The sequence below is a fragment of the Globicephala melas genome, chromosome 15 (assembly GCF_963455315.2).
Source record: "Globicephala melas chromosome 15, mGloMel1.2, whole genome shotgun sequence".
NCBI lineage: Eukaryota > Metazoa > Chordata > Mammalia > Artiodactyla > Delphinidae > Globicephala > Globicephala melas.
Genome location: NC_083328.1, coordinates 35,579,335 through 35,684,962, shown reverse-complemented (window position 1 = coordinate 35,684,962; position 105,628 = coordinate 35,579,335). Strand labels below are relative to the sequence as shown.

Genomic DNA, 105,628 nt, shown 5'->3' with positions numbered 1-105,628 from the left:
TCAGACACAGACATTCACACAGGGAGAATGCCATGCGGAGGTAAAGGCAGAGACTGGGGTGATTAGTGGCTTCTAGGAGCCAGGGAATGCCAGTGACGGCCAACAAGGCACCAGAAGCTAAATGAGAGGCATGGAACATTCTCCCTCCCAGCTCTCAGAGGAACCAGCCTTGGAGACAAGAACTGTATGAGGGTGGGGGGAATGTATTAGTCCAGGTAAGTTGTGCCAGCTGCTGTAACAAGCAAGCCCCTGATCTCAGTGGCTTAACACATAGATATTTATTTCTCCACTCATGCAGAATCCCACGCTGATACTTCTAGTTGGTGGGCTCCTTCTACAAGGTCGCTAGGGAATCTGGCTCCTTCCACCCTCCCCTAGGCCCTAGGTATCCCCTCCATCTAGTTGGTGAATGAAGGAGATAGAAACTGAGGCTATTGTAGACCAGACCTGGCTGGGGTCTACATCAGTGCTTTTCAAACTTTAACACCTGGGGATCTTGTTAATGCAGGCTCTGATGAAGGAGGCATGGAGTGGGGTATGAGAATCTGCATTTCTAACAAGCTCCCTGGTGATGTCAATGCTGTTGATCTGGGCCCTTGCTTTGAGAATTGAGGAGTGAGAGGCATCACTCCTGCCCATGCCTCATAGCCAGAGCTCACTCCTGTGGCTATACCTAATGCAAGGGAAGCAGGGAAATGAAGTTCAGCTGTTTGTGCAGGAGCTGGAGGAGCCAGGGTCAGTAAACAGGCAGGGGGCAGGTAGGGGCCAGGCAGTAGGGACCCAGCCCTCCCATGACAGTGGTACCATTGCTGCGGGGAGACCAGGGGGAGGTCCTGCCTGAGACCATGGGTCCCTCGGCAGGCAGCCTTTCTGAACTCCCTGGAAGTGGTGGGGGCGAGAGCCCAGGCCTTCCTTAGTTCAAGGTTCTGTGAGCCACCTGGGACTGGAGCTTGCAGTGGGGATACTGCCTCTCATCTTGGTGCCTGAGTCCTGGAACTGAGCACCCCCTTCTTTTCATCCAATACCCCTTTTGCAGGAGATCAGCCTGGCAGTGGGGGCCCAAAGTACAGTGGACCAGATGGACAGCCCTTTTTAATCAACCCTCCTGCCAGAAAAGGGGTCAGTTCTTCCTCCACTCCACCACTGACCTTCCTTCTGCACGAGGGGTCCTGGTCGTCTTTGTCCTCCACCCCGCCCTTTTCTCAGGTGACTCTTGGGAGCAAGGCTCCCCATGCACCCCCATCACCCAGGCCTGCTGCACCAGGATGCTGTCCCTGGGCCAGAGCCTAGGACAATGCCACGGAGCCACAGCAGCCCCCAAGCTCACAAGCAGAAGGGAGAAGGGGGCCAGGTCCATGGGTTTTACTACTCCCTCCTTAGATGGGTTCCCTGCGCTGGGCTAGCCTGCGCTGGTGAGACTCCCAGTCCATTGCTCAGCAGGGCCAGGAAACTGGGAGGTGATCCCGGGCCAGCGTGGCAGCTGAGAGGGTCCCCCCAGGAGGCAACCTGGGCACTGGCCTCCAGCCTCAGCCAGCCAACTGCGTTGGGATAACGCCCCCCCCACACACACACACCTCCCCCCAGCCTGTGTATGAGGCACAGGCTCATTCGAAGCGAGGTCTTCGCGGGTCCAGTCACCACCACCAGCACTGTGGCTTTCCTAGAATCTTCTCTGCGCCCCCGATCTGGGGCGGGGGAGGAGTACGGCGGGTACTGACAGAGCGGAGACAGGTCCTTGCAGGCTGGACAGCCTGGTGGGGGACTGGTGAGGGGTGGGCAGGCCGGACTGGGAGGCAAGATATCGGGGCCGGGCGGGCCGCTCTGGGCCCCAGGCCACCACCCATCTCCTTCCCGGTCCCCGCCCCCGCCCTCCCACGCACCTGCGCTGGCCTCTCCCCAAGCCCTGGGGGCAGCCGGCGGGCGCTGCTGGGAGATCAGAGGACTCGGAGGAGTCGGGCCCAGGGGGAGGGGGCGGGGAATTTCCCCCCACGCCTGCCTGGGCCTGCTCCCCCTCCCCCTTCCCCGCCAGGTGGGGGGGGGCACCGCTAGGGGAATTCCACCGCGCTGCGAGGGCTCCGGCGAGCCTGGGCTGGGGGTCCTAGGGAGAGGAGGAGGAGAGGAGGGAACAGGCTGGGACCAGGGGCGCAGCTGCCTTCCTCCCCAGACACCAGCTGCCCCTGCCTGTCCCAGACTGAGCAGCCACCATTCCAGCCCGTGGGGCGGGTGCGGGGGCAGGGAGTGGCGCTTCCTCAGGCCAGAGGCGTCGGGACCTGGGAAGGGAGAGGCGTGAAGATCCGAAAGAGGGTGTGCGTGTGAGCGTCTCACAGTGAATGGGTGACTGAGTGGGAGAGCGTGCCTGCACTTCATTCAAGGGTGTCTGTGAGCTGGGGACTCCGGGTGCCCCGGGGACGTGTGGCCTCAGGAGAGGGTCCTGTGTCTCCCCCATTAGGGTCGTTCTGTCTACCAGCCTGGCCGGGCCTCCTCCACACGCTCCCGCAGGAACCTTCACCGACCCTGAGAGGAGGAAGGGAGGGGAGGCGCGCTCCGGGACACAGAGGGTCCCGGAGATGGGGGGCGGGCGTGGGAGGCGTCTGGACCTGCTGCCTCCGCTCCAGTCTCGGGCGGGGCTTCCCTGCCTCGGTGGGGGGGGGGGGACCCGTGGGGAGGGACGCCAGGGGGGCAGGAGACAGCGCGTCGGAGACCTGGGCGAGGGAGACTCAGAGAGCAAGAGGCAGAGGGAGGGGGCGGGTGTGGAAGCCGAGGCAGGACCCCGAGCCCGGAGAGGCAGAGACGGAGAACATCCCTGGCCAGAGATCGTCCCCCCGGGGAGACTCCCAGTAGGGGCCGGGGCAGAGAGACGCCTTCAGGGCCAGAAACCCTAGGAGGCAAATACCCCTGGGAGATATTACCGCCACCCCCTGCCCCAGATAGAGAGCGCCTCGCAGAGCGGGGACGAGGACAGACTGTCAGAGGACAACGCCCCCCAGGCCTCCTGGGAGACCCCGGAGCAACCCCAGGGGCGACAAGGGCCTTGTGAGGGCCAGGGCGACCTCTTCTTGGTTGGGGGCGATGGGGACACGGGCGCCGCAGGGCCTCCTCCTCCTTCTCTTGCTCCGGCTGCTGCTGCCACGCGGGACCTCAGCTGGGAGCCTGCATAACCCAGGTGAGTCGCGGCCCGGCGACTGGGCCGAGGTCACCATTCCCTCCTCGGCCTCCGCGCCTAGAACCCGAGTCCCACTGGCGAGGGGGCAGAGCAGGTGGTGGCAGCAGCTGAGCAGCCCGAGGGCCCCGTGGGCGCCGGGGGCGCTGGCTGGGGAGCTGGGTGGGAGTTGGCATCGGAGTGTGGGGTGAGGATGCCCGGCAAGGGTCAGGACCTCCCAGGCCCCGCCGTCGCCGTGCAGGCCTGTCCGAGTGCTTCCAGGTGAATGGCGCAGACTACCGCGGCCACCAGAACCGCACGGGCCCGCGCGGGGCTGGCCGCCCGTGCCTCTACTGGGACCAGACGCAGCAGCACAGCTACAGCAGCGCCAGCGACCCCCACGGCCGCTGGGGGCTGGGCGCGCACAACTTCTGCCGGTGAGGGGCGGGGCCTTCGCTGGGGCGGAGCTCGGTGCACTATTACAGGCGTTGGCCCGGAGCTGGGCCTCGGCATGGGCGGAGCGGAGGTCTCTGCTGTGCCGGCACAGGGGCCATCTCGAGGGCCTGGGGGCGGGGCTTAAGCGTGGGGTAGAACCTTTTCTGACCTGGGTCGGGCCGTAGGCGCATAACTTCTGCAGAGCCTCAGGTCAGGCCTGGGCACTCAAGGCGCCCATAAGGGCGTGGCGTAGTCAGAGGGCAAACCCTGGAGTGAGGGGCCGGGCCCTTGGCTCACATCTTCTTTTGAGACACATCTACTGGTGGTGACGGAGGGATTGGGGGTTCAGAGCCACAGTTTCGGTCTGAAGCGGCAGGGACCGAGCTGCGCGGGAGGACACTTCCCTGCTGAACCGCAAAGCTTAGGGCTCATCACTTCTGCTTTAAAGCAGGATTCCAAGACAAGGGACTTGGCTGAGGCCCATGGCTGGGTGGAGGACTAATACTACAAATGGCCTCAAAGTCTTCATAGCCTATCAACAGCTGAAGACCTAAAATCAGCCCCCAGGGCCCTTTAATGACTTCCCAGCGTACACTCGGAAGTCGACATCCATTCTGGTGGGCAAACCAGAATTTGCTCGAACACACACGGTGGCCATTTTGAGAATAAGCCGTGGGTCAGGGCTGGAATTTGCCATTCTTGGGACAGGAGGATCCCAACTATTTCTCTTGTACCAACAGTAACCCAGATGGTGATGTGCAGCCATGGTGCTACGTGGCCGAGACAGAGGAGGGCATCTACTGGCGCTACTGCGATATCCCCACGTGTCATAGTGAGTGGGCCGGGATGGACAAGGGTGGAAGCCGGGCTGCCTGGGCAGAGTTCGCTTTTGGAGGCGCCTCACTGAGCCTGACTCTGCTGCCCCCTCAGTGCCTGGGTACCTGGGCTGCTTCGTGGACTCCGGGGCACCCCCGGCCCTCAGCGGCCCCAGCGGCACCTCAACAAAGCTCACTGTCCAGGTGTGCCTTCGCTTCTGCCGCATGAAGGGCCACCAGGTATTGCCCACCTGCCCAGACCGGTGGTGACCCCTGACCTTGACCTCAGGACCAAATCAACTTCGAACTCTGAGGCCAAACCTTGACACTAATTTCTGAACCCCCAGCCCGATTCCCACTTTCGACCCCAACCCCTGGCTCCCACTACCCCACCCCCACCCCAGCCCCTGTCTCGGTGGTCACCCAGTCTGTGCTCCCAGTTGGCGGGCGTGGAGGCTGGCTACGCCTGTTTCTGTGGCTCTGAAAGCGACCTGGCCCGGGGACGCCCGGCTCCGGCCACCGACTGTGACCAGATATGCTTTGGCCACCCGGGCCAGCTGTGCGGCGGTGATGGGCGCCTGGGCATCTACCAAGGCGAGGAGTGGGCAGGGATGAGGGGCCCGGGTGAGGGGAAGAGTCTGAGTGAGACTCAGCGATGCCGTGACAGGGGGCGGGATCTGGGAAGGGAAGGCGGTAGGTTGGGGGCGGGGCTTAATAAAGGGATTGGGTTGAGGACTGGGCCCGAAAACGGGACTGGGCTGAACCTGGGGCCAGGGGTCTGGGTCTGAGGACGGGACCTGAGAAAGAAATTGTTTGAGGGCGAGACTTGAGGAGGGAATTAATAGTTTGACAGCGGGGCCTATGGAAAGGGTTGGACGGGGTCGGAGGAGGGAGTTGGGCTGAACCTGGGGTGGAGGCGGGGTCCGAAGATGAGGCTGGTCTGTCTGGGGCGGGGCCTAGCTGGGAAGGGGCGGGGCTCTATGTAGAAGGAGGAGCCCGCCGGTCTCCGGGTTCTGACCGCCGGCCCCGCCCACAGTGTCCGTGGGCTCCTGCCAGGGGAACTGGACTGCACCTCAAGGTGTCATCTACTCCCCGGACTTCCCGGACGAGTACGGGCCGGACCGGAACTGTAGCTGGGCGCTGGGCCCCCCGGGCGCCGCGCTGGAGCTCACCTTCCGCCTCTTCGAGCTGGCGGACCAGCGCGACCAGCTGGAGCTGCGCGACGCCGCCTCGGGCAGCCTGCTCCGCGCCTTCGACGGCGCCCGCCCGCCGCCGCCGGGGCCGTTGCGCCTGCGCTCCGTCGCACTGCTGCTCACCTTCCGCAGCGACGCTCGCGGCCATGCGCAGGGCTTCGCACTCACCTACCGCGGTGAGGCCCCGCCGCGTCCCCCCTCAGCCCGCTCCCCCGCCAGCCTGCCTCACACCCCTCTCCGCAGGGCTGCAGGACGCCGACGACCCTGCGCCCCCCAAGGGCTCGGCCCAGACCCCTGCAGGGCCCCCCGACGGGGCCAACGTGAGCTGCAGCCCCCGGCCTGGAACTCCAGAGGCCGCGATTGGGGGTGAGACGGGCGTGGGAGGCGGGAGAGAGTTTGGGGAACAGACCCTTCCAGCCCTGTCCTCACCGCACTCGTGTGCCCGCAGCCCAGGTCTTCTTGACGGTGACGGCCGTCTCAGTGCTGCTGCTGCTGCTGCTGTCCCTGCTGCGCCTGCTGCGCGGACGGTGCGCGCTCTGGGACAGGACCTGAGGGCGGACCTTGCCGGGAGCCTGACGCCCCACCCCGGTGCCCCGGGGCGTGGGGGGCCCTGGTGGGAAGCTAGGGCCCACGACGGGAACAGGGCTGGAAGGAACTCCTGGGTTCGAGGGACGAGGATCACGCGTTCGAGGGACGCATGGGATCACAAGCGAAGCAAGGTGCTGGAGGTGAGGTTGGTTGGGGGTTCGGCTGACGTCTGCTCCCTCTCTAGGAGCTGCCTGCTGGCTCCGGGTAAAGGGCCCCCAGCGTTGGGGCCTTCCCGGGACCCCGCAAGAAGCTGGGCCGTTTGGTACCGCCGGCCTCGAGGGGTCGCCCTGCCCTGTCCTCCCGGGGACCCCCAGGTTGAGAGTCTAACCGCGAGTTACCGGCCATTGAGCGCCTCCAGCCAGAGTTCCCTGCGCTCACTCTTCTCTGCTCTCTGACTCGGGACCCCCAGGGTCCACTGGACCCTCCTGCAGCGGGATAGACTCCTGAGACCCTTTGCCACACACTGCCTACCTTGGCCTTCTGCCCCTTTGAAGTTTGGCAGCTCGGCCTCTAGTCATCTCAAGGAGGCCAGACGTTGGACAGGAAGCATCTGGTGCTATTATTGGGAACTTCACGTGACCCTCGGGGTCCAGATGGTCAAGGCAAAAGGGCAAGAGGAATTCGACTTCCCTCATAAACCTGGATACCTGGGTCTTTGAGCCCCTTCTGGGGTGGTTCTGGACTGCTGCCCAAAGTGAAATGTGAGAGGTCAACAAAAGTGGTCAAAAGACTAATCATAGGTTTTGAATAAAAGACCTATTTTGGTACAGGGCTCCGGAATTTCTTATGTGTGGGAAGAGCTATGAGGGTACAGTGCCAAGAGTGGTTGTGTACATGCAAGTTAAAGGCGTTCATCGCAAAGAGTTTCATGTAGCAGCCTGGAATGCAGAGGAACCGCGGAGGCGGAAGGATGAGTGGGCGGGGTCCTGGAGAAGGGGAGGAGGTGGAGGCCGGTTGTCAGCAGGGTTAAGCAGAAGAAGGGATGCCTTCGTAGACCTGATTTAGGATGAACCCTGGTGGGGACCGAACTTTCTTCCCTGGCCTCCTGCCCTCTCTCCCTCTCCGTTTCCTGCCCGTCCTGGGCGGGGCCGAAGATGCGCCTTTGGCTTGAACAGTGAGCGACTTTGGCCCAGACCAAGCTCGAAGAAGCCTGGCCCGAAGGGCAGGGCCTCACTGGAGGGCTCCGGGCACGTCAGGCACACCCCTAGAGGCCCGGGCATCTCGGCACGCCTTGCTGCGCTCCGGGGAAGTCGGGCGAGTGGAGATATCACCCGTGGAGTAGGGGCGCGCCGGCTCTAGACCTGGCCCGTCCGAAAATCCCGGGTCGGCAGCACCTTGGACAGAGACCGGGCTGTGGGGTGCTGCAGGGTGGAGGGGCTGTGCCCGGGAGGGTGAAGGCCCAAGGGTGAGTCAACCTGGCGGTAGCGCGAAAAGCCCGGGCGCAAACTGCAAGGGAACGCGAGCCACCGGGACCCAGAAAGTCGGGTCCCAATCCAACAGGAACCCCATGCAAATAAGACTGGGACCGCATATATTATGCTAAGACGCTGAAGTTCTGGGCGGCTGCCGGGAGGAACCTCCCAGTCGGCCGCGCCCATTGGCCCTCGCAGCCGCGACGTCAGGAGCCCAGAGCGCGAAACCCTGGCGGGATGGCGGGGGCGAGCAGCTGGGGCGGAGCCTGGCGTCCCCTCCCGCGTCCGGCCGCGCCCGTCCTCCCGGCAGCCCAGAGACTACTGGCCGCTGCCGCCGCCACAGCAGCCGCCGCGAGCTGTCCCTGCACAGCGCCTGCCAGCCGCACTGCGCTCCGGATTCCTGTGCGTCCCCGGCCTCCGCCCAGGCGTGGGGTCGCGGGGCCCGCGCGTGCGCAGCGGGGCACGGGCCGGGACCCCCGGACCAGCGCGTGCGCGGACCGAGCACTGGGAGGTGGGCGGGCGCAGGGATGAGGCTCCGGGTGCTGTTGGCCCGCTGAGGAGACCCGGGGGCAAGAGGAGCGCGGACCGACTTCGCCCGGCCGGGCCATGGCGTTCCTGGCCGGGCCGCGCCTGCTGGACTGGGCCAGCTCGCCGCCGCACCTGCAGTTCAACAAGTTCGTGCTCACCGGCTACCGGCCGGCCAGCAGCGGCTCGGGCTGCCTGCGTAGCCTCTTCTACATGCACAACGAGCTGGGCAACATCTACACGCACGGTGAGCCGCGCCCCTCATCCCCCATCCGCGGCAGCCCTGCCCGCGCCGGACCGGGGGCCCGAAGGCCGAGGAGAGCCCCAGCGCCCAGGTCCTGGGCTGCCCCGGCCCTGGCACGGCCAGGAGCCGTGGTGACAAAGCTGCCATTGTGCCGATCGTCGCTGCCCGCGTCTGCTCCCCCGGCGGGGCCCCCGGGGCAGGCGAGGGAAGCAGAGTCGGAGACCGAATCCGCTTAATCCCTCTGAGCCCTGGGAATAAGGAATCTGGTTTCCGGCTGCTTCGTAATCCCTGCGCCCTGGCACCCTCTACCGCCAACACCCGTCCCGGAGATGGGTGTTGACTTTGGCGAGGAGGGGCCCAGGAGGAGAAGCTAGGCCCCGGCCGCCCTGCAGCCCCCGCCCGCCCATAGCAGCCCAGCTGCCGGGCTCCGCCTGGTGGCGGCTCCTCCCCCCCTCCGACCCCGCCCCGGGCCCCTCCTCCGCGGCCCCGCGGAACTGTGCTGACACAGCCCTGCCCGTCCTTGGCCTACCCGGGTGGATAGAGGTGCCCTGAGTGCGCTGGGACCAGCCTTGGTACCTGCCCCCAGGGGGACTGTGGCCTGGCTAGACCCTGCCAAGAGTGGGCAGTCAGCGGCCACAGCCTGCCAGTGCCGACCTTTGACCCATGTGAGGGCAATGCCAAAGTGCCTGCAGGAAGTGGTAGGAATGGTTCTGAAGACCTGGACTGGGAGGACTGGAACTCCCTGAAAAGGTGCCTGGGTAGAAGATGGAACAGGGTTCTTTCAGCCCCCTGCCCTGCCTGGCCTCACCTGCTCTGGTGGACAAAAAGGCCCACAGCCTCCATCTGTCTGGTCCCTTCTGGAGAGGAGAGGACATAGGGATTGGCAGGAGCAAGATAAGTGGCCCTGGGATCTGTTGTCATTGCCTACATGTCGGATTCAGAACTCACCTTGAGATCATGCCCCCTCTGGCTTCTGCTGATATATACCTAGGCCAGATTGGGGAGTGGGGGCCCCCTGCTTTCCTGGGAAGTGGTGTGGTGGCTGCAAGGGTGAGACCAGCTTGGGAGTCAGACTGCCCAGGGCTCTGTGCTGCTTCATTGCTTACTTGCTGGGGTTCCCTGGGGCAGGTTACTCAGTTTCCTCACCTATAAAGTGGGAATAATGGTCTCCCCTTCCCAGAACTATTGTGAGCTCTGCTAAATAAAGTTACTGAAAGCCCAGAGCCTGCCTCTGTCCAGGGCCGGCCAAGAGTTGGCCAACAGCCTTGTCAGGACCTGTCTTGCTCCCATCCCTCTAGTGTGTGGCCTCATTGAGGACATGACTTGTCCTCACTGCTGAAGCTGTCTGATGGAAAACTGTCTCCCTCCCCCAGGGCTGGCCCTGCTGGGCTTCCTGGTGCTGCTGCCCATGACCTTGCCCTGGGGTCAGCTGGGCAAGGATGGCTGGCTGTGGGGCACACACTGTGTAGCCTGCCTGGCACCCCCTGCAGGCTCTGTGCTCTATCACCTCTTCATGTGCCACAAAGGGGGCAGCCCTGTGTACACTCGGCTCCTTGCCCTGGATATGTGTGGGGTCTGCCTCGTCAACACCCTCGGTGAGCCAAGGGATGGGGTGGGGGGCGGAGGGCTTGAAGGATGGGAGCTGGGGGTTGGGTACACTCACATGAGCCTGAGATAGAAAGGGCAGGTATCAGGGAAACTGGAAGAAAAAAAAAAGGGACAAGGGCAGGTGGATCCCCAGACTGATGTGCCCTCTCCTGCCTCTCTCCTCTGTGCAGGGGCCCTGCCCATCATCCACTGCACCCTGGCCTGCAGGCCCTGGCTGCGCCCAGCTGCCCTGGTGGCCTACACCGTGTTGTCGGGTGTGGCAGGCTGGCGGGCCCTCACCGCCCCCTCCACCAGTAGCCGGCTCCGCGCTTTTGGCTGGCAGGCTGGCACCCGCCTCCTGATGTTTGGGGCCCGGGGAGTGGGGCTGGGCTCTGGGGCTCCAGGCTCCCTGCGCTGCTACCTGCGCATGGATGCACTGGCACTGCTTGGGGGGCTGGTGAACGTGGCCCGCCTGCCAGAGCGCTGGGGACCGGGCCGCTTCGACTACTGGGGTAACTCACACCAGATCATGCACCTGCTCAGCGTGGGCTCCATCCTCCAGCTGCACGCTGGCGTCGTGCCTGACCTGCTCTGGGCCGCCCGGCACATCTGCCCCCTGGACTGAGCCACCTCCCGCCCGCCATGCCGGCCTGCTCACAGTCTTCTAGGGCCAACAGCACCATGCTGGCTCCCTGGATGCTTCCAGCAAATGGGACTTCCTAGCGGGGAGCCCTCGTCTGTTCATCCATTCTTCCCTGTGGACTAGCCTCTTTTACTCACACGTTGGATCTCCACTTCCCCTTCCTGCCTTCTTCCACGGGACTTATAGGCTGAAAGGAAACCTTCCCTTCTCTGGGCCTGTTTTTACCCTCTGTGACCTGTGAGGTTTGGGCCAAAGGGACAGTTGGGATCCTGCCAGCCCAGAGCCATCACCCACCCTGACCCTCACATAAGGCACCTCACAGCTGCCTAGCCCAGCCTCCTGCCCTCTGTCTGTCCACCCTGCATGCTGGCCCTCCCAGCAGCCCGTTCTCCCTGCTGTCCAGAGACTGGAATGAGGGGTCTGGACAATAGGACTAGCCTCTTATCCCAGGACCTAGGGGCAGGAGGGTGGTGGCTGCTGCTTTTTCCAAGCAACTGGCACAGAGATGTAAAGAGCTGAATGGCCCCGGACCCAAGCCCCACTGGACTGAGGGCACCCTCCACCTTGAGTGCTCTGAAAGCTTGACCTGCCCAGCAGGGACATGCCTGCTCAGGAAATCTTTGCTCCACACAGTGGGTGACTCCCAGCTCCAATCTGCCAGCCTGGGGCTTGGGGCCTTGCAGCAGAGCTCAACCTTGGGCCGTCGCAGGGGCCTCAGACCCTGGGCAACGTCAGTAAGCGCCGTGTTGCCATGCAAGCAAGCTTGGGTACTCCCAAGATTCAAATACCTTTTATTAGACACGGCCAGGCAGAAGGGACCACTGGAGTTTCCAGATGGACCCCAGCCTCCAGGAGGATGGAGGGAAGGGGCTAAGAGGTTAAAAGTGCCGAGCCTGGGCCTGTGGGCTCAGGTTGGGCCCAGTGAGTCCTCGAACAGGCTGAGGAGGTTCCGAGGCTCAAAGGCGGGGAAGGTGCCCTGTGGAGGCTCTGAGTCAATGTCACTTAGGTCCAGAGAATCCCTAGGGGGAGAGAAGAAAGAGAAATGACTCTCAGGATCCAAAAGCTGCCCCCTCCCACCCCCTGGGACCCTGGGCCCGCTCACCTCAGCGTGTACCTGCCCCGGGAGGCAGGGGAGCCACTGCAGGGGGTGGAGGTGCTCCCGGCAGCACTGGCCAGGATGGCCTCTGGAGAGAGCGAGGGCCTGCGGGGGGTAGGCAAGACAAGCAGGGTGTTGAGGGGAAGGGAGGAGGCCACGGCTGGGTGGGAGCAGCAACACCAATCCTGACCCTGTGCGGGCTCCGAGCTCCTGCCTGACACAGGCAGGTGCCATTCTCGGACAATGGGCATTGGTGGACATTGAAAGAACACTCTGACAACTTCTAAAGTCTACCTGACCACACTCAAATGCCACCTCTGTCCCTTTTCAGAACACATGGGCTCTGACTGAGCTGACTTTGAAATGACCTTGTGGTATCTGAAGCTCATCTGGCACTTTGCCTGCTATAAAGCACCCCCATGGCAATGGGGTGACATTCTCGTAAGGAAGGGGTTAATGGCGTGATTCCTTCTGAGAACTGTCTGCCCTGAGCTTGTAGTTTCCTTTGCAGTAGTTTCTTAATTACAGCCTCTCACTTGGCCACCAGGCACGTGGGACTAAGGAATTCCTCCCAGGGCGGGAGCTCACCAGGCTCTGGGGGTTTTGCGCCCTAAGAGGAAGGATAACACCTTGCCCTTGGGTATTGGCAGCCTCTGGGGGGTGGGGGCTGCACCGCCTGCCTTTCCCAGCAGGTGCTGTGGCCCCTGTGCTGCTCCCCAGCATGGCAGCACCCTCACTGTGAGGTTGCCAGTTCGCCCTGCTCCGTACGGCCCCTGGTCCACACACTGAGATTAGAAGAAACAACTGCATTCAAACTAGGCCAGGCCGCACCCCCACCAGCCTTGGTTTCCTTCCCGGCGTTTGATGGGGGCCAGGTTTGTGGGAGGAATGCCGGTTCACTACTAATTCCCGTGGGGCTGGGGCCTGGGCCTCAGGCATGGGGTTTGGCCATGCTGACGGCCCGTCTCCCCCAACTCCCAGCCGCCTGCCCAGAGTCCTCACCCACCCTATGCTGTCGTCATCCCAGTTGCTGGCGAGGCTGCTGTCCAGGAGGAGGCTGCAGGGCGGCGAGCCAGGTGGGGTGGCCGGCGGACCCAGGGGCTGCAGCCAGCTGGCAGGGTGTGCCAACCCGTGCCAGAGCCAGCATAGCAGGGAAAGCAGGGCCTGTGGGGACAGGGGGCCGAGGGAGGCTAGGTAGACCCTGGGCCAAGGAACAGAGCAGGGCCGCCCATCACCTTCCCTGGCTTACCTGCCACAGGGCCCACCCTCGACTGAGGGCCTCGGCAGCCATGTACCACAGGACGGTCCAGGGCCGCGGCTGCCTGAGCATGGGCAGGGCCAGCAGGGCCTCGGCTGTGGCCCGCAGCTTGGGGTCAGGTTCCAGCATCATGGTGAGGACAGAACGCAGCTCAGAAGACAGGCCTGTCCCCGGGGCAGGGCCACATCAGAGGTGATGGGGCCTTGAGCCTGGCAGTCCCTTGCCACCAGCCACCCCCCATGAGAGCCTGCCCTCCCTGTGGCAGTGCATCCCCTCCAATCCTCTCCTCCCACTCACCAGCAGTGAACTCAGGGGGCAGGTAGCCCTGGCGCAGCTGCTGCCAGCCCTCCCCACCATGGGGCAGCTCCATGTTGCACGCCACCTCCAGGATGGTGAGACCCAGGCTGGGAGGGACAGGGACAGAAGAGGGGCAGGGTTGACTTCGAGACACAGAACCCAGAGCCCCAGGCTACCCCCAAGAAGAAGGGTAGGAAAGGGATGCTATCTTCCACCATGAGCCAGGGAGGTGGGGAAGGAGGCGCTGGGGGCCCTAAGAAGGTCTCGGCAGGGCTGATGATGGGGACTATATCATGGAGCACAGACCCCGGGCCCAGCGTAGCTCACACACCACCTACCCCCCCACCCCGCCCCAACAGGACTGGCACTCTGGTCGCTGTTGTTAACAGTGATGTTCTCATCATCCTGTTGATGTGACTGGATGCTACTGTCAGAAGCAGAGCAGTGGTGACCAGCATGGACCTTGGAACCCAGCGCCTGGTCCAGGCCCAGCCTCACCACCTGCTCACTGTGGACTGGGGGAAAGTCCCTTAACCTGCTGTGCCCAATTCCCCTGTGAATGGAGTAATAATAGTCCCTCCCTTGGAGGTGTGGTGAGATGAGTGAAGAGACAAGTGAATCAGGTAAAGTGGCTCCAGAGGGTTCTCTGATTAGCTTAACTCTCCAGACCCCTCTCAACTAGAGGGCGGGACCCCCAACCCCTTGGGGAAGCATCTCCCAGCAAGTCTTCCTGACTTTGGGCTAGGATGGTGACCCTCTGCTGACCACTCCCCCGCCCACCAGGAAGAGCCTCCCACGTCGAGCCCTACCTGAACACATCTGCCGCTGTCCCATAAGCGCCTTGAAGCAGCTCGGGGGCCATGTAGCGAGGGTCTCCCTCCTGGGCCTCGCTAGCTCCGGATGCACCCAGCTCCACCAGCAGCCCAAAGTCACCCAGCTTGCAGCGGTCCCGGGGCCCCAGGAAGATATTGGAGGGCTTGACGTCAAGGTGGACCAGGCCTTGGCTGTGCAGGTGGGCCAGGGCCAGCAGGATGTCCCGCAGGTAGCCCCAGACCTGGGCCTCGGGCAGGCTGGCGCCCCAGGCCTCACAGTGCTGCTGTAGGCTGGGCCCACACAGCTCTGTCTGCAGGTATAGGATGCCGCCCTCCTCCCAGGCTTGCTCCAGCCGCACGCAGCATGGGTGCTGCCCCACCTTCTCATGGCCGCCGACCTCGGCCAACTTGCGGGCCCGGTCCTTGGGGCCCCGGAAAGGTGACATGCAGCGCTTCACGGCATAGAGCCGGCCGTCTTCCTTGGAGCGCACCTGGAAGCAAGGGGGAACAACCACTCAGGAGGACAACCCAGATGATTCTGTTAAGATTTCACGTGTGCGGAAGGTATGGCATGGCAGCTACCTTAGAGTGACCCCCACGTGTGCAAGAGCAAAGCTGGACAAACCTCCACCCCAGGTGCTGGTTTGCTGGTGACCCAGCGAAAGAAGAGACAGGGCAGACCTCTAAGTACAAGCCCAGGAGAATGCGTTAAGTAAAAAAGCTGCCTACAGAGCAGCACGGGCAGTGTGGTCTGCCATGCGGCATATGAGATGGGTTTGTTTCTATCTGGTCAATTCCAGAGAATTACAGAGAAAAGTCTGGAAGGAAGAACGCCCACCTGAGAATCACCGTGGTTTCCCCTGACCTAGGGGCCTCTGTACTTTTTAACAAAATTGTCTTCATGTAGTATTTGTGTAAGGAAAACTACCATTTTAGAGGAAATATACATGATTGGAAAATATATTTTAAGAAACAAAAGGTGGCATGGAGGTGTCGCCTGAGTGCTTGCAGCAGGAGGGAGGTGGGGTGGGCACTGCACTGGGGGCGGGAGGTGGCCTGGCTCCGGGGCCTTGTGGAGCTTGCCAAGACCCCCACACGGCTGGCACCAGGCAGCAGGAGGTGGCAGGTGGGAGCCATCGCAAGGCGTGCCAGGCTCTGGACAAGGGGAGAGTGTGTACTGAGGGGGCCTCAGAGGGGCCTGCATGTGGGGTTATGAGAAAGCGGCCAAGTCCAGCACTGAGGGGAGCCTACCAGCCCAAGAGGTGGGCCGTCAGGGGAAAGGAGGGGAACAGGCTTCCCAGGACACTGTCCCATCCCAGCCAGGGTGGCGAGGCGGCAGGGGGTTACCCCAGACAGGCCTGGGGAGCTGTCACTGACTCACCTTGAAGACCTCTCCATAAGAGCCGTGGCCCAGGCGGCCGAGCCTGTGGAAACTCTGCTGGAAGAAGGACTCCGGCCGGCTCGGGTCATACCCGGGGCTCTGCAGGGGCTCGGAGGCTCGGCCTTGGAACGACACCCGCCGGGGCTGGGGCTGGTGCCAGCCTGGGGTCCGAGGAGGGAAGAGGCGGCTGATGGGGATGCTGCCCTTGGCAGGGGGCCGGGGTGGGAGGCTCCGACTGAGACCCCGAGACCTCTTGAGGGAGAAGCCAGGTTCTGCATGGCGGAAGTAGGCTGGGACCGGGACGGGGGTGCCACTCAGGGGTGGCGGGGTGCCCTCTTCGGGCACAGGCATGTCCAGCACAGGAGCCCCCAGAGTTCAGAACAGTGTGTCACTCAAAACAGCACCTGGTCCTATGGCCCCAAAGAGGCTGCAGAAGAGAGCCGAGTCTACGCCACACACACACACTCTGCTTTAGGCATGGAGGCGGTGGGCACAACAAGCACCTGGTGGAAAAAGGTATACAAATGTATGCACGCCTGCAGGTGGTCACCTGCACCTTGGGGGTTAGAGACACATAGACTGAAAACCACAGGGTCGTGTCCTGGAGGTTCCCACAGTCCAGCAGAGGTTAAACCAAGGCATGTTCTGGAGCCAGACCATACCTGTGTGCACATCTCTGCCTTGTTTGGCCCTAAAATATCCCACCTTGGGGAACTCCCTGGCGGTCCTGTGGTTAGGACTCGGCACTTTCACTGCCATGACCCAGGATTCAATCCCTGGTTGGGGAACTAACATACCGCAAGCAGGGTGGCATGGCAAACAAACAAACAAACAAATAAATAAAACATGGCCAAAAAACTAAATAAATAAAACTTAAAAAGAAAAAATCCAGGGACTTCCCTGGTGGCACAATGGTTAAGATTCCGCACTCCCAACACAGGGGGCCCGGGTTCAATCGCTGGTCAGGGAACTAGATCCCACATGCATGCCACAACTAAGAGTTTGCATGCCACAACTAAGGAGGCTTCTGGCCGCAACTAAGACCTGGTGCAACCAGAAAAAAAAAAAATCCAACCTCTTCCAAGACTGTAAGGTAGAAATATTAACACAGGTCTGCTATCCTTTATCTCCAATTCCAAAGGAAAAAAGAAAGTCTAGGGCTTCCCTGGTGGCACAGTGCTTAAAAATCCACCTGCCAATGCAAGGGACATGGGTTTGATCCCTGGTCTGGGAAGATCCCACATGCTGCGGAGCAACTAAGCCCATGTGCCACAACTATTGAAGCCCGCGCACCTAGAGCCCGTGCTCCACAAGAGAAGCCACCTCAGTGAGAAGCCCGTGCACTGCAATGAAGAGCAGCCCCCGCTCGATGCAACTAAAGAAAGCCCGCGTGCAGCAACGAAGACCCAATGCAGCCAAAAATAAATAAATAAATAAATTTATATATTGAAAAAAAAAAAAAGGGCTTCCCTGGTGGCGCAGTGGTTGAGAGTCCGCCTGCTGCTGCAGGGGACACGAGTTTGTGCCCCAGTCCGGGAAGATCCCACATGACGTGGAGCGGCTAGGCCTGTGAGCCATGGTAGCTGAGACTGCGCGTCCGGAGCCTGTGCTCCGCAACGGGAGAGGCCACAACAGTGAGAGGCCCGCGTACCGCAAAAAAAAAAAAAAAAAAAAAGAAGGAAGTCTGAATTTCAAATTTCTTTCTTGCTTCCTTTTTCGTAGTTAAGGTGCTAAAACTCAGTTAGTGGGGTTTCGCTTCCAGCTCCATGTAGCAGAGGCTAAATTTCAGCTGAGTGTAGCAGAGAGGCTGGGGGCTTCCTCCTTTCACCAGCCCCTACTCAGAGAGACAGGCACCACTGTCCCTGTCCCCAGCTCCAGAGCTGTGGCTCAGGAGATTCTGCTCGGGGAGAGGCAGGTCATGAAACAGAGAGCTCCAAAGCTCTCCCTGCAAAAATGTGACTTGATTAGAAGTAGAGTGTGAGAAGTTCAAGCCTAAAGGCCCTCTCAAAATCAGTGGAGGTTTTGGTACTAAGCAATTAGGAGGAGGCCGATACCTCCATTTGCACTACAAGTGAACCACAGGACAACTAGTTTACCAGAGAGAACTGGGGAAAGAGACAGCTAAGAAGAGGCTTCCTGAGGTTAGAACAAACCTTAAACACTGAACTCCAAAGCTACCCCTTTAGGGACTTCCCTGGTGGCACAGTGGTTAAGAATCTGCCTGCCAATACAGGGGACATGGGTTCGAGCCCTAGTCCGGGGAAGATCCCACATGCACCACAACTACTGAAGCCCATGCACCTAGAGCCTGTGCTCCACAATGAGAGAAGCCACGGCAATGAGAAGCCCAAGCACCGCAACAAAGTGTAGCCCCCGCTCACCACAGCTAGAGAAAGCCCACACGCAGCAACAAAGACCCAACGCAGCCAAAAAAAAAAAAAAAGCTACCCCTTTAAAGCCCAAATTTGACTGGATCAGTCTATGGAGCAATTGATGTTCCAGGGCATTGTCAAAAACAACAGAGCAATCATCCAGCAATTGGTGGGGCCTGACAGCTGGGTATGATCAGGGAGAAGACAAACAGAGCCCCCCTAAAACCACTAGTGTCCCAGGGTGACTGTGCACATGCCCAAGGCTGGGCCCTCTGAGGAGCAAAGTCAAAGGCTTCACATTGTTTAGGAAAGAGACATCACTACAGTGGTCCAGCCACTTTAAACAAGCAAAAACAATCCCAAGCCCCCAGGGGTAGGGTGAGGAACCAATATTCACAGTTGCTACAACATACTATCTAAAATGTCAAAGAAAAATTACAAGATATGCAAAGACGCAGGAGAGTGTGACCCATACACAGGAAAAAAAACATACAGCAAAAACTCCCTGTAAGAGAGACCAGATGTCAGATTTAACAGACAGACTTCACAGTAGCCACTATAAATATGTACAAAGAACCAAAGGAAACCACACTTGAAGAAGTAAAGGAAACACAATGACAACATCTCATTAAATAGAGAATATCAATAATGAGATAGAAATTATAAAAGAACCAAATGCATAGTTGAAAAGTACAATGTCACTGAAATGAAAAAATTCACTGGAGGGGTTCAACAATAGATTTGAACTTGCAGAAGAAATAATCAGTGAACTTGAAGATAGTTTGATAGAAATTATGCAATCTGAAATACAGACAAAGAAAAGGGAACCAAATCTCAGAGAAATGTTAGGACAGCATTAAGTGAATCAACATATGCATGATGGGTACACCAGAGGAGAGAAGAGAAGGAGCTGGAAAAGTATGGATTAAAACTTCCCAAATGTGATTTTAAAAATATTAACATAGCCAAGAAGCTCAATGAACTTCAAGTAGGATAAATGCAGAGATCCACACACAGACACACCATATTAAAACTGCTGAAAACCAAAAACAAGGGGAAAATCTTGAGAGGAGCAAGAGAAAATGACTCATCACTGACAAGCCCCCCCCATAAGATTAACTGTTAACTTCTCAAAAGAAACAATGGAGGCCAGAAGGAAGTGGGATGACATATTCAAGCACTAGGGAGAAAATTTGTCAACCAAGAATCCTATATCCAATGAAACTATCTTTCAAAAATAAAGGCAATAAAGAGGGCGTCCCTGGTGGCGCAGTGGTTGAGAGTCTGCCTGCCGATGCACGGGACGCGGGTTCGTGCCCTGGTCTGGGAAGATCCCACGTGCCGTGGAGCGGCTGGGCCCATGAGCCATGGCCCCTGAGCCTGCGTGTCCGGAGCCTGTGCTCCGCAACAGGAGAGGCCACAGCAGTGAGAGGCCCTCATACTGCAAAAAAAATAATAAATAAAATAAATAAAGGCAAAAAAGAGATTCCCAGATAAACAAAAACAGAAAGAATGCATTGCTAGCAGACCTGCTTTACAAGGAAAACTAAAGGAAGTTCTTCAAGCTGAAACAATGTGATCCCAAACAGTAATTCAAACATACATGAAAAAAAGAAAGAGCACCAGTAAAGGTAATTATGTAATATAAAAGACAGTATAAATGCATATTTTTCTCCTTTCTTCTTTTAACTGATTTAAAAAGCAACTGTATAAACTATGTATGTAACTGTATTGTTGGGCATATAATATATAGAAATGTAATATACTTGCAAATAACAGCACAAAGATTTAAGTGTGTGGGAACAAAATTATATTGGACTAGAAAATGACACCAGATGGTAACTCAAACCCACAGGAACAAATGAAGAGAACTAGAAATGGTAAAAAAGAAGGTCAATGTAAAACAATTATACATATACACTTGCTTTTCTTTCTTCCCCCAATTTCTTTAAGAAATTAAAGATGATCTAAATAAATGGAAAGGCATTATATGTTCATAGATCCAAAGACAATATAAATAAAATGATAATACTCTCCAAATTGATCTACAGACTCAGCACAATCACTATCAGAATCCCAGGTAGCTTCTTTACAGAAATTGGCAAACTGATCCTAAAAATCATATGGAAATTAACAGGACCCAAAAGAGTCAAAACAAAGTCGGAGGACTCACACTTCCCCATTTTAAAACTTACTACAAAGCGGGACTCCCCTGGTGGCGCAGTGGTTAAGAATCCGCCTACCAATGCAGGGGACACGGGTTCGATCCCTGGTCCGGGGAAGATCCCACATGAAGCCCGTGCACCACAACTACTGAGCCTGTGCTCTGGAGCCCACATGCCACAACTACTGAAGCCTGTGCGCCTAGAGCCCACGCTCCGCAACAACAGAATCCACTGCAGTGAGAAGCCTGCGCACCACAATGAAAAGTAGCCCCCCTGTCGCAACTAGAGAAAGCCCGCACACAGCAATGAAGACCCAACAAAGCCAAAAATAAATGAATAAAAATAAATAAATGAATTAATTAAAAAAACTTACTACAAAGCTACAGTAATCAAAACAGTGTGGTACTCACATAAGGATAGACATGAAGATCAACGAAATAGAATTGAGAGTTCAGAAATAAACCCTCACATTTATAGTCAATTGATTTTGACAAGGGTGCCAAAACAATTGAGCAGAAATAAAACAGTCTTCTCAACAAATGGTGCTGGGACAACTGGATATCTACATGCAAACCTCATTTAGCAGAAAAATCTGACCTGGCCTATTCTTCCCTCTAAGTGTAAAATAATAATATATTTCTTGACAGAAATATTAATGTGTTTGATTATGAAATGATGTCCCAGACCCATGAATGGATGGTGTTACATATAAATGTTACACGTACCCTATTAGCTTTCTAAAATGGGAGACATTTTGAATTCTGAAACACACCTGGCCTCAGGGGTTGTGGACCTGTAATGCTAACTTCATGGAAGCCTTAGTCTAGTGTCTGGCATGCAGATCCCTCAGTAACTGTTATATAATAAATAATATATAATAAATAACGCTCTGAGTAGTAATTGAAAGAACACACAAAATACAGTGGTCCCACGGGTGTAAGTGACTTTTGTATTGGAGCAAAGAGGGCTACTGTGTTGCTATAATGTTATAATTGAAAGAATAACAAGAGGAAAAAAGGAGAGAAGTCCAATTTTGAGTGGAGCCACAGTGTATCAAAAGATTCCATACTTAGCAGGGGGTGAGTCAGTGACTGAAACTGGAGGGAGCAGTCATCTGAAGGGTACTCTCCAGTGCCTAGGAAAGTGAGGCATGAGGGGAGGGACCCCACAGGGGCCTGCATGGGAAGACTCACCCTACAGCCTGTGGGTACCCTCCCTCTGCCTCTATGCATCTCAGGAATCCCATCCCAGAGTTTCTCAAAGTGAGGGACCAGGGTGTCAGGAACCCCTAGGGTGTTGGTTAGAAGTAGAGCCTCCGGGCCCAGCCATATCACATTCAGGGACATTGGGCACCTGTATCTTAAACCAATTCTCAGATCATCCCAATGTCACTTACGTTCTAGCACCATTGGCATGGCCAAACAGCTTTGGGGGTGGGATGGGGAGGGAGGAGAAGCAGGGGCTCCCGGTGAATCCAGGGTGGCCCTGAGCAGAAGCCAGGCCGGGATGAGCTCTGCAGCTTTCAGGGGCCTCACCCTCTCACTGGGCAGGACACATCTGCTGACCACGGTCTATCGCACTAGACTGTGAGTTCCTCCTGGTCAGGGCCACAGCTGATTCACCTCCGCGGGCGTGGGGAAACCCTGGCGAATAAAGTTGAGCAGACCAGCTGTCACGGGGGAGGGGCTGTAGATGGAAGGTCGGTGGGGGCTTTTCCTGGGAAGGGACGAGTAAAGGGGGAGCAGTCGCTGTGGAAGGGGGCTCCCAGAAAAAGAGGGAGGCCGGGAAAGGAGGAGGGCAAGGACCGTCTAGGGGCAGGAGCCGCTAGAGGGGAAGTGGGCGGAGCCGCCCGCGGCAGGGCTGGCCCAGGGAGGGGTGGGGCTGTCGGAGAGGTGAGGAAGGAGGCGGGAGGGGTTGGGGGTGAGGCAGATCCGGGGAAGGACTGTCAGGGGGCAAGGAGTTGCTCGCGAGGAAGGTAGAAGGGAGGAGAGGGCGATCCCGCCCGAGAACCTTCAGGGCCGGGTATGGGCTCACCTGGGGCGGGAGGGCGGGACGCAGCTCAGCAAGGTCCCAGATTCCGGGTCGGCGGAGGGCACAGGAGCTCTCGGAGCGGTCTGGGGTCTTCGGCCCACCGCTCCCCAAGCCAGGGCGGGAGGATTCTCCGGAGAGGGAACGGCCCGTGAACGCGCGCGGACACGGCTCGCGCCAAAAATTCCAAACCGGCCTCGAGGCCCCGCCCAGGAACGCCTCTTACCCCCGGTGCAGCCTGTCAGAGGCGCACAGCCTGCTGGGGCTCCGCCCCAACGTCCCTGCGTGCGCGCCTCCGACCCCGCCCCGCCGGCTCCGCAGCCGAGCGCTCTCACTGCGCAGGCGCGAAACCTTCTCTGTGCTGGCCCAGGTCGGGTGTGGCTACGCGGTGCCACCTAGAGGCTGAGGCGCCACACTGGGTCTGAGCCTGCTCTTGGGTACTCCCGCCTGGTTCCCAGGACCCCGAACGACCTCCGGGCGTCGACCGACCTCCAGACCCAGGTGCCGGCACCCACGGCCCTCGCTGGGCTGCCTTAGTTTTCGCATCTATAAAGGGAATGGTCACTGCGTTTCGCCCCGGAGGTGTAGCCCCAAGAGGCGGTCACTTGGGGCTGCACAGGAAGTCGCTGCCGCACTGGGGATGCGGTGGGGATCACACACACACACACACACACACACACACACACACCCTCCACCTGCGGAACGCGCGACACACACACACACACACACACACACACACACACACACCCTCCACCTGCGGAACGCGCGACACACACACACACACACACACACCCTCCACCTGCGGAACGCGCGACACACACACACACACACACACACTCCACCTGCGGAACGCGCGGCTTCGTGAACCAGAAAATTCTTCCTTTTCCAGGAAGCCTCCCTGTCTCCAGGCCTCGGCCACCTCCGAGGCAGCCATTCCCATTCTTTGGATCTGAGACTTAAGCACAGCTCAAACCTCCCTCAGCCCCTTCCTGGCTGAAACGGCCTTTCTGAGCTTCAGACTAGTCTCCTCTCCTGTAAAAGCGGAGCTGATTATGCTTCCTTCACCGAGCTGGAGGTTCAAATAGCATGATCCCCTTAAATTTCTTAGCAGGGGGGTTGCTTCTTCCTCCATCGGAGGGGACTTTTTATCTGTTTAACAGGATCGAGGGGAGTCACTCTTCCAGGCCACCCTCCCTAGAAAGCTCCCCATCTCATCACGTCTCCTTTCCCACCTTCTTTTCTTCTTTTTTTTAAAAATTTTATTTATTTATGTATTTTTGGCGCACTGGGCCTTTGTTGCTGTGCGTGAGCTTTCTCTAGTTGCAGCGAGCGGGGGCTACTCTTCCTTGCTCGGGATTCTCACTGCCATGGCTTCTCTTGTTGCAGAGCACAGGCTCTAGGTGCGTGGGCTACAGTAGTTGTGGCACGCAGGCTCAGTAGTTGTGGCTCATGGGCTTAGTTGCTCCACAGCATGTGGGATCTTCCCGGACCAGGGCTGGAACCCGTGTTCCCTGCATTGGCAGGCGGATTCTTAACTGCTGCGTCACCAGGGCAGTCCCCCACCTTATTTTCATATAGCATTTATCTCTATCTGAAATTCTATCGTCTATCAGTTTATTTGTTGATCATCTGTCTCCCCAAGTCTCTGAAAGGTCATGGACTGCAGGGCTCCCAGTTCACTGTGGTGCTTATACCTTCAGGGAACACTCTCCACTGCATGGACCAGTGCTGGAGGGCCTGGAATCCTGGGTTAGGCCCAAGACCCAGAGCTTTTCTGGGGGCTGCAGCACCCCCTCCGTGTGCCCTTCTTTGCATTAGCATATCTGGTAGCCACGGGCCAGCCCCTGTCACTCAGGCTGAATCCTTGTTAAAGACCCCAGGCTTGTCCCCAGGAGACCCAGGGAGCAGGCAAGCCCCTCTCCAGCTGCCAGCCCCTCTGCCAGTCCCATCTCTGGGAGTCCTGGGCTCAGGTCCGAACGTCTAATTCACGATGACTTAAAAAATAATTTTTTAGGGACTTCCCTTGTGGCACAGTGGTTAAGAATCCACCTGCCAATGCAGAGGACACGGGTTTGAGCCCTGGTCTGGGAAGATCCCACATGCCGTGGAGCAGCTAAGCCCATGCGCCACAACTACTGAGCCTGAGCCCTAGAGCCCATGAGCCACAACTACTGAGCCTGTGTGCCGCAACTACTGAAGCCCATGCGCCTAGAGTCCGTGCACTGCAACAAAGAGTAGCCCCCACTCGCCGCAACTAGAGAAAGCCTGTGTGCAGCAACAAAGACCCAACACAGCCAAAAACAAATAATAAATAAATTTTAAAATAATAATTTTTAAATTCACAAACATGCTTTAATATAAAGTTAAGTACAGATAGCAGGTAAGAGCATCGACCATGGAGTCAGGGAATTTAAGGCTCTAACCCAACTCTGCCACACAGAAGCTGTGCAATAATGGGCAAGTTGCTTTATGTCTCTGGGCCTGTTTCCACATTTGTAAAATGAGGATAATAATAATAGTTCATTCCTCCTTGGGGTGTATGAGCAGTAAATGAGAAAGTGCATGTGAATAAAGGACAGGGTCAAGCACACAGTAGGAACTTACTCACTTTTTAATAATAATAGTAACACTCCCTCGTGCATATAGTGTTTTGCAGTTCTTAAAGCACCTGCCTGGACCTAAAGGAGGCCCCTGGAGAAGACTCAGACCCAGGACCTCTGCACCCACCTGGGGGGGGGTCACAGGTTTGAGACCAGAGCACTTGGCAGAGGCTCGGTCCAGGAGGAAGCCCCCCAACCCCTGCCCAGGCTCTGGACTCCCCGGGTCCTGGCCGCACATCCAGGTGATAGCCAGCTTGAACAGCGCGCCCCCGTGTGACCTGTCACAGAAATAGCACCGCGGGCCCGCCAAGACCGCATTCACCACTCACCAGGGATGGGGCCACAAAATTGACTAATGTGACTTTAGAAAGGCAAGGGACTTCCCTGGTGGCGCAGTGGTTAAGAATCCTCCTGCCAATGCTGGGGACACAGGTTCGAGCCCTGGTCCGGAAAGATCCCACATGCCGTGGAGCAACTAAGCCCGTGTGCCACAACTACTGAGCCTGCACTCTAGAACATGTGAGCCACAACTACTGAAGCCCACGCTTCTAAAGCCCGTGCTCTGCAACAAGAGAAGCCACCGCAATGAGAAGCCCGCGGACCACAACAAAGAGTAGCCCCTGCTCTCCACAACTAGAGGAAGCCCACGAGCAACAACGAAGACCCAATGCAGCCAAAAATAAATAAATAAGTAAGTAAATAAATTAACAAGAAAGAAAGAAAGACGAGGAAAAGACGGCCACATGTGCAAACATGGCTACCCTAACAGGAAAGAAGCGATTGTGATGGACACTTCTGGGGAGCTGGCTGTGTTCTATTTCTTGACCTCTGTGCTTTATAGGTACTTATTATACTGTATGTTTCTGTCTTGTGCACACTTTGCAATGGCATAAGTTTTGTTTGTTGGTTTTGGCCATGCTGCACAGCTTGTAGGATCTTAGTTCCCCAACCAGGGATTGAACCCGGGCCCATAGGCTGTGAAAGTGCTGAGTTTTAACAACTGGACCACCAGGGAAGTCCCTGGCATAGGTTTTTTTTAAAAAATAATCTGAGGGCTTCCCTGGTGGCGCAGTGGTTGAGAGTTCGCCTGCCGATGCAGGGGACACGGGTTCGTGCCCAGGAGCGGCTGGGCGCATGAGCCATGGCCGCTGAGCCTGCGCGTCTGGAGCCTGTGCTCCGCAACGGGAGAGGCCACAACAGTGAGAGGCCCGCGTACCACATTAAAAAAAAAAAAAAAAAATCTGACAGGTAGGAGAGGGAGTTAATAGAAGTCAGCTTTGCACAGTGCACGTGCTTGGGGGTGACAGAGGTGTCCTAGAGGTGGCCAATACAGGGATCTGGGCTGAAGTCACCAGCACCTCCCCCTCTGCCCCCCCCCCACACACACACACGCTGGGCTGCACCCTTGCTGCTCGCTTCCCACAGGAGGGCCTGCACCCTGGGAGCACACTCACATGAGAGCACATGTGATGTGACTATGCCTGGGGCACCCACCTCCCCCGCACAGACCCACCCGTGAACAAGACCCCTCTGTTCGAGCTGGGTCCCCTCAGCCAGGCACCCCAGCACAGCACCCCACAGGCCCACCTCCTGCCCCACCTGGCAGGTAGCCAAGACCTGGAGTCCTGGAGGCTGGACCTTTACTGGCTGCTGGGAAGGGCTCAGGGGTGGCCCCTGGCCTCAACCACTCCTGACAGCCGGGGGCAGCTGGGATGGTCCACTCAGGTTTCCTGGGGAGGGCTTTCCTGCCAGACCACCTGCTCTGCCCCATGGCCACAGGCACCGGCTCCCTGGCCCACTCACGGACGGTGACCAAGTGGCCTATGATTAGCCGACTGGGCGCTGGGTTCAGATGCAGATCGGGTTCACATACCAGCTCCATCTGGCTGGGAGCTTGAGCAGAAATCCCACTTTCCTGAGTCTGTTCACTCTCCTCTAAAATGGGGGAGCTACTTCTCACCCCATTTTGCAGATGGGGAAACAGAGGCAGAGAGAAGGGACTTGGCACAGATTTTACAACTAAGCAGCGGGGCTGGGATTTGAGGCCGGGCAGTACACAGGCCTCCGCCCTCTGCTCATCCACACACTTCTAGGCAGCAGCAGCCCCTGTTACCTCAGATGCCACTTCGCTGTCTGCCCACCTTGCGCCAGTCTAGGCCCAAGGTGTCTGCTTCAGACCTGGGATAGCTGAGGGCCCCCTGCACAGACCCAGACACACAGACACATGGCCCACCCTGCAGGGCGCCAGGGAAGCTTGGCCCAGGAGGAGGCAGGCGGGGAGACTAGGAGAGGCCTCGCAGGAGGTACAGTCTGGGCGCCTGCTTGGCCACTGCCAGAGGGAAAGCCAGTGCCCGCCACCACTGCCAGGCTGCCTGGGTGCTGGCATGGGCCTGTGAAAAATGCCAACCAGTCTGGGGCTTTGGGCCAGCTGACTCCGCTCAGGACTAGGGCCTGGCCCAGTTGGGCACCTCCGGCCCCTGCAATGCCACCACCCCGACCCCCGGCAAGGCCAGTCCCCTCAGCTTACCCCCAGCCCCACCCTGGCAGGACAGCCTGAGAGCACATGGACCACTTAGAGTGGGTTGAGAGAGCCCCTGATGGAGCTAGGTCCTGGGCTACCTTTTGCCCCTAGGTGTGAGGGGACATGGCCCAGCCTCCGAATAGAGGAGCAACTTTGAGGTGCCAGAGCTGGGAGCCCAGGGCAAGGTGACAGCTGGGGTGTCGGAAGTGCAAGTTGGAGGCCCAAGGAGCGCATCGCCTAAAATGGCACAGCCCGTGTCAGTAGGCTCCCTGCCAACTGCTCACAACAGCACCACCTGCCAGGGTGGGAATTTGGGGGAGGCCAGTTGAAGGGAGGCCAGGCACCTGCGGGTCAGACATCTTCTGAACATGCAGCTGTGCTAAAGGCCCCTCAAGCCACCCCCTCAGCCCTCTACCTGGGCTGGGGTCCAGGCCCCAACTCCTGGCATTTCCCAGGCCTACCTCTCTGGGTCTCCCGTGCTCGGCTCCCCACCAAGCTCCCTGCGCCCAGGCCCCAGCTCCAGGCTCATCCGCCCACCTGAGGAATGGAGAGTGCTTACTAACCTCCAGGTACCCTTTTTGTACTCCTGCCCCCACCTCACCCTAAGCAGCTCCCCCTCCCCCAGATTCTGTCCCTAAAGTTAGAGTCAGTGCAGATGGAGCAGAGCAGGAGATGGAGGTGAAGCTGGGAGGGACTTGTGCAGCAGGTGGACCCTGGCTGAGCCTTCAAGAAACAGCAGGGACTCTTGGACAGGCTGAACATGGGGTGACCCATCCCTGTGTGTCACCATCCTTCATGGAAGGGAGGCTCAGTCCCACTCTTGCAAGCCCAGACTCAGTTGGGGTCAAAGGGCTGTCTCCTGGTGTGATCACTGCGGTCTCCAGGGTTAGATGGGTTAATAGCCCAGCTCCTCTCGTGGACACGCCTGCCTGTGGGATACAGTGATACAGTCCTGATACAGTCTGCTACACTGTCCCCTGGCCACTTGCCTCTGTAATACTGTCTCCTTCCTGTAACATAGTAACTCATTCAGAGCCTCCCCTGCCAGCCACGCCCACATTTCTGGGCCTGGCTCACCCCCACCCCCACCCCCAGCTGTGTTTAGGCTGGGCCTGGGGTGTCTGCCTGCCCTCTCCAGCTGCTGGGGGGAGCAGCTGAGCCCTCCAGGCCTGGCGCCAGGGCCCCAGTCCCTGACAGGGGTGGAGGAGCCTGGGGGGCTAGGTGGGGGCCTGTCCCGGCTGTCAGCACCCATGATGGATGAGGGGTGAGCAGGGAAGAGGCCTGAGGGGGCGGGCGGGGGCTGCCCCCTGGGGTCTGCCAGCCCAGCGGAGCCTCTGCTACTCACAGTGGGGGGAAGTGGATGTGGGCCCCCACATAGCAGAGGTGTTTAAAGGCCCAAAACGTGGGTGTCCTCTCACTCTGCCCTCATCATGAGCACCTGGGCCTTCCCCTCCACCCTTTTCCTGCTCTGCTTGACTTCTGAAAGCCTGCAAGGCTGTGAGGGCAGGCAGCAGGGCTGCTGGCGGGTCTGGGCAGCTGAAGTTGGGGCTTGGAGTGTAGGTAGAGCATTGGGCCAGATGCTGGGGCTCCAGAGAGAAGGAGGGGAGGGTCTGTGAATCTGGGCTGGGCAGGGCTTTGGGAGACTGGGGGATAGATGCCTGGGGTCCCTGCCCTGAGTCAGGACCCCCCTTCCTCCCCTAGGGCTACCTCCATTGTCTCCTAGCCTGGGGAAAGGTAAGTGGATCCTCCAGGCTCTGGGGTCAAGGAAGAGGGCCTGGTCTTCCCCTCGCAGGGGTCTGGGAGTTCTCTGGGGGAGCACCCCAGATGTTCCCTGCTCTGGGATCCAGATCTGGGGCCCAGGAGAACACAGGGTCATCCGTGTCTTCCTGGCAGGTGACCTTGTTCACGTCAGCTCAAGTGTGAGAAACAGACAGCTCGCACCCTTGGAACTGAGTTGAGATGGGGCAGAATCTCAACCCTGGGTGTGAGAACATCAGGGCTGGAGGAAGGCCTGGAGTTGGTTTTGCGGGGTGGGGGTGGGACAGATTGCGACAGGAAAGGGGAAGGACATCGCTGGCAGTGACACAAGGCAAAGGCGTGGAGGTAGGACAGGAAGGGAGGAGACAAGGCGAGTTGGGGCGGGGCCAGGGGTGGGGTGTCCGGAAAGGTCTTCCCTCCAGGGACCTGTGGGGCCCTACAGGTGGGAGAGGGGCTTCCTCCTGAGACCTGACACACCTAAGCTGCAGGAGAAAGACTTCGGGGCTGGGGGACGAGGATGGGATTTCCAGGAAGGGAGGAGTTCAAGTAAGAATGGAGGCCAGAAGTGCAACTGCCCCTGGAAGAGGGTACAGGGGGATCTGCTCCCAGGGGTATGGCCCAGACGCCTCCCTCCATACCAGGGACTCTTCCACTTCTCCTGCCCCTGCCACCAGTCTGCTCACCCTCCAGTGACCCCAGGGCACCTGAGGCCCAGAGACGGGGGTGTGCTCTCTTGCTTTGCAGGGAGCATCCAGATTCAGCTCTTTGCTGCCTCCTAAGTCACCCTCTCTTCCTGACCCCACAGGCTTAGGAGGCTTGAATGGCTATCCATCAGGTAAAGCTGGCTGAGGGGTGGCGGGCGGGGCAGTTCTGTGTCCTCGGAATAAGAGCAGGGCACCCAGCTCCTGGCCCCTCCTGCCCCCCAGGCTCAACTTCCTGTTTCCCCCACAGGCTATGGCCCCCGCAGTGGTCTAGGAGCAGGTAAGGCATGGGCAAATGGGATTTGGGTCTGGGGGAGACAGCCATCTCAGAAACACTTAAGGACCACACTGCTGCACTTTCCCCCCCACCCCAGCCCTGGGTGGAGAAGCCCGCCCACCACCCTTCCTGCAGGCCTTGTCCTTTCCCTCCTACATACCGCTCCCCTGCCCTAGGAATCCACCAAGGCGGTTCTGTTGTCTCACCATGTACACGCCTCGGGGGTACAACTCTTTCCTGTCCCTGCTTGTTCCCCGGTTGCCCACAGAACCCAACTCCAGGGCGGGCCAGCCCGGCTCACTGCGAGGCCCTGGGCCAGCTCAGAGCCAAAAGAAGGAAGGAAGGGGAGTGAGCTCCCAGGAGCCAGGGCCCCTCCTGTGTCCCCCACCCTTCTTGGGAAGAATGGACTGGAGCTGAGTTCCCACAGGCCCTGGCTCAGAATGGCTATGGGGTGGAGGGTGTCCTGGGTCTCTCACCGGCTCACTGGGTCTCCCCCAGGCTTCCGAGAGGGTGTTTAACCTCAGAAGCCAGGTGGGCCCTGCTTGGCCCTGGCTCTCTCTCTGTCTCCCCACCCTTCTCTCACACCCCTCACCTCTATCTCTTCTCCCAGGATTCCGCACTGGGCATGGGCTAGAAGCCCAGCCAGGTGAGTGGTGGAGCTGGGCATTGCCCATCCCCCTGCTCACTCCCAGGCCTCGGAGCAGAGGGCAGGATTTGTGAATGATTCCAGGGGGTGAAGGGACAGACAGAGAGCCTTCAAGTTTGCTGTTTCTGGTGGGGTCCAAGGGTCCTGCACCCTCACCCCAAACCCACCCAGTTCATGGCTTCCTCTCCCCACAGGTCCTCCAGCTCCCAATGGCTAGGGAACAGGTGGAGGTGGGGCCAGGATTCTAGGGGCACCCCTGACATGGGGTCTCCTGAGACCCTCAGTTGACCCCCATCCCCCTCTCAGGCATTGGAGGGGTCGTGAAACCCCAGAAGTCCGGTGAGCCTCGCCCTACCTGTCTCTCCTCATCTCTCTGCCCCTCTCCCTTACCCTCTCCTGCCCTGTGTCCCCAGGTGTCTCTCCAGAGTTTAGGAACGGGAATGGGCTGGGAGTCAGGGCCTTCCCAGGTGCTGCCACCCAGCCAGGTGAGGAGGTTCCGGGAAAAAGATGGGTTTGGATATGAGGGGTGGGGAGGATACCACTGGGTCTTCCCCCAGGCTCCCTCAGGGCACAACTGGTGACTCACTGGAGGCAAAGGGAAAGACCAAAACTGTTCCAGTTGTCTGGTTTGGGGAATGGAGACCAAGGGCACCCCTGCTCCACCCCTACCTCAGCTGGGACCACAAATGCCCCCACCTTAGCCCTCAGCTCATGGAACCCCAGGAAGAGGCTGGTTCCCTGGGGTGCCCTCATCTACTGCATCTCTCTCCCCAGGCTTTTGAAGGGGGGTGAAACCCCAGAAGCCAGGTGAGACCTGCTCCATGACCGCCCCTCTGCCCACCTCTCCATCTACCTGCCCTTTGAAGCCCCAGCCCCTCCCCCCATCCTTCCCTCTGGCTCTGTCTCCCCAGGATATGGAAATGGACTGGGAGCTGGTGACTTCCCAGGGCCGGGAGCCCAGGCAGGTGAGGGCACCTGGGGCACCACCCTGTGGTCCAGGGAGGGGGAAGACGTGAACAGAGCTGGAATCAGGGAACCCAGAGAGAGTTGCGTTCTGGGGGGAGGGCAGGGGCTCAGCCTGGGAGGGGGCATGAAACCTCCGTAGCCAGGTGAGCCCTGCCCTGCCCATCTTGGCACTCTCCCCACCCATTTCTATCCTGGCCCCTTCTGCCTGCTCCAACCTGCCAGCCCACAGCCAACAGTGCCACCTCTGTGTCCCCAGGATTTGGGAGCAGAAATGGATTCAGCATTGGTGCTTTTCCAGCCAGGGGGCTGCAGGGAGGGGCAGGCAAGCGGGGTTCAGGGTCCTGGCCCACACTCTTAGGAGAGGGGCTGGTAGGGGTCAGTGTCAATCTCTCTGTCACTCCCCAGGGCTGGGAGGGGGCATAAGACCTCAGAAACCAGGTGCGGGGGAGCCCTCTCACCCTGTCCCCAGCCCTGCCACTCTGCCACCCTCCCAGGGACTGCTCCCTTCGTTAGCCGCTGCTGCCACTCCTCTGGCTTGAGCTGTGGTCTTGGGGAGGCTCTTCCAGACTTCCAGTCCCCTCTCTGGGCATGCTCCAGGGGAATAACTTTTGGGGGGCACAAAGGTTGTGGGGTGAGGACACCACAGGAGGTGTGGGCCCACCCAGCACTGGCTGGGCTCCAGCCTCTACCCTCCTCCTCTCCACAGGCCCCGTGGCTCAGAATGGCCAGGGACCAGGTAGGGGAGGGGTGGGAGGAGCTGGAGGCACGTGCTTGGGTTCGGGGTTCACAGGAGCTCTAGGCTCCCTCACCGAGTCTCCGTCTCTTTCTCAGGAATTGGAGGGAGCGTGAAACCTCAAAAGCCTGGTGAGCCCCACCCTGTCCCTATGTCCCTGTCCTCTGCCCCCCATCGTCCCTCCACCCCCACCCCTGCTCCCCTTACTCACTCCTGCTCTGTCTCCCCAGGACTCAGCAGCAGGAATGGGCTAGGAGCTGGGGCCTTCCCAGGAGTTGGAGCCCAGCCAGGTGAGGGCACCTGGGGTCCTAGAAAGGAGGGAGGGGGAGGGCAGAAACTTGATTTCTTGGGGGAGAATAAGGGCTGGGAGGGGTCCACATTGCATGTGGCTCAGTTCTTCTTTCCCCAGGCTTAGGAGGGGGCATGAAACCTCAGAAACCAGGTGAGACAGAGACCCTGCCCTTCCGTCCCACCATCTTAATTCTGTCCCTGTCCATCCCTGTCCTTGTCCCCATCCCAAGTCCTCCCCCAATCCACTGCTCACATATGGCTTTTCCTCTCCAGGACAGGGCATGGGCCATGGCCTGGGGGCCCAGCCAGGTGAGGGTGGCTAGGGCCCAGGCTGCTGGGGGAGGGAGAGATCACTGCTGGCCACCACTCTGGGCTCCTAACAGGGGGCCTCTTAGAGGCTCACTCATTCCACCAACTTTCCCAAGTGCCTGCCTGAGCCCGACCTTGGCTGCACACTGCAGACCGAGCCGGTCAACCCTGACCTGGCTGCAGACCCGCTGGGCCCAGTGCCCAAGCCAGAACCCCCAGGTGCTGTTGCAGGCTGTGGTCAGGACTGGGGGACAATCCACCAGAGGTGGAAAGCCAGAGGACACAGCCCGAGGCTGGAGGCCTGGGGGGACTTGAACCTGGCAGTGGGACACACCTTTGTGGTTTTAAGCAGGGAGCAAAAGACCTTGTCTACCTGGAGTAGGCAGGGGTTGGAGAACTTGGGGAGGAGTCTGCTGGCGTTTCTGGGTGGGGGGTGGGCTTGGGTCCTGGCATCCAGAGAGGGAGCAGGGAGGAGCGAGGATGTTAAGACCCCAGGAATCTTCTGGGCCAGAGGGATGGAGGAAGGCTGGATCTGGGATCCCATCTCTCAACCGCCTCAGTCTCCCCAGCCCTTTTCCTATCACAGGTCCCCCCAGTGAGCTCCCCACCCCTCTTGTGAACCTAGCTAGGTTGAATGGAGGGATGTTGAAGGGGAGGGCAGGGGTCTGGGTAGGCAGGAGGCTGGGGCTCACTCTCACTTCAGTGCCATCCAGATTTCCTGTGTCACACCCACCCCCCATAGGTCTCATAGCTCTAAATGGCTTTGGACCAGGTAGAAAGGGGACCAGGGCTGAGTTGGGGGGGCGGAGACCCAAAGGTGGGGGTTTCTGGAAAGGAAAACGCCAGAAGCTAGGTGAGCCATGCTCTGCTCTGTTGGGCTCTGTCTGTCATCTCTGCATCTGTGCTCCTGATCTCTCAGGAGTCCTGAGACTCCTGATCTCGTCTGAGTCCCTGATCTCTCCTCAGGCCTCTTGCTCTGTCTCCCCAGGGTTTGGGACCGGGAATGGAGCCCAGCCGGGTGCGACCCCAGAGCTCTAGGGGTGCAGGGCTCACCGAGGGGGTGGCTGATGCAGGGGTGGAGGTGCTGTCCCTAGCTCTGAGGGGACGGGGATCCAGGTGGACTCACTGGACAGTCTCCTTCTCTTCCCCAGGCCTCTGAGAACTGAAATCTCAGAAGCCAGGTGAGACCCGCCCTCCCATCTGGCGTCACACAACAAATACTCCTTCAACAAACATCCCCAGGGCAGCCCAGCCAGGTGGGGTGGCAGGCCTTCCCGAGCCTGGGCAGCAGGAGGAGGCAGGCAGGAAAGAAGCGTGAATGTAACGGGGGCATATTCTGGGGAGGTGGAGGCAGAGGTGGGGGCCCGCTGGCCATGCCCCACTGAAAATCTTGAGCTGGGGCATCTGAGAGAGGACCAGAGAGGGTACAGTCTCTGGAAATGGCTGGGGGCCAAGGAGGCGGGAGCTCATGCCCAGAGCAGAGCATGTGGTTGGTAAGGGGACGTCAAGGTGTCCACCTTCCTGGCTGGTTGGTGTGGGTGGTGGTGGTGACACCAACCAGACGGGACTCAGGCAGCTGGGATGGCGTTCAGGCTCCACAGGGAGGCTGGACCCCAGGAGGAGGCCGAGGGCCCGGCTGGGGGTGGGGGGGAGAGCTAAAGGACCTTTCTTTGTGCAGGGGCCTCAGAGAGGCTGTACCCAGAGCCCCTGTCTCCTGCCCCCAGGCCCTGCAGCTCAAATGGCTATGTAGCAGGCAGGGGTGGGCCTGCCTGGAGATGCTAGGGAGGTCCAGTGATGGGGCCAGGAGCCCTAACCTGCCCCCCGTCTCTCCACCAGGCTTCGGAGCTAGTGTGAGACCCCAGAAGCCAAGTGAGCCTTGTCCGGGCATGTCTCTCCACCTCCCTGCAAACCCTAATCTCCCCTCCCCCTATTCACACACCCATCTCCATCTGTCCCCCCAGGATTTGGGAATAGCTACAGGCTGGGAGCCCAGCCAGGTGAGACTGTTGGGCTCTGGGGTGTGGTCCACATCTAGGCATTCTCTCCCATCTCCCAGGCCTTCAAGAGGCAGGACTGGTGAAGGATTAAGAGGGGGTCGGGGAGAGCCTCCAGGGTTCTGGCTTGGCTCTGTACGGGGGATCACAAGTCCTTGCCTCTAACTTAGCCAGGGTCCCCAACCCCCTGCTCATCCCTCCATCCCTCACAGGCCCCCCAGCTCAGAACTGAGGGGTTGGGAGAAGCTGGAGGCTGGGCGAGGAGGAGAGAGGAGGGGGCGAGGTGGTCCCCACCCAGACTCTGTTCTGAGGGTCCTCTCCTGGGCTCCTTGGAGAGGGCAGAGTTGGTAATGGAATGCAGCAGAGGAGGCTCCAAGTTTTCTGGTCCCTAAACTGGGAGGAAAGGGAAGCCCAGTTTCTGGCCTCCTGTGTTCCTCAACCCCTCCCCACCCCCCGCACCTCCTGCCCAGGCCCACAGGGTCTGCGGTTCCCATGCTACGGACCAGGTACAGGAGTGGGTGCTGGGGGCAGATGCCAGGGTTCTGGAGGAGAGGCTCAGAGGGGGGTCATGGGTCCCTTACCTGCTCCCATCTCTTTCTTCTCCAGGCATTGCTGAGGCCATGAAGCCTCAGAAGCCAGGTAAACCCTCCCTTTCTCTCTTACCACCCTGTGATATTGTGATTTATAAGAAGAAATATGTATGTTTAATCTTCCTCACATTCCTGGCACTGTGCTCCTGAAAGCGTTGGAATTTCCTGGAGAGAGAGAGAGAGAGAGAGGGAGGGAGGGAGGGAGGGAGGGAGAGAGAGAGAGAGAGAGAGAGAAGGAGGGAGGGAGGAGGGAGGGAGGGAGGGAGGGAGGGAGAGAGAGAGAGAGAAGGAGGGAGGGAGGGAGAGGGATATGTCTTCTGTTATGTTAATGAGGTGACTTTTGGAAAACCCCTAGGTCATCTGAGGGTGGGGGCTGGTTGCCAGGAAAAGCAACCATGTGATTGGAAGGTTGGAACTTTCAGTTCCACTCCGTGACCTCCAGGGAGGGGAGAGGGGCTGGAGGTCAGTCACCACTGGTCAATGATTTAATCAATCATGCCTATGTAATGAAGCCTCCATAAAACCCCAAAAGAACAGGATTTGGAGAGCTTCTGGGCTGGTGAACACCTGGAAGTGCTGGGAGGGTGGCTCTTTGTGCCTTCCCACGTGCCTTGTCCCTTGCATCTCTTTTAACTGGCTGTTCCTGAGTTATATCCTTTTATAATAAATCGATTATCTAGTAAGTAAAATGTTTCCCTGAGTTCTGTGAGCCGCTCTAGCAAATTAATCAAACCCAAGGAGGAGGGGGTGGTGGGAATCTCTGATCTACAACCAGTTGGTCAGAAGCACAGGTGACAACTTAGACTGGAAATTGGTGCTTGAAATGTGGGATGGGGGTGGGGGGAGAAGTCTGAGCCTTTGACCTGTGGAATCTGATGCTGTCTCCAGGTAGACAGTGTCGGACTTGAATTAAATTGTAGGACACCCAGATGGTGTCTGAGAATTGCTTGGTGGTATTGGAAAAACCCCAGAATTGGACTTGGTGTCAGAATTGGACCCCCACTTCTCTTACCCCCAGAAACTGTCTACTGCCCCCACTTTATTCTTCCTCATAACCCCCCACTCTGTCTCCCCAGTTTATAGGAATGGGCTGGGAGTTGGAGCCTTCCCAGGTGAAGGGCCCCAGCCAGGTGAGGGGGGCAGGGTCAGGCCCTGCAGTTCTGGGAGGTGGGGAAGAGGGGGCACAGGGCACACTGGGCAAAGAGGAAGAGAAGGGGCAGGGTGGGGTCCACCTGTCACTCAGCCTCTGTCTGTCTCTCCCCAGGCCTGGGAGGGGGCTTGAGCCCTCCGAAGCCAGGTGAGTCCATCCCTGCCTCCCTTCTGCCCCTTCTGAAGTCTCCCCCACCCAGCCCCTGCCCTCATGCCCACACTTCCTCCCAGCATACATATCAGGGAATGGGCTGCAGCTCCCTCCAGGTGAGCTCAGTGGTGGCCTCAGTAGGGGAGACAGAGGGCTCCTTTCTGGGGAAGGGCTGGTCGGGTCTGAGGCAGCCTCTGTCTCTCCTGCAGGTCTGGGAGGGGGTTTGAAACCTCAGAAACCAGGTGAGCCAGAGCCCTCCCCATCCCTGTCCTGCACCTCCTCCTGCTGTCCTTCCAGAACCCCCCTGCCCAATACTGTCCCTCACATCCCTGCTTTTCCTCTCCAGGATATGGCAATGGCAATGGGCTGGGGGCCCAGCCAGGTGAGGGGGCAGGGAACAGAGGGAAGTGGGGTATATTGGAAGGTGGAGGGCAAGGTGGGCAATAGCAGGAACCACATCAGGTGGCTGAGTCACCTTGTCCCCAGAGCAGATTGTGGCCCGTGGGAGCTGGGCTTTTTCTGGTCTGGCCACTCTCTCCCCTGGAAGGTGTGTCTGCCCTAGAAACCACCACAGGCGGGTGGCTTGGCCATGTGGAGGCCAGGAGGGCAGCCTGGGGGCAGCACTGGCCTGGGCTCACTGCCCCCTCCCTTCCTCCCCATCTAGGTCCCTGCAGTGGTGGGGTCCCTCCGTGGCTTCTTGCCAGGCCTCCCACTCCAGGGATCCCTTCAGATAAAGCAGGTGGCTGGGGCCTGAAATCCCAGCCCCCTCCCCCAGTGCAGAACGGCAAGTTCCCAGGTCAGTGCGGATAAGGGACCTGAGGGGCCCTGGCGGGTACCTGGTCCCAGGAGGGGCTGGGCCTGGCTGGGCCACTCAGAATCCCCCAGGCCTGATCTCCAGCAAGTCAGTGAGGAAAAGCCTGAACTCTGGCCCTGAGACCCCACATGACCCCCAATATGACAGCTCCCCCAGCCCCTTCCCCCATGGCAGTCTGCGACATTCCACACCTGCCCCACCTTGGGCTCACTCCTGTCCCCTGGCTTTCCTTCTAGTTCCTACTCCAGCCATCCAGTGGGGGCCGAAACCTCAGGAAGCAGGTGTGCATCTGCCTTCCCTGCCCCACCCCATGCCAGATCAGATCATTCCTCCATCTCCCTTGTTCCCTGGGTCATCTCAGGTGTTCAGGCACTTTAAGGGCCAGGAAGTCCCTCTCCGAGTCTACCCTTGGTATCTCTTGCTGCTTTCATATCTCATTTCTTCTGGTTCCATTCCCTGTGGATGAGAAGAGTCCCTTACTCCTCAGAGTCTAGAAGGTCCATACTGGGCCCCCAAGGAGTTTGGGAAAGTCTGGGTCCTCCCTGCTCATCTCCATTCCCCTCACAGGGTACCAGCCTCCGAATGGCTACAGACCAGGAGCAGAACTGGGTGAGGAGGCCCTTCGCCTGAGTTCTCCCTCCTCTCCCCTCCAACAGCGCAGGAAGCAGGGAGGCGAAACCGGCTATCTCTGACCCCTGTTTCCTCTCCCCCAGGCTTTGGTGGTGGCCTCAAGCCCCAGAAAGTCGGTGAGCCCCCGGGTCCCCATCTTGGGCATGAGCTATGTCTCCCTCACAGTGAGTGCTCCTTGTCTGTCTGTCAGTCTCCGTCCTTATCCACCCAGCGATTATGTACTATGCACTGGACCACAGTGGTGGCCAGAGCCAGGGGGATCCTGTCTCAGGTGAGGGCAGAGTGACAGACTCAGCAGGCAGAAAGGGAAGTGCCCAGAGGGAGGGAGGGACAGCTTCCAGAAGGTGGGCTCCACTGGGTTAGCTGGATGATGGTGGGGGATTGTGGGAGGTCCTCTCTAGTCTGCCTCTGAGTCAGTCTGTCTGTCTGCCCCTCCCTGTCCATGAGCAGGTCACCCTGGCCCCCCCCAGTGCTGCCCCCGCCCATTCCAACCAGCCCCTCTCCCACCGCTGTCCTACAGGTTTTGGTTACAGGAATGGTGATCTGGGATCCGGGGTCTTCCCTGAGGCCCGCGCACAGCCAGGTGCCTGGGGCAGCTGGGTAGGGTGGGGTGGGGGTTTCTGGGCTCAGGGGCTGCTCCTGCCTCTGACCTTCCCTTTCTTCCTCCAGGGTTCCCTGGGACTGATGGCTTTTGGAATGGTGAGTTGGACCCAGGGGACACCGTGCAGGGGGTGGGGGAAGGGATGTCCAGGGGCGGGGCAGGAGTCTGGTCTCTTGCAGGGTATGAGAGGGCAGCAGTTGTGCGCCCCAATGTGGCTGCTCCAGCCCCTGGAGGAAATGGTAAGAAACGTTGGGGGAGCAGAGGGAACCCTAGCAAGGGTGGCGGGGACCAGGCCGAGTGGGTGAGGGACTCTGAGACCCTGGAAGGACTGGGGCATCCTGAATGTACAACTCCAGTGGGCAGGAGTCCCAAGCTGGCTCTCCTCCTTCAGGTCAGGCCGGGGCCCCGAGGGGCTCTCCCTGGCCCTCCCTCCAGCCCTGGGGGGCCAACTTGAGGCCTAGATATGGGGCCAGAGGTGCATATCCAGAGGTCAGGAGCCAGCCAGGTAATGGGGTGTGTGGGAACGGGTCATCAGGGGTCGGGTAGCTGTGGAGAACTGGGCTCTGGGCCCTGGGGCTAGCCGTACAGCCCACCTTATAGCCCTGCAGAGATGGAGGGAGGGCACTCCTGGTGGAGGGAGTAGCAGGGGGACAGGAGGGACTCAGTGTTCTCACCTCTGCCCCTCCCCCCAGGGCCCTATGGGCAGCTGAGGCCAGAGCTGGGCCCTGGGCCCTTAGGTGAGTGGGGGTCTCCCAGGGCCTGGGGTAAAGCTGGGGTGGGCAGGAGGACTGCGAAGTCGTCTGGTGACTGGGGTGCCCTGGCTTGTCTGTGTGCCTTAGGGGGCCCTGAGGTGAAGCGAGGCAGCAATGGCCTGATGGGAAATGGCTATGGAGGTGAGAGGGAATGCAGGGCCCCTGCCCCCACTCATCCCATGCCACCATCGTTGCCCCTCCAGGCTGCACTGGGGGACACCCCCAGCCCTCGGGGGGGACATATAGCCAGCTCTCAGGCTACCTGTGTGTGTCTGCTGGGTGACTGGCCTCAGAGGCCAGGGGAGGGAGAGGACTCATGTCCCCCAGGAGGTAAGGAGGGAGACAGGGCTCACCACGGCCCTGCTCTGCCTCTTCCCAGGCTGCTGCCCTCTTGGGAAATGCTGAGCTCCAGAGCAGATTTACTGCCCACTCTGAGCTCCTCTGTATCAGAGCCTGGTCTGCCTGGCGAGGCTGGCCAGACCCTCGGGCTTGGCCTCTGGCCTGGGGTCTCCTGTGGGCTGGAACTATCAATAAAGGCAATGTGCTTCCCTGTTTGCCTCTGTGGGCTGTGTGCAGGGGATCAGTGTCTGGGTTGGGGGCCAGCTGGGGGCCCCTTATTCATTCCTTCAACAAACATCAACACAGCTGTGTGCCAGGGGCTGTGCTCCAGATGGGAGAGATGTGAGAACTCAGGCCTGCCCTTGGGGAGGGGGGCATCACGTGGTCACAATCTGGCGATGGAGCCATGTCCAAGTTAGGGGACTTGTGCGTCATTTGTGTTTTAATTTATAATTAACTTATTAAAATGATCCAACTAAAAATCTCATTTTCCTTAAGCATTATACTTGCTTCCAGACCTCATTTTATTGATTGACCTTATAATGTGGCTGTAAAACTCACTTCACATTCTTTGATTAGTACTCAATTAGATTATAAATTTGACAGATCAGCTTCTCCCTAAATATTTAGCATGCTTTACAAGCCTGATTAATTCAATTCCCTTAGACACTTCAAATAATTACACACATAATCTACTTGATCTCTTAACAGGGTGAGGGGGTGGCGTACGTGTGTACAAATCCAACCAGCAACTTCTTCCTAAGCACTTAAGGGGCTTTTGGAAATGAGCCCCTCTTGGAAATGAATAAATTAGACATTTAATATCTCAGATTACTGAACACTTTCAAACATTTTAAAAAGCCAGTTACTAATCCAATGTCAATAATCAGTGCTACTGGATTGCTTCGTTTTCTCATCCCGTGATTATAAGTTTAATCACCCAGAAATGTGGAAGCAAATTACTCTCCTAGGCTGGGTCCAGAATGGAGGTTGCACAATTGGGGATTGATCTGCTATTCTGAACTTTGACCAAGGGCTTGGCTAGTCCTGGAACCAGTCTCTTTGAGACTCTGTTCTGAGCTGTGCCTTCCCAAGCCTACACCTTTTGCAATCTGGTGAAGTTTTGTCTTAACTGAAGAATTCCAGCTGAATAGAGTTGAGGGGATTTGGCACCCTATGAGGAACTCAGCTTGTCTTTCTGTGGCCTGATTTAGGATAACAAGTGTAGACCAAAATCTGACTGCAGTATGCACAAGGTTTTGGGTTGAACAACCTTGAGGAGTGTAAATGTATAAACATTATTGGAATTCCAGACTGATTTCTCTTAGCCTACCTCATTTAATTTGCTCTATTTGAGAATCATTATAGACTTTTGTTTTTTCACAGAAGTATTGATTCTTTAAAAATATAATCTTGGGCTTCCCTGGTGGCGCAGTGGTTGAGAGTCCGCCTGCCAATGCAGAGGACACGGGTTCAAGCCCTGTTCTGAAAGATCCCACATGCCGCGAGCGGCTAGACTCATGTGCCACAGCTGTTGAGCCTGTGCTCTGGAGCCCGTGAGCCACAACTGCTGAGCCCACATGCTGCAACTGCTGAAGCCCGTGCGCCTGGAGCCCGTGTTCCACAGCAAGAGGGGCCACAGCGGTGGGAGGCCCGCGCACCACAACGAAGCGTAGCCCCTGCTCTCCACAGCTGGAGAGGGCCTGTGGACAGCAATGAAGACCCAACACAGCCAAAAATAAATTAAATAAATAAATTTATTAAAAATAAATAAATCCTGGATGTCATTTTTTTTTTGTCATTTCTTTAAAAAAAAAAAATCATCTTGTGTTTCTCTGACCTGAGGTGTGGAATAACCCACATCGTCTCTTTACTGGAGAACAGGATTAAGAGGAGCGTTTGGGCACAGGGGCCACAGAGAAGAGGGTCTCAGTGAGGGCAGTGGATGATATCCTTTCTAACCCACTGAGAAATGTTCTAATATTGTTTTTTTTTAAATTAATTTATTTTATTTTTGGCCGCACTGGGTATTCATTGTTGCATCCGGGCTTTCTCTAGTTGCAGCAAATGGGGGCTACTCTTTGTTGTGGTGCTCGGCGTCTCTTTGCGGTGGCTTCTCTTGTTGCGGAGCAAGGGCTCTAGGCGCGCCAGCTTCAGTAATTGTGGGTAGTTGTGGCTTGCGTGCTCTAGAGAGCAGGCTCAGTAGTTGTGGTGCCCGGGCTTAGTTGCTCCGCGACATGTGGGATCTTCCTGGACCAGGGCTCTAACCCGTGTCCCCTATATGCACAGGCAGATTCTTAATCACTGTGCCACAAGGGAAGGCCTCTAATATTGTTTGTTTTTTTTTTAAATAAATTTATTTATTTATTTTTGGCTGCATTGGGTCTTCGTTGCTGTGCATGGGCTTTCTCTAGTTGTGGCAAGCAGGGGCTACTCTTTGTTCCGGTGCACAGGCTTCTCATTGTGGTGGCTTCTCTTGTTGTGGAGCACAGGCTCTAGGCGCACGGGCTTCAGTAGCTGTGGCACACGGGCTCAGTAGTTGTGGCTCGCGGGCTCTAGAGGGCAGGCTCAGTAGCTGTGGCGCAGGGGCTTATTTGCTCCGTGGCATGTAGGGATCTTCCCGCACCAGGGCTCGAACCCGTGTCTCCTGCATTGCCAGGCGGATTCTTAACCACTGTGCTACCAGGGAAGCCCTCTAATATGTTTTAATAAATATTTCTATATTCCAATTTTAAATAGATTGACCATTTCTCATTTTTTCCTGATTGTCACCCATCTGTGTTGTTTACAACCGTTCTTAACAACGTTAACACAAATGCTGCATGTCAAGCTTTGCTTTTGAATTAATATCGTTTCATCTTTTCTGTAAGATCATTCATTGGGAATTTGCGTAGATCTTGACCTACACCAGGAGCATCATTCCAGAATCCCTAAGGGCAAACCCCCCCAAAAAAAGAGATCCATACACTCTCCACATTGGCTGTTGTAGGGAGGGAGGGCGGGGCTGTAGAGGGGGTTGCGTGGCTAAATGGACCCTCAGGCCAGTTGGGGGCGCCCACTGCACACGCAGCGCCTGGCCTCAGGGATGGTGAGGGGTGGAGCCTGCGGCAACTCGGAATACTATGATTGGCTGGAACTGAGGGAGGGGAGGGAAGAAGACGTTGACAGAGAGTGCTCCTGCCTCTGACTGGCTGCCAGTGACAGCTCGTGCCAGCCGGCGGGAGAAACGCACAGGTCGCCGGCGCATTGGCCTTTGATTGGGTGGAGCGCGGTGGCGCACGGCTCCGATTGGCTGGGTCTCTCGCAGGGCGGCGCGTGGCCACCTGCTGGAGAAACAAGGCCTCCGCGGACTATGCGCGCTCGGCCCTGTCGCGGCGGTGGTGGCCAAGCTGGCGTCCCGGCTTCCTCGCTCCCGCTCGCATCCGCGGCTGGCCCGCGCCCGCGCCCACTCGCGGTTAGGCCGGGCCCGCGCATCTCTATCCCTGACCCCACCGCCTGCTCCGTCCCTGCCGCACCCGCCGCTGCCCGGACTGCCGCCCGGCCTGAGCCCCGCGCCGCCGCCGCCGCCTCCCTCGGCGCTCGCGCTGGCCGAGCTGCCGCCGCTGCCCGCGCTCCCGCTGCGGCCCAAGCCGGTGGCGCCCTGGGGCCCCGGCGCCCACATGGCGCTGCCCGACCTGCCGCCCGAGGCCTGGTCTTCCGCGCCGCCCGCCGCCGCCCTCGCCCTGCAGGACCTGCCGCGCCTTCCCGCGCCCGCGCCACCGCCCTCGCATCTGCCGTTACCGCCTCTGCCCGAGACCGCGGTCGCCGCCACGCCAGGGCCCGTGGGCGCGCGCGGCCGCCCGCCACTCAACACCGAGCCGCCGCCGCAGCCGCTGCCGCCGCTACCCACGCGGCCCTCGCCTTTCAACCTGCAGGCACCGCCTGCGCCGCTAGACCCCTGGCCGCTCGACCCCTGGCCGCTGCCCGCCTTTCCCCCGCCGCTGCCACTGCCGCCCCCGCCTCCGCACTTTTTCCTGTAGCCGCCGTGCTGAAGGCCCGGCCCTCCCCGCCCCGGAGGGGCCGCGGGCGGGTGAGTTGGCAGCCCTGCCTGGATTCAGAGGCTATGCCCCTCGCCGCCTTCCCCGCCGGCAGGTTCAGGGGCATGGGTCGGGGTCCGGCTTGGGGAAGAAGGAGGGCGTGTCGGGAGCAGCCCAGCTTTGGGGGAGGAAGGAGCAAGTCTGAAAATAAGCTCGTTTGAAAATTGGGGCCATTTCTTCCATTTTTTCTTACTATCCTACAGGAAGCCTTTTGCCTGGTCATTTGAGAATGTAACTAATTCCTTGTAGTGATAAACTGGCTGGTGATCTGGGCAGGTGGGGCTGGGATCCCACAGCACGCGGCTTGAGGAAATGAAAACAAAATTTAAAAATACTTTTACTAGAGTACGCAAAATGTCTCATTTTCCCTTGTACAGTAAAGGGTTTGGATGTCATCGCTAAGATCTTTCTCTGCTGAAGTTTGTATGGCTTCTTGGAAACTCAGAACCTGCCTTCCAAGTCTTAAGAAGTCAAACTTTCAGCTGAAATAGATCCTGGGGTCCCTTGGGCATGGGCGCACGGGGAGAACAGCAGTGTTGATGGACAGTCGATACTGGGCCTTGGAACAAGAGTGTCACATGCAAGGGCTCTGAAGTCATCCCCAAGGGACAGGAAAGCTCCCAGGGTGAGTCATGAGAGGAAGCCCCTGTTCTCTCCTCATCCTTACTACCTCCCTTCACCACCCCCACCCCCCTTTCTCCCCAGCATGTACAACGCAGAATAAAGTTCCCTTTGTTACTCAGGTGGCTTGGGCTCAAGTAACCAGGCAGACGTCCTATCTCAGTGGGCTCTTCTACAGCAGCTCAGGAGTGGTATCAGGAAGCCAAATTGACCTTGGGAGACCTCTGAGAGCCTGGGACCTGCCAGCAAGAAAGGCAGTGTATGAGTTTCCTGAGACTGCTGTAGCAAATCACCACAAACTGGGTGGCTTAAAACAGAAATTTAGTCTCTCTTGGTTCTAGAAGCTGCAAGTCCAAAATCAAGGTGTCCCAGGGCCATACTCCCTCCCAAGGCTCTAGGGGAGGATCCTTCCTTGACTCTTGCAGCTTCTGGTGGCTCCAGGTGTTCTTTGTTTATGGCTGCATCACTCCAATCTTTGCCTCCATCTTCATATGACCTTCTCCCTTGTAGCTGTGTCTCACATCTCCCTCTTGTTTTTCTCTTATGACACCTGTCATTGGATATAGGGCCCACCCTAAGTCCAGAGTGCTCTCATCTTGAGATCCTTAAGTACACCTGCAAAGACCCTTTTTTCAAATAAGGCCATGCTGACACGTTCCTGGGCTTGGGACTGGACATAGTGTTGGGGGCCACCATCCAATCCATACAGGCAGTGTGCTCTCCCTTGTGGGGCTGGCCCACATGCCACGCTGTCTTTCAGCTTCCCTAAAGCCTGTGTTAGGCCCTACCCCTTGCTGAACCTGAGCCTTGGGTGCCCTTGGAGTACTCACGCAGGATCCAAAGGCGCTAGTGCCTTGATAAAACTCTCACTGGCACAGGAAAAAATGTAGACCGACTTTCCCCTTTGCTGAATTGTGGCCGAGTTCGCATTCCTGCCAGCTTGCTGCTTCCTCTATGCTCTTTATGTCCTGTAGCCCTCCCTACTCTGAGCTGAGAATCAGACAGTAAACAGGAAGGACAAGACTGAATGTGGGCTCCTAAAGAAGACAGCACTCTCAGAGCTTCAGATGGCTAACTGCTGCTGGTTGTAAGCTGACAATTACGACTGATAATAAAGTTGTTACCCAGTCAATGGAGTCGGCCCCAGTTTACAAGTGAAACTGCCATTGTACTCTTGATGAAATACTCCCGTCCCAAGTTAATACCTACAATAATACCTAAGGTGTGCAGGGCACTTGCGGCCCAGCCAGTGCCTTTCGCAACCCTGGAGGTAAGCAGGGCAGGCTTCTCCCTCTGGTTTGTAGCCAGGAGACACCGGAGATTAGGCAGACGTGACTTGCCCAGCAAGGTCCTGGGGTGGGGTTGACACCACGTCTGACCCCAGAGTTCACTGATCTGCGTGCTGCGAGTGGAGAGCACTCTTTGCTTTCTGAGACGGGGACATGGACACGGTGAAAGTGAACCGGGTGGAGGGTGGCTTCCCGTGTAATCAGATACAGATGTTGTTCTGTGCAGAGACTTCCCCATGACGCAGGGAGCCTCGAGGAGTGGGAGGAGGAGGGGATGGCTGGCTCTGGAGGAAAGGACAGGATGCAGGGAGGATGGCTTGAGGGAAGCTCAACATGGTGCGGGGTGGCCCGGCTGGGCTGTGGGCTGCATTGCCTTCGGGGAAAGAGGCACCAGGAGGCCCAGCTTACTCTCAGGAAGCTCAGCCAGCGTTGCTGGGCAGGGAGCTGGAGGCTTTGAAGTCAGTCTGGGGTTGCATCAGGCTTGTCCTGTTTCCCACGTGTTCTCTTGGCCAAGTTCCTTAGCTCTCTGAGCTTGCTCCCTTGTCTGTAAAATGGGGGCGTAAGTCCCTGAGAATTATTATGGGATGTCAGTGTTTCCTCTTTTCCTTTTGGTTCAGGAGCCAGGGGCTTTCTACCTGCAACTTCGGGGCCTCAGGTGCCTCCCCAGGGAAATGGGCGATGCAGCCTTTGGGGTTGTTGTGCAGCCCCCATAGCTACCTCCATACCCTTCCTGGCACCATGGTGGCCACAGTCAGTTCCCCTCTTTTGTCCTGTTCCCCTGTAAGGGGAGCGAGATGGACAATAGGATTGGAGTTAACCCCCTCCCACTTCACCTTCATCTAAGCTGAGCTGCAGTCTCTTCTGCCCACCTGAGCCTCCCACCCCTCCTCCCTCCCAGAGAGAACAAAGGTTAGTTTCGGTTCTGTCACTCCCTGAAGGGGTGAGGAGGACAAGCCCCCTCCACTTCCTTGGTTTCCTCCCTCAGTGGTACAGCGGGGAAGGTTCTCCTCCCCCACCTCTTTCCCAGGAGGTGGCGGATGAGGTGGGGCTTCCTGCGGACTCGGTAAAGTGTCATTGAGATGGTAACTACACAGTGGGGGTCCCGGCCTCTCCTGTCCGTAGCCTTCCAGCCAGAGTCCCAGGCCCAGCCTAGGCCCCAACTTTAACCCTTTGGTTCCCAGATCCAGCTGAATCCAGGTTGACCAGAGGACCTAAGAGAGGGCCTGGGGCCTCCCAGCCGTGGCCTAAGGAGGGCTGAGGGCTGAGGGTGGGCAGTACATTCCTGCCCAGGTGCCCTGGGACTCTGACCTCTGCTGCCCATCCCCCCCACACACACACAGTGTGCCTCTCCTAGTTCTCTGACAAATGTCCCCACATTTACTCTCCGTCTAGGCTGTGGAGGAGGCGCCTTATCAAGAGGGGGAAAAGGGAGACAGGTGGGAGGAAGCTGAAGCTGCCCCGTCCCCGGAGGCAGGTCTGGCTGGGATTGGTTTCTGGGGGCGGCGGCAAGAGGGGTGTCTTCATCCTCTGACCGCCCACCTCCCATGTGGCAGTGCAGGGGTAGAGTGTAGACATGTCGGGCCGAAGAGGAAATGGGATCTAAGAAGTTTAGGGTCCTCATTGTGCCATCTCTGGGCACCACGTTTACCTGGTGTGTGTAGTGCCCACACCAGGCCCCATCACGACGTTGGGGGGAGGGGGTTGGAGCTGCCCGTGGAACTGGTGGGCCCTTAAAGCAAGGCCCAATTGCAGGCTGATCAACTGTCCCCATCCCCTGCGACCCCCCTACAAAGGACTCAGTGCTCAAACCAGGAATGTACTAGGCAAATCAGGATGAGTTGGTGACCTTATGCCCAAGGCAGGAGGCAGACTCTCTCCAGGCCTGGGGAAGGAAAAGGCCCTGGGCTGACGCTGCCCAGGATGGGAGGCCTTTTGTGCGGTTCGGTGGGCCCTCCAGAGATCCGGGCTGGCTGCTGCTCCCTGACACCTGCCTGCCCAAACCTGTGTGACTGGATTCCTGGTGGCCCCAGAGGGAGCCCACTGAAGGCTTGCCTCTATTTGCCCTTCTTCTCAACCACCCACCTACCCCATGAAGTCTGAGGCCTGGGGGCGTGAGGGGGCACTAGATGAGCTGGACAACCTGCCCAGGGCTCCCCCTGCCCATCACAGCCAGCAGGGAGCTCTGGCCGTGTCCCAGCCAGCTAGCATCAGCACCCTCCTCCCCTCTTCAGGCCGGGGCCACCAGGTCAGCCCATACCAGTTTATCTCTGCCCCTCTCTGGGGAGGCACCCAGTGTGGAGAAAGCGCCAATCATTGGCGTCCACCTATCAGACCCACTGGCTGGCACTGGCCTCAGTTGTTCCATTTTAGGGGGAGGCGTTCTTGTGCTTTTCTGGGGCACCCACCCCTTTGCAAATCTGATGACGTTATAAACCTCTTTTCCAAAAAATTGCTAAAACCCATTCCCAGAAGCAATGCAGCCACTTGAAATTAGAATCCTTTATAAATGAAGCCCCACTGGGTAGGTGAGGAGGCACCTAGCACCCCTCCCCTCCCTCAGGGTCGTAGAGTGGTGCAGCGGCCAGGTGTGCATTGGGGGGCCTCCCACCCCTGCCCCCACAGGCCAGGTGAGCTCCAGCTTCCTCAGGAGGAGGGCGGGTGGAGAGGCTCTCCCCCGGGGGTCCTCTCCACCACCCCGGAGAGTGGAATTTTCATCAGCCCCCAACTCCCTTTTCACACAGTAATCCTCAGTTCTTAGCACCCAGGGAGGGCCTTGAAGGAGCTCATGGCCCGCCCCAAATGAGGGGCTCCTGTTTGTGCGCTTCTCAAAGGGACCTTTGACCCAAGGAGGCTAAGGACCTTGACCTTCCATGAACTGGCCCTGGGTTGGGGGCAGGATTTGAGCCATGGTCTGTGTGACTTCCAGGCTGCCCCCACGAGGGGAGTCACAGGCTCTGAGGGGGTCTTCAGGAGGGGTGCCTTTCCTGAGGACTGTGGGGCAGGGCTCAGGGACGCCCTCCTCTGTGGTGTCCCACTCCCCGAGGAACAGAGTTGGGTGCTGGGGCTGCACCCCCACGGAGGGCTCACGCCCCTGCTACTCTCCCCCTTCCCCCTCCCCCACCTGCACAACGGGCTCTTTGTCCCTGGCCCCCAGACACCCTCAGCTCAGCCCCCAGATTCAGCAGCAGGGGTGGGGATGGCACACCTGAGCTGATGTAGAAGTTGGGGGTGGTGGTTTTCTAGGCCATTGCCTGGGTGATGCCACCTGAGCTGAGCGCCAGGCACCTGTTGCTGGGGAACAGTGCGGGCAGGGCCCCTCCCTCGGGAGCCGCCAGCGCCACTGGGCTGAGACGGGAGACGGATCAGATTCCAGAGAGTCCCCGGTTGGCGGGCAGCTGGACAGGGGCGGGGTGTGTGATACTGGGGAAGCTGGTGCGTTTGCATCACGGGGTGGGGGAGAGCAGAGACAGCGGCGGGCGGGGGACAGGAGGCTCCCCAAGATACCCTCCCACTTCTGTCCTGAGCCAGTTCCTTTATGGCCCCCATTCCTTCCTCCACAGCCGGTCCTCAGTCTCCCCATTCCTTTGTCCATGGGTTCCTATGGCATGGATGTTCTTTCTTCCCCTGTTCCATCCTGGTCATGACCCACCCCCGCACTGACCCTGAGGCCCCCATCCCATCCCCAGCCCCGCCTCCTCCCATCACTCTGGCTTCCCCAGTCTCGGCCTCTCTGCTCCTCCCCTGCCTTGGCCTTAAAACCCCGCCTGCAACCGGGAGCCAGCAGAGTCCCCAGGTGGCACTGCCAGGTGAGCCGCTCAGCGTGAACCTGCACCAACTCTGGGGACACATCTCTCTTCAGCCTGAAGGTGGGTCGGGAGGGTCCGTGCAAGCTGGGTCAGACAGGCGGCGGTGGGACCTGACTGCAGGGTGGCAGGAGCAGCCGCTGGGCATCTGAGGGGCGACGGGCCCCTCGAAGGGACACCAGCCGCTCAGCTGAGCAGGACTTGAGGTTGATTTGTGTTTGTGGAGGTTCAGAGACACATCTGTGAGGGGCACGGAGCGAGGAGGTGCCTTGCCAGAGGCTCACAGATGTGAGGACTGTCTTGGTCAGAGGACGCTGACTTACGCTCCGCAGCATCGGACCCACTCCTGCAAATCAACCAGGCCTCCTAGAGTTGGGAAGACCTAACTGAGGGAACAGATGGCTTCGGCTGCTCTTGAACTCCTGGGCATGACCCTGGCTGTGCTGGGCTGGCTGGGGACCCTGGTGTCCTGTGCCCTGCCCCTGTGGAAGGTGACCGCCTTCATCGGCAACAGCATTGTGGTGGCCCAGGTGGTGTGGGAGGGGCTGTGGATGTCCTGCGTGGTGCAGAGCACCGGCCAGATGCAGTGCAAGGTGTACGACTCGCTGCTGGCGCTGCCCCAGGACCTGCAGGCTGCCCGAGCCCTCTGCGTTATCGCCCTCTTGCTGGCTCTGCTTGGCCTGCTGGTGGCCATCACGGGTGCACAGTGTACCACCTGCGTGGAGGATGAAGGCGCCAAGGCCCGCATTGTGCTCACCGGGGGGGTCATCCTCCTCCTCTCAGGCATCCTGGTGCTCATCCCTGTGTGCTGGACCGCCCACGCCATCATCCAGGACTTCTACAACCCCCTGGTGGCTGAGGCCCTCAAGCGGGAGCTGGGAGCCTCTCTCTACCTGGGCTGGGCGGCATCTGCCCTGCTTATGTTGGGCGGGGGCCTCCTCTGCTGCACATGCCCCCCGCCCCAGATCGACCGGCCCCGGGGACCGAGGTTGGGCTACTCTATCCCCTCCCGCTCGGGTGCATCTGGGCTGGACAAGAGAGACTACGTGTGAGGTGAATGTCCATGGAAGCCTGCTGCTTAGAACCTTGACCCTGTGCTGGATGCCCTGCCCTAATCCTTGCCTTCTACTGTCAATCCCTCCCCCAGGTGAAACCCACTTTCCAGATGCTGGAGCCCAGCCCGGCTGCAGGGCTAGTCTCAGCGGGCCTGACTGAGTCTAGACCCTCCTCAGGGTCCCCACCTCCATCCAGGCAGGGTGCCCTGGCCTGCCCCTGCTTCCCCCAATTTTCTCTCTTCTGCTGTCTCCTTCTTCAGGCTGGCCCTCCTCTTCCTGAGCCCTCCCCTGCCCCCAGAACCTGGGCCTCACTCAAAGGGCAGTAGCTCCTTATGCCCTCCCTGGCCTGGAGTTGGTCCCTTCTGACCTGGCCACTACCAGCATCCAGAGGCCCAGGACAGGTCATCTGGGAGCAGCCACTCTCCTCCAGGCCTGGAGGCCCTGCCCATCATCAACCCCCCTCACCCCCACCTTTGAGTAGGGAATAAATAGACCATTTGTAACCCGGCTCCTTTGATCTGTGGTTGGGCCGGGAAGACCTGATGGCCTCTCCTGGGTTTGTCTGGCCAAGGCCTGCTCCAGGTCCTGACCAGTGGGTAACCTCACTCAGGCCACGCAAGACACGGGGGCAACACGGGAGGTGAGTGACTTGTGCCCACCTCCTCCTGCCAGGCTGGCACTCAGCAGACCCCCAGCAACACCAAAGGCAAGTAACCAAACAAAATGTGCTTTATTTAGTAAAAACTGGTGAGTGTGGGCAGGACATGGCAGAAGTGCACAGGGGCTGGGGATGGGAGGGTCAGGGGTCAGCACAGGGGGGACATGACTCAGGATGGAGAAGCCAGAGGTCAGAAGACTTGGAGGTGGGTGGGTCTTTGGTAACTTATCACCTGCTCCTCTAGAGGCTACACGTGGCTCAAAAGCCCCTGGGGGTTCCAGAGGCCTGACCAGCAAGGGAAGGCTTGTCTCTGCAGGCCTAGGGAGGCCCTACCCCCAACATCAGCAGGAACTCTCGGGGACAGGATGAAAGCACCTGGATAGCAAGCACCCTTCACATGGGGCCCAAAGCTCCAGGTTGGTCTCTAAGATGGGGGTGTCCAGGGTGGAGAAAGATCCAGAAACTCTGAAGCATCACCTCTTTGGCTCCATCATCCAAAGGTGAGGAACGCCAGTAGCAGAGCCCAGGTGGGTTATCAAATGGATTAACCACCGCCCCCCACCAATATAAAGCAAAAACAACACCAAAGCTGTCATGGATCACCATTGCCATGGCTCCAGCTCAGAGGGTTAGGCTCCACTCTCAAGGGAGCCCACGCTCCCCTTCCCGAATTAGACGTAATTCTTAGTGGGGTACTCAGAGGGACCCCGAGAGGCAGTATGTGGGGCTGAGGCCGAGTATCGGGCCATATAATGGCTGGAGCCCCGGGACCCCCCAGAGGGGCAGGTGCAGCACAGTAGCCCCCCACCCAGCAACAAAAGGCCAGAAGCTGCCCAGCCCAGGTAGAGGGAGGCTCCCAGCTCCCGCTTTTGGGCCTCGGCCACCAGGGGGTTGTAGAAGTCCTGGATGATGGTGTGGGCAGTCCAGCACACGGGGATCAGGGTCAGGACTCCTGAGATGACAAAGATGATCCCAGAGATGAGCACCAGACGGGCCTTGGAGTCCTTGTCCTCCACACAGGTGGTGCACTTGGCCCCTGCGAGGTAGACCAGCAGGCCGAGCAGGACCACTAGGAGAGTGATGACACAGAGGGCTCGGGCAGCCTGCAGGTCCTGGGGCAGCGCCAGCAGCGAGTCGTACACCTTGCACTGCATCTGGCCAGTGCTCTGCACCACGCAGGACATCCACAGCCCCTCCCACACCACCTGGGCCACCACAATGCTGTTGCCGATGAAGGCGGTCACCTTCCACAGGGGCAGGGCACAGGACACCAAGGCATTCACCCAGCCAAGCAGTGTCAGGACGATCCCCAGGATTTGCAGACCAGCAGAGGCCATGGTGAGGTTGAGGTTGAGGAGCTGCACTGCGGGACAGAAGCAGAGTAACGTTAAGATCAGCTGGCCCAGCCCCTGGTTCCCAGTGAATGCTAACCCCCATGCCACATGCCATGGCCACCACACAGGACACCAAGAGTATGAACCCTGGGAATCAGGACACCGTGTCCTGTAACATGGGCAAGGCATGCTCCCTGAGCCTCATTTTTTCATGGGCAAAATGAGCATTTAATGCTTTAGTATTTTTTTTCCCCCAGACAGGCACTAGTTTATAAGAGTGAAAAAGTAAGCAACCCAGTCCTAGTTGTTTTGAGTGCAAATGAAATATAAAGCCTATGCACATGCTTGCCCATGGCTTCAGCTACTTTGGGTACAAAGGGGCAAAAGGGATGAAACAATAGAATGCAGTTTTTTGGTGGTTTCCACAGGGTTAATGGGTGGTAGGTTTGCTCTAGCCATGAGTTTCAGGCTTAAAACTTAGTTTTAACACCAAGAATAGAGATACAAGTTTCCTCCCAGCACCCAACATAAATGTCCAAACCCTTCACCCCAACTTGGTTCTGTACCCCATACAGGCGGTTGCCAGTTTGATCTTAAGATCTTGTGTACATGGTGGCCAGTCAGCCCTGGCCTTGCCTGCCACTGCCTGGCCCAAACCAATCCCACCCAGTCAGACCCTGGATGGGGCAGGAGAGATGGAGGGAAACAAAAACAAAAACAGCCCTCCCACCCCGAAGCACTTCCTTTCCCAAGGCCACCGGCTGCCTCCCTGGTTCCTGCCCTTCTGTCCTCCCCTAGGGGGGCCACAGAGCAGACCCCCAAGGTTGGTGACATTTTTTTGTGTATTCTTGCCCCAAGTGCCATTCTCTCAGGACACAACTTCCCTAAAAGAAGTTACCACCCTTGGGGTCTGTCCAGTGAAACATCTCCTCTGGGGCAGCCCTGGCCCCCTCACATCCCACTTCGTGTTGGAGGTCGCCGCGGGGGATCCCTTCCGTTCAGGGTCCCATTGTGGCTCTCCATTGCCCAAAGTTGCCGCGCACGGCTCGGACCTAAACTTAGCACCGGCCCCACCAGGGTGGCCAGAGGGCAGACTCTCCACTCATTTGCACCCGCCCATAACCCCGGCCGAACTCATGGCCTGGGGGGAGATAGGACGCGGCGGGCCGTGTGGCGCTAATCCCAAACCCAGTGTCAGCCCTCCAGGACTCTGGCCGGGTTAGGGCCGGGGCCACGCCAGACTAGGCACCCAGCACCTCTCCCTTACAAGCGTGTCCCTGCTCTCGACCCCTTCCCTTTCCACGCACCACAGGCTCGGCTCATCCGAGGGCGTCCCCTCCCGCTCTCGATCCCTATTTCCCTTCTGAGTCTGGCCCGAAGAACGGTGTCCTCAGCCCCCCGGCCTGGAAGCCGCGCACCCTGGAAGGTTCTAATGGCGGCGCTAGCTGCAGGGTCCGCTCCCGCAGGTGAGGGGGAAGGGAGCCCCGCCCCAGAGGGAAGCACAGGTGGGGGAGGGGCGCCTGGGTTTCGGTGCCTTTGTCCCCGGGCTGGGGGGAGGGGCGTTTAACCCTTCCGCCAAAGGACCCCATTAGGGCTTTGGTGCAGCCCCCCGCCCAGGGGCTCCTGGCCCTGGGTGGCTGCCGCCCAATCAGTTCAGGTTCTTCACGCGCACCCCAACCCAACTCCGCCACTCCCCCTGCCCCCCTATCTTCGAGGCACCTACCCCCTCCCCCACGACACGCACACTTCCCCCAGACTCACCTGCAAAGGAGTCCACCAAGATTCGGAGTAGCAGGCGGAGTGCTGGGACTGGGGCGGAGGCGGGGGTCTTAAAGAGGCAATGACGTCACCGGACCACCGCCCAGGGGAGGGGCAGAGACCCCAGTCCAGACCGCGGCGGACGCGCGAATCCCAACCTCGTCAGTGGGGGGCGCTCGAGCCTGGAGCCGCTGCTCCCCCATCTGGCCCGGGTGCAGGGCATCAACTGGCTGAAGTCCGGCAAGCAGTGGGTCAAGGGGCAGGGTATGGAGCCGAACAGAGCTTGGGGCTCGACTCCGGAACTCACCTAACCTTCCCGAGCCTCATTTTAGTCTGAAAAATGGAGACAACAAGCCCACATTTTACTATGTAACTATGTCCTAAGGTAGAAATTAAAGGGCACAGTATTATTATTTTTGTTGTATTGTTATTATCATACCCTCGGGGCCCTTAAGAAACAGCTTTCTCTGTGCTGGGTTGTTTCGTGTAAGATCCGCCCTCTCGCCCAACATGCACCTCCTGGGCTTCCGCACCGAGAAGGCAGGGCCAGATCTGCATCCCTTTGGCGTTCTGGCCGCTCCCGCACAGAGACGGCGTTTGTTGAGCGAATAACTGAACTTAGAGGTCCGGGCGGGACCCGGCATCTAGGGGTGGATCATGGGGCGGGCAGAGGCTAGGGATCCGCCCCGGAAGGCGGGGGCGGGGCCGCTGCTGTCTGCCCCGGTACGCGGGCGGCCAGCGCAGACTGCAGCCGCCGCCCGACGAACACCATGTCTCCTGGCCCACTACGCCCGCTGCCGCGGCTCTTCGTGCTGGGGCTCGGGCTGGCGCTGCTGCGCGCCGCGGCCGGGGAGCGAGCGCCAGGTATGCCCGGCCCGGGCTGGGCGGGAGGGCGTGGGAGACGGAGGACTCCCAGGTCCGGGATCGGGGAGCCGTCATTGGGGGCCTAGAGGAGGGGGCAGAACTGGGGGGACTAGGCGGACATGGGGATCCGGGGTCAGGTGGTCTCCAGACACCGCGCTCCCTGGCCAGGAGAGGTCCCATCTCGCTCCCAGCTTCATCCGTAGTCCGGGCCTCAGTTTCCCGCCTGTCCAACTTGGGGGGCGGGGGAGGCTTCGGTCCTGAGTCTGGACTCGGAAGTGGAGAGAGAAGAAAAGTTTGAGGGAGGGATGTCCCGTCCGGTAAGGTGGCACGCCCCCAGCCTGATCAATACCGGGTCTGCCCACCCCCCTTAACCGGAGAGTTGGGGGGGTGCTGAGAGGCACGGAGGTCTGTGCCCCCCATACCATGTGGGGTGCCCCCTTCCATCCGGTGACTTCAGTGCCCAGCTATGCGGGGGGAGGGACCGGGGTCGGGCCCGGTGCCCAGGAATGAGTCACCCGCCGGCGGCGGCGGGGGGGCTGTTATGGGGACCTGACCCACTCCCCCAGCGTTCCGCACTACGCCCCCCTCTCCCCCGCGCTGCCGTGTCCCGGTCGGGCCGTGCGGTCACCTGTGAGGAATGTGGAGGGAGGGCGCCGGTGACTCACGTTATTCGAGCCGGCCGACCCTGACCTCAGCCCCAAAAATAGCCGCCCCCCGCCTCTGACTCGTGGCCCCCTCCCCAGGCACCACCCCCTGCTCTCGCGGCAGCTCCTGGAGCGCGGACCTAGACAAGTGCATGGACTGCGCATCGTGCCCCACGCGACCGCACAGCGACTTCTGCCTGGGCTGTGAGTGGGGGCGGGGCCAGAGGCGAGCGGACCCCAGTCTGGGGGAGAGGGTTGCTGGGTGGAGAGGGGAGCAGATCTGTGGAATTAATTGGGAGAGGCTGGATTGAGGAAGGGGCTCTGACTGGGGTAGGGACCAAGGTGGAGGAAAGGCTTAAGGCTCCGATCTAGGGGGCGGGGCTGGTCCCTAGAGGGGCGAGGTCTGACTTGGAGTCCCGCCCTCAGGCGCTGCGGCCCCTCCAGCCTCCTTCAGGCTGCTGTGGCCCATCCTTGGGGGTGCCCTGAGCCTGGCCCTCGTTCTGGGGCTGCTTTCCGGATTCCTGGTCTGGAGACGGTGCCGCAGGAGAGAAAAGTTTACCAGTAAGTGTGCCCCTGCCCGCCCGACGGCCCCTCATCATTCCTCAACAACTCCCCCGCTCCTGATGCCCCTCTTCTTATCTTGCAGCCCCCATCGAGGAGACCGGCGGGGAGGGCTGTCCTGGCGTGGCCCTGATCCAGTGACAGTGAGCGCCCCCTGCCAGCAGGAGGCTGCGCCCACTCATCTTTCATTCATTCATTCTGGAGCCAGCCCCAGCCTCCCAGACACAGCCAGAGCCAGGCTGCTCCAACCACAGGGGTGTGGAGGGATGGGGGACAGCGAGTCACCTCTCTGAGGCCTGGGTCCAGGCTTCAGAAGGGCCTTCCAAGGTGTCTGACTGCCCTGACTCTGGCTCCAGAATAGAAAAGGAGACCCTGGCTGGCTCATGCCAGACAGCTGACACTAAGGAACCACAGCATTTGCACAAGGGTCCCCCCACCCCCACTATGGCCTGGGGGCCAGGCTGACCTGAGAGACAGACACAACATCAGGACCCACCCACTCAGATGTACTGAAATTCCACCAGGGGGTCTCAGCCTGGGGGGCTAGGGACCTGTTCCTAACTCTAGGGGGCTGGCCCTCTAGCACGGCTGGCCCTAAGACACTGCCCCTCCAACCCCCAAAAGGGGGGAGATATTTATTTTGGGAAGAAAGTTTGGAGGGGGAGAGAATTTATTAATAAAAGAATCTTTAACTTTAAATGGTTTGGAGAGTGGCATGATCCCAGCCTGACTTCCCAGAGCTGGAGGGAGGAGTGAGTCAGCCGCGGGGGTGGGGGTGAGGCTCTGACTCACACATTCTCAATGCCTGAGCCCAGCCTGCCAGGACCTGGCTGTGCCCTGACCGTTTTCCAGGGAAGATCTTGAGGAGAAACCCCAGCATCCAGCACCCCTGCCCTGCCCTCCCTTTCCCAAAGGCCCTGGGTTCCACACTGTAGCCTTCATTTGCTCAGCAATCTTTATTCAGTTCTCTGGGGAGGGGACGGCTCCCTTCCCATGCTCCTGCGCCTCCCACCCCAGGGCTCCGTGGGGCTCAGTGTCCTCTGTTGGGGGAAGGTCCTGGTGCCCAGAGGCCTGGTCTGGAGGAAAAGCAGGGCAGCTGCTCCCTTCGTGGGAGTGCTGGCCTCCCCTGCTGTGGGGAAGAAGGAAGGTGGGCAGGGGCACTGCCCCCCAGCACTCAGAGCTCCATTATGTCCCCAGCTGGGGTTGCAGGATAGTGGGGGCTGGGGGTGTCCCCCAGCCTCAGCAACCGGAGCGCCTCAGGGATCAGGTTCCCAGGGTAGCACCAGAGAAGCAGCTCAGAGCAAGGGCTTCTGGAAGAGGAAATGACAGTCACGGCACAGGGCTGAGGCTGGACTGGCAGAGCCACACCCCACCTGGTACAGGTCCCCAGGGGCTCCTGGACTGCTGGCACCTTCCAAGGAGCCAAGTAGGGAAACAACAGAGGTTGGCTAGAAGCTAAAAATAGCAAGATGAGGCAGAGCCTGGAGATTGGCTCTGAGGATTGGGTATGATCCTCCAGAAGGCCCAGCTAGTGGATTGTGGATTGTGCCTACCTGAGTGGGGGCAGAGCTGGGGGGAAAGCCATGGGGGGGCTGCAGTAAGGGTGGTCATTGTGCAGGCTGAGTCTAGAGAAATGGGTGACCATGTTCTCCTCAGACAGGAACTGCTTGCGCAGGGGCTCCCTGGGGAGAGACGAGGAGGCAGGCAGCCTGGGATATTCAGAAGAGAGGTAGTCTGATGGGGACCTGAGGTGACAGAGGGCTTGCTGGGAGTCCCTCCCTGCCCCCAAACTCACTGCTCCTCCTCCAGGCGACGCTTGGTACTCATGGGCACAGGTCCTCGGAGAGGGGAGCTGGGAAGAAAAGAGAGCCAGGAGCACCCCACCCTCTTGGACCCATCCCCAGGATCTGCCCAACTAAGCCTGCAGCGTCAGCCAGGAGCCCCCAGCCCAACCCTGTCTCAGCTGACGCCTAAGTCACCTCCTCTCCCAGACCATCCAGAAGCCTGCCTCGGAGTCTGTCCAGAGTCTGCAATCCTGTCTTAACTCATGCCCAAGCCCTGCCGATAAACCCCACCGCGTGTCATCCTGCAGACCAGCCCTGAGGGCCCAGCAAAGCTCCTGGGCCCCCGGGCCAGGCCCACCCAAGGCCCCCACACACACCTCGCGTCCAGGCCTCGGGACGCCCCTGAGTCAGCCCGCGGGTCGCGCCGGGCCCGACCCTGGGGGCTTCGCTCCAGGGGTTGCTGCAAGATCATTGGTGTTCGGGGTCCTGCGAGCGGAGGGGTGGGATCCGGGCGACAGGGGCGGAGCCTCCGAGGGCGTGGCTCAACACGTGGGCGTGGCTTTAGGCGCGCGCGCGGCCAGGTTCCACGCAAGCGCGGAAAACGGACGGCACGCGACTGGAAGGCGGGTCGGTTCAGCGGGGTAGGGGAGGGGAGGTAGGGGAAGGGACCTGGCGTAGTGGCGTTGAGGAGGGCGCCACTTAGTGTTGGGACCTTCTTGGCGGTCACCTCCGCTCCTGGGACTCGGGTTACGCGGCGGCCGCCTTCACGCCGGACCCGCCACCAGTGTTGGGTAGGTGACGCGCCGCGAAAGGGAGGTGCTCGCCGGCACTTCCGGTCTCGTGAGGCTTCGTCGCGCGCGGAGCACTCTGGGACTTTTATTTCTCGAGATGGAGCGAGCCATGCCGCAAGCGGTGCCTCTGGGTCAGGTGAGGGGGCGTGATGCGTGGTACCTTCTGGGGTTTGTAGTCCATGCCCGGCTCCGAAGGGGCCGGCAAGGAGTCGTGCGCTCAAGACCTGTTTTGCGTGGGCTGTTGGTGGGACTGGGATTCTGACCCGAGGGAGGGAGAGTAACCCAGAAATACCTCAGGGGCCTAACATGAAAGTCAGGATACGGATTAGGAGTCAGTACGTTTTTCTGTATTGGAGTAATAGAGCCACTTTTTTTTTTTTCTTTTTTTTTTTTTTGCGGTACGCGGGCCTCTCAATGTTGTGGCCTCTCCCGTTGCGGAGCACAGGCTCCGGACGGGCAGGCTCAGCGGCCATGGCTCACGGGCCCAGCCGCTCCGCGGCACGTGGGATCCCACGGACACGAACCCGTGTCCCCTGCATTGGCAGGCAGACTCTCAACCACTGCGCCACCAGGGAAGCCCCTAGAGCCACTTTTTAAGCGGTTTCTCCGAGGCAGCCCTGTGCGAAACTTTTTATATACAGTAGCTCATCCAATCGTGACGAAATCTCCAGTGGGCTCCTTTTGACAGTTGAGGAAACGTGGAGGAGAGGCTGAGTCCTTGGTCAACAAAAGTTCCAATAGGCATCAAGCCTCAACTCTCCCCTTTCTCACCTCCTTCTTCGAGCCACTCCTGGGACTATATGGACAGGTGCCTGCTTGGTGGGCTATAAAAAGGAGAACTGAGAAGTCAGTGCGGTGGGAGGCCGGACTGCGGCGGGAGGCCGGACTGCAGCAGGGGAAGCAGGAAGGAGTGTGTGGTTCAGGGGTCCCAGACGCCCCAGACAGCCTTCATCCAGCCTCTCTCCACAGATGGAAGTATTTCAGGCCCTGCAGCGGCTGCACATGATCATTTTTTCCCAGAATGTCTCACCCTGTGGGAAGTTCCTGGCAGCCGGCAACAATTACGGGCAGATAGCCATCTTTAGGTACCCTTGCCCCTGCTCCCCACCATCAATTGCTCTGGCACTTGGTCCTCCTGGGGCTGATGCCCCCTGCTTCTGACTCTCAGGCCCCTCTCCTTTCAGCTTGTCTGCTGCTTTGAGCTCTGAGGCCAAAGAGGAAAGTAAGAAGCCCATGGTGACCTTCCAAGGTGGGTGCAGGCATTGAGGCCAGCTTAGGGAACCCCCGGGTGGACGAGAGGAGCAGGACAGGGTCACTCAGGTTCTGTACTTCCATTTAGCCCATGATGGACCCGTCTACAGCATGGTCTCCACTGATCGACATCTGCTCAGTGCTGGGGATGGGGAGGTGAAGGCCTGGCTTTGGGCAGAGATCCTTAAGAAGGTGAGTGTGGAGCTGGGGGAAGGGTGAGGTGCCCAGACCCAGAGAGAGCCTTTGAGGTCACCCAGTGTTTTCCTCCATGAAGGGCTGTAAGGAGCTGTGGCGTCGTCAGCCCCCATACAGGTGAGCCAGGCCCATGTGGGCAGAGGGCATGTGGGGGTGAAGGTACTGCCTCACAAGAGCTGACTCTGCTTTCCCTCTCCCAGGACCAGTCTGGAAGTACCTGAGATCAATGCTTTGCTTCTCGTCCCCAAGGTTTGAGCCCTTTTTAATCGGGGCTCTGCCCTGCCCTGTTTTGGGCCCAAATTTTAATCCTTTCCCTCTCCCTGTTCTGACTTGACATTGTCTTCTGACCCCATCCTTCCTTCTTCTGCAGGAGAATTCCCTCATCCTGGCGGGGGGAGACTGTCAGTTGCATACGATGGACCTTGAGACGGGGACCTTCACAGTGAGAGGGCTGTGGAACTGGAGTGGCAGGGGCGGGGTGGGGGAGCAGGGGCAGCAGCATCCTTCCTGGATCTTGTCCTGACACTGCCCCTCTCCCTGCAGCGGGCCCTCTGGGGCCACACAGACTACATCCACTGCCTGGCACTGCGGGAGCGGAGCCCCGAGGTGCTGTCAGGTGGCGAGGATGGGGCCGTGCGGCTTTGGGGTAAGGGAATGTCTGATTGGAGGGAAAGATGGTGGTAAGGGAGGCTGGGGCAAGGAGGGTACTTTTTATGGTTCTTCCCCCACAGACCTCCGCACGGCCAAGGAGGTCCAGACGATTGAGGTCTACAAGCACGAGGTGAGGGCGCACCCCATGCTCTGTCCTTCTTCCTTCCTGGGCATCTCCTGTGTCTTCACCTCCTCCTCTATTCTCCTCCTCCCTCCCAGGAGTGCTCGAGGCCCCACAATGGGCGCTGGATTGGATGTTTGGCAACTGACTCCGACTGGATGGTGAGCCGGGCAGAGTGCAGGATGGGGTGGCAGCTCCGGGCCCTGTCCAGCTGAGAGCCTGTGGTTCATGGCGGCTGGGGACCCCCACCTTTCTGCCCAGGTCTGTGGAGGTGGTCCAGCACTAACCCTCTGGCACCTTCGATCCTCCACACCCACCACCGTCTTCCCCATGCGGGCACCACAGAAGCACGTTACCTTCTACCAGGACTTGGTGAGGCCCTCTGTCTTGCTTCTGCCAGCCCTGCCCCGCTCCCCCTGCAGCCCTGAACCCTGAGGCCCCTCCTTGTCTTCCACAGATTCTATCAGCTGGACAGGGTCGCTGTGTCAATCAGTGGCAGCTGAGCGGGGAGCTCAAGGCCCAGGTGCCTGGCTCCTCCCCAGGGCTGCTAAGCCTCAGTCTCAACCAGCAACCAGCAGCCCCTGAGTGCAAGGTGGGTTCAGCAAGGGGCAGTGGGGATCCTGGGAGGCCAGGGCATGTGGGCAGGTCAGTCACTCCCCTCTTGCCTCTAGGTCCTGACAGCTGCAGGCAACAGCTGCAGGGTGGATGTCTTCACCAATCTGGGCTACCGAGCTTTCTCCCTGTCCTTCTGACCTCCAGCAACACCTCCACCTCCATCTCAGGGGTTCGGAGTGGTTTGGTTTTTTCTTTTTTTTATACTAATAAAATTTGGGGCATTTTTTTTTCATGTGCTTTTTTTCCCAAGAATGGAGGCCAAGTCAGTGCAATGATTTATATATTACTCTTTCTGAGCTTGATACATAAATACCCACCCTCAACCCTGTCCTGGAGCATGCCGGGGGCCAGGGGGCCTAGTCCCTGGAAAAGATAGACTTATATAGATTCGAAAAACAGCTCTGCCACACCTGCCCCTGCCACCCACCTGGGGTCCCTGGTCCCCAAAGCTGGCCCCTGCTCCCGGTGAGCCCTTGCCCAGCCTCTCGGGGTGGAGAGGGCACCAGCCGCCTTTGGCAGACAGTCGGGGCCCGTTGCTCCGTTGGCCAGAAGAGGAAAGTGAGTCAAAGAGGGCAAAGGTGGCCCCCTCGACCAGGCGCTCAGGTCCTTCGGAAGAGGTTGCTGAAGAAGCCGCCGGCGGGCCCAGGGCCCAGGCGCAGCGAGAGGCGCGGCGGGTTGCGGCTCGGGGCGGATCCAGCCGCACTCAGCTCTTTCTGGCGTTGTGATCGCAGCTGCTGCCCGATGACCACCTGCATGTCGTCCTGCGGACAGGGCGGCCGGGCCGGCAGGTCGGGTCAGCGTTCGGCACCGCCCCTGCCGGCACCGCCCCGCCGGCACCGCCCCGCCGGCACCGCCCCTCACCTGCCAGGCTTCCAGCTCTTGCGTCAGCGCCACCTTCTGGCGGATGGTGCGAAGCAGCTCCCGGGAGAGGGAGTCCCGCTCCAGAGAAACGCGGCTGAGCTCCAGGGCCAGTTCCAGGGACCTGCAAGAGCGAGGGGCAGAGAGCAGGTACGAGGGCGCTGGGGCCTCAGCGAACAGTGGTGGTTGGGGGCTCCTGGACGCAGGCGGGAGTGAGGCCGCTAATACCGAAACCAGGGAGGTTAGAGGGCCCTTGCATCGGAGTGGGGACAATTATAGCACTCGCGGGAGGGAATCCGAGACCCAGAAAGGCCAGAGTGTCCTGGGGGCCTGCAACCCCCCCTGGGGCGGTGGTGGATGGTGGCAGATGCTCACTTGTTCACAGCCTCGTCCCGATCCGAGAGGGCACCGCTTAAGATCTCTTCGGGATCCTCCTGCGCCCGCAGTTCCTTCTGCCTTTGCAGCTCCTCCCGCAGGGACTGTAGCTCTTCCCGCTGCAGCGCTATCTGCGGACAGGGTAAGGTGCAGAAAGGCAGGTAGGCCCCTGGGTGCCCCAGCTCTTACTCTTCCAGGCAGCCTGGACTCCAGTTCGCCGCCCTCCCGCCCCCTCCCCCACCCCCCATCCCCGCCTGCTCCACAAACAACCCAGACAGTTGTGGTCCTGTGCTGGAGATGAATTTTCTGAGCGCCTAGAGGGGTGGGGCTGGTCGGGGCTAGATGGGTGGTATAAGCCTGCAGGAAGGATGCATGGAGAAGCATTGGGAGGTGGGACTAAAGGGGCAGTGTAGTTCAGGAAGTCTTCCTGGAGGAGGTGACATACAGGCTGACTCTTCAAACATGATTGCAAGTTTGTTGGGTTGAAGGGCTATCCAGGTAGAGGGGAATTCGTGGGCAAAGGTTCGGAGATGTAGATGGGAAAGAGAAACTGACATTGAGAGGGGCTTTGCGTCCAGTACTATGCTCCCCCCACCTCATCCTGCAACTGGACCACTTCCGTCTCCTTCTCTTCCAGTATTTCCCCTGGGCTCAGGGATGCTCGCTTCCTGGGAGGCTCCAACCTCTCCTCCTGGGGCGAAGGCTGGTGGCTGGATGCCTCTTGGGTCTCTGGGGGCAGAGTGGCCTATTCACCAAAGAAACTGGTCAGTGCAGTGTCAAACCTCGTGGGAAAAAAAGGAGGGACGGAGTCTGCAGCCCTCCTGGATGGTACGTGTAGGGGCTGGTGGGCCGAGAGCTCACCAGAGCATCTCCGCCTCTGTCCGCGTTCTGGTCTTGGTCCTTGCTGTCGAGGCTATGGGCAAGCTCTGACTGAAGCGAGGCTCCTGAGATGTTGGCGTCCTGGAGGCGCGACTCCTCCTCCAGCTCCGAGACCCGCCGCTGCAGCCTCCGCAGCGCACTCAGTGCCTCCCCCGCCTCGGAGCGCGCGAGTTCCAGCTGCGACCAACCCACCACAGAGTGAAACAAGGGCGGTCAGCCAGGTGCTCCCGCCACCGGCATCCCGCGGCCGGCCCACAGGGGGCGCCGGCACGCCGCAGAGAGTCAGGCAGCCCCGCGCGTCCGCGCAGCCCAGCGCTGAAGTTGGCTCCCACTCCCGGATCGCTGGGCTGCCTTGGGCCGCGCAGTTACCCTCGGCAGACACCAATTTCCTCCCCTATAAAGCAGGGCGCCGATGGGTGCCCCGGCTTCAAAGTCTCCCATCACCGTTCCTCCAGTCCCACCCCACCAGGTCACCTCGAAAAGCCCCACCCCCTCCCCCGACCATACCAGTCTACCTTCTAACTCTCTCACTAGTGCTATCATCCAGCATTGACTGATCCTTTCTTCTAAGCTGGGCAATGTGCTGAGTGTCTCACACCCTTACCACAGCCATGTACCATTACATCCCATCTCACAGATGGGGAAACTGAGGCTGGTGTTCCACAATAGTAGGAAGGGACACTGAAATAAGAACCCAGGTAATTTGACCACAAAATGCAAACTCCTGAGATCTCAAACATCAAGCCATACTGCCTCTTTTCATTTCCTTTCCTCCATTTTCACAGCCCAGACCTGGTCCAGGTCCCTATCATCTCTGCCCTGAGTTCTGGCCTCAGCCCCATCCCTGGCCTCCCAGATGCCAGTCTCTGATGCATTCTAAGATTACTGCCCCTGCTCAGTAGCTTATGGCTCCCACTTGCCCTTGTGCTAATGCCTGTGCTCTTCTGGCCCAGCTGTTAGGGCTCCCAGTGACCCAGCTCTGGTGTCTTCTCCCAGGAAGCCCTGAGGCAGTGGCCAAGGCCCTGGCTGGATGCAGCTGCCCACCCCAACCCTACTAGTCACCTCCAGACTGTGCTCGTGCCTCTCCCGCCGTAGCAGCAGCAGCTCCTCATGGGTTGCCTGTAGCCTGCCCTGGCCCTTTTCCACCTCCTCACACAGACCTCGAATCTGGGCCTCCAGGTCCTGTCGGCGACTCTGGAGCATCTGATTCTGGGGAAAGGCCTCAGAGCTGGAGTGGAAGGGCTAGGCCAGGCACAGACAGCTCCCAGCCAGCCTTCCAGGCTCAACAGACCCAGCTGGCACTCACCTCCCCCTGCAGACATTCCAGCCGTGTCCTCAACTCTGCCCCAGCCAAGGCCTGGGCCTGGCACTGACCCCGAAGGCCATCCAATTCTCTCTGAAGCTCCTGCTCAGTCTGGGAGGCCTGAGGGTGGGGGGAGGCAGTGGAGCCCTCAGCTGGCCCAAGCCACAACACCAAGCCCAGTGCACCCACTCCCACCAGGACCCAGGTATCTGCCACTCCTTCCCAGGGACCCGGGGTCAGAGCCGTCCCACCTGGGCCAGCTGCTGGCTGAGCTGGAGGTTCTGTTCACTGAGTTCACTGAGGGCGCGTGCCCGCTCCCGTCCGCTGTCCTGCTGCTCAGAACGCTGCTCCCCCAGCTGGGCCCGAAGGGCCTCCACGTCCCCCTCCAGCTCCACAGTCCTGGCCTCCCACTCGGCTCCCCGGGCTGCCAGGCCTCGGCGGAGCTCATGGTTCTCCTGCTGCAGCCGCTGTGGGGGCCGGGACAGAGGGTAGAGACAGGGAGAGGTGAGACTGGAGGGGACGCAGGGAGACAGAGACCCAAAGAAAGTCCAAGGGGGGTCTGAGACAAGCCTGAAAACCAGAAACATGAGAGAGCCGGGGAGGAAGTGGGCAGAGGGCAAGACACAGCCTCAGACAGTAGAGGAGGAGGGGGAGCAATAGAAAGAAGCTTCCAGGAGGAGCTGACCCTGGGCCAGAGTTGGGCGGGGCTCCCTGATGCCCACTCACCTCTGGCTGCCACCAGGGCTTCTGGACCCGAGGGCGTAGGCGCCGTTTGTGGCGCCTGAGTCTGGCAGAATTGAAGCCTCGGCCCATGGCCTCACACACCTGGGTTCCAGGGGCTCGGGAGGTTCGGCCTCTGCCCAGCCTCTCTGCTCCGTCCCTCTCCCCCAGCTCCTCCTGGCTAGCTCCCTCTAATTAACCCTGGTTAGCCACACCCTGGCCCCAGGCCTCTGCCTGCCCTCCCCCAAACCTGTCTAACCAGCAGGGGGATGCTCCTGGCACACCCAGATGCCCAGCTTGTGGAGGCAGGCAAGTCAGGGGGCCAGCGTCTCCTGCCTCCCCGGTCATAGACTCTCCACGCAGGAAGGTGAAGCTAATCACAGCTGCTACAATGATTAGCAGGCATTCCTGCCAGGGCCTGTGCTAGCACTTTATATTATATTATTTTATTTACTCCACGAGACTTAGACTCCTTAACATCCTCATTTTACAAATGAGGAAACTGGGCCTCAGAGAGGTTAAAAGCCTTGCCCAAGGACACACAGTGAGTTAGTGGAGCCGGGATTCTAACCCAGGCAGCCAAGCCCTTAACCAAATACTGTGGGGGCAACACAGCTCTAGGATGGAGCCCACAGATTCGGGGTCTGATTGTCCTGGCCGTTGTCCTGCTCTGCTGCTGCTTTGTGGTAAGGCAAGTTCCCTGATATCTCCAAGTCCCATCCATCCATCCATCCATCCATCCATCCATCCAATATTTCCTGAGCTCACCCTGTTTTGGAGTCTTTGTCAGCAGTAAGTGAGACCACCAAGTTCCGTGCCTGAAGCAGCTTAGAGTCCAGAGGCAAATGGACACTTCATTGAACCAGGTAGTTTCAGAGGGGGAACATTAAGAGCTCTAAAGAAACCCTGGTAAGTGATGAAAAGGAGTGGGGTGGGGTGGGGATCCTTCAGGAGGAAGTGATGTCTGTTGACTCCTGCAGGGCAAGAAGGAAGAGGGCTACAGCAAGGGACAGCAAGTGCAAAGGCCCTGAGGCAATAAGCGTGGGTTGCTCAGGGAACTGAAAAAAGGCCCCCTCTGAGAAGGGACTGCGTGGCTGAGATGACTGACGTCAAGGAGGTCACAAGGGGAGGAGTTTTGGTTTCATTCTAAATGTGAGGGGGAGCCACTGAGAGATTCTGGGCAAGGACTGAAATGATCTGATTTGCAATTTTTGAGGATCCCTCTGGCTTCCCCATGGAGAAGGGGCTCAGGGGGCAAGAGTGGAAGCTGAGGACCAGTGAGGAGGCAGCTGCAGTGTCTGGGGCAGATGATGGGGCTGCAGCCAGCTTGGAGAGACGGTGAGAAGTGGGTAGACTCACAATCTAGTTTCGAAGAAGAATCAACAGGGCCTGCCAGTGTGGGAGGGAGAGGTCACAGAGATGTGCAGGCTCTGGTCCTACGGCGGGAAGCTGGGGTGGGGACAGCAGGGGATGGGGTCATGGAATCCAGTGCCACTTATGTTGAAATGCCCATTAGGTGGCCAGGTGGGGAGGGTGTGGGGCCGACGACATGGATACAGGAGTCAGTGGTGTCTAGGGTGTTTAGGGGACCAGATGTGATCCCCAGGGTGAGAGTGTGGCTGACCACAGCCTGGGCAGAGGGAACTGTTCATATCTCCCAGAGCCGGGTGAGAATTGACTGAGATGATGCATGGAAAGTGCTTAGCCCAGAGCCAGGCAGGGAGAGAGCCCAGGATCTGTTGGCAATACTGCTGAGGAGACAGACCCAAGATTCAGAGAGGTCCAGCAGCTTGCCCAAGGTCACAAAGCCAGGCAGGGATCTGAACCCAGGTCCTGTCTTGCCCTCAGAGCCCATGTTCTTAACCACTGGGCAACACTGCCAGGGAGGCTGGTCCCAGACCTGAACTGCTGTTCCAGAGGCATCCCCCTGCCTGGCTTTCCTCTCCCTGCCCCCCTGCCTGGTCCCTCCCCTGTCCTCCATCCCCCCAGCCCTGCCCTCTGCTGTCAGCTCACTTCCTCATGCTCGGAGTGCTGGGCGCTCAGCATCTCCAGCCGCCGCTGCAGCTCCTCATTGCGCTCCAGAAGCATCTTGCCAAGCTCTGCGGCCAACAACAGGTCTTTCTCCTTCTGCTGCAGCTGCAGGGCCAGGTCCTCGGGCTCCTCAGGCCTTGGGCCCCCTCCCAGGAATGAGTCCCGCCGCTCCAGCATGAAGGGGAAGAAGCCCTCATTGCTGCTGGGGGAGGTGCCCCTGGAGAGCAGCCCGGATGGGAAGCTGGGCCCTTCTGGGGAGCTCATGGTGCCTGCAGTGTCTGTGGGGACAGGTAGGTCTGTGGGGAGAGGTAGCTGCATGACACTACACCGCAGCCCAAAGGGGTTCACTGCCCTGCCCCGCACCCCCACCCCCCCACACACATACACTGGCCAAGACGTGGCTCTCCTGCAGTTCTTCACCTGCCTACTGGCCCTCTCGGTCCTGCAGCCAGGGCCTCCCTGGGCCATGAATGGTTAATGATCTGTGTCTTGGCTGTCCAGCTCCTTTAATGTCCCCAGGGTAAACTGAGGCAGGGAGAAGCAGGAAAAGAGCTGTCCAGGCTTCTGCCTCTAGCAGATGTTTTCTGCTCCCAGGAAACCTTCTCCCAGTGCTCCAGGACCACACGCCACCCCAGTGACAGTCTCCACCCCCCTCTTCCCATGACCCAGCTGTTCTGGCTCCCAGCCTCTTACCAGCTGAGAAACTCTTCCCAGAACCCAGGTTCTTGGGACTCAGGACTCTGCGATTAGTCCAGCCTCTTCTCCCAAGAATACAGGGCCTTGTGAACTTCCGTGTCCTGAGCCCTTAGCCCCCAGAAATCCAGCACCCTCCCTTTCCAGAAGCCCAGGCCCAAGTTCCCTGCCCCCCAGCCCTCCTGGCCCTTGTTTTCCTATTTTCTCAGGTCCCCATCCTGAACTTAGGTGCCCAGACCCTCAGCCCACCCCTTCTGGATTGCTGGCCCCAGTCCCCCAGATTCCAGGCCCTGAGCGGGTGGGCGGGCCGGCGAGGTAACAGGTTGTGCCGGCACTGCCGCCCGACCGTCCAGTCCAGGTTTCTGTTTACTTCCCGCCCGGCTTTGGGGATGGGAGCCTGGTGGCACTCCCCTAGGGCCGCCAGGGCCCGCAGTTCAGGGGCTCCAGGGCTCAGGAGGGAGGGGACACATGGGGCTTTCCTGGCATATTACCCCTCTCCAGCACTCCTGAGGTTCTCCACCCCCTACGCGCGCACACACATCTGTCCCTTCCCCTCCTCCCCTCGCCATGTGTCCGACCCTAGGCCTACTCTCAGGACCCAGGCATCAGCGGCAGTCCCAGCCCAAATTCCCCCCGGCCAGGCTGGGGGTCTCCCTGACGTGGCCTCTGCAGGCCCAACACCACTCTGGGACTCAGGGGTATCCCTCCTCCTCACCCCTCCCGGCACCGAGCTACCAGTTATTAGCACCTCAGCCCAGGCGTCAGGGTCCCCACTCCTCGACCCCCAACCCTAGGCGTCGTTAGCCCAGCCACCGCCTTCCTGCCTTCCTTCCTGCCCGCGTCCCCCGTTTCCCGGCCCCGGGAGTCCGGCCTGGCCGCTCCTGCCCCGCCCCATGCCCCACTCGCCCACTCTCTCCGGCCCGGTCCGCCCAAAACTTGAAGGGCCCCCATCCTCGCCGCCCCTTAGGCTCTCACCCGACGACGCCGGGCTCCCTCCGAGGTACCCGCGGCCCCGGTCCCCTCTTCCGGAGACGGCGCCAGGTGAACTGCCCGCACAGGTGAGGGGGCGGTGCCACGGGCAAGGCTGGGGCGCCCCCTGGTGGCCGGAATGGCCAGGTGGGGCCCAAAGAAAGTCGCCTCGACCCAGGTCAGAGCCAGTGACCCATCTTGCCGCCATCGGAAAACGACAGGGCCCATTAACTGACCACCTGCTGTGTGAAGACCCCTGAGTATATATGTCAGCTCCTTTCCCCTCACAACTTCCCTTGTGGGATAGGAAATTATTAACAATAACAACAAATCTAACATGTATTAATGCTAAGTAATATGCTAAGTAATAATATCTTCTTATATGGGGATAACTTCTTTACTTTCATGACATCCAAATGAAGCAGGAACTACTATTATCCCCATTTTACAGATGAGGAAACTGAGGGCCAGGGAGAATCTAACTTGCTTGGGGACAGAACTTGAATGTGAGCAGCACAAGTGTGACTTCAGGGTGTGTGCTCTTATGCTGATTCCCGTGCTGTAGGTGACAGCTAAAGTGACTTGCCCGTAACCACACCTTAGCCTGTGCGCCTCCCAACTTGAGGCTCTCAGTTCCCAGGCTGCACAGAGGCAGAGGCAGAGGTCTGGGTATGGAGAGTGGGAGGATCCAGGCCTGGGTTCTGGGGTCCAGCCCAGTGCAGCCTGGGCATGCGGGGGATGCCCCTGCCGTGGCCTGGTGGCTTGTCAGGAGTCTCCTCAGACTTCCAGGGCTCCCTGGGTCCCTGTAAAAGGGGTTCCTGTCCTGGTGAGTAGGGACAGATGGAGGGCTGGGAGCAATGGTATGCTGGTAACACTTTAACAACAGACTCTCTGGGGAAAAAGAATGCCCTGAGTTGTTGCTTTTGCCAATTTCTGTGCTGTAAGTACTCCCTCCAAAGCTGATTTCAAGCTACTGATGTGACATCCTTGAATGTGGAGATGGGCAGAAATGTCCATAATCAGCTTTTGCCAGCCAGTATCAGCTGGGTTCCCTGCCCCTCTGGCTGGGGGGGTCAGGGCTTCTGAGTCTTGGAGGACTGGAGTCCTATCTGGCTGAGTTTTAGAAAAACAGGAGGAAGATGGGAGCTGGGACTCCTGACTTGTGGGGAAATGGATGCAAGGATTCCTTGGAGGGATGGTTCGGGGGCTGGGACTACTGCGTCCGGGGCTGGGACAAGGTTTCCTGCCAGCACAGAGCAGGGGTACCAATTACATTGCAAAGGGGTCTGTGGGCTGCCTTGCCTGGCAAGGCTACTACATTCTCCCATAGCACCTGTGGGACAGCCTGGCAGACTTCAGAGGGCTGGAGACACCCCAGCCTTGCCTCGGTGCTGCCACCTAACTCCCTCCAAATACCAGGACCACCTGGGGCCCCAGGTGTAATGCACCCACACTCCACTCCCTGAGCCCCCCTCCTGCCAGGCAGGGGGTGGGCTCACCTGGAGATGAAGTGCTCAAGGCCCTACTCCCAAAGGAGGTTCACAGTCCACCCAGGAAGTTGGAGGAGGTGTAGACCTATAAACCAGAAAGGCACCAATAAAACAAACAGCAAAAGAGCTTGGCTCTCGGGTGCTGGCATCACATGGCTTCAATCCAAATTCCAGTTTGGTCACATGTCAGCTGTGTGTACCTGTGTCATTCAGCTGACTGGCCTCTGCAGCCCTCAGTTTCCCCATCTGTAAAACAGAGGCGATCACAGTTCCTAGCTTATGGAGTTCTGAGAATTCAATGAGGGTGAAGTACCAGCGCTTAGGCTGTGCTCATGATCCTCAGCAGGGCCCTAAGAAATGACTCACCACACGTATTACAATGCATTTCATCCTCACAGCAACCCTATTAAGTCATTGCCATTCACAGACAGGTTACCAGCTCAGGGAGGCAAAGTGATTTGTCTGTGGCTGCATAGCCGACCTCTCATCCCAGCTTGCCTGGTTCCCAGCCCCAGTCATTCTTTGGACATTTGAATCTGGCCTCCAGCCTCCCTGCTGGACCTGAGTCCTGGTCTCCAGCCCCTCCCCTGTCCCCCAGCTCCCCTCTCCCCAGCCTCCCTGCTGATCACAGGTGAAGATGGATAAGAGTGACAGAGTGGCCCCAGGGAAGCCCTAGGGATGCTGGGACATGTCCAGATAAGAGCAGGGATGATAATAACCCAGCCCTCTGGTCTCCAGCCACCCCCCAAGCAAGCCAGCTTCCTGGAGCCTCCAAGCTCTGGCTCGGCCCTGAATGCTCTCCCCAGCCTTCCTAACCACCTGGTGAGTCCTGGTGTCTCCTCCCTGGGGAAACCTCCACAGACTTCACAAGGACTTGGGCAGCCTTTGCTGGGCAGCGGAAGCCAGCAGAATGCCCCACCCCCTCCAGTGAGGCAACCCAGGGAATGGCGCACTTCCAGACCAAGGTGCCTCTGGGCTTTTACGACAGATACAGAGTCTATGAACAATAAGTAGTATTGTTTGGGGCATTTAAAACTTTCCTATAAAATGTTTTGCACTGAATACGTTGTTCTGTAACTTGCTTTTTTTCATTTAGCCTGATATTTCCAAGTTTTTTCCCAACTTAAAAAAAAAATTGACTTTATTGGTAGGTATTCATTCCCTAGGGCTGCCATAACAAATTTATGGCTCAAAAAACAGAAATGTATTGTTTCATAGTTCTGGGGGCCAGAAGCCTGAAATCAAGGTGTGGGCAGTGTTGGCTCCTCCTTGAGCCCCTGACGGGCATCTCTCCCACACTGCTCTCCCAGCTCCATGGTCCATCACCCAGAGCTCCCCGTGCTCCTTCCGCAGGTCTTATCCCCTGGAAACCACTGATCTGCTTTACTTTGCCTCTTCCAGATTGCTCTCTGAATGGAGTCGTGGCAGTGAAAGCACCAACTCCTAACCACAGGACCGCTAGGGAAGTCCCTGCTCCTGGCTGCTTTGACCCAGCATAATGCTGCTGTGATTCATCCATGTCATACATATCAGTGGAATCAATAGGGTTGAGAAGTTTCAAATCTAAAGGAAAGTTGCTGAAATAACACAATGAATACCCTCCACTTAAGCTCCCAATGGTGGACATTTTGCCACATTTGCTTTCTTGCTCTCTTACACGACACACACTCGCACACATTTTACTAAACCATTGGCTACTTCACCTTGCATCTCTGAGGACGCAGATATCCCTCTACATAATCATGTACCATTATCACATGTGATCGACTGAACATTTCTCTTTAGACCCCTTTCATCTGAAATACTCCCCTTGCCTTCTTTTTTTTTTCTTTTTTTAAATATTTATTTATTTATTTTGGCTGTGCCGGGTCTTAGTTGTGGCCCACAGGATCTTCTGTTGCGGCATGCATGCGGGATCTAGTTCTCTGACCAGAGATTGAGCCCAGGCCCCCTGCATTGGGAGCATGGAGTCTTACTCACTGGACCACCAGGGAAGTCCCACTCCCCTTGCCTTCTTATGTGTCTTTCGGGATATTGACTTTGGGGGGAAGAATACAAGCAGCTGTTTTCCAAAATGTTTCTCAGACTTATCCAGGATAATGTATTTAGATTTAGTTTGTTCTTAACAGCTGTAGGGTATTTCATCCAATGTTTATGCCCCGATTTGTTTCTCCACTCTCCTATCAATGAACACTTAGTCTTCTGGCACTTCTTCAACATTATAAACAATGTTCTAATGCACATCCTTGTACGTAGATCTCCATGGACACTTGGATGGAAATTTTATGCTGTCATCATTCTAGAAGTAGAATCAGTGGGGGGAGGTGTTCCAGTGATCTCTTGCTGGGTAATAACTATCCCACCATTTAGAGGCTTGGAACAGCAAGTTTTTTTTTTTTTTAATTATTCTTTAGAACTTTTTTTAAAATTTATTTTTGGCTGCGTTGGGTCTTCATTGCTGCACGTGGGCTTTCTCTAGTTTTGGCTAGTGGGGGCTCCTCTTCATTGCGGTGCGCGGGCTTTTCATCGTGGTGGCTTCTCTTGTTGCAAAGCACAGGCTCTAGGCACACAGGCTCAGTAGTTGTGTCGCACAGGCTTCATGTGGGATCTTCCCAGACCAGGGCTTGAAGCCGTGTCCCCTGCATTGACAGGCGGATTCTTAACCACTGTGCCACCAGGGAAGCCCAGCAATTTGGTTTTCTCTCTCACAGTTTTGAGGGTTGGCTGGGCTCTGCCGGGATCTCATGCAGTTGCAGGTAAGATGGTGGCCGGGGCTGGAGTCGTCAGATGGTTTCTCCGCTCCCAAGTCTGGCGCCTGGGCTGGCTGGCTGGGTCAGCTGGGACGAGATAGCGTTTCTTTCTTCACGCAGCCTCTGCACGCGTCTGCCTGGATTTCCTCCCAGCGAGGCTATCCCAGACTCCTCACGTGGCAGCTGACTTCCCCAAAAACGAGGTTCCAAGAAGCCTGGGCAGAAGCTGCCAGGCTTCTTAAGACTCAGAAGTTCCCAGAACCATCACTTCTACAGCATGCTACTGGTCAGGTAAGGCACTGAGTCAGCCCAGGTTCCAGGGGAAAGGAGTGGATTCCACCTCCCCACAGGAGGTGTAGAGAAGAATTTGCAGCCATCTTTTACCTACCACAGAGGTTATACTCTTCAGTTTTATTAAATATCGCCCAACCGGTTTCCAAAGGGTAGGTATGAATTTACACTCTGTAATCAGAAGTCCAACTCCATTTCTGATGTTTGCTGATAGCCTGAAAGCCTCAGGCTTCCCTCTTCCCTCTTGTGTCCCACATCTGGGCAAGCTGATAAGAAGGCCCTGATGCTTGCTCCCTTGCACAGGCAGGAAATTGAATTCAGGAAAGCCCTGGCCAGTGTGGAGGGGCCCTCAATCCAGCCTCACCCCCTAACCACAGTGAAAGCCCCTCCTCACTCTCTCAAGCCATTTCTGACCTGCTTGGGAACCTGCCCTGCTCCTCCCAGGAAGCCTCATTATGTGAGTCATCAATCTTATCCTACTCTCTGGCTATATGTGACCTCATCAGTCTTCACCTCTGAACCAAATTTTGTGTGGAGGGTTTGATCCCATCATGGAGCAACCAGGAAGCACACTCCTATCGGCAGAGTGTGAGTTTCATCTAGCCCGTACCTAGCTAATACTTGGCATCATCAGACTTTTTAATTTTTGCCAATCCGATGACAAACATGGTGTGAGATAATAGAAAAAATATATATCGGTCTCTGCCCTCAGTTCCTGGTACAAAGCTCCTGAAATCCTTGTAAATGGGGATGCCAGGAGAAGTGAGGTTTTCATTAAGTTGGTGTCAGTGAAGTGGGATTTGCTAGAACTCATGGAAGCATGTGGCTTGGGAAGAGAAAGGATAAAAGGGCAGGGGATGCGGAGATTTTGATTCCTGGTGGCCATGTGGTCACCCATGGCCTGGAGAAGCAGCTGTGCTGTATTCAGGTACTAAAGGTAAAAGCTGGCAATGGAATTTAGGGATGGACCCAACTCCCAGGGAGTTGGTTCAATTGAGGCAGAAGGAAATGAAAACTACTAAGAAAACAGCAAATGATTCAATTGTTTATTGTTATTGGTAACAGCTAAAATGAAATTAAAAGAGAGTGCTGGGTGGAACATTGATACTGATCAGATTTTGGTGAGTCTGAGCTTTGGCCACTAGCCTAATGCCACCCACTGAGGGAAAAGTCATGCAGGGACAACCATAAGAACCTCTGAGACCTCAGGTCACCAGGAAGGTAGTCAAGGAGGGGGAAGGGCAAAACCAAGAAACTGCTGAAAACAGGGGGACAGTGTGGAGGGCTTTTTTTCATTTCGTGGATCAGTATCATCACTTTCTTGAAGACCCTTTCTTGAAATGGATTGTGAGAGTAACTAGCTTAGGGGCTGTTCTTTGGTTTTGAGTCTGCAGAGTGGAAGGGCATGTCTGGGTTGTTCAGGACCCACAGCTCAGTATGAAAGAATCACAGATGGTTATAAGTGATCCAGACCCACAGGAGGTTATTCCTGAGGGAACAGCCAGCCTGGTAGACTGAATAAAAGCCACAGTAAGGTCTGATTACCCTGAGAAGGAGAACTATCCATCTCGCCCCATAAATGCCAAGTGGAACACTGCAGATGAAGTGGCTGACAACTCTGTATGCTAGCCACCTGGGGCTGGCTTTAAAATGACTTGAATATTCGCCCACAAAATACGCCCCTTACCCCGACCACCCTCTGGTTGGGGGGTGGCCCTTTTGCATGGGTACCCCACATAACCCGACTGCTGCAAAACTGAAGGACAGTTCAGGAAGCCTTATAAATCTGCGGTCCCAGCTCCCCCTCATGGGTCTTACTAAAGAAAAAAAATTAGGTTAATTAACAAGAAAATGGGGGGACTTCCCTGGTGGCGCAGTGGTTAAGAATTCACCTGCCAATTCAGGGGACATGTGTGTGAGCCCTGGTCCAGGAAGATCCCACATGCCGCGGAGCAACTAAATCCGTGCGCCACAACTACTGAGCCTGTGCTCTAGAACCTGCGAGCCACAACTACTGAGCCTGCACGTGCCGAGAGCCTGTGTTCCACAAGAGAATCCACCGCCATGAAGAGTAGCCCTCCCTCGCTGCAACTAGAGAAAGCCCAGCAACAAAGACCCAACGCAGCCAAAAATAAATAAATAAATTTAGTTATTAAAAAAAAAATGGGGAAAGGCAGAGAGAATCAAGAGACAAGAGACAGGTCTTGGCAGGGTGAACATTTTTAAAGGGTTATTAAGAAATAAGGTGAATAAAACGAATATTAATAGGAATGAAACAAAGAGGAAAACGCGAGGAAAGAAGAACTTCCTTGGTGGTCCAGTGGTTAAGACTCCATGCTTCCATTGCAGGGAGCACGGGTTCAATCACTGGTTGGGATCCGGGATCCCACATCCCGCATGATGCGTGGCATGGCCAAAAAACAAAAAAAATTAGGGGGCTAGCAACCTGGGGAGAAGTCGGACTCAAGTCCCAGAACCAGCTCTGGAGATTCTGCTTGGCCATGAAAGTTTTTAAAGGGGAAAAAGGGGAGGTAATCTCAGTTAATCACTGACTGTCAGTTTCTTTTTCTTTGACCGCACCTCGCTGGCAAGTAGGATCTGAGTTCATTGGAAGAGTGGAGTCTTAACCACTGTGCCACCGGGGAAGTCCCCTCAGTTAATCACTGAGATAGGGGGTCAGAATCATCACCATCTCCCGTTGGGTGCAGCCTTGTCGACTCCTTGTGATCTTTCTTTAGATGCCACCTTGTTCACACAGTTTCTTCACGGATTACTGAAGGGGAAGCTAGGAAAAAGATCTAGTCATCTGCTAATTCCTTATTCTTCATTTCTATTTCTTTGATCTAAGGAAAGAATCAGGTTAGGCTAAGTGTTGTGTGATCAAAAGATTTGAAAGGTGTGCTTGGGCCGGAAGTTAGTTACAATATGGCTTTGCTAAAGTGACAAGACAAAAGGGACCTCCTGCAGAGAGCTCTTTCCTGCAAAGAGCTCTTTCCTGCAAAGAGCTCTTTCCTGCAAAAAGCTGCTTACAGATCCCCATTGTCAGACATCACTCCATTTCTAAGGGATTAGGGGCGAAGGTCCATCTTCTGTAACTTCTTCCTGCTGATATAGGGTGTCGTAGTCTTAGAGTGGAAGATGCTGACATGCTTCTATAACATCTCTTTGCTGACAATTTTAGTTGCCCACTTACATATACGGGCCTAGCGAGCTACAATTTTTTTTTTTTTTTTTGCGGTACGCGGGCCTCTCACTGCTGTGGCCCCTCCCGTCGCGGAGCGCAGACTCAGCGGCCATGGCTCACGGGCGCAGCCGCTCCGCGGCATGTGGGATCTTCCCGGACCGGGGCACGAATCCGTGTCCCCTGCATTGGCAGGCGGACTCCCAACCACTGCGCCACCAGGGAAGCCCGCTACAATTATTTTGACGCCCACAAAGATACAGATTATTATGAGCAATAGTGTTAACCGCATTCTCTTGAGGCCAGTACTTGGAATTGTGCTAGCCAAAGAGTCAGTACTTCTCAAAATGGAGCAGCTTATGTCATGGCTGCAGTCTGGTCATCATGCTTTTTCCCTCTGGGGGACAGTTACAGTATCTGTAAAGCAACTCAAGAATGTGCATCAGACACTGAAAGATTCTATGACTCTATTGTCCTGATCATTAACTACTTGAGCCTGCCCTTTTGTGACTCAGGGAGGCTTGGGAGACTTCAGCTTTTCTACAAACAAGAGGCAGGGGACATTGGAAGGGCCTTTGTACTTGGGGGGAGGCGGGGGTACCGCAGTGTTCTGCTCGGTTTAAATTCCTCCCTTCTGCCTCCCCCTAACCCCACCCAAGCAACCACTGATCTGCTTTCTATCCCTCTAGTTTGGTTTGCATTTGCTAAATATAACTGGAATCATATAGCATGATCTATTTTTTTGTCTGCCTTCTTTTTTTGTTTTCCACATTAACTTTTTTTTCTTATTGTGGTAAAATACACATATATAATATTTACTATCTTAACCTTTTTTTCTTTTTTTGCAGTACGCAGGCCTCTCACTGTTGTGGCTTCTCCCATTGCGGAGCACAGGCTCCCGACGCGCAGGCTCAGTGGCCATGGCTCACGGGCCCAGCCGCTCCGCGGCACGTGGGATCTTCCTGGTCCAGGGCACGAACCCGTGTCCCCTGAATCGGCAGGCGGACTCTCAACCACTGCACCACCAGGGAAGCCCTACCTTAACCATTTTTAAGTGTACAGGTTGGCGGCATTACATGCAGTCACAATGCTGGGCAGAAATCACCACCATCATCCCCATAACTCCTTTCAGCTTGTAAAACTGAAACTCTGTCCCCATTAAACACAAACTACCCCTTCTCCCCACCCTTGGCCCCTGGCAGTCACCACTGTACTTTCTGTCTCTGTGAGTTTCAGTACTCTAAGTACCTCATATGAGTGGAATCCTGTAGTAGTTGCCTGCCATTAAGTCTTTTCAAGGACAGTTTCTGTTGATTTTTTTTTCCTTTGAACTGGCCATATTTCCTGTTTCTTTGTGTGCCTTGTGATTTTTTGTTGAGCACTGGGACATTTAAATCTAATAATGTGGTAACTCTGGAAGTCAGATTCTCCCCCTCCCCAGGGTTTGCTGTTTTTTGTTGTTGTTTGGGGGCTTTTTTTTTTTTTGGAATGTTGTAGGCTGTCTCTGTGACTGAGGTGTGAACTTAATGTGTTCTTAGGTCTTTTCTGAGCCTTTCCTTGGGCACACGCAGTCACTTGCTAATTTTCCCCATAGATGCAGGTTTTTTGTTTTGTTTTGTTTTGTTTTAATGTTCTAGTCTTTAATGTCTGACTCCTGAAAGGGGAAAATCGTTAAAAGATGGGGATTAATACTCAATGCTCTGTGGTGACCTAAATGGGAAGGAAAAGGAAATCCAAAAAAGAGGGGATATATGTATATGTATAGATTCACTTTGTTGTACAGTAGAAACTAACACAACATTGTAAAGCAACTATACTCCAATAAAAATTAATTTAAAAAAAAAAAGAAAGGGGTTATAAAGGGGTCCGGGGCCTTTAAATCCCCTGGCATTTACTTCAGCCAGATGGGCGGGGGCTGCAGCAGCGGGCGAGCTGCCACAAGAATGGCTGCCGCCCCTCGGTCTACAGCTCCCTGATCAGAAGCATTGATCAGTCTCAGCCGTCAGAGCCCAGATCCCCCATCTTCGGAGGACAGGGTCCTTTTTTGCTCACCTTCCTTCTTACAAGTTCTCCAGGTGGGGGATGGGCAGCTACTACTGAACTGAGAGCTGAAATTGATGGCCATTTACTGTCCAAGCCTTCCCCTGGAAGTTGTAAGCCTTCAGGCTTCCAGAATAGTTCCATCAGACAGATTCTGCCAGTGCAATTGTTGTCCAGGTGGGGAGACAGATTCCTGGTGCTTCCTACTCCATCATCTTCCCAGAATCTTCTCCGATCCAAAGCCTTTTGCACAACAGTGGGTGAAACAGTCGGGGAGTGAAGAAGGGAACTTCCCAGGACTCCTTGACACAGGAGCCCCACTCACCACTCATTGTGGTACCAAAACCTGTTGGTGAAGCCCTGACTTGGCGGCAATTAGATTGAGAAAACAGAACTAGAAGTGCAAGAGTTCATGAGACTATGGAAGTTGGAATGTTTAAACAGCCTTTATGTAAAGAAGCTGTGTCTCCTTTACCTATTGTTTTATGGGAATGGATATTATGTCCTGCTGGGAATATTTCCCCTACCTGGTATTGTAAACTCCAAACCTGTAGATGGAGTCCCAGCGGAGGCCACATCTAGGAATGTAAGGGTCGATTGAATTAAGGTAAAAGTTCTACTAACTGGAATTCTACTAATTGGAATACTCCATCAGACTTTCTGTGAAGTGCCTCTTTTACCTGAGTGCAATTACAGGGATTGACACTGTATCTGACTGGGGAATGTTTCCCTAACTAGTACTGTGAAACAGAAGGTGTGCAAATCCTCCCTTCAAGCAAGGTTACTTGGACGTGCTAAACAGGAACCAGTAAGATTGCCCGACTCTACACAGCGTTGAATAGAAGGTGGGGTGCTGGCAGGGACAGAGTCTCTGTGCGGTAGACCTATGTGGATTGTAGACTGGGGCTTAAGGCAAAAGCCTGTGAGCACCCCCCAGCGATGACTACTGGGACTTTCAACTGGAGAGTTTCCAGGGTTATTTACTATCTTGTTTTCAGACATTAATTGAAGCTACCCCATGACTGAAGGACATAAAATGATCTTAAAACCTGAAATACCCATTACGTCTAGGGTGATATCAGAGAAATGCTCTAATGGGGATGGCAGAACCCAGAAGAGTTCCATCATAAGATGGAAATGGTTTTCACAAGATGGCGCTGCCTGGGGAGACCGTCACGAGGAGGGAGCCTCTCTTCTCTGAGGACTGAATCCGGATCTGTGTGAGCAGCTCTGGATTCCACCACTTGGACAGTGAGTGCCCTATTAACAGCTCTCGACTGACCAACAAGAAGATGCTTGGTTTGTGGACAGCAGTTCCAAGGTGAACAGACAACCTCCTCTTTGGAAGGCCACCACTGTGATCAAAGAATGTGAAAACAGATCAGTCTGGTGGGCTGAAATGCAAGCTGTTTTCCTAGCCATGATGGGAGAATTGGCAGTGGGGAAATTCCCTATGTTTTGGTTTCTACAGACTCACGGTCAGGCAGGAGGGCAATGGAAACCTGGCCTGTTAAAGGGATGCCTAGGGAATTCCCTGATGGTCTAATGGTTAGGACTCTGCGCTTCCACTGCAGGGGACACTGGTTTGATCCCTGGTCGGGGAACAAAGATCCCACATGCAGCACAGCGTGGCCAAAAAATAATTATAATAATTAAAAATAAATAAATAAAATGATGCCGATATGGGACACAGCCCCGTGGAAATAACTATGGAAATTTGAGGGGTGCTTGAAAGTAGGACATGGCACATCAGTGTCCATCCTTGGAACCCCCTTCCAACTTAATAAGCAGAGATTCCTATATGTTCCCTTAAGGTGGCTGCCACCTGGGCCCATGAGATAAATGGACATGGGGTCCCTACAGCAATGCAGAGTTGGGCTGAATCTGGACATGGTCCTCTTGTACCCCCTGAGGCACGAAATGCCAATAAGAGCTGTTTTGTCAACAAGCAAGAGACAGAGAATGGAGATAGTTATGTGGCAGATTCCCTGGGGGGAAGGCCTGGATCGTAACTGGCAAGTGAGACTAATGCTGGTATCCCTGAGAGGTACAGATGGGTCCTGCCGGGAATAGACACCGATTCTGGACTGGGCTTTGCTTAGCTGGTGGTAGATGCAAATGCTCAGAATAATATAAAAGAACTGGAACAGAAGATATTGTGACAATTTGGGTGGCCGATCATCATTTCTTCAGACCAAGGACCCCACTTTATAGCCCATAATGTCCAGAGTACTAGTTTGGTAGAGAATTGGAGCAAGCAGTTAAAGCATTAGTTGTTTAAAATGGGACAATTAAAGAGCTGGCTTATACTCCTCCCTGTGTAACACAGGTATGAGTGCGGCCAAAGGAGTGTCCCCACTGGGTAGATGTCTCTGTTTTTCTGGTGGATCTGGGGAAGACAGGGTGGGGAGAAATGCTGGTAAGACTATGTAGTTTTTCCCAAGGGAGGAGGATGCTCATATAACAACTCATTTTTTTCTCTTTCTTTCTTCCCCACATCATCACAACTTTTTTTCTTCCTACCTGGTTCCATGACCAGGGCTGCAAATACAAGTGCCCCAAACAGTGATGATTCCTAAATAAGAGATAGCAACTATACGTCAAACCTTATGTCAGAATTCCTACGGGACTGATGGGGCAAGATGTGCCTTCACCTCCTCTGACAAAATTGGCATTGACAGTGAATGCAGCTATAGTGATGCTGGTAAAGATAGCCCACCAGTTTTGCACCTGTGTGACCGCAACCTCTGTGGACCGAGGGGGAGTCACCGGCTAGACTAGTATAGCTGCCTGCAATCTGGACCAGCACGGTGGCTGAACCTAACGTCCCTTCCAAAGGTGGAAGCATTTGGGTGTCAATGTAGAGAAGGAGGAACAGTAGCTAAGGGTAAAGTAATGGATAAATGAATTATGTCATGAGGGAAATCCAGTATTACATTAACACCTTGAAAGAGGCTCAGAGCAAGAGATGATATTCTCTGTTAGCTCGATTATACCAGATGCCTGGAAGGGTGAAGCCATATGTGCCAAGACCACTCCTGCTTTTGGAACCTGACAAGATCAGACAGAAACTTGAGACCCTAAGCGGCTTCACCCTGGCAGACACTTTCATATGATACGATGATGGACTGGAGTGATTGCTGACGGCATGGGATTCTGTAACATGCCAGTATCTTTCAAGTTGCATATTGTTTTGCTGTAAATGTTCCATGGCTAGACAAGGGGGTGGGCTGCGAAATAATAGAAAATTTGTCTTTTGGTCTCTGCCCTTGGTTCCTGGAACAGAATTCCTAAAATCCTTGTGATTTCCTAAGTGATAAGAGTACTAGGAGCATCTTTTGTTCTAATATTTGGTCTCTGTCCCCAGTTTCCGACCCAGGGCTCCTAAATCCATCAGAATTTCCTGGGTGATAGGGGTGTCTTTTGTTCTAATGAGGTGACTCTGGGTGGGCTTCTTGATAGCTCCTGGATGGGGGCTGGTCACCTGAAGCTTGGAACTTTCAGTCCCACCTCTCATGCTCCAGGGAGGGAAGAGGGGCTGGATATTGTTAATAATTAATCATGCCTACGTGATGAGCCTCCATAAAAATCCCCAAAGTATGAGGTTCAGAGAGCTTCTGGGTTGGTGAACACATCTACATCCCAGGAGGGTGGTGCACTCCAACTCCACAGGGACAAAAGCTCCTGGGCTGGGGACCCTTCCAGACCTTGCCCGATGTATCTCTTCATCTGGCTGTTCATCTATATTCCTTATCCTATTTTTTTATTACATAAAAAGCTGGTAAATGTAAGTAAGTGTTTCCCCCAGTTCTGTGAGTTGTTCTAGCAAAGATTATCAAGTCCAAGGAGGGGGAAGTCATGGGAACCTCTGATTTGTAGCCAACTTGGCAGAACCTGGGGTGACCTGGAGACCTCCTACTTGTGATTGGCATCTGAAATAGGGGGCAGTCTCGTGGGACTGAACCCTTAACCTGCGGGGTCTTCAATAACTCTGGTTACTATCAAAATTGAAGAATCGTAGGACACCCAGCTGGTGTCACAGAGAATTGCCCGATGTGGGGAAAAACCCCACACATCTGGTGTCAGATGTTAAACATTGTGAGTGCGGTAGTGTGTGAGAGCAAAGGAGAAACACCAGGAGAAGGAGTGGACGCTTTTATTGCATACGGGATCCATTATGGACTGAACCAGTGTCCCTAAATTTGTATGTTGAAGTCCTAATCCCCAGTCAAAATGTGGGGATTTGGAGATAGGCCTTTAAAGAAGTGATTAAGGTAAAATGAGGCCATTAGGGTGGGCCCTCATCCAATGTGACTGGTGTCTTTATGAGAAGAGGGGATATGGACCGCAAAGAGACACCAAGGCTGCGTGGGCACAGAGGAAAGACCACGTGAGGACACAGGGACAAAACAACCACCTGCAAGGTGAGAAGAGAAGCCTGGAAAAATCGACGTTGTCTGCACCTTGATCTTGGACTTCCGGCCTCCAGAACTGTCAGAAAATAAATTTCTCTCGTTGTTCAGGCCACCTGGTCTGTGGTAGTTTGTTATGGCAGCCCCAGCGGATCAGCACAGGATCTCAGTGTTTTAGTTTGCATCTCTAGCTTGCTAATCCTGCTCACTATTTATTTTGTTTAAAACACACATGGGGTCCTGTGGCTGCCCAGCTTGCGCCACAGACTGAGCTCTTTCACTCAGCCGCCCTCGCCAGGAAGTCCACCCCCACCTTCATCCTCATCCTTCTCCAGCTGCTCGGCCTCCCAGCACCCGGCTCCCCGGGGGGCGCGAGGGGCGGCTGTGCCTCCGGGATCTCCTCCTATTCACCCCTCCTCCGCCCTGCGCTCCCGGCCCGGGGCCGGCGCTCCAGCTCCTGCGAGCATGTTACTGGATTTTTTTTTTTTTTTTTTTTTTTTTTTGCGGTACGCGGGCCTCTCACTGTTGTGGCCTCTCCCGTAGTGGAGCACAGGCTCCGGACGCTCAGGCTCAGCGGCCATGGCTCACAGGCCCAGCTGCTCCACGGCATGTGGGATCTTCCCGGACCGGGGCACGAACCCATGTCCCCCGCATCGGCAGGCGGACTCTCAACCACTGCGCCACCAGGGAAGCCCTGTTACTGGATTTTTAAATGCCTAGTACCTGCCCCGAAGTAGCCCCCGGGTCTGGGATCTAGAGTTGCTAGGACCACCGCGTAGGAAGCAGAGACCCGCGCAGCCCACGTGATTGGGGGAATGAATTCGGTGGCCACAGGTAGCCGCACGCACGCACACGGGGACCGCGGGCGGAGATGGGCGGGGGGCGTGCCAGGGCCCCGCGGAGGGGGAAGCAGCCCAGCCTCCCGCCGCCCGGAAATCCCCCCTGCGCTTGGCCGGCCGAGCGTCCTGGGGTCTCCGGGAAGGGCGCCTGGGGGAAGGGGAGGACCCCGAGCCGCCCCTCCCCCGGGCCCGGCTTCGAGGATCTGAAAAAGCAGAAGCGAGCGGCGCTCCGGAGAGTCCCACCGGAGCCGGGATCTGGGAAGAGAAACTTGCGGCCGGGGCTGGGGCCGCGCCCCGCGATCTGTGTAGCGCTCGGAGGAGAGGTCCTGGGTCCGGGAGAAGTCCTGCGTCACCACCCGGCCCGCCTCGTCTCGCTGGAAGACCGAAGATCCGGCCCTTTCCCCTGCTGCGCCGTCTTCGCCTAGTGGGTTGCGCCTGATCCGCCCCTCCCCGCCGGGCCCGCCGCTCCAGTCCGGAGGAGGGGCCGTCGGCGCGGACAGGACCGGCCCGCATCCCCGAGAGGCGGCCGTCGCGGACCCGGAGCCCGAGCTTCCACCCCCTTCCCGCACCCTCTCAACTCTGCCGGCCCTCCGCTGGACGCCCCTGTGCCCCCCGCATCGTGCTCCCAGGGTCCCGGATCCCCGAGCGGCCCCCCATCCCCTCGCCCACTCCTCGTATCCCGCGCCGGGTCCCCTGAGCCAATCTGGGCCCCTGATCTCCACCCCCGGATCCCCAGGGCGGCGTGGGTCAGGTCCCCTCGAGCTCCGCCGGCTGCCAGGGCAGGACCGCGCCATGCTCCGGCTCCTGGCTCTGTTGCTCCCGCTGCTGCCGCAGCCCGCGCGCGCCCGGGAGCCCTCCGCGCAGGACGTGAGCCTGGGCGTGGTGAGTGCCGGGGTTCGCGGGCTCCTGAACCTGCAGGGGTCTGGGAGAGGGAAGCCGGGGCCTGAACTCTCGGGTTCAGAGGAAGCTGGGGGCGGTTCAAATGTCCGAAGAGTGACCGGGGATGGAGACAGGGGACCCGAATTATTGGATCCGTCAGGAGGTTCGGGGCCCGAATTTGGAAATCTGGAAAGGGGCTATGGTCGGGAGGTGGGGACTCTTGGGAACAGATGAACAAGGGCAAGCCCAGGGCTGGAGGGCCTGTACCTTGAGATGGGGAGCAGGCCAGTACCCGAGGCTGAGGACTCTGGACTATCCATGTCTGGTGAGAGGTGGGGCTTCCAGGATGGTGGTGGGAAGGGAAAGTCCCATCTCTTCGACCTTTCCTGCTTCCCCTGTTCCCTCCTCTGGTCTAGGACTGGCTGACCCGCTATGGCTACCTGCCGCCACCTCACCCTGCCCAGGCCCAGCTGCAGAGCCCTGCAAAGCTGCGGGATGCGATCAAGGTCATGCAGAGGTTTGCGGGTCTGCCAGAGACAGGCGTCCTGGGTATGTGGCCCCCATCCTCCCTCCCCCAGCCCAGCCTCCGCACCCAGCCTGACCGTTGTTGCCCACCCAACCAACCGCAGTTTCTAAACCTCCCGTGTATCTGAATCATGGGCGTTATGAAATGCTGACCTCAGGTCCCAACTCGGAGGTTCTAAGATATTCCTCTTTCAGTAATTATCAGGAATCTCTTCTTGATAAATGACATGTGAGGTCATTTCAGGCTCCGCTGGTATAGTGAACAAGGTAAACGAGGTCCCTGCTCTCTCGGAGCTAACATTCTAGAGGGAGACACACACAGATCAAGAACAGAAATATGCAAACTAATTTCAGATAGTGGTGAGCATTCTGATGAAAATAAAATGCTAATGGTATTCAGGGAGCTGGTCTGGGCAGGGCAGGCCTCTCTGAAAGATGTCATATGAGTTGGGAGGAGCTCATATGACTTGAAGAATTCATAGGACACAAAGAGGAGGAAACAGCCATGGGAAGATGTGGGAAAAGAGTGTCACAGGCAAGTGCAAAGGCCCTGTGGCAGACACTGGCTTGCATGCCTGTAATGAAAGGAGGACTGATGAGCTAAACAAGAACCTGATCAGGGGCCGTGAAAGGTGTTTCGGTTTGATTTCAAGTGTGATAAGAAACCCTGAGCGGGTTTGAGGGAGAGAGGCAACTTGATGTGATTTGCAATTTGTGTGTGTGTGTGTGATTTGCAATTTTAAGCTTCCTCTGCTTGCTGCTGGAGAATGGAGGGTGGGGAGCACCCAGATCAGGAAGGAGGCACGTAGTGTTCAGGCAACGATGTGATGAGACGCAGCTGAATCCAGGGTGTATATTTTGGAGGTAGAGCTGAGAGGCTCGTCTGTTGGGTTAAATGAAAGGAAGAGAGAGGTGGAGGGGTCCTGTCCAGCTACGAGGGGAGGTAGGACCCTTTGGGCAACAGGATGTGCTCAATTGCTCTTTTTTTTTTTTTTTTTTGCGGTACGCGGGCCTCTCACTGTTGTGGCCTCTCCTGTTGCGGAGCACAGGCTCCGGATGCACAGGCTCAGCGGCCATGGCTCACGGGCCTAGCCGCTCTGCGGCATGTGGGATCTTCCCGGACCGGGGCATGAACCCGTGTTGCCTGCATCGGCAGGCGGACTCTCAATCACTGCGCCACCAGGGAAGCCCTCAATTGCTCTTTTTCACCTCAACCTTCACGTGGAGTGAGGGGACGGCTGGGGATGGAGCCAAGCTGGTAAAGGGGATTCCAGGAGATCTGACCTAGGAGGGGCTTGCCACAGACCAGAGACCCAGCTGGCCTGAGGACTTTCAACTTTATCTGGATGTGATGGGGACTTGGGAGCTAGCGTGTGAGGTATGGGCAACCTCCCAGGGGTTCCAGCCTCCAAGAGAGTAGTTCTCACTGCACCCCCAGGGTTCCTTTCTCTAGAGGCCAGCGGCCAGGGCTCAGGGAAGCAGGATGCCCAGATCCTGGCCTGAGACTCTTGAGTCCATCCAGGGCCGTGCAGAGAGTCATACTACCCAGAAGGGCAGTGTCATAGTCTGGTATGAGCTGGCTTCCAGAATTAGATGGCCTGGGTTCCAATCGAAGATGTGGGGCCTTATTGGGCAAGTGTTTGAAGCACTATGAGACTCAGTTTCCCCATGGAGAAAGTGAGCTTGTGCCTACTGGTGACCCCCCTCTGCCACAACCTCTCCCCCAGACCCTGTGACAGTGGCCACCATGCATAAGCCCCGCTGCTCCCTGCCTGATGTGCTGGGGGCGGCGGGGCTGGTCAGGCGGCGCCGCCGGTATGCTCTGAGTGGCAGCGTGTGGAAGAAGCGAACCCTGACGTGGAGGTAGGTCCTGGCGCCCTCTCCCACCCTGGGCCTGCCTGACCCAGCTTTGAGTGAGTGGCTGCCTTCTCTCTCCTCGGCCCCCCTCACTCGCCCCTCCTCTTTCCAGGGTAAACTCCTTCCCCCAGGGCTCAGTGCTGAGCCAGGTGACAGTGCGGACCCTCATGCACCATGCCTTGACCACCTGGGGTGTTGAGTCAGGCCTTGAATTCCAGGAAGTGGGTTCTCAGGATCCGATGGAGCCTGATATCCTCATCGACTTTGCCCGGGCCTATCACCAGGACAGTTACCCCTTCGACGGGCAGGGGGGCACCCTCGCCCATGCCTACTTCCCTGGGGAGCACTCCATCTCTGGGGACACTCACTTCGATGATGAGGAGATCTGGACTTTTGGGTCAAAAGGTACACTCTCCCCTCTTCTGAGAGATCCTCTCCCCAGATCTGTCTGTCCTTAAGAATTAAGTTTAAATTACCTTTATTTATGGAGGCTGTATCAGTTGGGCTTCTCCAGAGAAATAGAACCAGTTGGATGTGTGTGTGTGTATGTGTGTGTGTGTGTATGTATGTGTAGAAAGTGATTTATTTTAAGGAATTGGCTCATAGGATTGCAGAGGCTGGTAAGCCCAAAATCTGTAGGGCAGGCCTGCAAGCTGGAAATTCAAGTGACTTGGTGGTGCACTTCTGAGTCCGGTATTTGCAGAACAAGCCAGCTGGAAACCCAGGCAGGATTTCTACGTTGCAGTCTTTGAGGCAGAATTCCTTCTTCTCCAGGAAAGCTCAGTTTTTGTTCTTAATGCCTTCAACTGATTAGACGAGGCCCACCCACGCTATGGAGGGTGATCTGCTCTACTTACTGTCAATTGAATATAGACGTTATCCATGTCTATAAAATAACCTCCACAACAATATCTAGACTGGTGTTTGATCAAGCACCGGGGCGCCATAGTCTGGCCGAGTTAACACAGAAAATTGCCCATCACAGAGTCCTGTTAGATGCTCAGCTCCAAGGTAGGGCTGAGGACTTAAAGGGGCAAAAACACAGCTCTGCCAGCAGCTGAGTCAGAAGAGTAACTGGCAATTGCTACACATGGTGACAAAACCACGGGGAATCACAACAGAGGATGTCCTCAAGCCTGGGGGTGCTCAAAGGAAGGCTGATCCAAAGCTCTTGAGTGCCCGGGACTTCCTGGAAGTGGTGACTTTGTTTGTTCCACACATATATACTGAGTACCAACTAGTGCCCGAGGTTCCACTCTCCCGGCGTATGCAGGGCAGGGGTGGGGTGGGGGTGGGGGAGAGGGGACACATAAGAAAGCACAAGCCAGTGAGCTCTCTGAGGCCAGGGGAGTCAGGGGTGGGAGCACTGGGGGGAGAAATGGCCTGGGACATTTGGGGCTGGAAGGCAAAAATATGGTGTTGGGAGGGGACTACAGAGGCTGGAGGGCAGGTCTCACATCACGAGGGGTCTTGGACAGCACATGGTGGGGTCTGGATGATAGGATTCTGAAGGCAGTGGGAACTGTGGAAGGTTTTGCATTCTAGAAATACCACTGGCTGCCGTTGGGGGCAAGATAGGGACAGGGAGGCAGGAAGCTATCTTGGGGTCCAGGTGAGAGATGGTGGAGGGGATGGGAGTGGGGGCAGAGGGCAGTGGGCAGCTCTGAGGGGAGTCTAGTCAGGATGGGCAAAGATTGGGATCTGACTGGGTTCTAGGGGTGAAGGGGGGTGAGGATGGTTGGGTACCAGCCAGGTTTCTGGCTCAAGGCCCCTGGAGGATGGTGTCCTGTTAATGCAGGTGGGAAGTGGGGGAGGAGGAGGAGCAGACTCGGGAAGGCAGGGGTGAGTTCAGGTTGGGACGTGTGCCTGCAGTGCTGGTTGGCTGGTCAGTGCAGGTGGTGCATTAGTGGTTGGGTATCTTGCACTAGAATTTGGATTCCTCCAACTTAGGTCAGGTTCCCCAGAACTGGAGCTTGAGAGGAAAATTCTTGTGCAAGCAGTTTTCGGGGGCATGTTCTCAGGGGAAAGGGAAGCAGGAGAGGACTGGGGAAAGAAGCTAAGCAAGGATGTGGTCTCAGCTGGACAGGAGCCTGACCCCACAGGGAACACTGGAGCATAAATAATGCCACAGGGCTGGTTCTGCCTGGAGGAAGGGGGCCCAGCTCTTCCAGCCCCCCGCTCCCCACATCGATCAGCCACTGGCTGCAGACTGCTCAGGGAAGGGGAGGCTGGGCCAGGAGGGAGAGCCATTTCCTGGGGGAGGGGGTGGCCGGAGGATGGGCACACAGGCTCTGTAGAGGATTTGGGTGAGGTGCAGATCACATAGATAGACAAATCCACCATAGGGAGGCTGTGTAATGCAGCATTTAAGCTCTCCGGGTTGAAGTGGAACTCGAGCCAGGGTTCTTCTGCCTGCTGCGTGTATCAGTTACTTGACCTCAATGTGCTCAGTTTCTTCATCTGAGAAGTGGGGATAATAATAGTATGTGCTGGTCCCATGGGCTTGCAGATTAGACGAATAATTCACCTACAGCTCTCAGCACAGAACAGGCTGTTCACTGCCAGCTGCTATGAGCTGGGTCTGGTGGCAGATTTGAGAGTTGGCAGTACTTGGGGGTAAGGTTCCAGGAGAATGTAGAATGTGATGATCAAGTTCAGAGCTGTGGGGCGTCCCACAATTAAGAGGAGGGTGGCAGGGAAGGAGGAATGAAAGGAAATGGAGAAAAACCAGGCTGAGGGCTTCCCTGGTGGCGCAGTGGTTGAGAGTCTGCCTGCCGACGCAGGGGACACGGATTCGTGCCCCGGTCCGGGAAGATCCCACATGCCGCGGAGCGGCTGGGCCTGTGAGCCATGGCCGCTGAGCCTGTGCGTCCGGAGCCTGTGCTCCATAATGGGAGAGGCCACAACACTGAGAGGCCCGCGTACCACACACACACACACAAAAACAGGCTGAAAGGTGACCAAGAACAAAAGCAAAGGAGGAAGTGGACAGGAGTGAGCAGGGCAGCAAATCATCCAGTAAGTTATTTATGCCTGGATCTGGCCCTCTGGGGACAAAGTGACCTTAGTGCCCACAGGCTTGGTGGGTGGCGGGAGAATCTAGACCACAGAGGCGTGAGAGGAGCTGAGGAATTGAAGGCTGAGTTCAGACCACTGACCAGAGAACTTGTTGGGGAGGGAGAAGGGATATGGATGGGGGGCAGACAGGTCCAGGGGGTGTCTTAGGATGAGGGAGTCTTGAGCACTCAGGGACAGTGGATGAGCCAATAGAAAGAAAGGGGTGGGGGATGGGTGCATGGATCATGGATTAATGGATGGATAAATGGATGGATGAACGGACACACGGATGGAATGGATGGACAGCTGGATGCATGCACGTATGAATGCAGTGATGAACGGATGGGTGGGGCATTGTCCTTGTCCTGGAGGAGGTGAGCGAGGCAAGGACCTCTGCCCAGGGCACTGCAAGAGGCAGGAGGTGAGCTGGGGGAGATGAAGCGCTGTGCCCGATGCACAGGAAGTTACAGATTACACCAGCGGCCTGTCTTGATGAAATAGGAAATGCATTTGTCAGCATTTGTCACTAAGAGTTGGGAGCTGGGGCTGGGGCTGGGTAGCGGGCTGAAGGGGCTATGAGTCTGGAATTGAAGCTGAGTGGAGAGAGCAAAGGAGCTGCCCACTGAGGCTGTGGGCAAGGATGCGAGGAGGTGCTGAGGACCCCCAGAGATGGGCACCGGGAGTCTCATGTGGCTGGATCTGCATGGTTGTGTAATTTCCCCAGCTGAATAGCGTGAGAAGGTTGCAAGAAAGGGGTGCGGCCAAAGGAGAGGCAAGGCGGGGTGGGGGGGAGTGGTGAGATATGAAAAAGATCTACCCAATTAAGACACCAAACGTCCTGTCCTCCAATTTCTTAGAAAAAGCACTCAGTGCAGTGAGAAAATCCACAGTCAACATGGGAATTCATCAGTACTTACGAGTTTGACCAAGACATCTGAAATCATTGCTGAGCTGCAGGACAGCACAGCCAGGGTACCAGCTCTGTCATTTAACTTGATCTCTCTGTGCCTCAGTTTCCTCACTTGTAAAATGGGGATAGGAGGTAGAGGTTTGTGAAAAGTAAATGGGGACAAGTGTTTGCTACTCTGCTTATGACTCACTCATTTCATCCTTAGATTCTCGCCTAGTGGCCTTGAGGGGTGGAGAGAAATTTGCTTTTCAGTTCACCAGGTTACTTCCAATAAACCCACATGCAGCACTGCTCACTCTAGTTAGAAATTTCCATGAAGTAGATCAACATCTGGGGAAATCCGTACCTCCAGGCGGGGCTGCTTGCCTCTCTTGCTGTCTCTGTCCCTCCTTGGCCTCTCACTGGCTCAGGAATCGATGAGGCGCTGGGGTTTGGCCAGCAGCTGGGAGTGTGGAGAGGCTCGGTCCTGGCACCTGGGCTGTCCCCCCAAGGAAGAGGCTTCTGTGGTCAGAGAGGCTGGGCGCCAGGGCTAGCAGGCTGTGGTTGGAGAGTCCGTGCTAGAGCTTTGTGTTCTGAGAGGGATGAAGTCTGCAGTGGTGGGGAGGGAAGGCGAGGACCCCAGGGAGGTGGGGGTGGGGGTGGAGGCTGTGGGAGAGGGAGATGGGGGAGGGAAAATAGAGGACTGAGGGGTTGTGGGCACTGGGGCGGGAGGTGAACCCTGGACGGCAGACCATGGGGTGGGAGTGGGGCCATGGAGTCTGACCAACATTCCCCATGGGTGGGAGTGGGAAGGGTTTGGAGGGGTGGCGGGCCTCTGCCAACAGACTGGAGCTGTGAGAAGGGTACTCCAAGGGCTGGAGCTCCCTTAAGAGAACTGCACACACCCTAAGGTTCCTGATTCCCCCAGAATGTTTCTGTATGTTGCCTTCTTGGGGGAAGGGGCTTCGTCAGTGTAAAGCTGCTCCTTCCTCTATTCACACTGTTTCCTCCTGCTCTTCCCCCAACCTGCTCTGTGGCTCTTTTCAGACTGGCACTCCAGTATCTAGCACGGCCAAACAAGGCTACTCAAGAACATTTACCAAATAAGTGAATGCAGAGAGGAAGGATAAAATGGCTGGGGGGGTGGGGGCGGGTGTCCGGGTAGAGGAGGCCATGGCCACCTGTGAGGGTCTCCTGGTTGTTTCTGCCCAGCAGAAGGCCCCATTCCCCGGGGCCTGGGGGTGCTAGGGGTGGGGGTTGGGCACAGCTCCAGCCCATTCTCCCTCCCTCCCCAGATGGCGAAGGGACGGACCTGTTTGCCGTGGCTGTTCATGAGTTTGGCCACGCCTTGGGCCTGGGCCACTCCTCAGCGGCCAACTCCATCATGAGGCCCTTTTACCAGGGCCCGGTGGGCAACCCCACCGAGTACCGCCTGTCCCAGGACGACCTCGAAGGCCTGCAACAGCTCTACGGTACAAGGAGCGATGGGGCGCTCGCCGGGTAGCCTCTGCAGCAGGGTCAGGGGACTCACCGCTCTCTAACGGTTTCTCCACAGGGAAAGCACCCCAAACCCCACTTGACAAGCCCACAAGGAAACCCCTGGCTCCTCCTCCCCCGCCCCCTGCCCTGCCCCCGGACCGGTGAGTATCTCTCCTGCTGTGAGGCCTTGGGTGAGCTCCCTAACCTCAGGGTCCTCCTACACGAGATGGGCAGGTAAGAGTCCCTGCCTTGTAGGATGCCGTCCAGGTTAAGTAAAGGGAGAGGGGCCCCCCAACCCTCTCTGTTCACCTCTCTTTTCCTTCCCAGCCCCTCCCAACCCGTTCCTGATCGATGTGATGGCCATTTTGACGCCATCGCCAACATCCGAGGCGAAACTTTCTTCTTCAAAGGTAAGTAACTTCGGACCTCCCCGACCCCATATAGTTGGCTTCCTACCCACTTAGAGTGACCCGCTCGCCGGGGCTATGAGGTTCGCAGGGATGCAGGACTTTCAGTGCTAAAAAGGGGAAAGCCCTGGATCAGCCGGTCACCCAAGAGCCACTGCAGCCTTGATTTTCAGATGGACCTGCCCAACCTGCGGTGGGAGGGGAAACCTAGCGCTGTGTTCGAGCCACACACTGCGGGGTGGGGGGTGGGGAGGAGACCTCCTGCCGTCTCATCTCACGCCCACATGCCCACCCCTTCTTCCCCCGTAGGCCCGTGGTTCTGGCGCCTCCAGCCCTCGGGACAGCTGGTGTCCCCCCGGCCCGCCCGGCTCCATCGCTTCTGGGAGGGGCTGCCGGCCCAGGTGAAGGTCATCCAGGCCGCCTACGCCCGGCATCCGGACGGCCGGATCCTTCTCTTCAGCGGTGAGTGGGGCTCGAGGCGTGGCTGGCTCCGGGCGTGCGCAGCGCCGCTCACCTGCCCCTCCCCCCCACCCACTCAGGTCCGCAGTTCTGGGTGTTCCAGGACCGGCAGCTGGAGGGCGCCGCGCGGCCGCTCACGGAGCTGGGGCTGCCCGCGGGAGAGGAGGTGGACGCCGTGTTTTCTTGGCCGCTGAACGGGAAGACCTACCTGATCCGGGGCAGGCGGTACTGGCGGTACGACGAGGCCGCAGCGCGCCCGGACCCCGGCTACCCGCGCGACCTGAGCCTCTGGGAGGGGGCACCGCACGCCCCCGACGACGTCACCGTCAGCAACACAGGTGGGAGAGAGCGCCCGCGGGGAGAGGCCGAGGGATGGGGAGCTAGAGGACGTCCCGGGGTTTTGGAGAGCCCTGGGGAGAGAAGCTACACGGGGGGAGGGGCAGGCCTGGACCAGCCCCTGAAGCATCTGCTCCCTCCCCTCAGGTGACACCTACTTCTTCAAGGGCGCCCACTACTGGCGCTTCCCCAAGGGCAGCGTCAAAGCCGAGCAGGACTCCCCCCAACCAATGGGCCCTAAGTTTCTGGACTGCTCCGCCCCCAGACCCCCCAAAGCGACCCTTAAGCCAGGAGCCTGCGACTGTCAGTGCGAGATCAGTCAGGCGGCAGGGCGGCCGTCCGTGGCCCCCCTGCTGCCCCTTCTGCCCCTGCTGGTGGCGGGCTTCGCCTCCCGCTGAGGGGGGACAGCCCGCCACATGGAAGGGACCAGATCTCCCACCGCGGGCCCTCTGTCCCCGGAGGCGGAGCTCAGCGAGGATGCACCTGGGCGGATGCGGGTGGAGTTAAGCCCTGGGAAGGCCAAGAGGTGGTGACAGGACTAGCCCTGGCACTGAATGCCCCACGTGTTTGGCCTCCTAGTTCTCTCCTTCCCCTCCCCTGGCAACCCGGACTCCGGCCTGGCTTCGACCCCGCAGGACTCTTATTTTCCCGGAATACCTAGCCTTTCCCGGAGCTCAGCCGGCTGACTCCCTGCAGCCTTGGACCCGCCTGACAACAGCAGCTGTCCCAAGCTGTTCGGGTCTTTACAGGACAGGCCTGCCCCGGACGCTGAACCCCAGGCTGGCTCTCCACCTGCTGCTCTGACGTTTCTCACCCTGCCCTGCGTCCATGAAGTCCCAGTCAAGCCATATTGGTGGGGACCCCAAACCCAGCCCTGAGACCACCCCTGAGCACCAGTGTCCCAAGTTCTGGGTGGACCTTCTTTCTAGTCACCACGCTGGTACCAGAAATGCCTACGTTCAATAGGACACCATCCTGTCCCTAAAACGCCTCTCCCCACCTCCACACCTGAGCCTCTACCACCTCCTTCTGAACTGCTTGGCTCCATCAGCTCAATGCTGGTGGAAAGACAGTGGACTGGTCCCTTCTTAGTCCAGGGTCACTGGCTCCTCAGCTTTCCTGCGTGATGAGTGAGTGGAACCTGGGCCATCTCATTGACCCCACTGCAACCTCCCCCCTGCCCACTATCCACAGAATTCAGGATCTAAATCAGTGCCTCTGCAACTATGCTTTTGGAATATTACACAACAGAATGACCCACTAAACTTAAAAATGCAGATTCCATGCCCTCGCTCTGAATGCTCACTCTGGGGCTGGGGCCATGAATCTGCATTTGAACAAGCTGGGGTGGGGGTGGGGGTGGCCCTGCTGGGCAAGGGAGCTGGGCCAGCAGCTGTCATCTCTGTGTCTCTGCCTTGTGGCTTTTCTGTGTCTCTGACATGTTCTCTCTCCCAGGGGCCAACCCCTTCCTGTTGTCTACAAAGCCCAGCTGATGGCCTTGGTTGAGAGAGGTCCACCCCCCATGTGTGGAGTCACTTAGCAGCCACTTCTTTGGTTGGTACCCAGCTTCAGCGGCCCCACAGTGCTGCCCAGAGCTGAGGCCAGTGGGGATGTTGCCCACCTCGGTCACGAGCAGGAGACCAGTAGGAGGGCGACAGCCAGGTGTCTTCAACCAGCCTGGAACCTGAAAATTCAAGGCCACCAGAAAGCCATCGGGGCCTCTGTTAGGATCCTTGTGAAGTATGAGGAGGAGGAAACTTGTATTTGAAGAGCTTGTCAGCCCCACCAGGAGGACAATAAAAATGACGGGAGAGAAAGCCCTTCGTTTCTTCTGAGCACTGATGGAGCTGGGGTGAAGTTCGGTGGCAGAAACTTGACAGACCCAAATCACTCTGATTTGCAGAAGAGGTTGGAATCCAGCATTGATGGGAGACAGGGTGGATGAGAATGAATGGGAGGAGGAACCCAAAAGTTGGTTGAAGGGAGCCCAGAGGAGGGATGTCCCATGTGAAATTTGAGGCTGCTTTCACTGCTACAATGGAAACTTCTGCAGCCTTTAAGACTTCATTAAGTCTGCTACACAAAAATGCCACATTAAATTGAATTATATTATTTAAAGAACAGTACAGTCCCATAATAAAAATGTAAAACTTTTGTGTTTCAAAGGAGACCATCAGAAAAGTGAAAAGTCACCCCAGACACCCTTGTCCCTTGTATACCCCCTTCTTCATACACTCTCTCCCTACATGCAGATTCTTTAGGTCCAAACAGGCAGAGCTTCAGACTGCAAGTCAGCTCTTCCAAAATGACCCTGCAGCAAACACTGCAGGATTCCACCCAATGGGGTCTCTGGAGTCAACAACTCAGGGACCGAAGTGGATGTTGTTGCCAGGGGCAGTGGGAGGGGATGGGGAGTGAGAATTTCATGGTTGCGGAATTTTGGTTTTACAAGATGAGAAGTTCTAGGGATGGTGGTGATGGCTCCACGAGAAGGTGAATATATCTGATGCCTCAGAAACGTGCACTTAAAATGGTGATGGTAAAGGGTATGCGACATGTGTTTTATTTCACGTACAATAAATTCTTAAAAAAAAAAAAGTGAAAAGAATGGGGAATTTTTTTTTTTTTTTTTTTTTTTGTGATACGCGGGCCTCTCATTGTTGTGGCCTCTCCCGTTGCGGAGCACAGGCTCCGTACGCGCAGGCTCAGCGGCCATGGCTCATGGGCCCAGCCGCTCCGCGGCATGTGGGATCTTCCCGGACCAGGGCACAAACCCGTATTCCCTGCATCAGCAGGCGGACTCTCAACCACTGCGCCACTAGGGAAGCCCGGGGGAAAATTTTTTGCAAATGATATATCTGATAAGGGACTTTTATCCAATATATATACACTACCCTGACAACAATAAAAAGACAAATAACTCAATTTAAAAATGGGCAAATGGGGCTTCCCTGGTGGTGCAGTGGTTGAGAATCCGCCTGCCAATCCAGGGGACACAGGTTCGAGACCTGGTCTGGGAAGATCCCACATGCCGTAGAGCAACCAAGCCCATGAGCCACAACTACTGAGCCTGCGCGTCTGGAGCCTGTGCTCCGCAACGGGAGAGGCCGCGACAGTGAGAGGCCCGCGCACCACAATGAAGAGTGGCCCCTGCTCGCCGCAACTGGAGAAAGCCCTCGCACAGAAACGACCCAACACAGCCAAAAATAAAAAATAAATAAATAAATTTAAAAATGGGCAAAGGGACTTCCCTGGTGGTCCAGTGGCTAAGACTCCACGCTCCCAATGCAAGGGGCCCTGGTTCAATCCCTAGTCAGGGAACTAGGTCCCACAAGCATGCCTCAACTAGAGATTCCGCATGTTGCAACAAAGATGCCTCATGCCGCAAGACCCGGAGCAGCCAAATAAATAAATATTTAATTTAAAAACATAAAACCTACTATTTAAAAAATCATTAAATAAAATAAAAAATAAAAATGGGCAAAGGATCAGTGTATACATTTCTCCAAGGAAGACGTACAAATGGCCCATAAGCACATGAAAAGATGCTCAACGTCCTTAATCATCAGGGAAATGAAAATAAAAATCAGAGTGAGATACCACTTCACACCCACTAGGATGCCTAGAATCAAAAAGACATAGGGGGCTCCCTGGTGGCGCAGTGGTTGAGAGTCCGCCTGCCGATGCAGGGGACACGGGTTCGTGCCCCGGTCTGGGAAGATCCCACATGCCGCGGAGCGGCTGGGCCCGTGAGCCATGGCGGCTGGGCCCGTGAGCCATGGCGGCTGGGCCCGTGAGCCATGGCCGCTGAGCCTGAGCGTCCGGAGCCTGTGCTCCGCAACGGGAGAGGCCGCAACAGTGAAAGGCCCGCGTACCGCAAAAAAAAAAAAAGACATAATAGTAAGTGTTGATAAGGATGTGTGGAAGTTTCATACATTACTGCTGGGAATGTTGAATGATTTGTCATTTTGGAAAATAGTCTGGTGGTACCTCAAAAAGTTAAAAACATAGTTACTGTATGACCCAGCCATTCTACTCCTAGGTGGAATTCATGAGAAAAAGCATGTCCACACAGAAACTTGTACATGAATGTTCATAGCAACATTATTCATAATAGCCAGAAGGTGGAAACAACCCAAAAGTCCATCAGTGGATGAATGGAGAAACAAAATGTGGTCTATCCTTACTGTGGAATGTTGTGCAGCCATAAAAAAGAATGAAGTCCTGGTACACGCTGCCACATGGAGGAACTGAAAACACTATACCGAGTGAAAGAAGCCAGATACAAATGGTCACATACTGTATGAGTCCGTTTATATGAAATGTCGAGAATAGGCAAATCTACAGAGACAGAAAGTAGATTAGTGGTTGCCTGGTAACGGGCACTGGAGGATGATGGCTTAGGGGTGCAGAATGGCTTTTTTTTTTTTTGTTTCTGGCTGCTGGCTGAGCAGCGTGGCATGAGGGGATCCGACCAGGGATGGAACCCATGCCCCTGCAGTGGAAGCAAGGTGTCCTAACCACTGGACCGCCAGGATAGACCCCCAGAATGGCTTTTTGAGGTGATGAAAATGCTCTGAAATTGATTGTGGTAGTGATGGTTGAGCAGTTCTGTGCATTGAATTGGGCACTTTCCTGGGTGAATTGTATGGTATGTGAATTATATCTCACTAAGGCTCTAAAGAAAATGGCTCAGTCCATGATGAAACACAAAATGCCTTCAGATGGTGGCCTTCATGAGACAGACATGGGGGGCAGAGTGTCACGTCTCAGGGAGCCAGGTTTCCAGAGATGAAACCAGAAATACGACTTGCAGCTGAAGCAGGAGCTGCTCCCTTCTCTCCCTCTCACCCTGGAATTCAAAGATGGCTCAGGGAAGATCTGGACTTCCTGGGTGGGGAAAGGGGTTTTCAGACAATTGAATGGGCTCCTAAGGGTCAGGGGATGTTAGCTGGAGTCCAGTGAACCCAAGTGACGCTTTCACCAAGGAGTGGGACTTGTAGGTCTGTCCCTCTTGGGCTCACACGAGTGGCCCCTAAGGAACCCTGTTCTTCTTCAAGGATATTACAGTTTGTAGTTTGCTTCCCCAAATTCATATGGTGAAGTTTTAACCGCCACTACCTCAGAATGCAACCTTATCTGGAGATGGGTCATTACAGAGGGAATAAAGTTAAAATGAAGTCCTTAAAAAAAAAAAAAAAAGTCCTTAGTGTATGCCCTAATCCAGTATGACTGGTGACCTTATAGAAATGGGGAATTAAGAGACAGATACATGTCTAGGGACGATGCCATATAAACATGGAGATGGCTGTCTGCACGCCTAGGAGAGGGGTCTGGAACACATCCTTCCCTCAGGGCTCTCAGAGGAACCAAGCCTGCAGACACCTTGATTTCAACTTCTAGGCTCCACCGGGAGAGAATAAATTTGTGCTGTTTAGACACCGGTCTGTGGCAGTTTGTTAGGGCAGCTCTGGGTCACTAATACAGTCAGCAAGGCCATGGCCGTGCTGGGCTGTGAGGAGCTGTGGCTGCAGCTGGGAGGCAGGCCAGGCTGTGAGAGATAGGGCCAGGGAGAGCCCTGCCGTGGTGGCTCTGGATTGAGGGGCTCCCAGAGGGCTCAGGAGCATCCCCCATATCTTAACCCGCAGCTGGGTGATGTCCTTCTCCAGAGCTCCAGAAGATTCTTCAGCCTGCTGTCTCAAGTCTGGACTTTCCCTCTGCCCCTCCCCTCTCTTGAGCTGATGGGTCAGGGGTGAGGCCCATGCTGGGCTCAGAGAGTCCCATCCCAGCTCAGGGTGGAGGGGCGACAGCCAGGGACCCTGAGTGTAAGGGAAATGCCCTCCTCAGTCCAGGCCCCTCAGACCTCTGTCGCCTCGTCTTTCCTTTTTTCTGTCTCTTCCCCTCTCTGTCTCTGTTTCTGTCACACACACGCAAACACACACAGCTGACCCTGCATCCTGCCCCAGGGTGGCTCCACCCTCCCCCGCCCCTCTCTCTTCTGCTCTTAAATCAGTGGATCTCAGGGGTCAGCAGACAGCTCAGCTGGGGCTCTGGCTGGAGGAGCTCAAGGTCACTGGTTCAGGAGAAGCAAAAGTTGGGGGAGGGGGCTGATCTGTAGCCAGAGGACTTTCCAGGGTGGCGGGACAGGCTGCTTCTCTGAAATCCTTTTCCTCACACCTGTTCCTCCCACTAGGTCACAGCAGCAGAACCCGGAGCCACCATGTGCTTCTCCAAAGTGAGTGAGAGCGAGTGATGGGGGGGAGATTGGGCCCTGGAGTCTCATTTCCCCCGTGTCCCCCACCCCCACCAGCTCAGCCCCCACCCCTGCTGATTGGTCCACATGCACCTGCCTCTGTCCCACCCTCCCTGGGCCCTGGGGGAGCCACCGGGGAAGCAGAGGGTCAAAGGCATGTGACCTGTGCCATCAACAGGGCCCAGTCTCACAATGACCCTGTTTGAATGCCCTGCTGTCACCATCCTGAAATCCTGCATAATTGTGGACAAAGGACCCTACAGTTTTCTTTTGCTCTGAGCCCTTTCCTTTATGGAGCAAGTCCTGTTGTGGGCCAGTATTCCTGTCTGGGAGGTCAGTTATGGGGGGCAGCTCTGTGTGCGTGTCTGTGTGTGCAGGAGCACAGAGGAGTTATGGGACAAGGGTGTCACTTTAGGAATTAGACTGGACATGCTCGTGGGGGAGCTGGAAATGGAGGGTCTGCAGTGTAAGAGGAATCAGCCATCCCCTTGGACCCCGTCTACACCCCGGAAACCCAGGGGTTGAGGCTGGGCAGTGCTTTCCGAGAAACTTAAAAATATTCTTCTCAGGTGCCTGGCCTCACTGTCTATTCTTTCCCTTTGGGGTGCCTTCCCCCCTTCCCCCACCACACCACTCCCCCCACCTCAATTCTGAGGGTGACCAGACCAGGGAGCTCTGGGCCACGCAACACAGGGATCGGGGAGTGGTCTTTGTGGGATGACCCAGGGCTGAGTGGTCAGGCTCAGTTAGAGGGACAGGAGATTGTTCCCACTGGCCCCCAAGGTATTTTTTTGCCCCGTTGTGTGTAACACTGGGCTGACAGGGTGGTGCCCCTGGTGACACAAAGTGTGCAGACAGGTGCCTTGCACACGCTGTGAGTGGCACTGACCACCCAGGGGCCGGAAGGCAGTGTGGACAGCGCCAGATTGGGACCATAATGTGGAGTCTTGTGAGGGTCTGTGGGGCACCTCCCACCTCCATGGTGGAGCCAAGTGTCTGGCGGGGAGGTGCTGGGGCCCGGGGGCCTGCAGGGTCAGCGGTCAGGTAGAGCCTCAGACAGGAGAGGACAGTGCCAATTCCTCCCTGTTCAGCTCTCACCAGGACCACGGAGGGCTAGGGATCTGGGAACCAGGTTGACCCTGCACACTCAGTGGCAATGGTTCTACTTGTGTGTGTGTGTGTGTGTGTGTGTGTGTGTGTAACAGGTCTGGGGGAGTTGGCAAGGTCACATAAGCCTGAGTGTCACTGTTACCTCCACAGGGAGTCCCAGATAACATTGCTTCTCTGAGGGCCAAAATGGCAAGAACCTCTTCCCCATGTATGGTTGGGGGATGCAGGAGGCCTGGGTTCTGCTGGGTGAAGCTGAGAATGTCCTGGCCCACCTGAGACGCAGGAGGGAGAAGGACCAGGCCTCTTTGTCCCAACTCTGTCTCTCTTCACAGCATGAGTGTGTGGACGACTTCTGTGATGACCTCCAAAGTCAACCCCAAGCAGAAACACAGGTGGGTCAGTGCGCCCCTACTCCCCTTGCCTCCCCAGTTTAAGTGTGGTGGGTGGTTTCTGATGATGGTGATGATGAAGGTGAAAGCTCAGCACCCAGTCTTTACACTGGACAAAATTCCTACCTGTGTGGCAGGTGAGTGCACAGGTGGGGGATACAGAGGCCCAGGGATGCTGAAGGAGGTGTCCAAGTCAGAGGGCAATTGATGGCAGGGCAGGGATGCCAGATGCCTGGTCCCCAGGCACATGGGCTGAACCCTCACCTTGCGGTGAGGGGCCACAGATGAGAACAAGCTGGGGCTTGGGGTTTGAGACTGAAAGTGAGAGTGGGTGGGGGGATTTTAAACGGAGCGTTGTTTTCCCAGCAGGTCGAGTCAGTCCTAGCAAAGCTGGACGTGAGTTTGGGCCTTGCCCGTCCCCCAAAGAGTAGCCCCCAGGGTTGGATCAGCCAGGTTATCTAGGTTGCTGTCTCCCTTTGGACCCATCTGGATGCATGGGAGGCCACAGTGAGGACCACAGACCTCAGCGGCAGGGGCAGGTGTGCAGCCTCCACACTTCCTCTCCCCAGGACCAACTCAGTGAGAACCTGCTTGAAGCTGTGGATGCCGAAGTTCACAACAATGTACCGGTGAGTATGAACCACTGTCACAGCCCCTTGCTTCCCCTCCACCTTACTCTCTCTCGCCGTTGGCACTGCCATGTGTGCACATAGCTCCCCTGAGTGGGGGTTGGAGGGATGGCCCCTGAGAGCTCGGGAGGTGCAGCCTTGCTGGCACTGGCCTCCCCGCCCAGCACACAGTGGCCAGAGCCCCGCCCTGAATTCACAATGATGAGCCCCGTGGGCCTGGTGCTGGGCTCAGAGGCCAGTATGCCAACAGGCAGGTACACCTCACCATGGTGGTTTGCGCCTTGAGGGGAATTGAGGGGCCAGGCCCCGCCTCTGGGAAAAGTCCTGGTGTCCATGGAGCTGTTGGCAGGAAAGCAGGCAGTTTCCATTTGCGGGCTTCTGTGTCCCAGACTCTCACAAAGGCTTGGAGGCCTCAGCCAGGGTCAGGACCTGGGGCTGCATCCCCGCTAGGGGTTGGGGGGGGGTCCCTGAACAGCCTCCCATCCCTGCAGGAGTTCACCCCCGTGCTTGGTGAAGTGCAGCAGGAATTCCGTTGTAGAATCCGGAAGCCCTCTGGTACTGACAATCCAGGAGACCCGGAGAGGCCCTCTGGCTCTGACAATTCAGGGGACCAGAAGCCGGGAAAGAGCTTTCCGGACATAGCGCTGAGGCATAGTTCTGAGAATGACTGCAGAAGCTGAAGCGGAAGTTTTTTGTTGCGCTTGCCTGCCTGCGGCAGAAGGGGGCTGCCGGCCTACAGGCCTTGCGCAGTGCGGCTGAGGCCATCTGGGGAGAGTTGAAGCGTTTCTTCTCCTCTGTGGGGCAGGTCTTCAAGAGCCTCATCTAGGTCTAGGGAGCCCCACAGGGTCCGGGAGGAGATTGGCCTCATGTAGAAGCCAATTTGATTTTCCCCTTCTCAGTAAGAATCTTCTGAAGCGACCTTTGCCCTCCTGCTCACCCTTGACCCATCCTTGCAACCTCCCTCACCTCCTGTCCTTCAGGGAGGACACCACCATCAAGCTCTCCCCACCTGGGTTTCTTTCTCCAGGTCTGACCTGCCTGTCGCTGTAGTGCTGAAATCCTAATAAAAGTTGATTGAACCAAATGGAGTGCCTGTGGGGATGGAGGCTGGGGGCCCAGTGGTGACAGGCAGAGTTCATGGGTCAGATGGACCCAGGTGGGGGTCCTGGTTCTGGGTGAACAAGGACAAGCCACCCGCCTCTCTAATCTGTAACTAGGGACACTGGTCAAGGACTGACTCATGGTGAGGACTGGACCATCTCAGGCCACTGCATTGCTTATCGCAGTGCCTGAGGCATAGTAGGTGCTCAATAAATGCACACTCCTGGGGCACAGGGAGCTCCGGGGAGCGGCTTTGACCCCTCTTTTCTTCTCCTGATCTCCCTCTTTGGGCCTTCACCACTCCAGCTGGGGCCTCGCAGCTCCTTGATCAGAGCCCCAGGAGCCAGGGAGGGTGCACCCAATCCTGGGCCAGGAGGGAAGGCAGAGTAGGAGAGGTGGGAGCTGGGTCTCTGGGCCTGTGGCCTCCCTCACCTGGGCCTGCAAATGCAGACTGGGCGATCCAGGAGCAAGGCCTGAGGGCCAGCCATGCTCACCATCTCTGAGGCCAAATTCCCCTACCCCCAATCTGTCCAACCTCACCCCACGCAGCCCTGACTTCCGGCCTGAGGGTGGTCGCAGAGTAGCTTTTCCTTTGGGGATTCTCTGCAACCCACTCTTCCTCCCAACCCCTGAAGGGCTGGACCTTCCCTAGGCTCAGAGCTTTCCCTCCCAACTGTGCCTGAGAACCACCTCTACTTGCCCCAGATTTGGGGCTGGTTCTTCAGTTCCTTGAGCTTTGGTTGATGAGTTCACTTCCTTTCCACAAGCATTTGCTAAGGAGCAGTCTTGTGTCAGGTTGGTGGAGGGGCAGTAATTAAAATATAATATTTTTTGAGTGAAAAGTGACAGACAAAAGCAGGTGTATGTGTGCTCTGGAGCTGGGGTGGGCAGCTTTTCTCTCCTGTATTTTTAGCAGAAGTCACGTGATTTAAAATCTGTCCACCAGAGGGAGAGGCAAACCGAGTCCGCCTGATGGGCAGGAAGAAGGTGGGGCAAACCTACAAGGCAGCTTTGGGTTTAGAAGAGTATGATGGTTAGGGGTCCCCAACTGTCAACCTGACTTGGCTGTGGGCAGGTTAGTTTCTCCTGTTAGCATTTTCAGTTAGAATTAGTTACCAATGTTACAGAAGAAGAGGTTTCCTGTATTAATCCAGAATCTGGGATTTTAAGTTTTATTCATTTTAATTAATTTAAACAGCCACATATGGCTGGAGGATACTGTATTGGACACGGAGGGTTAGTGGTAGACTCCAGAGGAGAAAAAATTCCTGGGTGAGATTGGTTGGCCTTACCAAGAGCTGCCTGTGACAGAAACCCTCCCCCCAACTCCCAACACACACACACACACACACACACACACACACACACACACACACACACACACACACACACACACCAGTCTGAGCCTTTTCAGGTGGGAGGAACTCCCCCTGGGCCTGCTCCCATCCAGCCTGCTTTGAAGGGGTGGGGGAAGGAGAAATGCATCACCGTGATACAGTGGGGAGGGTAAAAGGTGGCATTTTGGTGCACTTAAAAAAACATAA

The 105,628-nt window shown here is 57.1% G+C and overlaps 11 protein-coding genes and 2 long non-coding RNA genes across 21 annotated transcripts; 9 read left to right on the top strand and 4 right to left on the bottom strand.

The window, feature by feature from the left end:
* The first annotated feature begins 3,069 nt into the window (after positions 1 to 3,069).
* KREMEN2 (kringle containing transmembrane protein 2) lies at positions 3,070 to 6,565 on the top strand. 4 transcript variants are annotated; one of them, XM_060285264.1, is made up of 9 exons: positions 3,070 to 3,163; positions 3,402 to 3,576; positions 4,315 to 4,406; positions 4,505 to 4,629; positions 4,947 to 4,983; positions 5,426 to 5,758; positions 5,826 to 5,948; positions 6,031 to 6,109; positions 6,355 to 6,565. In XM_060285264.1, the coding sequence occupies exons 1-9, from the start codon at positions 3,070 to 3,072 to the stop codon at positions 6,563 to 6,565; spliced, it is 1,269 nt and encodes a 422-aa protein (XP_060141247.1). The 4 variants fall into 4 exon arrangements, with proteins under 4 accessions (XP_060141247.1, XP_030704447.1, XP_060141248.1 ...); XM_030848587.2 differs by having other exon boundaries at positions 4,830 to 4,983; XM_060285265.1 differs by lacking the exon at positions 6,031 to 6,109 and having other exon boundaries at positions 6,355 to 6,497.
* Positions 6,566 to 7,880: 1,315 nt separating this feature from the next.
* PAQR4 (progestin and adipoQ receptor family member 4) lies at positions 7,881 to 15,022 on the top strand. Of its 2 annotated transcripts, XM_030848601.2 has the most exons (3): positions 7,881 to 8,354; positions 9,725 to 9,946; positions 10,130 to 15,022. In XM_030848601.2, exons 1-3 carry the CDS (start codon positions 8,189 to 8,191, stop codon positions 10,561 to 10,563), a joined length of 822 nt encoding a protein of 273 aa, XP_030704461.2. In that variant the 5' UTR covers positions 7,881 to 8,188; the 3' UTR covers positions 10,564 to 15,022. The 2 variants fall into 2 exon arrangements, with proteins under 2 accessions (XP_030704461.2, XP_030704462.2); XM_030848602.2 differs by lacking the exon at positions 9,725 to 9,946.
* PKMYT1 (protein kinase, membrane associated tyrosine/threonine 1) lies at positions 11,386 to 15,776 on the bottom strand. The gene is made up of 7 exons (XM_030848598.2): positions 15,426 to 15,776; positions 14,042 to 14,535; positions 13,233 to 13,339; positions 12,927 to 13,099; positions 12,684 to 12,841; positions 11,684 to 11,782; positions 11,386 to 11,600 (listed from the first exon to the last, which is right to left on the bottom strand). Exons 1-7 carry the CDS (start codon positions 15,774 to 15,776, stop codon positions 11,489 to 11,491), a joined length of 1,494 nt encoding a protein of 497 aa, XP_030704458.1. The 3' UTR covers positions 11,386 to 11,488.
* A 12,765-nt stretch (positions 15,777 to 28,541) lies between these two features.
* Positions 28,542 to 39,878, top strand: GREP1 (glycine rich extracellular protein 1). Its single transcript, XM_070043717.1, has 25 exons — positions 28,542 to 28,608; positions 28,813 to 28,845; positions 31,405 to 31,458; positions 32,166 to 32,195; positions 32,291 to 32,323; positions 32,423 to 32,482; positions 32,602 to 32,634; positions 33,535 to 33,564; positions 33,781 to 33,810; positions 34,629 to 34,661; positions 34,754 to 34,789; positions 35,393 to 35,425; positions 36,453 to 36,506; positions 36,641 to 36,673; positions 36,757 to 36,792; positions 36,886 to 36,918; positions 37,023 to 37,058; positions 37,341 to 37,472; positions 38,058 to 38,099; positions 38,204 to 38,236; positions 38,641 to 38,703; positions 38,790 to 38,819; positions 39,113 to 39,226; positions 39,561 to 39,614; positions 39,853 to 39,878. Exons 1-25 carry the CDS (start codon positions 28,542 to 28,544, stop codon positions 39,876 to 39,878), a joined length of 1,158 nt encoding a protein of 385 aa, XP_069899818.1.
* LOC138842358 (uncharacterized) lies at positions 29,687 to 31,298 on the top strand. Its single transcript, XR_011376769.1, has 4 exons — positions 29,687 to 29,704; positions 29,821 to 29,850; positions 30,907 to 30,978; positions 31,268 to 31,298. It is a non-coding gene; the product is annotated as an uncharacterized lncRNA (long non-coding RNA).
* Positions 39,879 to 49,720: 9,842 nt separating the features above from the next.
* On the top strand, positions 49,721 to 50,653 carry CLDN9 (claudin 9). The gene has a single exon (XM_030848563.2). It carries the CDS (start codon positions 50,000 to 50,002, stop codon positions 50,651 to 50,653), a length of 654 nt encoding a protein of 217 aa, XP_030704423.1. The 5' UTR covers positions 49,721 to 49,999.
* An 801-nt stretch (positions 50,654 to 51,454) lies between these two features.
* On the bottom strand, positions 51,455 to 55,959 carry CLDN6 (claudin 6). 2 transcript variants are annotated; one of them, XM_030848562.2, is made up of 3 exons: positions 54,846 to 55,959; positions 54,410 to 54,739; positions 51,455 to 52,677 (listed from the first exon to the last, which is right to left on the bottom strand). In XM_030848562.2, exon 3 carries the CDS (start codon positions 52,649 to 52,651, stop codon positions 51,986 to 51,988), a length of 666 nt encoding a protein of 221 aa, XP_030704422.1. In that variant the 5' UTR covers positions 52,652 to 52,677; positions 54,410 to 54,739; positions 54,846 to 55,959; the 3' UTR covers positions 51,455 to 51,985. The 2 variants fall into 2 exon arrangements, with proteins under 2 accessions (XP_030704422.1, XP_060140619.1); XM_060284636.1 differs by having other exon boundaries at positions 54,410 to 55,959.
* TNFRSF12A (TNF receptor superfamily member 12A) lies at positions 55,089 to 56,759 on the top strand. Its single transcript, XM_030848564.3, has 4 exons — positions 55,089 to 55,270; positions 56,014 to 56,118; positions 56,341 to 56,475; positions 56,561 to 56,759. Exons 1-4 carry the CDS (start codon positions 55,177 to 55,179, stop codon positions 56,614 to 56,616), a joined length of 390 nt encoding a protein of 129 aa, XP_030704424.1. The 5' UTR covers positions 55,089 to 55,176; the 3' UTR covers positions 56,617 to 56,759.
* A 665-nt stretch (positions 56,760 to 57,424) lies between these two features.
* HCFC1R1 (host cell factor C1 regulator 1) lies at positions 57,425 to 59,093 on the bottom strand. Of its 2 annotated transcripts, none has more exons than XM_060285011.2 (4): positions 58,637 to 59,093; positions 58,271 to 58,327; positions 58,029 to 58,184; positions 57,425 to 57,785 (listed from the first exon to the last, which is right to left on the bottom strand). In XM_060285011.2, the coding sequence occupies exons 1-4, from the start codon at positions 58,729 to 58,731 to the stop codon at positions 57,650 to 57,652; spliced, it is 444 nt and encodes a 147-aa protein (XP_060140994.1). In that variant the 5' UTR covers positions 58,732 to 59,093; the 3' UTR covers positions 57,425 to 57,649. The 2 variants fall into 2 exon arrangements, with proteins under 2 accessions (XP_060140994.1, XP_060140995.1); XM_060285012.2 differs by having other exon boundaries at positions 58,029 to 58,157; positions 58,637 to 59,092.
* On the top strand, positions 58,683 to 62,109 carry THOC6 (THO complex subunit 6). 3 transcript variants are annotated; one of them, XM_030848560.3, is made up of 13 exons: positions 58,683 to 59,186; positions 60,020 to 60,135; positions 60,235 to 60,299; positions 60,390 to 60,493; positions 60,576 to 60,613; positions 60,697 to 60,745; positions 60,867 to 60,938; positions 61,040 to 61,142; positions 61,228 to 61,277; positions 61,367 to 61,429; positions 61,530 to 61,640; positions 61,726 to 61,860; positions 61,940 to 62,109. In XM_030848560.3, exons 1-13 carry the CDS (start codon positions 59,148 to 59,150, stop codon positions 62,018 to 62,020), a joined length of 1,026 nt encoding a protein of 341 aa, XP_030704420.1. In that variant the 5' UTR covers positions 58,683 to 59,147; the 3' UTR covers positions 62,021 to 62,109. The 3 variants fall into 3 exon arrangements, with proteins under 3 accessions (XP_030704420.1, XP_060140993.1, XP_030704421.1); XM_060285010.2 differs by having other exon boundaries at positions 58,839 to 59,050; XM_030848561.3 differs by lacking the exon at positions 60,020 to 60,135 and having other exon boundaries at positions 58,841 to 59,186.
* Positions 62,110 to 62,447: 338 nt separating this feature from the next.
* Positions 62,448 to 68,313, bottom strand: BICDL2 (BICD family like cargo adaptor 2). The gene is made up of 9 exons (XM_030848553.3): positions 68,032 to 68,313; positions 65,550 to 65,765; positions 65,302 to 65,418; positions 65,058 to 65,204; positions 63,978 to 64,172; positions 63,712 to 63,861; positions 63,117 to 63,247; positions 62,745 to 62,865; positions 62,448 to 62,644 (listed from the first exon to the last, which is right to left on the bottom strand). The coding sequence occupies exons 1-9, from the start codon at positions 68,311 to 68,313 to the stop codon at positions 62,483 to 62,485; spliced, it is 1,521 nt and encodes a 506-aa protein (XP_030704413.1). The 3' UTR covers positions 62,448 to 62,482.
* A 5,389-nt stretch (positions 68,314 to 73,702) lies between these two features.
* LOC115848127 (uncharacterized) lies at positions 73,703 to 79,197 on the top strand. The gene is made up of 3 exons (XR_009559069.1): positions 73,703 to 73,957; positions 74,072 to 74,242; positions 78,272 to 79,197. It is a non-coding gene; the product is annotated as an uncharacterized lncRNA (long non-coding RNA).
* Positions 79,198 to 84,664: 5,467 nt separating this feature from the next.
* On the top strand, positions 84,665 to 97,167 carry MMP25 (matrix metallopeptidase 25). Its single transcript, XM_030848509.2, has 11 exons — positions 84,665 to 84,709; positions 85,451 to 85,596; positions 86,010 to 86,142; positions 87,846 to 87,981; positions 88,088 to 88,380; positions 93,217 to 93,393; positions 93,477 to 93,561; positions 93,728 to 93,810; positions 94,117 to 94,269; positions 94,347 to 94,604; positions 94,750 to 97,167. Exons 1-11 carry the CDS (start codon positions 84,691 to 84,693, stop codon positions 94,998 to 95,000), a joined length of 1,734 nt encoding a protein of 577 aa, XP_030704369.2. The 5' UTR covers positions 84,665 to 84,690; the 3' UTR covers positions 95,001 to 97,167.
* The last annotated feature ends 8,461 nt before the right edge of the window (positions 97,168 to 105,628 follow it).

Excerpts from the sequence above, each read along its gene's own strand:
- KREMEN2 (XM_030848587.2), top strand. The coding sequence starts at position 3,070 with ATGGGGACACGGGCGCCGCAGGGCCTCCTCCTCCTTCTCTTGCTCCGG. Across the intron at positions 4,407-4,504 it reads CGATATCCCCACGTGTCATA|TGCCTGGGTACCTGGGCTGC; the intron begins GTGAGTGGGCCG and ends CTGCCCCCTCAG. Across the intron at positions 5,759-5,825 it reads CTTCGCACTCACCTACCGCG|GGCTGCAGGACGCCGACGAC; the intron begins GTGAGGCCCCGC and ends CCCTCTCCGCAG.
- PAQR4 (XM_030848601.2), top strand. The coding sequence starts at position 8,189 with ATGGCGTTCCTGGCCGGGCCGCGCCTGCTGGACTGGGCCAGCTCGCCG. Across the intron at positions 8,355-9,724 it reads GGGCAACATCTACACGCACG|GGCTGGCCCTGCTGGGCTTC; the intron begins GTGAGCCGCGCC and ends TCCCTCCCCCAG. Across the intron at positions 9,947-10,129 it reads CTGCCTCGTCAACACCCTCG|GGGCCCTGCCCATCATCCAC; the intron begins GTGAGCCAAGGG and ends TCCTCTGTGCAG.
- PKMYT1 (XM_030848598.2), bottom strand. The coding sequence starts at position 15,776 with ATGCCTGTGCCCGAAGAGGGCACCCCGCCACCCCTGAGTGGCACCCCC. Across the intron at positions 13,340-14,041 it reads ACAGCGGCAGATGTGTTCAG|CCTGGGTCTCACCATCCTGG; the intron begins GTAGGGCTCGAC and ends TGTCCCTCCCAG. Across the intron at positions 11,601-11,683 it reads CGGGGCAGGTACACGCTGAG|GGATTCTCTGGACCTAAGTG; the intron begins GTGAGCGGGCCC and ends CTCTCCCCCTAG.
- GREP1 (XM_070043717.1), top strand. The coding sequence starts at position 28,542 with ATGAGCACCTGGGCCTTCCCCTCCACCCTTTTCCTGCTCTGCTTGACT. Across the intron at positions 36,674-36,756 it reads CTTGAGCCCTCCGAAGCCAG|CATACATATCAGGGAATGGG; the intron begins GTGAGTCCATCC and ends ACTTCCTCCCAG. Across the intron at positions 38,704-38,789 it reads TGAGGCCCGCGCACAGCCAG|GGTTCCCTGGGACTGATGGC; the intron begins GTGCCTGGGGCA and ends TTCTTCCTCCAG.
- CLDN9 (XM_030848563.2), top strand. The coding sequence starts at position 50,000 with ATGGCTTCGGCTGCTCTTGAACTCCTGGGCATGACCCTGGCTGTGCTG.
- CLDN6 (XM_060284636.1), bottom strand. The coding sequence starts at position 52,651 with ATGGCCTCTGCTGGTCTGCAAATCCTGGGGATCGTCCTGACACTGCTT.
- TNFRSF12A (XM_030848564.3), top strand. The coding sequence starts at position 55,177 with ATGTCTCCTGGCCCACTACGCCCGCTGCCGCGGCTCTTCGTGCTGGGG. Across the intron at positions 56,119-56,340 it reads CAGCGACTTCTGCCTGGGCT|GCGCTGCGGCCCCTCCAGCC; the intron begins GTGAGTGGGGGC and ends TCCCGCCCTCAG. Across the intron at positions 56,476-56,560 it reads CAGGAGAGAAAAGTTTACCA|CCCCCATCGAGGAGACCGGC; the intron begins GTAAGTGTGCCC and ends CTTATCTTGCAG.
- HCFC1R1 (XM_060285011.2), bottom strand. The coding sequence starts at position 58,731 with ATGATCTTGCAGCAACCCCTGGAGCGAAGCCCCCAGGGTCGGGCCCGG. Across the intron at positions 58,328-58,636 it reads TCCCGAGGCCTGGACGCGAG|CTCCCCTCTCCGAGGACCTG; the intron begins GTGTGTGTGGGG and ends TTTTCTTCCCAG. Across the intron at positions 58,185-58,270 it reads CGTCGCCTGGAGGAGGAGCA|GCTGCCTGCCTCCTCGTCTC; the intron begins GTGAGTTTGGGG and ends TGAATATCCCAG.
- THOC6 (XM_030848560.3), top strand. The coding sequence starts at position 59,148 with ATGGAGCGAGCCATGCCGCAAGCGGTGCCTCTGGGTCAG. Across the intron at positions 60,746-60,866 it reads CTTTGCTTCTCGTCCCCAAG|GAGAATTCCCTCATCCTGGC; the intron begins GTTTGAGCCCTT and ends CTTCTTCTGCAG. Across the intron at positions 61,430-61,529 it reads CAACTGACTCCGACTGGATG|GTCTGTGGAGGTGGTCCAGC; the intron begins GTGAGCCGGGCA and ends CTTTCTGCCCAG.
- BICDL2 (XM_030848553.3), bottom strand. The coding sequence starts at position 68,313 with ATGAGCTCCCCAGAAGGGCCCAGCTTCCCATCCGGGCTGCTCTCCAGG. Across the intron at positions 64,173-65,057 it reads GGCACGAGCACAGTCTGGAG|CTGGAACTCGCGCGCTCCGA; the intron begins GTGACTAGTAGG and ends GGTTGGTCGCAG. Across the intron at positions 63,862-63,977 it reads ACAGAGGCGGAGATGCTCTG|GCCACTCTGCCCCCAGAGAC; the intron begins GTGAGCTCTCGG and ends TTTGGTGAATAG.
- MMP25 (XM_030848509.2), top strand. Across the intron at positions 93,562-93,727 it reads CCTGCCCTGCCCCCGGACCG|CCCCTCCCAACCCGTTCCTG; the intron begins GTGAGTATCTCT and ends TTTCCTTCCCAG. Across the intron at positions 94,270-94,346 it reads CCGGATCCTTCTCTTCAGCG|GTCCGCAGTTCTGGGTGTTC; the intron begins GTGAGTGGGGCT and ends CCACCCACTCAG.